This window comes from Molossus molossus, unplaced genomic scaffold (genome assembly GCF_014108415.1).
Source record: "Molossus molossus isolate mMolMol1 unplaced genomic scaffold, mMolMol1.p scaffold_m16_p_15, whole genome shotgun sequence".
NCBI lineage: Eukaryota > Metazoa > Chordata > Mammalia > Chiroptera > Molossidae > Molossus > Molossus molossus.
Window position 1 is genome coordinate 75,316,631 of NW_023425350.1, and position 144,179 is coordinate 75,460,809.

The 144,179-nt window shown below is 45.7% G+C and overlaps 2 protein-coding genes and 1 long non-coding RNA gene across 3 annotated transcripts; 2 read left to right on the forward strand and 1 right to left on the reverse strand.

Annotated features, from left to right (window-relative positions):
* The first annotated feature begins 4,420 nt into the window (after positions 1–4,420).
* On the forward strand, positions 4,421–6,344 carry MTLN (mitoregulin). The gene is made up of 2 exons (XM_036263233.1): positions 4,421–4,695; positions 5,287–6,344. The coding sequence occupies exon 1, from the start codon at positions 4,432–4,434 to the stop codon at positions 4,600–4,602; it is 171 nt and encodes a 56-aa protein (XP_036119126.1). The 5' UTR covers positions 4,421–4,431; the 3' UTR covers positions 4,603–4,695; positions 5,287–6,344.
* Positions 6,345–9,793: 3,449 nt separating this feature from the next.
* NPHP1 (nephrocystin 1) lies at positions 9,794–95,445 on the forward strand. Its single transcript, XM_036262455.1, has 20 exons — positions 9,794–9,880; positions 13,877–13,950; positions 18,761–18,821; positions 19,796–19,920; positions 23,259–23,487; positions 26,158–26,259; positions 29,355–29,455; positions 30,224–30,266; positions 31,336–31,432; positions 33,918–34,012; positions 35,751–35,879; positions 48,170–48,244; positions 61,030–61,140; positions 65,510–65,592; positions 70,707–70,783; positions 72,071–72,170; positions 83,243–83,355; positions 85,543–85,616; positions 92,980–93,024; positions 94,887–95,445. Exons 1-20 carry the CDS (start codon positions 9,794–9,796, stop codon positions 95,157–95,159), a joined length of 2,094 nt encoding a protein of 697 aa, XP_036118348.1. The 3' UTR covers positions 95,160–95,445.
* An 11,625-nt stretch (positions 95,446–107,070) lies between these two features.
* On the reverse strand, positions 107,071–112,137 carry LOC118631156. Its single transcript, XR_004959735.1, has 3 exons — positions 112,078–112,137; positions 111,070–111,246; positions 107,071–107,085 (listed from the first exon to the last, which is right to left on the reverse strand). It is a non-coding gene; the product is annotated as an uncharacterized LOC118631156 (long non-coding RNA).
* Between the last annotated feature and the right edge of the window lie 32,042 nt (positions 112,138–144,179).

A 144,179-nucleotide genomic window follows, 5' to 3' on the forward strand; every position in this document is an offset into this window, starting at 1 on the left:
TTCAAAGCTGCTGCATTGAGAACGGAGTGCGGTGGACAGATGGAGAGGCACAGACACCTGGCAGGGCCTGTTGCAGTAACTCTAAGAGGTGATGGCAGCTTGAACACAGCGGTAGCAGTGAAGTGAGAAGTGGGGAGAAGAGGCTTAAATCTGGACACATTTTGAAAATAGATCCAATAGGACTGATTGGTAGATTGGACAGAGTAAGAGAGAAATAATATTTCTGTGTTTTTTTTCTTATTAAAATCTAAGCTAGAAGTGCATGTTCCAATTCATCAGTGTCATAATGATTTTTTCCATCTTTCACTCTGCACTATGCTGTCTGAAGGCAGAAGAAGTACAGTAAACTCAAATTTGCAGATCTCGATTTAATGGACTTTGAATCTAATGAACAAAATTTCTGGTCCTATGTCATGTTAATTAAATAATTTTTTTTTAATTGACTTTAGAGAGAGAGGAAGGGAGAGAGAGAGAGACAGAGATAGAAACATCGATCAGAGAGAACATCAAGTGGCTGCCTCCTGCATGCCCCCCCCACTGGGGATCAGGCCCACAACTTGGACATGTGTCCTGACTGGGAATCGAACCAGTGACCTCTTGGCGCATGGGTCGATGCTCAATCACTGAACCACACCGGCTGGGTAAAAATTAACACCCTGTTAATTTTAAAATGCTTTTAACCAAGATTTGCTTATAATTAAATTAACAGGTTATTTTTTGTTATTAGTTTACTGTTATTTTAAACATATTTTAGCAAATAGGATATATGTTGGAAATATGTAGTAATTTCACCGATATAAGTAAATATTACATATTTACAACTATAGTCTACATATTTAAATCCAAGAGTCAGTACTTGTTAACAATGTTTGGCAAATGATAAGCACATGATCACACCGCATCCCTCTTAGTAATTGGCTCTGTTGTCATGAAGTGTGACTCTCTGCAGCAATTTTAACCTGTGCTGTGTGCGAAACCACGCCCCAGCCATGAGCATTTGTTTACTCAAGGTGACTGGTGAATGAACGCATTTACTAGACTTACTCAGTATAAGTTTAAAATTACAGTACTACATATAGGAAACTTTTCTGTGAAATTATACTTTCATTCATACTTAATTTACCTTACCTAAATGTGTCTACATAAGTAAAAACAGGCAAACTGACTAATTTTCAATTTTAATACATACATTTGGAAAAACCTACTTTTTTTTTTATCCTCACCCGAGGACATTTTTTTCCATTTTTTGTTCAGATAGAGTGGGAGGGGGAGAGAGAGAGAGAGAGAGAGAGAGAGAGAGAGAGAGAGAAACATCGACGTGAAAGGGACACATTGAGTGGCTGCCATCCGCACCACCCAACCAGGGCCGGGGACAAACTGCAACCGAGGTACATACCCTTAGCGGGAACCGAGTCCGGGTCTCTCTGGACCGCAGGCCAGTGCTCCAACCGCTGAGCCAAATCAGCCAGGGCTAAACCTACTTTTTAAGAAAAAAATTTTTTTCCCTTTATTGATTTTTGAGGGAGAGGAAGTGAGAGGGAGAGATAGAAACATGGATGAGAGAGAACATCGATTTGCCACCTTCTGCGTGCCCCCCACTGGGGATCGGTCCCACAACTTGGGCATGTGTCCTGACTGGAAGTCAAACCAGTGACCTCTTGGTGCATGGGTCAATGCTCAACCACTGAGCCATCCCGGCTGGACGAAAAACCTACTTTTTTATATAACAGACTTAGGCTTTACCAATACTCCGTTGCCCAAATTAGTCTGTTATATAGAGGTTTCACTGTACAGGTATACACCTGTACATTCCCACTGTCAACTGCCACATTCAAGAAATACTTTCAGAATAATGACCATTAAACGTGGCAGGTCAGAATTCACATTTGGACTCAATCCTGTCTTTAGCATCTCCCTACTAAGTTAGGTTTTGCCTCAAGTACGCAAATAGATGTCTGTAGAGGCTGGTCGTTCTCCCAATGAAGAGTTCAGGCTCCACCTGTGGTCTCCCTTTCATGGCTGGATTCATTTTCTTTCTTTTTATTTATTTAAATTTATTGGTGTAACATTGGTTAATAATGTTGACATAAGAAATGTCCAAAAACAAAAAAACCCTCCAGATCTGCAGAGTTTATTTGAACCAAACTCAACAATTGCCAGGAAGCAAAATCTCAACAGATTGAGAAAATGCTCCTGAGAATGGCAGTTTTGCAGCTTATTTTATACATTAGAATCAAAGGAGATGTAAGGGGTGAGGGAGGGGGTATGTATGAAATGCATTGGCTGTAGATTAGGGACGCGGGAGGAAGCAAAGCAGGGAAATCTCTGGGAGTGGACAAAAAGTAAAACGGAGAGACACACACTTGTTTTATATTGGTGGGTACAGGACAGTTAACATTTACAGCATGTAGAGATGGTGTTCGGGAACGAGATAACAATGAAGGGTTCTGTGGTCTTGAGTTCTGGTGGGAGGCTGGGCCCTGAGGGTTCTGGAAAAGGGGGACACCACTGACATTCCAAAGGTAAGTTATTATAGATGTAAAAGACAACAGACAGGCTCACTTAAGGTAAAGATTGACTTTTGTCAATCAAGTTATAGGCCTAGGACATGACTACCTGCCATGACTTGCTTTTAGTTAAAAATCTTTATGTTCAGACTATCCTATGTGGTCACTTGTGGTCTCTGAATCTGTGAGGCCCAGGATACAGGCCTCCCCTGAGTTTGTCAGGTTTAGTATGTGGTCCCCTTTTTGTTCACACTAACATTATATACATTTCAAGCATACAATTCTGTAATACATCATCTGTTGCATTGTGTGCTCACCTTCTCAGTGTAGTTTGCCTCCCTCACCATCTATTTGACCCTCTTTACTTTCTTCATCCTCCCCCCATCCTGGATTAGTTTTCTATTTCTGTGTAACATTACCAAAACTCCCACGGTTTAGGAGTCCAGGCATGTGGGTCCTCCACTAGGGTCTCAGAGGACTACAGTCACGGTATCAGTCAGACTGGATTCTCACCTGGAGGATGGGCTGGGGAAGAATTCATGTTGTAGGCAGTTGATTTCTCTGTGGGTGTGAGGCTGGAGAGTTAGATATTAGGAGAATTTTTTTGACAAGTGGGTAAAGGGAAATAGACAGATGGTTAAATAAATGGGGCCAAACAATTTGAGCAATCTACAGCCTGCTAATAAATTGTAAGATCTTATCTTCCCTAACCAAGGACACTTGAGAGCAAGTCGTTTACACTTCTCCTGAACCAGAGAGTAAATAGCATAAACCACCCTGGTCAGGCAGATAGATAATGAGAATCAGTTAGTGTCATTAGTGCCAGCCAAACCCTAGAACAGATGAAGTCAGGGTAATAAGTAACAACAACAACAACAAAAAACCCAATTAGGACGAAACAAATCCAAGATAGAGGTAAAACTCACCAGAAAATGACCCTGGTCCCTCTGCTCATTTTGGCATATCAGCATATTAAAGAATACAACTGATGAATATTCTGCTGAGACCCTCCCCTAGGACCTCCCCTAGCATGCCCATCTTTAGAAAACAGATAAGAACCCTCAAAACAAAGGACCCAGCAGCAGCGCTCTGCTTGGACCATGCCCATGCGCCTCCTGGGGCCTGTACTTTTGTTCTTTCTCCTAAACTCTAAGGGTTCCCAGGAGACTTGCAACCAAGGCAGCAGTGGGCAGTGACAGCTCGTCCAGGGCTGACTCTGAGCCTCTCCAAGGCCCCATTTTCTCCTGACTTTCCAGTGAGCTAATAGCAGCCCCACCTTGGCTCACTTCTGTCACTGTGACCTTCATTTCCCTGTTTGCTGACAGCGGTCCGCCTCGGCTCACTTCTTTCCCATAGGTTTCCAGGGAGCCAGAGCAGCGCCACCCTGGCTCGCTGTTGCTTCTTCAATGCGAAGCCCTTCCCTGTTTCACTGTCCCCAGCTTTAATAAATGTACCCTCATAATCACCTGGACTGGCGATGTGAAATCTTTCCTGCACGAAGTCGAGACCCCACACACTACAGGCCGGGTGGGAAGCTCAGGGCGGTTCCTTTCTGGGGACAGTTGTAGGGTGGAGGGCTCCAGCTCCTGGCTGGCTGTTGGTTGGGGAGGAGGCCTCCATTTCTAGAGGCCACATCAGCGCTTTGCTACCTGAGCTTCTCCAACATGCCTGCGTACTCCATCGAGCACACAGCAGAGCCTGCAGTCTGTTACGAAGTGTCATGTAACAGAAAGCGATCACAGGAGTGAGATCCCACAAGTCAGATCAGGCCCGCGCTCCAGGAGGGCCTTCCCTGCCGCCTGGGCGAACGCGCTGCAGGTCCGCCAGCGCCCAGAGGGCGGCGCCGGCGTCCGTCCCCCCCGTCCGGACCGCTGCGCCCGGCGACCCGGCCCACGACGTCGGCCCTTCTGCAGGCGGCGGCGCGATGGCGGACGTGTCGGAGAGGAAGCTGCAGCTGTCCGTGCTGCTGGCCTTCGCCTCCGGGGTGCTCGTGGGCTGGCAGGCCAACCGGCTGCGCAGGCGCTACCTGGACTGGAGGAAGCGGAGACTGCAGGACAAGCTGGCGGTGACGCAGAAGAAGCTGGACTTGGCCTGAGCCCGGCTCCGCGCGCCCACCCCGTGTTGCGGGGCGCCCCGCCTGAGTCAGGCCCCTGGCCCCCCGCCCGCCGCTCGGGCTCCTCCTCAGCCGGTGAGCAGTAGAGGGGCGCCGAGGGGAGACTTGGGAGTGGGGTGGCGGCCTGGGGCAGCTCGCAGGAGTTGGCTTGCTCCCAGAGACCCCAGAAAGAGGAGGCAGCTTGGTTCCCCCCCGTGACTTGCACGGGTGTCCGAGCTCAGTCCACTGCGTGTGTGTACCGGGAATTACTTACCACGTGCAATGTCTCTGCATTGAATTTAAGATGTAAATACTGGAAAAAGCGAAAGGAAAGAAAGAACGTACCGAGGTGTCCCTGCTCCCCCACACCTCTGTTTATCATTCGTTTTAGTAATATCCTCGGTAGCACCGTAGTCTTTGCATTCGCGTTTTGTAATCTTCAGTCTGAATCCTTAGGTTGTTGGCAGCCTGGCAAAATGTGAAGGGCAGTGGCTTGGAAGTCGGGAGTCTTGCGTCTAGTCCTGGCTTTTTCATTTTTTCATCGAAGCTGTGCAAATGTTCAGGGTCTCAGTTTTCTTACCTGTAACACGAGGTCTTGTAATTCATGGTTTAGCTCTGCAACAGGATACGTTGAAGTTAATGATTATGTATTTCTCTTTTTTCCCCCCTTTTTTCTGTTTCCAATAGCTTGTTGAAGATGGATATACAACACTGGACAGAAATTACTTCTCCTTGTACTTATGCATCAATTTTATTTTTAAAATAAAATGTTAAATATTTTTGAACTTGTTATGAAAAGGAAAAGAAGTCTTGCTGGCCCTGCAGTTCACCACATCAAGAGCTCTGGATTCTCAAAACTATATATTAGCGTCTTTGAGCAGATGCCATGCTTCCTAAGGAATCTATGCTAGTTCCTTGGTACAGCTGCAAAGCACAGTTGGCCTGGGCACCATTCTGAGTCCTTTTGGTTAGTTGTTTACAGGACCTGGGAGAGTAAGAAAGAGGCTGTGTAAAAATAACTGAGGTAAGGGTGATGTATGTAAGACATTTGTGCTTCCAGGAGTGACAACATACTCCAAGTCTGGAGTATATGTTTTTATTGGCAAACATTTCATTTGTGTCATTATGGAACATGCAGGTGAAGGAGAAACCCTCTTGGTAGAGCTTAGTGATAAATCCCGACTATAGGTGGAAATCAAGAGGGAGAGATCAAGTCCCTGGTTATTTTTGGATTTGCAAGAGGTGTTTTCTAGAACACTGCCCTTGCTCATTGCTGTAAAGGTTAATTTTGTGCCAGCCAATTTAATGGCAGCTTCATGTTAACAAAGAAATTCAGAAGTTTCTACAGAAAGCTTTCTCCCCTCATTTTACCGGGGTCATTATGCTTTGTTACTTCCGACCTTATGTTCATTCTGTGAATGCAGTACTCAAGGACTGAAATGCTGGTTCTTAGACCTCTGTCCCATCTGGGCTGCAGTTTGCTGAAGTGTCCTAGCCACCCTTACTCACTGGGGTTCTGGGAGTTGAGGCTCTTTGAGACAAGGTAGGTTTCTTAAGGCACATGGTATTCCCAGACTGTTGCTTTGTGCCCAGGTACGAGTCTGGGTTATGACCAGTTCTGTGTGTTTGGCCTGTTCATGTGCTGTGTTAACTGTGGACCTGATTGTTCCAGTGGTGCTTCCTTTCCCATTACGTATTTGTAGTCCCCTGACACACTCATCTCCCTCTCCTGTCTCACCTCAGTGTTCTGTCATCCCTGCCCCTCTGGGCATGTGCTGCTTACTCCGCCCCCCCCCGCCCCCCCAGCCCAATCTAGGTGCTTCTGTGGCTTTTCGCCACCCCATGCCACTCCTAATCGTTCCCTTGTTTTCTGCTTACTGCCTCTTTACACTGTGGCTGTGTCCCTAGCTCTGTGGTGGGCATTTCCCCTTGACATTGTCTCTGTGGCCATTTCTCCTCTAGCCCTCTACCCGTTGCCCTACTTAAATGTGTTTGTTTTTCCCCCTAAAAAGGTTGTCTCACATGGAGATGTTGCTTTTCCTTCCTAGCTAAAATTGGCAGTGAGGAGGTTGGGAGATGGGTTATGATGCCAGTCATATATCCTGGAAATGACAAACTGCCAGCGTCCAACCCCACTATTTTATTTTATTTTTATCCTCACCCGAGGATATTTTTTTTCCATTTTTTGTACAGATAGAGTGGGAGGGAGAGAGAGGAAGGGAGAGAGAGTGAGAAACATCGACGTGAAGGGACACATCGAGTGGCTGCCACCCGCACGACCAACCAGGGCCGGGGACAAACTGCAACCGAAGTACGTGCCCTTAGCGGGAACCGAACCCGGGTCTCTCCGGACCGCAGGCCAACGCTCTAGCCGCTGAGCCAAACCGGCCAGGGCTAACCCCACTATTTTAATTAAAAAAAATGTTTTTATTGATTTTTTGAGAGAGAGAGGAAGGGAGAGAGAGATAGAAACATTGACGTGAGAGAGAAACATCCATTGGCTGCTTCCTGCACGCCCCCTACTGAGGATTGAGCCCACAATCCAGGCATGTGCCCTGACGGAATCAAACCGAGGACCTCTCAGTCCATGGGACGATGCTCAATCTGCTGAGCCATACCAAGTGGGCATCCAACCTCACCATTTTGATGTTGATGCTGTTCCAGGACTCACAAGGAATAAATGTTTGTAGCTCTGAATATGGTACAAAATGTATAAAATCAGTCACCTGGGGTGAACAAGCGTGATAAACTGTTTTGCATTCTTCTCATTGCTCATATGTATACACATATGTTGGGAGTTTATTTTTTCCCAACATAGAATTACACTAAACTATATTCATAACCCTGTAACTTTTCCACTTAAAAAATGAAATCCCTACAAATCTGATATGGGATATTTTTTCCTAATTTATTTATAGTTTAAAGTAAATAAGGATTTCATAAATGATGGATTGTCTTTAGTGCATTTTTTTTCTTTTTTCTTACCTCTTACAAAACCACTTAGAAGTACTGATTTATCAGTACAACTTTGGGAAAATAGGTAGTGTCTTTTAAACCTGAATGTAAAACATGGCCTGTGGCCCAGCATTGTCCACATACATACCCCGTGTATGTATGTAAATAGTAGCACTAGTTATAATAGCCCTGAACTGGAAACTACCCACATGTCCAGCAACAGCAGAAGGAATGAGTCTGAGTACATCACACAACTAAATACCAGGATGAAAAAACTGCAACACACACACAGTGATACAAGTGTATTGTACAAACACATTTGAATAAAAAGCCAGGCGAGCTGCCAGGACACACAGTTCAAAAAAGCAAAACAAGCTTTTGATGTTAGCAATTACTTTTGACATGGAAGGAGCAGAGGTGGGTAGGGTCTAGGAGGAGATTACTAGGGTTCTGGTAATGTTCTGTATCCTAATCTGGGTGATACTATGTGAGGGTGTGTTCAGTGTGAAAATTCAGAGAGATGGACACTGATCTCTTTTCTTTATATTATACTTGAAGATGCTCTGGCCAGTTTGCTTAGTGGTTAGAGCATCGGCCCACAGATCATAGGGTTGTGGGTTTGATTCCTGATCAAGGGCATGTACCTAGGTTGCAGGTTTGATCCCTGGCCTCGGTCTGGGTGTATGGAGGGAGCAATCAATCAGTATGTCTCAATTAATGTTCTCTCTTCCCCTCCCTCTACCCTCTCTAAGAATCAATGGAAAAAATGTCCTTGGGTGAGGATTAACAACAAAACCACATAAATACCATGGCAATTGGGCCTGTGTACTAAACATTTATATTAGCGTGGTTCATCATTTGAAAAGTGAATTCAGATAATTTTTCTTATTCAGTGTTGTGGAAAGAGTTTGGGAATTGGATTTATAGGATCCCATCCCACTTGGGGAAATTTTATTACAATCTGAGAATAGATGTAAACTTGACACCAAATGCAGGTTTGGCTGCCTGCTGCAACAAAAGCCAAACTCGTGAGACAGGCACTGTGAGAAGGAAAATGGTTTATTGAAGTGTGGGTGACCTGAGATGGCGTACTCCTGTCCCAAAAATCATCTCATCTCAGTCAAGACAGCAATTTTTACAAGGTAGGGGGGAGGGGACATTGTGGACATGGAGAGAAACTTAGGATGGGCAAGCTGCCTTCTTGGTGGTCCAGATATAGATCTTCACTGTCAGCGTTCTGGAACTGGTCAGGGTTAGCCAAATTCCTGTGGCTGGGTGATTTGGGGTCAGGCCGGTTCTTATTCACATGGGAACTGGAACTGCTCAGTCCTGCAGGGTGCTTGTAAGTAAACTGTTAGTATATAACAGTTTATGAGTTTTGTTGTGTTAATGTATTTTATTCTGGTTATTTTATAGTAGCAATAATACAAAAATTTCAATATTTATTGTCGGAACCTATATTGGCTTGTTACTGTTCTAGTTTTCCCTAAAGTTAATATATTTAATTTTATGTGGGTTAAAATATTTTTTATTAGAACTAATTTAATTCATGTTAGGATCCTTTTAAACTCCATGTTCTGACCAAGTTTAGTATTATCAGTCCTGTATAAGTTACAGTACATTTGAAAAGTGAGGTATATGTTCATGGCTACAAAATGGGGATCATAATTATTTGCTCACAAGCTTGCTGTAGAACAGACATAATCACAAAACTAAATAGAATCGAGAGACTTCAGCAATACCCCAAATGGCAAAGAACTAAAAACTGCCTTCTGAAAGGCGAGTATGCAGAACTGTGTATCCCATGGGGGCCAAGGAGGAAATTATCCTTGCAGTTCATTGAAGAGTTTAAGATGCTTAAATGGTATCAGAAGGTTGGTTTAGCAAAACTGCCCGCAGAAATCGAGTGGCCTAACACCGGGGCGCCCCGCATTCATGTGGCAATACGGCGGTATCGTGGGACGTGCAGTTTCGGGCGCCGTGGGAACCCTCACCTCCACCCCGGCCTTAGGGCTGGCCAGTCAACGTCGACCACCTGCGCAAGGGCCTCAGCGCTCCGGCCCGCGGCGACGGAGAGCACGCGACAGACGACCACTTCCGGTCCAGTCTCCGCCAGCCGGCGCAGCGTAGGGCTGTGAGGCGGCCGCACGCTGATGGCGTCACCTGGTGACGTCCCATGCAGGGGCCGCGGAGGCGGTTTCCCTGGCGACCGGCGCGCGCCAGTCGCGGAGGCGCGGAGATGCGGGCGCAGCGGGCGCAGCGGGCGCAGCGGCCGCGCGACCCCCTGCAGTCCCTGCAGCGCCGTGACCAGGAGCTGAAGCAGCAGGTATACCCGGCTGTTCCTCGGGATGGGTCGTGGGGTGGCCGGGCTTTGGCTGGGCGAAAGCTGGGTGTCCGAGTCCTGGGAGCCGGCCTGACCCGCGACCTTCCCCGCTGTAACGCTTCCATTCCAGCTTCTCTCTCCAAACCCGGCTCTGACTCCTCATCCTCCCAACCCGACCTCCGAAATGGTGACCTTCGGCTGAGCGCCCTCACCCTAACATTTCAGCTTCCGAACCTAACACCTCCCTAGCCCCCCTCACTTCCCAATCTAACCGTTGAACAGTAACCATTTCCAACCACGTCTGCTCCCAGCGCCACCCTGCACTCCCGGCCCCTCCCTCCGCCTCCTCTGGTGGAGGCTGTTGCAGCTTCGGTGAACTCCAGCGAAATGCGACTCGTCCAAGAATAGTCCTAATATGTAAGGGCACAGGACTTGAACTAAGAAGAAATACAAATATCTAATATGTATGAGAAAGGAAAGATATCTTGAACATTGTAATTTAATTATTTTTAAAAAATGTTCTTATTGGTTTTAGGGAGAGCGGAAGGGAGAAACACCCGCACATGCTTTGACGTGGAAGGGCCGTCGCTCTAACCACTGAGCAACACCACCGGGCTCTTGAACATTTTGAAAATCACAATATTCAGTGGAGAGGGTGTGATGAAACAGGCACCTGCTCACACTGCTCTGGTGTATAAAGGACAGTGTTTTGGGGAAGAAGTTTGATAAAATGTAGCAAATATTCATGCTCCTAGGCTGGATGGTTACGGGTTCCAGGAATTTAACACACATAATCACAAAGTTAGGGCAGATATTAATGTACAAAACTGTTCATCACAGTTTACTCGTAATAGAAAAGACTGGCTATAACTTAAATGGGGAATGATATATATAACAGGATAGGCTATAATACTGTGATTAAAATTTTGTTAGAGCCCAGCCAGTGTGGCTCAGTGGTTGAGCTTCAGCCATGCACCAAGAAGTCCCAGGTTCAATTCTGGTCAGGGCACATGCCCAGGTTATGGGCCAGATCCCCAGTGGGAGGCATGCAGGAGGTGGCCAGTCCATATTCTCTCTCATTGATGTTTTTGTCTCTCTCTCCCTTTCCCTTACTCTCTCATTAAAAACCAATAAAGAAAAAAAAAACATTTTGTTAAGGATTTTAATGTGTTAGTAAACTATTTGTGATAAAATTTCAGCTTAGAAATACATAAATTTGTACAATATTTCAATAAAATTTATATATATATGTAGATAAATTGAAGGAACTATGCTAGGATGGTAACTGTGGTAGCATGCTGATGATTATTATGTTTCTTTCCATACACTTTGATATTTTCATGATTTTGAATACCAAATATATATTACTTAAAAAAATTGCCTGGACAAGTGTTGGCGAGGGTGTGGAGAAAAGGGGACTCTAGTACACTGCTGGTGTCAATGCAGACTGGTGCAGCCACTATGGAAAACAATATGGTGTTACCTCAAAAAGTTACAAATTGAACTTCCATTTGACCCAGTGATCCCGCTTCTAGGAATATACCCTAAGAAGCCTGAAACATCAATCAGAAAGAATATATGTACCCCCATGTTCGTAGCAGCACTATTTACAATAGCTAAGATATGGAAATAGCCCAAATGTCCATCAGTAGACAAATGGATAAAAAAGTTGTGGTACAGCCCTGGCTGGTTTTGCTCAGTGGTTAGAGCGTTGGCCTGCAGTCCAGAGAGACCTGGGTTTGGTTCCCGCTAAGGGTGCGTACCTTGGTTGCAGTTTGTCCCCGGCCTTGGTTGGTTGTGCAGGTGGCAGCCACTTGATGTGTCTCTTTCACATTGATGTTTCTCTCTCTCTCTCTCTCTCCCTCCCACTCTATCTGAACAAAAAATGGAAAAATGTCCTCGGGTGAGGATAAAAAAAAAAGCTGTGGTACATATATACAATGGAGTACTACACAGCTGTAAGAAAGATAGCTCTCTTATCCTTAGAGACGACATAGAGGGACTGGAAAGTATTATCCTAAGCGAAACAAGCCAAACAAAGACAAGTATCATATGATCTCACTTATTTGTGGAATATAATGAACATAACAGTCTGAGGAATGGGGTTGTCCCAGAGACGTGGAAGTGGGGTACAGACTGACAATCCCCAGAAGAGGGGGTGGAGGGGGGGAGATAAACCACAGAACTTATATGCATGTATGCATGAACAATGGACATGGACAACAAAGCTGGGGACAGGGGGAGGAGGAAGGGGGAGGGGGAATCAGTGGGGGAAAAAGGAGAAACATCTGTAACAAAAATAAATTTTTAAAAAAAGTAGCAAGGATAGCCTGGCTGTTGTGGCTCACTGGTTGAGCTTCGACCCATGTACCAAGAGGTCACCAGTTTGATTCCCAGTCAGGGCACATGCCCAGGTTGTGGGCCCAATCCCCAGTGGGGGGCATGCAGGAGGCGGCCAATTGATGTTCTTTCTCATCGATGTTTCTATTTCTCTCTCCCTTCCTCTTTCTCTAAAAATCAATCAAAATATTTTAAATATTTTAAAAATATTTATCCCCCAAAGATTTGATGGATAAATAAGTGACTCTATTGGAATTTTAGTGGTGCAGCAAAAACAAAATATTCTTTTGGTGGAAATAGAAATAAAACTTGAGGCATTAACTTAAGCTGAGCTTTGGCTAGATATTTAATATGGGTCTGTATCTAATTATAATTCAGTGCAATATTGGGAGAATAACAAAAGTTGTTATTAAAACAAAACAAACTGTTAAGGATTGTTTAGCCTGGAAAAGAATTGGCTCAGGAACTTTTGATACCCTGAATGTCTGTGAAGGGCTCTTGGATAGTGTGAGCTCATTCTTCCCTGTCCCTCTAGAGGACACATAAAGCAAAACACGGGAAGAATTTCCAAGTTGGTGTCCAGGGGACATGAGCTCAGCTCAGTCATGCCTGTGATGACTGTCACTGGGTATGTGAATGTTGTAATTAACACTCAAGACAGATGCAGAATTCCAAGAGTAGAGAAGAAGCTAGTGAACTTAACTCTTTCTTCACCTACTTTATCTTTGCATCATTTATAGAAAAGAACCCAACAGAACCCAAGAGAAATACGTGGCTCTTTTGTGGGTCTATTGGCAGAATTACATGTAGAGTTTGGAAAATACTAAGTCATGGTGTAAGATAGAAGAATGAGGCCCTGGCCAGTTTGGCTCAGTGGTTGGAAGTTTGATTCCCATTCAAGGGCTCATACCTGGGTTGCAGGTTTGATTCCCTGCCCTGGTCCAGGTCATGTGAGGGGCAGCCAATCTATGTGTCTCTCTCACATCAATGTTTCTCTCTCCTTCCCTTCCACTCTTAAAAAAACAACAACAACAACAAAAAACCAATGGGAAAATATCCTTGAGTGAGGATTAACAACAAAAACAAAAAGAGGATAAACAAATGTGTGGTATATTCATACAATGCATACTACTCTGCATTAGGAAGGAATAGACTAATGATGCACACAACAGACAATATGGAAGTATTAAAAAACAAACTTTGTGAAAGGACTGTACAAAAGTACGTACTTCCTGGGCATGTTCTGGGATAATGGTACTTTTCTATATGTTGATGGGGTTTGGGTTACATGGGTGTAAACAAATGTTTATTTAAGATTCGTGCATTTCATTGTATGTTAATTTTACACCAAATATTCAACTCTAGTTAGTGATGCCATGGTGCATTATTTAGGGGTAAATGTGTTGATGATTGCAGTTTACTTTGAAACAGTTTACTTTGAAGATGGACTGATGAATAGATGGATCAAATAAATGTAAGTATAGCAACATGTTAATGGTAGAATCTAGCTGGTGGGTATATGGGTGTTCACTGTATACTTCTTTCTACTTTATTGTATATGTTTATCCTAAAATATTGGGGAAAAGATTAAAATTTTATTTCCTAAGGTTACATGGTGTTTAAGAACATGATATTTTAAACAGTCTCCATTTATTGTAGATTGATAGTTTGCTTTCTGAGAGTCGATTGAAAGGAACTCTAGAAGCCAGTAAAAGGCGAGATATTTACCAAAGGTAAAGCATACTAAATTTTATAAGCTTTCTAAGAACTGTACTTGCATTGCAATGAGCCATGTTTACAGCAGAGAAACTGTTTGGGGCATTATTTCTTTCCTTTTGTTAAATTAGTAAAATTGAAAAACTAATAATAAGAAATAATACTGAGGTAACAATGAACTTTTTCAAAATGTATTTAAAAATATTTCTTGCAATTATCTTTATCAGGTCTAAATATAGGAATGATAAGATTAAATTGAGGATTACAAATGTTAAAAAGGGAAAAATGAAATTTTTTTGTACTTCGTATGTACCAAGCAGTGTGGGTCCTCACTCTAAAACCATTTCTTAATTAATTTTCACAATATACCATGAGAAAATTAAGGTTCACAGTGGTTAGTTGATTTGTCTAACATTACTGTGCTATATAAGACATGAAAGTAGAGAGGCAATATGAATGTTTTAGGTTTGCTAAAAATGCAGGGTTCAGCCAAGCAGGGAAAGGTTGTTGCTGAGTGCAGTGGGGAAGCAGGCTTGGTCCACTTGAATCCAGTGGAAGAATGACATGTGGCCTAACTTGGAGCTAGGAGGAACCACCCTAACTGAAGGCTGTGGGCTTGCTGTTGTGACGGCGACTACAAAAACTGCTCTGAGTGAACTCCAGGGCTTAGCAGGATTATGGGTGGTCCTTGGCCTGTGTAGCCCCAGATCCTGTGACCTGGTCAGAAATCTCTATCAACAGTTCCGGCTCCTTTAAGGTGGGAAAACTGGCCCTGGCTGGTTTGGCTCAGTTAGTTGGGCCTCCTCCCTTGCACCAAAAGGCTGCTGGTTCTATTCCCAGTCAGGGGGAGTGCAGGAGGCAGCCAATAGATGTCCTGCTCTCACAAGGATGTTTCTTTTTCTCCCCCCACCTCTAAAAATCAATAAAAATTTTTTTTTTTTTTTTTTTAAAAAGGTGGGAAAACTGTTCTCTTGGTGGATAAGTACTTTTGTTTTCTTTAGACTTCTTTTTTTTTTTTATCATCCTTACCCGAGGACATTTTTCCATTTTTTGTTTAGGTAGAGTGGGAGGGAGAGAGAGGAAGAGAGAGAGAGAAACATGTGAAAGGGACAATCGAGTGGTCGCCACCCGCACAACCAACCAGGGCCGGGGACAAACTGCAACCGAGGCACGTGCCCTTAGCGGGAACCGAACCCGGGTCTCTCCGGACCACAGGCCGATGCTCTAACCGCTGAGCCAAACCGGCCATGGCTCTTTAGCCTTCTTTTTAATCCTTGGAAAAGTTTAAAATTAAGTATAGTTTAAAATTATATAGTCATGATGAACTAAATTTAATTAGATTATGAATACTTTTGTATTGTTTAGGACATCATTAAGATAATCTGAGTTAGGGGTATTTAAAGAACTTATAACATTCAAAAGAGCGTGAGATTCATTCTATTAGTTTAAATGATTCATTAGAATCATTTGAAAAACTTTTACCTAAGTCAGGCTTTCAAAATGCTTAAAAGCAAAATTAAATTTATATGTATTTAAAAATGTCTAAGGGAATTTAATTAACTACATTTACTAGTAGGATTGATTGTTTAAGGAATTTAGGTCAAGTTGAATTACTTAAACAATAATGAAAGAAAAAGTGAAGGTGATTGTACTTGTTTTACTAGATTTAAAAACAAGAAGATTTATAGGCTGAAAATGAAGCCCCAGGGAAAACTAGGTTTTTACATTTTATTTTAATAAACTAATTTTTTAAACCCAACTAATCATAAAATAGCCTTTTCTGTGTATAAAAATACCTTCTCACAGCCATTTAAAAAATTTACATTGAGATTTGTATGTCTGAAAATGTATTTTAGCCCTTATGTTTGATTAATAATTGGCTGGAGGGAGATAGCGTAAAAATAATTTCTACTCAGACCTTCGAGACATTGTCAGGTTTCTTTGCACCCAGTGATGCCAAGTTTGATGACCATTCCTTTCTAACTGACCTGTTGGGGCTTTTCTTTTCAGCCTTGACATTTTCAGATTTTATCACGTCTTTGTCATTTTTATCTTGCTCAGCACTCAGTGCATCTTATTGTTTCTTAATCCTCACCCAAGGGTATGTTTTTTTCCAAATTGATGAGAGATGAGAGAGAGAGAGAAACAGAGAGAGAGAGAGAGACAGAGAGAGAGAGAAAGACAGAGAGAGAGAGAGAGAGAGAGACATCAATCAGTTGCCTTCCATAATGTGGCCAACCAGGGATGGAACCCCCAGCCTAGGTATGTGCCTTGATGGGGAATCGAACCTGCAGCCTTTTGGTGCATGGGGCACTGCAACCAACTGAGCCATCTGGCTAGGGTTCAGTGCATTTTTTCAGTTTGAAAACTTGTCTCTCATGAGCTCTAGGAGATTTTCTTTTATTAAAAGATAAGTTTTTAATTTTGTGTATTTGTTTCTTTCTGAAATTTGATTCAGGGAGCCTCCTGGACTGTTCTTTTGGTCTCTTATTTCTCCATTAATAATTTTTGTTTCTTTGTCTTTTTGTTTTCGCCTCAGAGATTCTTTTGACTTTTTCTTTTAACTTCCTGTGGAATGTTTGATTTCAGTAGATACATTGGGAAATTACAAGTGTTTTTTTTTTTTTCTTGTTCTTTTTCATAGCATCATGTTCCTATTTTCAGATTATCTCCTTACTACTTTCATGATTAGGAGATTTCATTATTATTATTATTATTATTTTTTTTGTGTGTGTGTGATTAGGAGATTTAAAAAAACACTTTTCTTCTGTTCTCTGAGTTGTCTTTATTTAATGTGGATTAGCCTTAAATTTTATCTTCCATGTTGCCAGTTTTCTTTATTATGTCCGATGGTCCTTGGGCTATCCATCTTTATTTAAGAATGAGGGACTAGGTTGATTATTCTAGAGAGCCACCATAGGCTTTTCTACTGTTGTATATCCTGGTCTCTTTCCTACTGATACTACCCCTGAATGAGAATGAAGTTTTCTGTCTGTAGTGGGCAGGGATTGCTAGGGGGCTGGGAATGAGCCTTTAGCCTGAGGCCAAGTGTTAGAATAGGGTGGGCTGTAACCCTGGTGTACAGAGAAGTTCTTTAGCACCTATAATTCTCCCCAGGTTGTTAATTAATTTTTTATTTTATTTTTTTTAATCCTCACCCGAAAATATTTTTCTTCAGATAGAGTGGGCAGGAAGGAGAGAGAGAGAGAGAGAGAGACATACATTGATGTGAGAGAGACACATCAACTGGCTGTCTCCCGCACGACCCCCACCAGGGCCGGGAACTGCAACCAAGGTACATGCCCTTGACCTGAATCAAACCCGAAACTCATTGGTCTGTGGGCCAACACTCTAACTGCTGAGCAACTGCCCAGGGCAATTTTCTTTTTTTGTTTTTTTAGAGAAGAGTCCTCTGGAGAGGAGGGACAGCAGAAAGGGATGAGGGAAGAGAAAGGGGAGCTGTCAGGCTCTCTGTAAACAGACTTTTTAAAAGTCAAAGACTTTTAAAAGTTTGGCTCAGCGGTTAGAGCATCGGCCTGTGGTCCAGAGAGACCCAGGTTCAGTTCCCGCTAAGGGCACGTACCTCGGTTGCAGTTTGTCCCCGTCCCTGGTTGGGTCATGCGGGAGGCAGCCACTCAATGTATTCCTTTCAGATGGATGTTTCTCTCTCTCTCTCTCTCTCTCTCTCTCTCTCTCTCTCTCCCTCCCCCATTCTTTCTGAACAAAAAATAGAAAAATGTTCTCGGGTGAGGATTAAAAAAAAAAAAAAGTCAAAGACTTATGAAAAGGCCTTAACTAAATCTAAACTAACCAGTATCTTTACTCTCTCCCTGAATAATAGGAAGACCTTAGATGGCCTTAAGACTAATTTTTCTCTTTATAGCTTAGATTTTATGGATACGATTTAATTTATATAATACAATATAATATAAATAACAGAACATAATACATAAAAACAGATTAGGCAAGCCCCAGTAATAGCCCATTTAAGGTCCTTTTTATACTTCTCATTTGGGTGTCTACGATGAGATGATATGATGTGAGCTGTCTGTGGGACAACTAAAACACTGGGCAAACGGACTGGCCGGGCTCAAAGAGGGTGTGCACTGTGATGGGCGGAGGAGAGTGCTCTGCTCTGCCTCCGTGTGGCTCCTCTACCATTGACTGGTTGTGCTCACCATTAGAACCTCACTTTCTCCATCTGGAGGGAGGCTGGTTCTGAGGCTCAAATGTGGTCACGTCTGTAAACCACTTAGCATCCTGCTTCATGCACAGTACCTGTGAGCCGCTATCCTCCTTCTTAGTGTCCTCTTGGCTGGGTCCTTGGCTTGTGGATTTGAGAGCCGGAAGAGCATTTTCAAGTCTGGTGCTGTCCTTATTTTAGAGGCAGGACATTGAAGGCCCAAGTCACACACTTTCTGAGCTTTGGTCCTCATATCTGTGTACCTTAGAGCCCGGCTGTGAGGATCCTGAGCCAATGGGTGGAAGAACTTTTACGTGTGTGTGTGTATGTACATGTGTGTGTGTGTGTGTGTGTGTATATATTTTTTTTAATTAAAAATTTAAAAAAAATTTTTTTAAATTTTATTTTTGTTACAGATGTTTCTCCTTTTTTACCCCATTGACACCCTCCTCCCCATTCCTCCCACCCCATCCCCAGCATTGTTGTCCATGTCCATTGGTTATGTACATGTATATTTTTAAACATAAGCCATACAATCACTAATTGTCTTGCCTGCTTAAAGACTTATGTATAATTTTATAAAGTAACATTCTGGTTTTGACATTAGAAAATCAATATCTTTTTCTCTCTTTTTAAAAATTTAGGTGTATCCAATTAAAACAGGCAGTCGATGAAAATAAAAATGCGCTTCAAAAATTAACCAAAGTAAGTATCACAGTCCCTCGTGTTCCAGAACACCTGTTTTCACAGATGCTTCCATGCAGTGGGAGCTCACTGGAGTGGGGAAGGCCTGGTTGGCTCAGGGATGAAGTCTGACCCTCAGTGCTGACTCCCCACAGGCTCACCAAGGGTGAGCGTGGGAGCAGGAAAGCCCGGCTCCAGTTACTACCAGGTTCACCTCTGATGAGCTCACCCAGGTTGAGGACTCAGAGAGTCCAGAAGAAGCTGTTTTTATTTTGCGTTGTGTACGTTCTGCAGTTCAGGATCGTTTTCATTGAAGCGCCCTGGGAGGGAGCACGACCACCCTGAGGGCGAGCGGGAAGCCGGGCTGTGCGGGCAGCTCTGGCGTCAGCGGGGTCTGCAGAGGGCATCTAGAGCTCCTGGCAGTCAGGCCCCTGAGGAGCTTTCCTTGGAACGGGAGCCTGAGCGTCAGGAGGTGCCAGGGCAGAGACTCAGGTTCTGTGTACGACTCCTGGGCCGCGTCTGAGACAGGCATCACTGAGTCACTGAATTTCTCCAGTGACATGACGCTCTCACTTAGGAAGCACCCTGACCCTGCATTTGAAAACCGAATGGCCCGAGTTTCCCAGATGAGGAAACAGCTCCCAGAGGTGAAGCAGCCTTCCCAGAGTCTCACTGCCAAGAAGTGGCGGCACTTGGGATGGGGGCTGCCTTTATGACCACGCCTCTCTCCGCCTGGAGTGTGGCCCTTGCCAACTGCCCAGGGGCTGCAACACCGAGCCCGGGAGGGGACAAAACGCAAAACAAGTTACAGTTCACTTCTCGTATGGTTTACATTCCAACCTAATTGTCTACATTTCTTATTTATCCAAGGGTGGCCCAGTCTCATACTGGTATTTACTTTGCCTTCTAGCACACATTGGAGTTGTTTTTGTGTTTAAAGTAAATATAACAGGAAACAAATATGTCTTTCAGTGAAATGGGCTCATTTCTCCTAGGCCGATGAACCTGCACCTGTCGGGAACTATCAACAGAAAAAGGAGGAGGAGCTCAGTCTCCTGGACAAGCTGACCCACCAGCTGCAGGAACTTGCCGTGTCTGTAAGAAGAGACAGTAGAACTGAGTATGCTTCTTCCCTTCCTTCTTTCAGATATTATGTCACTGCAGTTTTAATGTTTCACTCAGGATACAGCCACATACAGCGAAATATAAACAAATGGCCATAACAGGATAGTCGATCAACATTGGTTTACTGAGTATAGAGGGAAGTGTGAGAGCCCAGGAGAGATGTGAGGACCCCAGTTCTGCTTGGTTGATGTTCAGTGACGTCAACAGTCATTCTGTATATTTGTCCAGATTTTAGAGCTGTTTCTGGTTGAAGGTTATGTCCAGCACCAGCTCTTTGTCATTCTCATACTGGAAATCAGTGGGAATTCTAGAGTCCTTGCACCTACATCCTTGGCATTTTCCCAGGATACGGTATAAAAATAAGGGACCAGCATTTGAGGACTCTGAATAGTTGATATTTTCCTTTCTGTTTCCCACAAATTGGGTTTGTTTAGACCATCAGGTTTTCTTTCTGCGTTGCCAAGGCTATTATTAACATCCACTCCAGCAGAAAAACAGTGCATGTTTCTGCCTCCAGTTTTTAAAGAATATTTATGAAAGGAGGAAATATGTAAGTAGATGATTCAAATAATTTTTTCACATATGAACATTGACATTAAAGGCGGCATGTTTATTTTCAGACACTGTCACACATTTGTTTGCTTAGCTTTTCAGATCTCTGCTTTGTTTCCTCAAGATGATAAATTACCTGAGGGCAAAATTATGACTTTCTTTCTTTACATTTCTCATGGGATCTCACACTTTCTGCTTTTCGTCTTCGTAGGAACACTACACAGCACTTCAGCAGTATGTTTGGGGCCACTCTAAATGGCCAAATTGCCAACAAAAAGCACAACAGTGCTAAATTCTGGCACTAACTAGACTGCGAGGGCACTGTTCTCGGCGCGAGTGCTGGAAGAGAAGGCAGAGCGCCGCCTGTCTGACCTCAGCTGTGAGTGTGCGCATCGGGCAACGCACGCTTTTTGCTGCTTTGCACACATTTGGGAGTGACCCCAAAGTTCTGCAAGTGTTCACTTGGGGTTACAGATACATTCTAGCAAGTAGATGGATTTAGAGATATGGGATCTGCAAATAATGTGGATGGGCTCAGTGCAGAAGCGGACCTGTGACAGCCGGGGCGCAGGCACACGGGGTGGTACCATCCTGAAGTTCTGTCCTTTTGGCTGAAGTGTCATGTTAATTCAGGTTAGACTATGATGAGCCGGGGATGCATATTGTAGTTCCTAGAGCAGTCACTACCAGATAAGAAAACGTAGTGGCTAAAATAACAACTTATATGACAAATAAAATGAAATCCTAAAAGTGGCCGTTTTAAAGGTAAGCTTCTCTAATAAATGTAAACTGTAGGAGAGGAAAGACCTCTGTTTTGTCGTTGTATCCCAAGTACATGGTGTCTGTCACACTAGGTGCCTGGAAACATCAGATGACTTTGCTGAATGCTGAGTGAATACATAAAGCTCAGAAAGACTGAGTGACTCACCCCAGCCAGGAGCGTTAGAACTCCTCCCCCTTCCCTCACCTCCCTTTTCCCGCCTTCATATCTTTCCAGAATGTCTTTCTCTTCCTCCCCAATGCTGTTTTCTTAGTCCAGACTATTGTCATGTGTCACCTTTTTAAAAAAAATACTCACCTGAGGGTATTTTTCCATTGATTTTCAGAGAGAGTGGGAGGGAGGGAGGAGGGGAAAGAAAGAGGCTGTCTCCCACACGACCCCGACCAGGGCTGGGGACCAAACTGCAGCTGAGGTACGTGCCCTTGACTGGGAATCAAATCCGAGACTCTTTGGTCCGTGGGCTCTAACCACGGATCAGAACCCTCTAGGGGTATCATGTGTCACTCTTTTTTTTTTTATCCTCACCCGAGGACATTTTTCCATTTTTTTGTTCAGACAGAGAGGGAGGGAGAGAGAGAGAGAGAGAAACATTGATGTGAAAGGGACACATCAAGTGGTTGCCACCCGAACAACCCAACCAGGGCTGGGGACAAACTGCAACTGAGGTACATGCCCTTAGTGGGAACTGAACCTGGGTTTCTCTGGACCGCAGGCCGATGCTCCAACCGCTGAGCCAAACCGGCCAGGGCATGTGACACTCTTAAGAGCCATCTTTCCTTTAGCCCTTCCTCCAGGCTGTTCCCCTCATTGTAGCCATCTTTCTGAAGTGCAGAACAGACCTGCCCTTCCCTTACTTCCTTCTTAGGGACTGCCTTAGAGGGGACGCCCAGGTGGCTGCATTCTGCGCAGCTCTGCGCAGCCTCCTGTCGTTTCTCTAAGCCTTGTCCTACCATTCATGACCTTGAGGCTCCCTGATCTCGAGCCTCCTTTCTCTGCTCCCTCCCCCTCCTCGCTACCTGATTAGCTCCAACTCATCTCTCAAGACCTAACTGAGAACTTCCTGCTCCCCACCCAGGCAGTCTAGATTAGGTGTCCCTCTTGTGCAGTGGTTCTCAACCTTCCTAATGCTGCGACCCTTTAATGCGGTTTCTCATGTTGTGGTGACCCCCAACCATAAAATTATTTTTGTTGCTACTTCATAACTGTAATTTTGCTACTGTTATGAATCGCCATTGGAAATATGTGTTTTCTGATGGTCTTAGGCGACCCCTGTGAAAGGGTCGTTCCACCCCCAAAGGGGTCGCGACCCACAGGTTGAGAACTGCTGCTCTTATGTTTCCTGAGCATCCTCTATGTCCCTCCACTCCAGTACCTATTGAGCTGTATTGTATCTCTCCATTTTCTAGATTCTGAGTGTAAGCTCCTGAGGGTAGGGAATTGTGTCTGGTGTACCTTGGTAGCCACTGTGTCTGACATGGACCGTCATCAAGCTTGCTGTGGGGCAGACACTGTTCCAGACACTCAGAGTGGGTAACTCATCTAATCCTCATGAAGCGGGTGTTATTATTATCTATCTCCACTTCATCAATGAGAAATGCAGAGCTTATGGTTTACTGCCTATAAATCATCGTTATCACTCAACGAGAAAGGGTAGAGCCAGAATGTAAACTGAAGCTGGTGCTCTCAGGACTGTGTGCAGTGCTCAAGCAGCGCTGCTCAGTGGGTACACCCAAGACGAGAGTGCACATCTCTTGGCCTCTAGTCCAGTGCAAGCTCTACCCTGTCACTTACCTTCCTCAGATTAACTCCTTCACCACTCATCCCTCGAGTCCCATATTCTTAGCTAGATGGTAGAAACCATTAGCCATGCTTTCCCTTATTTCCTTTACTTGCCAGGAAATACGGGCCAAGTTCTTCTACGCATAGAAGTTATACTCATGCTTGATCTGATCTTAAATATTATTTCAAGTGATCCTTGCCATAGAATTATTTTTCTTCAGAATTGAGGCACTCATTGAAAGAGAGGAAGATGATGATTTCGCTGAAGATGAAGAAGATGATGATGACAAAGAAGAAAGTGAAGAAAGTAGTGGGGAGGAAGAAGAAACAGAAGAGGAAGAGGAAGAGGAAGAGAAACAGGAAAATGAATCTCAGCAACAGGCCACAAGTGGAGAATACATTGCTGTTGGAGATTTTACTGCTCAGCAGGCTGGGGATCTTACCTTTAAGGCAGGTAGAAACAAGACTGGAACCTAACCTCTGGGTTAATTTGCATACCTAACAGAATAGGGAGGCTCTACCTGTACACCTGTGTTACAGTCTCCTGATACTAAGTTTTTGAACACTCAAACTGTTTAAATAAAATAAGTAATAGTAGTGATTTAATAAGCAATAGTTGTGAAATTGTTATCAAAGTTACATGGTAGTAAAAGGGTAAAAGAGTAATCCTCTTCTACTTTTTATTTATTTTCCTTTTAAGACTTTTTATATTTTTTAATTTTATTTTTCAATTACAGTTTACATTCAATATTATTCTGTATTAGTTTCAGATGTACAGCGTAGTGGTTAGACAATCATGTACTTTGCAAAGTGGTCACTGTTATTTCAGGTACCCACCTGGCACTGTACATAGTTACTACAGTATTAGTCACCATGTTCCCTGTGCTGTACTTTGCACCCCCATGACCATTTTGTAACTACCAATCTGTACTTCTTAATCCCTTCACCTTTTTCACCCAGTCCCCTATCCACCTCTCCTGGTAACCATCTCTCTGTGTCTGTGAGTCTGTTTCAATTTTGTATGTTTGTTTATTTTTCTTTAGATTCTACATATAACTGAAATGTTATGGTATTTGTCTTTATCTGACTGATTTATTTTACTTAGCACAGTACTCTATAGGTTTATCTATGCTGTTGCAAATGGTAAGCTTTTATTCTTTTTTATGGCCAAGTAATATTCTATTGTATGTATGTGATATAGCTTTTTTATCTACTCCTCTATTGATGGCCACTTGGTATGCTTCCATATCTTGGCTATTGTAAATAATGCTGCAATGAACATAAAAAGTGCATATGTTATTTTAAGTTAGTGTTTTGTGCTTCTCTGAATATATACCCAAAAATGGAATTGCTGGGTCATAAAGCAGTTTCATTTTTAATTTGTTGAGGATAGTCATACTGTTTTCCATATTGACTGCACCAGGCTGCATTCCGGCCAGCAGTGCATAAGGATTTCCTTTTCTCCACATCCTCACCAACACTTGTGTATACACACACACACACATACACACACACACACATATATATAGCTATTAGAAATGTCCAAGATTTTACTGCCTTTGTTTTCTTCTATTATTTTTATGGTTTCATGTCTAACATTTAAGTCTTTAATCTATTTTGAGTTTATTCTTGTGTATGGTATAAGAAGGTGGTGTAGTTTTAATTTTTTGCATATATCTGTCTAATATTCCATCCACCATTTATTGAATAGACTGTCTTTGCCCTATTTTTGTATGTTCTTGCTTCCTTTGTCATATATTAATTGGCCATGTAGTCATGGCTTTACTTTTGGGCTCTCTATTCTGTTCCATTGATCTATGTATCTGTTTTTATGTCAGTACCATGCTGTTTTAATTAATACAGCCTTGTAGGATAGTTTCTTTCTTTTTCTTTTTTTGTTGTTCCTTGTAGTATAGTTTGATATCAGGTAACTCTGACTATGTTTTTCCCCCCTCAAGATTGCTGTGGGTATTTGGGGTCTTTTGTGGCTCCAAATAAATTTTGGGATTATTTGTTCTACTTCTGTGAAAAACGTCATTGGTATTTTGATGGGGATTGCATTGAATCTACATATTGCTTTGGGTAGTATGGACATTTTAATGATGTTAATTTTTCCTATCCATGAGCACATATATGCTTTCATTTATTTTCATCCTCTTCAATTTCTTATACATTTTTGAGTGCAGGTCTTTTACCTCCTATGTTAAGTTTATTTCTAGTTTTTTTTTTTTTTTTTATGCAATTGTAACTAGGATTGTTTTCTTAGTTTCTCTTTCTGATAGTTCATTATTGGTGTATAAAAATACAGCTGATTTCTGAATAATGTATTTTGTACCCTGCTACTTTACGGAATTCATTGATCAGTTCTAGTAGTTTTTTTTAAAATTTTTTATCCTCACTTGAGGACATTTTTTTCCATTTTTTGTTCAGATAGAGTGGGAGGAAGAGAGAGGAAGAGAGAGAGAGAGAGAGAGAGAGAGAGAGAGACATCGACGTGAAAGGGACACATCGAGTGGCTGCCACCCGCATGACCAACCAGGGCTGGGGACAAAGTGCAACCGAGGTACGTGTCCTTAGTGGGAACCGAACCCAGGTCTCTGGACCGCAGGCTGATGCTCTAACCGCTGAGCCAAACCGGCCAGGGCTCTAGTAGTTTTTTTGATGGACTCTTAGGGTTCCCTGTATATGATATCATGTCACCTGCAAATAATGACAGTTTTCCTTCTTCCTTTCTAATTTGATACCTTTTATTTCTTCTTATCTGATAGCTGTGGCTAAGACTTTTTGTACTATGTTGAATAAGAGTGGTAAAAGTGGATATCCCTGTCTTGTTCCTGATCTTAAGGGAAATGCTTTTAGTTTTTCCTATTGAGTGTGTTAGCTGTGGGTTTGTCATAGATGATCTTTATTATGTTGAAGTATGTTCCCTCTATTCCCACTATGCTGAGAGTTTTTATCATAAATGGGTGCTGGAGTATGTAAAATGCTTTTTCCATATCTATTGATATGATCATATGATGTTTATACTTCATTATATTTTTAAAAATAGTTATAGTGTTGATAATTCCTATTTTAGGGGTAAAATTTAATTTAAAAATTTTTACTTTGTTTTGCTTTAAGAAAGGGGAAATTCTCCTTATAACTGAAAAAAACTCTGATGGTTGGTGGATGGCCAAGAATGCCAAGGGGAACAAAGGTCTCGTTCCCAGAACCTACCTGGAGGTTAGTGTCTGTTCTGTTTCCTCCTTCGACACTTTTTTATTTTTCATAAAAACTAAGCTGTATTCTTGGATACTGACCATTGAATGACTTGAGATATAGAATTTGCTTAAATTTTGAAGGGACAGGGCATGGGGAAAATGCTGTGTGTTAATAGTCCTGGGACCTGTGAGTGTTCTCATGCAGGTGAGCCCTAGAATGTTATCCCGCAGTGAAGATGCTTGTGAATTAGTGCTGATCATTAAAAGTTAACAGATGTGTATTATTTGTTGTAAATCAAAACTATAGTTTACTTTGTGTTAACTGCCACATATATATAATCCTGTACTAGGATATGAATATACCATACATTCATGTTGTAACCTGTTGTTTTTCATATTTCATGATATAGCATGGGCATTTTCTATGTCGATAAAGATAGGTAATCTGTCTGGATCAGGGCTGTTTAATAGAAACCTAAAGCAAACTACAAATGTAATTTAAAGTTTTCTAGTAACCACACTGAGATGTTTTTTATTTTCCTGACACCACTTCTAACACCAACTATGTGGCTTTTCTCTGACACCAAATATGTATTGTTTTCCACACCAATTGTCTGAAACCAACTAGGTGTCCAACAGTTCAGTTCCATCCTGACACTAACCCTGGAGTTAGCAGACTTCACCAGTTAAGGGCTCAGCCCACAAACTTCCCTACTTCAGATGCCAGTCGCAAGTCCCAGGGGCTGCCGGTGCTTGTGAGTGACTAGCTGTAAAGTCAGGAGTTCCCACAGCCCCCTCAGGTTTGATAATTTGCTAGAGGGACTCACAGAACTCAGGAAAACACCTTACATGTGTTTGTCAGGTTATGATGAAGGACCCGACTCAGGAAGAGTCACCTGGAAGAGGTGCACAGAGCAAAGTGCTGCAAGGTGGAGGGGGTGGGACCTGGATCTTCCATGGCCGCTCTGGGTGCCACCCCCTTCCCAGCACTTTGAAGTGGTCACCAGCCTGGAAGCTCCCTAGACCCTGTCCTTTAAGGGAGATTTCATTATATAGGCATGAGGTTAAATCCCTGGCCGCTGGTGATTGAATCCGATCTCCAGCTCCTTTCCCTTACCTGAGGGTAGGGCGAGCGTGCAACAAAAGTTCCAGTCCTCTCATCCCAGGGTTGGTTCCTCTAGCGAACAGCACCTCCTTCCATCACCTCATTAGCATAAACACAAGTGTGGTTATGAAGAATAAAAGACACTCTGTCAGTCAGGAAGTTGCAAGAGTTTTAGGAACTCTTTCCAAGAACTGGGAATAAAGACCAAATGTATGTGTTTCATTATACCACACGTTACAAACAGTAAGAAGAAACGTGACATGATTTTTAATAATATATTTTATATTATTGAACATATCAAAGTATTACCATTTCAACATATAATCAATCAGTAATAAAAAATTTTATTTTTCTGCCCGGCCGGTGTAGCTTAGTGGTTGAGCGTCGACCCATGTAGCAAGAGGTTGCCAGTTCGATTCCCAGTCAGGGCACATGTCCAGGTTGTGGGCCTGATCCCCAGTGGGGGGCATGCAGGAGGTGGCCAGTCAATGTTCTCTCTCATCAATGTTTCTATCTCCCTATCCCTCTCCTTTCCTCTCTCTCTAAAATCAATAAAGAAACTAATTTTCAAAAGAAGAGATGGAGATTCAGCGGTAGACAGCCTGCAACCTGTGTAAACATCAGTCTGTCCGGCATCTTTGTAGACTTCTCTCATTGTACCCCTTGGATAAAACCCCAGATGCTCAGTGCTGGTTCAGAGGGCTTACCCCTTCATATGTGGATTGAACTTGCTATTTTGCCTTTCAGAAAAGTTAGGCCGCTTTGTATCCCACCCCAGCATCGAGAAAACATGCCTCCCCACACATTTTTGGTCATGGTTATCACCAGTCTTTCTGCCAGTGTGGTTGGCAACAAAGGCTTGTGATTGTTTTTATTTGCATTCATTGTCCTGCTAATAGGGTTGCATGTCATTTCACATGCTTTATGACCATTTCTGTTTCTTCTTTGTAAGTTACCTTTTCAGTTCTCTTGACCATTTTTTCCTAAGGGATTTTAAAAACTCTTATTGGCATTTTAATATTAATATTAATATTAATATTTGTAATATTAAAAAAATTTTTTTTTTCTTTATTGATTTTAGAGAGAGAGGAAGGGAGAGGGAGAGGGGGAGAGAGAGAGAGACTCATCCATGGGAGAGAACATTGGTCGGCCACCTCCTGCATGCCCCCCACTGGGGATTTGGCCCAAAACCTGGGCATGTGCCCTGACTGGGAACCAGTGACCTCTTGGTGCATGGGTTGATGCTCAACCACTGAGCCACACTGGCTGGGCAGTAATATTTTAATAATAAAGATATTAATACTTAGAAATTTGTGACAGATGTTCTCTTTGTTGACTTTAACCATGTTTATTTTTTCTTTTAAATCCTCACCTGAGGATATTTTTCCTTTTATCTTCAGATAGAGTGGGAGGGAGAGAGGAAGAGAGAGAGAGAGAAAGAATGAGAGAGAGAGAAAGATGGATGCGAGAGAGAGACACATCGATTGGATGCCTCCCACATGACCCCGACCTGGCTGGGGACTGAACTGCAACCAAGGTACTTGCCCTTGACTGGAATCGAACCCATGACTCTTTGGTCCGCCGGCCGATGCTCTAACTACTGAGGCACAATGGCCAGGGCATAACCATGTTTTTTTTCTTTAATGTAGCGAAGTCTGTCAGTGTTTTCAGGTATGATTTCTGGTTTGGGCATCATAATTGAAAAAGACTTCCCCATCCCAGGATTATTTTCTTCTAATGCTTTTAGAGTTGTTTGGTTCTACCATTACTTCTTTTTTTATTTGAATAAATTCCACCTGGAATTTATTTTGATTAAACTTGCTTTCTACCTCTATCCTTGTAATTTTTTAAACAATGAAATGATTAACCATGTGTTGAAATCTTACTCCCACTCATTTTTTTATGCCCATCCATGTAAATTCCCATCTACACTCGAGTCTCTCTGAAAGTTTTTTTATTGGCTTATTTTTGTATTAGGTAAAAAAGCACCTTATATTTCAATTATTTTCTAGCCCTGTCATAAAGAAGAAGGCCAAGAGTCAAGTGAGGAAGGCAGTGAAGGAGACGCGGAGGTGGGTGAGGAGGCAACAGAGGGAGCGCAAGTTAAACAAAGGTACGGAGGCCTGAGATGATATCAAAGTAACATGAATGAGAAGGTTAGGAAACTGTTTTTTACCATTGTAAATAATTTAAGAATTTTTTTGCAAGAGACAACTTGCACTTTGTGAACAATGCTTTTCATATTAGTATTTGCTTAAAGATCATTGCTACTGTAATTTTGTGATTATTCTTTCTTGGTTTCATCTGCATACTGTTGGTTTTCAGAACTTATTGATAGTCCTGGCTGGGTAGCTCAGTTGGTTAGAGCATCATCTAGATATGCCAAAGTTGTGGGTTCGATCCCTGGTCAGGGCACATACAAGAAGCAACCAATGAGTGCATAAATAAGTGGAACAACAAATCGATGTTTCTCTCTCTTTCTCGGTACTCTCTCTAAAAAACAAAGAAACAAATAAACAAAAAACACCACTCTCTTGCAGTTTTGGAAGGGAAAAAATGACCTTACTGACAGTTATGTGCTTTGTTCATTTAAAAAAATGTTTTTTCCTATATTGATTTTTAGAGAGAGAGGAAGGGAAAGGGAGAAAGAGATAGAAACATCGATTGGCTATCTCCTGCATGTCCCCCACTGGGATTTGGCCCACAACCTGGGCATGTCCCCTGACCGGGAATCGAACTGGCGACCTCTTGGTGCATGGGTTGATGTTCAACCACAGCCACACTGGCTGAGCTGTGCTTTGTTCTTTGATTAGTGAAGTTCCCTAACTGACTGAGTAGGTGTAACCTGGTTGTGCACTTACCTTGCTGTTTTGTCTCCCAGAACTGATTCTCACTGGAGTGCTGTCCAAAAAGCTCTCTCAGAGGTTGGTATCTTCTGTCTTCTTGATGACGTCTCACTTTGTTACCTAATAGTTATGCTGGAGTTCAGACTCAAAACTGCATGGAGACTTTGAAAGATAGTGTTGGATCTTAAACAGGGTGTAGGGCATGGACTGACAGAGCATAAAACATGCACGTCCGGTTTAGTGAGCCTGTGTTCCAAGGAGTGTTTCCCGTCAGCCCTTTTCTGTAAGGAGAGTCAATTTGAGAGCTTGGTAATAACTCTCACTAATTCTGTCTGCATTGTCTATCACTTGGGTTTATAAAGACTGCTATTAAATTGCAGTTAATATAAAAAATTCCAGAAAGGTCAAAAAAGTAAGAAATCATTCTAATCCCATCATTTAAAAATTGCATGAAATAGCCCTGGCAGGTTTGGCTCAGCGGTTAGAGTGTCAGCCTGTGGTCCAGAGAGTCCCGGGTTCGGTTCCCGCTAAGGGCATGTACCTCAGTTGCAGTTTGTCCCCGGCCCTGGTTGGGTTGTGCGGGAGGCAGCCACTTGATGTGTCCCTTTCACATCAATGTTTCTCTCTCTCCCTCCCACTCTATCTGAACAAAAAATGGAAAACTGTCCTTGGGTGAGGATAAAAAAAAAATTACATGAAATAAACATTCACTCTCTCCCCATAAGTAACCACCATTAGCAGTAACAGTTCTTGCTGACCTTTTACTCTGCTTCTCACTTACATGGACATGCTTGTGAGTGTGTGAGTGTGTGTGTGTGTACACGTGTATACAAAAAAACTATTGCATATTCAGTGCATACCGGTTTATGATATTAACTTATCTGTTACATGGCAGTGCACTGTGGGGCGGGACAGGAAGAGGGACATTTTGATAAGGGATGTGCAGGAGCACGGAGCTTGCCCACTGGGCGTGCCTCGTGGCTTAGGATTCAATCATGGCCTCCTCAGGAATTCGGGGTTAAATGGCTGTGTTCATACACTAACGTCTATACATTTGTGTTTTCCTTTTTTGGGTTGCAGTTGCTATAATGATAAAGACAATATTGTAGAAGTGAGGGAAATTAATAGCCAATCAATTTGCTTTTAGCATCTTCAGCAGATGAACACTGTTGATGTGTTGACCACGATGGGAGCTGTTCCTGCTGGGTTCAGGCCTTCCACGCTCTTCCAGCTGCTGGAGGAAGGTAACAGGTGTCTGCCATCCACCACAGACCTTCAGTTAAGCTTTATGTCTAATTTCCTTGTTTTAGCCAAAACAAGTTGTTTAAAAAGATGGTGAACCTCACATCTCATTGGTGCTCATCTTTTCCTCATCTTCCCCGTGACAGTGGGGAAAGGGCCCCTGACCCTGTCACAGGCCAGCCTGTCTACCTGTACTCTGAGCTCCAGCCTCTTTCCTTTATTCCAGAAACATGGGCTTAATTGTCAGCCCTTCCCTGTATCTTCAGCGCCCCCCCCCTTCCCTCATCAGGAGTGCTGGCACACCTGGTACCTCTAAGAACCGCCCTTTCCAGCCCTGTCCCTTTCTGGGTGAAGCTCCCTTTCTCTGCTTTTCTTCACAGCAAGATTATTCCAAAGAGTTCTCTCCATTTGCCTTTTCTGTTTTCTCACTCGTTCTTGGATTTCCCTGTACTTGACAACGCTTATCTGTAAGCACATTTTTTTTTTTTTTAATCCTCACCTGAGGACATTTTTCTACCCTTTGTTCAGGTAGAGTGGGATGGGGAGAGAGGAAGAGAGAGAGAAACATCGATGCGAAAGGGACACATCGAGTGGCTGCCACCCGCACGACCAACCAGGGCCGGGGACAAACTGCAACCGAGGTACATGCCCTTAGCGGGAACCGAACCCGGGTCTCTCGGGACCGCAGGCCGACGCTCTAACCGCTGAGCCAAACCGGCCAGGGCTGTAAGCACATTTTATTTATTTTTTGTTTTGTTTTTGTTTTCATCCTCACCCAAGGACATTTTTCCATTTTTTGTACAGATAGAGTGGGAGGGAGAGAGAGGAAGAGACAGAGAGAGAGAAACATCGATGTGAAAGGGACACATCGAGTGGCTGCCACCGCATGACCAACCAGGGCCGGGGACAAACTGCAACCAAGGTACGTGCCCTTAGCGGGAACCGAACCCAGGTCTCTCCGGACCGCAGGCCGATGCTCTAACCGCTGAGCCAAACCGGCCAGGGCTGTAAGCACATTTTAAAGGGTCGTGATGTTGGGAGAGGCTGCCTTGACTCCTGGAGTTGTGGAGTTATCTGTGGGAGTGCTGCTTGGAGGTTCCTCTCCACGGAGGCTTCTCTCGGCCCCCGAGAGTGCCCTGCTCCTTCCCTTCCTTTGGTCTCGGTAAATTCCACTTCCCACAGCAGCCTTCCAGGAGCCTTGTGGGTTCCCTCACCTCTCATCCACCTGAGCACCCTTTGTGGGTCTAAGTCAGCTTACAATGATTTATTCTCTTGCCTACTTCCTTTTTCAATGGTTTTCTCTACTCAACTGTGAATGAATGAGGGCAGGGCCACCTTTCTCTGCTCTCATTTAGATTTCTAGGTCCTAGCACAGTATCTAGCAGAGTAGGAACTCAAAGATGATTTCTCGAATGAATGTGTGATTGTATAGTAAGTATTCTTCATGACTAAAGTTTGAGAGAACAGTATAAAAATGGTTTTGTGTTAAAAAGTAAAATTGATGGTTATATATTTTTCTATATTTCCAAAAAATATTTATAGATTTCTTGAATCTTATAAAAATATTTGAATGGATCATCTTCATCACGGGCCACGTTATTGGCCTAAGAGACTTTCAAGGTCTTTTTTTTTTTTAATGTTTATTCACTAATATTTTATTTTATTTTTTTATTAATTAATTAATTTATTTTTGTTACAGATGTTTCTCCTTTTCCCCCCACTGATTCCCCCCTCCCCCCCTCCCCGCCCTGTCCCCAGTGTTGTTGTCCATGTCCATTGTTCATGCACACATGCATATAAGTACTGTGGTTTATCTCTCCCCCACCACCTCCTCTTCTGGGGATTGTCAGTCTGTACCCCACCTCCACGTCTCTGGGACTACCCCACTCCTCAGACTGTTATGTTCATTATATTCCACAAATAAGTGAGATCATATGAAACTTGTCTTTCTCTGTTTGGCTTGTTTCACTTAGGATAATACTTTCCAGGTCCCTCCATGTCGTCTCAAAGGATAAGAGATTTTTCTTTCTTACAGCTGCATAGTACTCCATTGTGTATATGTACCACAGCTTTTTTATCCATTCATCTACTGATGGACACTTGGGCTGCTTCCAGATCTTAGCTATTGTAAATAGTGCTGCTATGAACATGGGGGTACATATATTCCTTGTGATTGGTGTTTTAGGCTTCTTAGGGTATATTCCTAGAAGTGGGATCACTGGGTCAAATGGCAGTTCAATTTTTAATTTTTTGAAGTAACATCAGGTCTTTCTTAAAGCTGCTTGGAGATCAGCTCTTGTGTTTCTCTGTGTTTCCTCTTGTTTTAGTCTGTAAATCCCTGTTGGTGCCTCTGTCTTAGGAGGCCCATTCCCAGGAAGCAGCATGGCCTTTAGGATGTCTGTCTGTTTTAAGCATAACATCATGGATTTTTGGTTTTGACTTTTATTCCTTTCTTTGTAAGAAAATAAAGGAAAATTATTTTTGCAGGGACTCCATTTCGAGCAAGTTCCTTCCTACAGCCAGAGCTCACGCCATCTCAGCTGGCCTTCAGGGATCTCCTGTGGGACGCTAAGACAGGCACTGTAAGTGTAGTTACCAAGGTACAGCTTTTCCAGATGGTGTCATGGTTGCAAGTATACAAATAGCATGTGAATTGATGAATGCATTATGGGAAACAAAGAAATGGTTTCTATATTGTGATTTTGAAATACTAAGTGAGTGTTTCATAGCTAAGACAGTACTTGGGTTTGTGACTTCAATTTGTTTCTCTTCTCCACTGTTCTCTTCTTCCCTTGTTACTAAGGAAACTGTATCTATCTCAATCCTTCTTTGCCTCAATTTGCTCATCTGTGAAAAGGGAATAATAATAATACTTCTCACATAAGGTTATTGCCAGAAACGTGTGTGAAGGGCAGAGAACAGTGTCTGGCTCATGAAGACAACTCAGGAAATGTTAGCCAGTATCACCATTATTATTATTGTTTTTATTAGTGGTAGTAATAATATTATGTTAAGTAGGAGTGAGTACTTTTCGATTTTACTTTTTTTTTTTTTAGATTCCTTAGAGTAAAGGATTCCTGTATCCCCCAGTATTTGATGTAGGAAACACGGTTTCTTTTTAATTTTTTTTTTTTTTTTTGCATTTATCTTCAGATAGAGCGGGAGGGATAAAGAGGGGGGAAGAGAGAGAGAAACATCAGTGTGAGAGAGACATCAACTGGCTGCCACCCACACGACTCCAGCCAGGGCCGGGGACAAACTGCAACCGAGGTACGTGCCCTTAGTGGGAACCAAACCCGGGACTTTGGTCTGCGGGCCGACACTCTAACTGCTGAGCCAAACTGGCCAGGGCAGGAAACACTGTTTCATTCTCCTCTCCAGCGTGTTAGCAGATTGCACCGCATTGGAGCATTCACCTTCCACCTGTCCTGCTCCTTCTCCCACAGCCTCTTGGGGAGAAGGACCCCACTGTGGCCAGGTTTGTGTTGAGAGGTGGTGCAGAATGGTTGTGCTGTTTTTCCTCTGCACCTGAGCATTGTGTGAAACCTTCTTTGTATTAGTTACATTTTCTTGGAAGTCAACAAAGATGTTGTATTTGGCCTGTTTAGTGTACTAGTACTGGAATCAATGGTGTTTAATTTTATGAACTTATACTCAGCTCTCATTTCTTAAATTGAAAAGGTGACAGGCTGTTAGATGTTATCTTATTTTATCAATGACATAAGGTATTTAAAGGGGAGGACCCATAACCATAAGTAGAATGTAAGAATGGAAGATGTTTTTAAATTAGAAACCAGATGCCAATTTGTTTATGGACATTCTGAACTGTGTCTGTGAAGGAGAACCGAACAGCCATGGTCAGTACATTCTCTGCCAGAACATCGGTATAAGCAGCCGAGGGACAGGGTAGCTGAGTGCTTGGAATTGAAGCGAGGAGGAGCTGGCTGGGGACTGTGAGTGCTTGGGCGTCCCCTCCCTCACCCACACTTGGAGGAATGACGGTGGGGATGAGCCTGGAGCACAGCATCCACGGGCAGCTCGCACATTGTACCAGATAGTACTGCTCTTCTCGTCGCCATTTTTATAATTTACACCAAAATGCAGATATTTCCAGTATAAATCTTCCTAAAATTGTTACCTAAAATTTTGACTTAACTTAATCACACTATTGACAGTTTTCTTGTGAGTGTATATTTGTGTGTAACATTTTTTCTTTTATTCATTCTTTTTCTATGTACATTTTATTATGTATTTATAAAGATGCTTTGAAAATGAATAGTCACAAAAATAAACCTTGTTTGTAACTAATTTTTCTCTCAGATTAGGTCAAGGGCAAGCCGTGTTTCATTGAGTCTGACCCTCTGGAGCTGTAAAATGATCCCTGTGCCGGGAGCGAGCATCCAGGTTCTCAGCAGACACGTGCGCCTCTGTCTGTGCGACGGCGACAAGGTGAGCTTGCGGCGGAGACACCGGCTCACGTCAGGATGAGAACCTTTTGTCAATGCACTTGTCAGACATGTTCCTGCGGGGGTCTGTCTGTCTCTGTGTCCCTCAGTCTCTCTATGTATATGTATATGTATATGTATATGTGTATGTGTATGTGTATGTGTATGTGTATGTGTATGTGTGTGTGTGTGTGTGTGTATGTGTATGTGTATGTACATATGAAGTAAGACGTGGGGAGTGCAAACCTGTGGGTTCTGATGGCAGACTTCACTCTGGCTCTTGCCGTAGCTGCTGTGTGCTGTTGGCTCACACATCCAGTTAACTCTCTGAGCCCTAGGTTTTTCCCATGGACGCACTGATGCCTGCTTCTGTGCTGCATCACTTGGGGCTCCAGGGCAGAGTTGCCTGCTGGCAGATGCACCCCCGTGCCACCCGCACCCCAGTCAGGATGTGGGACTCCCGTGTGCCTTCTCCATGTGACTCTTCCTGCATCCCTGGGAGAATGATGTCGTCCAGTGCCAGACAAAGGCTTTGAATGACTCCTAAAAATTGTTTTGTGTATGAGACAATATCTTAACCAGTGCTTAGGAAGAAATGTGTAGCTTTAATTGCATATACTACTAGACAAGAAGAAAGATTTAAAATCAGTGATGTAAACCACCAACTCGAGGCTAGAAAAGGAAGAGTGAGTAAAACCAGAAGAAAGCCGAATGGAGGAAATAATAAAGGTAAGAGTAGAAATTAATGGAATAGAAAATAGATGAACAAAAGAGAAAATTAGAAAAGGCAAAAGTTTATTCTTTGAAAAGACTAATAAAATTGAGAGATGCCTACCTAGTAAGATTGATCAAGAAAATTTAAAAAGGGAGAGAGAAAGAAAGAAAACAAATGATCAATATCTGATGTGAAAACGGAACCTTATCACAGAATCCACAGGCATTAAAAGGACAATAAGGAGATTTTATAAACATCTTTATGCCAACAAATTTGACAATGTATATAAATAAATTTTCTGAAAACCATAATTTACTGAAGCTGACATAAGAAAAAACAGAAAATTTAAATAACCTTTGTTAGAGAGATTGAAACTGTAACGAAAAATCTTCCAACAAAAAAACCCTAGGCCCAGATGGCTTCATTGGTGAATTCCTCCAAATTTAAGGAAGAAATAATGCCAGTAGTAGACAAATTCTTCCAAAGATGAAAAGGAAACACTTCCCACTCATTTTATAGGGCTAGGAAAAACATAATGCCAAAATATGAAAAGACATTATAAGAAAAAAAATTATAAGAGCAGTATCCCTCATCAATATTTTTTCTTCTATTAATTTATTTTTGTTACAGATGTTTCTCCTTTTTTCCCCATTGACACCCTCCTCCCCAACCCCCACCCTGTCCCCAGCTTTGTTGTCTATGTCTATCGATTATGTGTACATGCATATCAGTTCTGTGTTTTATCACCCCACCCCCTCCTCTGAGGATTATCAGTCTGTACCCCACTTCCACGTCTCTGGGTCTACCATGTTCCTCAGACTGTTATGTTCATTATATTCCACAAATAAGCGAGATCATGTGATATTTGTCTTTCTCTGCTTGGCTTGTTTCGCTTATGATAATATTCTCCAGGTCCTTCTGTGTTGTCTCAAAGGGTAAGAGGTCTTTCTCTCTTACAGCTGCATAGTACTCCATTGTGTACATGTACCACAGCTTTTTTACCCATTCGTCTACTGATGGATACTTGGACTGTTTCCACATCTTAGCTATTATAAATAGTGCTGCTATGAGCATATGGGGTACATATATTCTTTCTGATTGGTGTTCCTGGCTCCTTAGGATATATTCCTAGAAGTGGGACCACTGGATCAAATGGCAATTCAATTTTTAATTTTTTGAGGTAACAGCATAGTGTTTTCCATAGTGGATGCACCAGTCTGCATTGCCACCAGCAGTGTACTAGAGTCCCCTTTTCTCCACACCCTCACCAACACTTGTTTGATGATTTGTTGATGGAGGCCATTCTGACAGGTGTGAGGTGATACCTCATTGTTGTTTTAATTTGCATCTCTCTGATGATTAGTGATGTTGAGCATTTCTTCATAGGTCTCTTGGCCTTTGTATGTCTTGTTTGGAGAAATGTCTATTCATCTGCTCATTTTTTAATTGGGTTCTTTGCCTTCCTTTTGTTGAGTTGTATGAGTACTCTATATATTTTAGAAATTAACCCCTTATCTGATGTATCATTGGCAATGATGCTCTCCCATAGAGTGGGTTGCCTTTCCATTTTGATGATTGTATCTTTTGCTGTGTAGAAGCTTTTTAGTTTAATGTAGTCAGTCCCATGTGTTCATTTTCTCCTTTGTTTCTGTTGCCTTAGGTGATGTATCAGTGAAAATTCTGCTGCATATGATGTCTGAAATTTTGTTGCCTACAGTTTCTTCTAGGATTTTTATGGTTTCATGAGTCACATTTAAGTCTTTTATCCATTTTGAGTTTATTCTTGTATACGGTGTAAGTTGATGGTCTAGTTTCATTTTTTTGCATGTAGCTGTTCAATTTTCCCAACACCATTTATTAAAGAGGCTGTCTTTACTCCACTGTATGCTCTTGCCACCTTTGTCAAATCTTAATTGAGCATATTGCCTTGGGTCCATTTCTGGGTTCTCTGTTCTGTTCCACTGGTTTATATGCCTGTTCTTGTGCCAGTACCAGGCTGTTTTGATTACAGTGGTTTTGTAGTATAACCTGAAATCTGGTAATGTGATCCCTCCTACTTCGTTCTTCTTTTTCAAGATTGCTGGGGCTATTCGAGGTCTTTTTTTGTTCCATATGAACTTTTGAAGTATTTATTCTAGTTCTGTGAAATATGTCGTTGGTATTTTGATGGGGATTGCATTGAATCTATAGATAGCTTTGGGTAGTATGGACATTTTAACGATGTTAATTCTTCCAATCCATGAACAAGGTATGTGCTTCCACTTTTTTATATCTTCCTCTGTTTCTTTTTTCAATGACCTGTAGTTTTCTGCGAATAGGTCCTTTATTTCCTTGGTTAAGTTTATTCCTAGGTATCTTAATTTTTTTGCCGCAATGGTAAATGGGATTGTTTTCTCAGTTTCTCTTTCTGTGAGTTCATCATTGGTGTATAAGAATGCCATCAATTTCTTGACATTAATTTTGTATCCTGCTACTTTGCCAAATTCATTTATTAAGTCCAGTAGAATTTTGATGGAGTCTTTAGGGTTTTCTATGTATAAGATCACGTCATCTGCGAATAATGACAGTTTCACTTCCTCCTTTCCAATTTGGATCCCTTTTTTTTTCTTCATGTCTGATTGCTGTGGCTAAGACTTCCAGTACTATGTTAAATAAGAGTGGCGAAAGTGGGCATCCTGTCTTGTTTCTATTCTTAAGGGAAATGCTTTAAGTTTTTGCCCATTGAGTATGATGTTGGCTGTAGGTCTTTCATATATGACCTTAATTATGTAGAGATATGATCCCTCTATTCCCACATTGCTGAGCGTTTTTATCAGAAATGTGTGCTGGATTTTGTCGAATGCTTTTTCAGCGTCTATTAATATGATCATGTGGTTTTTATCTTTCCTTTTGTTTATGCAGTATATCACATTTATTGATTTGCAAATATTGTACCAGCCTTGAATGCCTGGGATGAATCCCACTTGGTCATGGTGAATAATTTTTTTTGATGCATTGCTGGATACAATTTCCAAGTATTTTGTTAAGAATTTTGGCGTCTATGTTCATCAGGGATATTGGCCTGTAGTTTTCTTTCTTTGTATTGTCTTTTTCTCGTTTTGGAATTAGAATTATGCTGGCCTCATAAAATGAGTTTGGAAGTCTCCCTTCTTCATGAATTTTTTGGAAGAGTTTGAGGAGAATGGGTGTTAGTTCTTCTTTGAATGTTTGGTAAAACTCTTCTGTGAAGCCGTCTGGTCCTGGGGTTTTGTTTGCTGGTAGAGTCTTGATTACCTCTTCAATTTTCTTGGTTGTTATTGGTCTGTTTAAGTTTTCTATCTTTTTCTGCTTCAGTTTTGGGAAACTACGTGTTTCTAGAAATTTGTCCATTTTGCTTAGATTGTCGAATTTGTTGCCGTATAATTGTTCATAGTATTTGTTAACAATCCTTTGTATTTCTGTGGTGTCAGTTGTTACTTCTTCATTTCTGATTTTGTGTATTTGGGTTCTCTCTCTTTGTTTCTTGGTGACTCTAGCTATAGTTCCATCAATCTTGTTTATCTTTTCAAGAAACCTGCTCTTTGTTTCATTGATCCTTTGAATTATTTTTTTTGGTCTCTATGTCTTTTATTTTTGCTCTGATCTTTACTATTTCCTTCCTTTTACTTGTTCTGGGGTTTGCTTTCTAGTTCTTTAAGTTACTTAAAGAGGTTGGATAGTGTATTAGAAATTTTTCTTGTTTCTTGAGTTATGCCTGTAGTGCTATGAACTTCCTTCCTAGAGCTACTTTTGCCGCATCCCATAGATTTTGTGTTGTTGTGTGTTCATTTCCATAGGTTTCCAGGAAGTTTTTAATTTCTTCTATGATCTTCTTGGTAACCCATTCATTGTCTAATAACATGCTATTTAGCCTCCTTGTGTTTAAATGTCTTTGCAGGTTCTTGTTGCAGTTGATTTCTAGTTGCATGCCATTGTGATCTGAGAAGGTGCTTGACATGATTTCAATCTTCTTGAACTTGTAGATACTTAGTTTGTGTCCTAACATGTGGTCTATCTTTGAGAATGTCCCATGTGCACTTGAGAAGAATATGAATTCTGTAGTTTTGGGGTGTAATTCTCTGTAGGTATATATTAAATCCATTTGGTCTAGTGCTTCATTTAGAGTCTCTGTTTCCTTGCTAATTTTTTGTCTAGAGGATCTATCCAGTGATGTCAGTGGGGTGTTGAAGTCCCCTGCTATGATTGTATTGCTGTTGATTTCTCCTTTCAAGTCCTCCAGAAGATTTTCAATATATTTTGGTGCTCCTATATTTGGTGCATATATGTTTATCAAGGTTATATCTTCCTGTTGGATAGATCCTTTCAATATTAAGTTGTGGCCTTCTTTATCTCTAGTTATGGCCTACATTTTGAAATCTATTTGATCAGATATGAGTATTGGTACCCCGGTTTTTTTCCTTTCCATTTGCTTGGAAGATTTTTTTTCCATCCTTTTACTTTTAACCTATGTGAGTCTTTTGTTTTGAGGTGGGTTTCTTGTAAACAACATATATGTGAGTCATGCTTTCTTATCCAATCAGCTACTCTTTCTTTTTATCAGAGCATTCAGTCCATTTACATTTAAGGTGATTATTGATATGTACTAATTTATTGCCATTTTTGTTTAGTGTGGTTATATTTTTCTTCCTATTTCTTCTACTAATTACAGCAGTCCCTTTAACATTTCTTGCAGTGCTGGTTTGGTGCTAATATATTTCATTAGCCCTTTTTTGTCTGGGAAGATTTGTATTTGACCTTCCATTTTGAATGATAGCCTTGCTGGATAGAGTAATCTTGGATTCAGATCCTTGGTTTTCATGACCTTGATCACTTCGTGCCATTCCCTTCTGGCCTGTAGTGTTTCTGTTGAGAAGTCAGCTGATAGCCTTATGGGGGTTCCTTTGTAGGTAACCTGTTGCTTATCTCTTGCTGCCTTTAGGATTCTCTCTTTGTTTGTAATATTTGGCATTTTAATTACTATGTTTCTTGGTGTGAGCCTGTTTGGGTTCTTCTTACTTGGGGCTCTCTGTGCTTCTTGAACTTGAATGCCATCTTTCTTCACCAAATTAGGGCATTTTTTTTTTGAAAAATATTCTCTAACCCTTGCTCATTTTCTTCTTCTTTGGGGACTCCTATGATGCGAATATTTTTACGTTTCTAGTTGTCCCCTGTTTTCTTAAGCTGTCTTCCTGTTTTTTAATTGTTTTTTTCCATTTGGTTTTCTGATTGGGTGATTTTTTTCTACCCTGTCTTCTAATTCACTGATCTGGTCTTCAGCTTCCTCTACTCTGCTGTTTAGTTCTTTCAGTGTGTTCTTTATTTCTGCTATGTCATTCTTCATTTCCAATTGGTTGGTTTATAATGCTTCTATATATTTACTCATGGTGTTGAGGTCCTTACTCATGCTCTTGAGCTTCCTCAAAATCATGGGTGTGGACTCTACCTCTAATAACTTGCTTAATTGCATTTCATTTATCTCATTATCAGTAGAGGTCTCTTGTTCTTTCATTTGGCTTTTGTTTCTGTTTTTCACCATTTTGGCTATCTCAGTGGGTTTTGGAGTCTGCCAAATTTTCCCTGTGAGTGTTGGTGTTCTGCTGTTTGTGGCTCCCTCTACGGGGTTTGGATGAGCGTGGGAGGACCCACGTTAAACACCACTGTCAAGTCTTTTTTTCCTGGGTGGATGTCCAGGAACGATTCAGTTATCCTCTAGCTTTTTGCCTGGAGGCTATTAGTCTTGGTTACTTGAAGAGTCTTGGGTTCTCAGTTGAATAAAAACTCCCTCAGATGTTCAGTGTAAGAGGATTTCTTGAGAGTGGGGCAGATGCTGGTTGTTAATGAGCCTCAATTGGCATTTCTTTGGCCCACTGGGTGGGGTTGAATCTCTGAGTGAGGGGCTGCTGCTTCTCTCTTGAGCTCCAGGAAGGAGCAAGATGGCCAGTGTCCTGTGTGGCCACCGCTCAGCAAAAACTTTGAGCATCCTCCAAATTTTGTGTGTCCCCACATAGTTCCAGTCCAGTCCGCCCTCCCTCTGCTGGAGCTTAAAGTGGGTGGCTGTAGCCAATTTAGTGCTCTGTCCCAGCCCTCTCCACTGTGTAGCCAGCTTGGGATTTTAACCCTGAGGGCGCTGCTCACAGCTAAGGCCACTGCTGTCCGTATGCTCCCGGCCCCCCTCTCGTGCCTCTGCAGACCTACCAGGCTCAATTCAATGTTCCTGGTCATATGGTCCTCTCAAGCTGCTTTTCTGTTGCTTTTCCCCCAAAGATTTGTCTCTATTTTAGTTGTAATTCCAGTTTGGTTCTGGGAGATGGGCTGTGTAGCTCCATTCACTCTGCCACCATTTTGGAATCTCCCTCATCAACATTCAAACTAAAATCCTAAATAAAATGTTAGCGAATTGAATATCATGACTAATTGGGGCACATTGAATTTGAATTTTAAGAATGCAAATGTACACACCTGTGTAACCCACATTTAATATTTGAATTCAGGTCATTGTAATTTTCCATATTAATCAAACTAAAGAAGAAAATTTGTGTGGTTATCTTAAGATGTAGAAAAGTATTTGACCAATTTCAAAATCCATTTATGATTAAAAAAAAAATCTCAACACGCATCCTCAAATTGGTACAGGGCAACGAGATAAGCTAAAGCTGGCATCATACGTAAAGGCGGATACTGAACACCTGTCCCCGGAAATCAGGAACAAGTAAAGGATGTTCAAGAAATAAAAAGATAGCTCAGTTTTCTAAATGGGCAAAAGCAAGAGGCATATGAAGAGATAGTCAACAGAGAAATGCAAGTTAAAACCACAGTGAGAGAGATACAACCACAGGCTACGTACAAGAAACCTACCTTAAATGGAATAATTAAGGCAGGTTAAAAGTAGAAGGGTGGAAAAAGATGTACCACTCAAAACATATTGATATCAGACCAGGTGGACTTGAGAGCAGGGACAGGTTCTGGGGATAGAGAGGTGCACTGCATGAAAGGGACTGTTTCCCGGGAAGGTGCACCAATCCCACACTGTGCTCACCCAACCTCAGAGCTTCAAAATGCACGAAGTGAACACTGATAGAACTGAAAGAGGAAGTGGGCAAAGCCACAGTTATAGTTGGAAACTCGACCACTTCTTCTCTCTCAGTAATCTGTACAGCAGACAGACAGAAAACTAGTAAGAATGCGAAAGAACCAAGTAACGCCATCAACAAACTGGATCTAATTGACATTTGCATAATACTTCATCCCCAAATAGGAAAATACAGCTTCTCTTAAGTGCACATGGAACATTCAGCAAGGTAGATGCCTCTGAACAAATTAAAAGGATTTAAATCATATAATGTGTGGTTTTGGTCTCATGGAATTGAATTAGAAATCAGTAACAGAAAGATAGCTGGAAAATCCTTATATATTAGAAAATGAAACAACAGATATCTAAATAAACAGGTAAAAGGAAATTTCAAGGGAAATTAGAACTTGTTTTGAGGTGAATAAAACGTGAAAATGCAGCATGTAATGTGTGGGACGTTGGCTGCACGGTGTGTGGAGGGAAGGTGACAGCACTGCATGTTTATGAGAGCGGTCCCGTCGGTGGTCCGACTTCCCTGAGGATGCGATGCTGGAGTTGGGATCTGAGGGACGAATAGGCCCAACAAGTGCAGAGAAAGAAAATAGGCACCCGGACGACAGAGCAGTGCAGGCGGAGGCTGCTGGGAAGGACTTGGGAAGTGGGAGCCCAGGGTGGCTGAGTGGAGAGGCGAGGGCATGTGCGGAGTGGGATGAGGGGAGACGTCAGGAAGGAGAGTCTGGGACACAGTGGATCGTGGTGTAGCAGTTTTGTCTTTATGCCTAAACCAGGAGAATTACTAGAAGAAGTGACACGATTTTGATATGTTTGGGAAGATGTCTGACTCCTCCCTGGGGATGGAGTAAAGAGGGTCAGAAGGGATGCAAGTAGACCGTTTGGGGCTGTTCACAGCGCTGAACGGGCAGCAAGTGTCGCCTTCAGGAAAACCAACCTGGAGCCAGCCTGCCTCGGCTTGGCCGGCTCCACGGGCTGCGAGTGTGGGTCGCTGACCAAGGACTTGGCCTCACTCTCACTTTCCTCATCCGGTTCACACCCGTCAGGCTCAGCGGGAGGGCTAGTTAACGAGTTAGCAAAATTACATAGAACATCGTGGGTGTGTGAGAGACGATGGTGATGACTTAGGTCAGGGAGGTGGAGGCAGAGAGGAGAGAGGTAAAACCAGCCCCACCTGGTGGTGGATTGGATGTGGCCGCTGAGGGAGAGCGGGTCTGTCTCCATGGTGCTGACCTTCAGTGAGGTCGGACTCTGAAAGCAGATCAGTCTGGAGGAGTTGGTGGGTTCTGCTTTGCTTCCGAGTAGACTTCTGACTCGTGGCAGGAGCAAAGTGCCCTCCTTTCCTCTGGCCTGAGTGTAGGTGAGGAGACTTGTGTTCCAGAGACCCTCTCTCACGTCCACACTCTGCCAGTACCTGCCACTGCCACAAATGAGCAGTAGGTGGCGCCAGTGACCGAGAAAAGATGAACTGCCTTCTTTCCCTTGGATCTGATCTGATACTTTTCACTATACCTCTCCCTGTTCTCATATATGAGAACATAAAACACAGATTGGAATTTTATTCTGAATAATAAGTTATTTTACATAAAAATAATAGAATTTATGAAACTAATTTACGTCAACTTTCCAAACTGAGAAGTTAGAGAATGAATACTGATGCTATTGACTCGAGTGCTTCTTTAATAAATCTTAAGCCTTGTTACAAATAAAAAGCATTTTTGTAAAACTGATTAACGAGACCCTGCTTGCTTCTAATAATGGCTGAGTAAGCTCCTCTCAGAACAACTCACCAGTGGGGAAAATTGTAACTTCTGGGCCATACTTGAAAAGCAGCTATCTGAAGGCACTGAGAAGCATCTGAAAGCAGGCAGTTACTGGAGAGGAGTCTGGACTCGGCAGTCTGCTGGGGATTTTCTGCCTTTATTTCCTCTCTTTTTTCTTCCTGTTTCTCTTTCTGACCTTGGTGTGTGTTACTTGGACATACTCTCACAGTCTCTTCTGAAGCACCTGCAGTGCTGTTGAGCGGATCTCTGGACAGCGTTTCAGTGGTTGCTCCAGGTGTTAGTTTACAGACATAACTCACCACAGTCTGCTAGTGTCACCATTCCAGTTTGAGTCACAAATAGAAACCTCACCTCCCTTTCATTGTCGTTACCCTCTCTCCTTTATAATGTTATAATCTCAAATATTTCCCTTCCATACATACACACATTGAGAACAACATTGCACAGTAATATAATTTTTGCTTTGATGATCAAGCATAATTTAGAAATCTCAAGAGAACATCTGTAGTACTCACCCTTATTTTTACTCTTCCTGTGGTTCTTCCTTCCTTCCTGATGTCCAGATGTTTCCTTCTTTTATCCAATCCTTCTTGTTTAGAGAACTTCCTTTAATCCATCTTTTCGGGTAGTGCTGCTGGCCACTGACACTGTTTTTCTTGATCTGAGAGTGTCTCTGTTTCCCCCCCACTCCTGAAAGATATTTTCACTGGAGATGGAATTCTGGGTTGGCGATTCTTTTCTTTGACACTTGACAGATATGGTACTATTTTCTTCTGGCCTCTGGTTTCTGATGAGAATCCACTGTCATTCCAATAGTTTCCCCATCAGTTAACGAGCTGGTGTTTTTCCCTCCCTGCTTTCAAGATATTTGTGTTTAGTTTTCAGAAGTTTGTGATGTATCTTGGCCTGCATTTCTTGGGTTTATCCTTTTTGGGGTTTGTTTATCTTAAATCTGTTGTTTATGCCTTCTGACAGATTTGGGGATTTTTCATTATTTTCTCTAATACTTTACAGCTCCAAATTCTCCTCTCCTCTAGGACCTTAGAATAAATAAATGTAGTCTCACATTAAAAACTAAGTAATAATCAGAAGGAGCCCTGGCTGGTTTAGCTCAGTGCTTAGAGCGTCAGCCTATGGAACAGAGGGTCACAGGATTGATTCTCAGTCAAGGGCATGTACCTGGGTTGTAGGTTCTATCCCTGCCCCTGGTTGGGGTTGTGTAGGAGACAACCAATTGCTGTATCTCTCTCACATCAATGTTTCTCTCTCTCTCTCCCTCCCTCCTTCCCTTTCACTCTTATCTAATAACAACAACAACAACAACAACAAATCAATGGAAAAATATCCTTGGGTAAGGATTAACAAACAAACAAAAATGCCTGTCTGGTGTGGCTCAGTGGAGAGGTCCCAGTTTGATTCCCGGTCATGCCCAGGTTGCGGGTTCAATCCCCAGTAGAGGGTGTGCAGGAGGCAGTTAATGTATGTTTCTCACATCAATGTTTCTCTCTCTCTCCCTCTTTCTCTAAAAAATCAATAAAAACATATTTTAAAAAAGTAATTAGAAGGACTTTGTACTCTAGGAGTTCACATTGAGAATATATGTTATTTTAGGGAGAGTTTAAATAAATTCATGTATATTAGGTGTTGAAGGAAATAGGGACTTTCATGTGGAAAACCACTCAGCTGCTCTAAGATACTGGTAACTGCCTCCCGGTAGGGGCTTGGAGAGCAGTGAACTGAACTTGATGTAAGATGACATGTTTGGGGTGACTTCGAATTACTGTTAAAGCTTAGTTTTATAAGTGCTATACTAAAATATTTTAAAAAAATTTTTCTTTATTGATTTTAGAGAGAGAGGAAGGGAGAGGGAGAGAGAGATAGAAACATTGATGATAGAGAACGTTGATTGGCCGCCTCCTGTGTGCCCCACACTGGGGATTTGGCCCACAACCTAGGCATGTTTGATGCCCTGACCAGGAATCGAACTGGCAACCTCTTGGTGCATGGGTCGAAGCTCAACCACTGAGCCACACCGGCCAGGTTAAAATGTTTTTATTGAAAATAAAAATTGTTACCTATTCCTTTGGAAGATGTCAATTTTGGTTTTAACTTTACAGAATTTGAACTCTTCTCTATAGTTTTGTCTCCTTTTGAGTTTCATTGTTTTATATTTATTGTGGGACTAACTTCTACAGTCACATTTTATAAGAGACAACTTGCAGAAAATATAATTTATGGGCCTTGAGATCTTGAGGAAGACAAAATTGTGTATCTGAGCTGTTAGCCTTGTCTGTCTCCGGGGCGGGGTGATGGACTCCACAGGAAATGCTCTTAGGGTCACGTTTCTTAAAAGGTCATTTGTACCTGAAACGTACTTTTCTATCTCAGATATTAGGTGTTTCACTTTATGTATTTTATTATTAATGCAAAGATACGAGTCTGAATTCATTTTATTAATTAGTTTTTTCTTTGGTTTGTAAATAACTGCTTTAACACTTGTTTTTTGTTAACCATTTAAAAAGTTATGTATGTTCTTGATGTTAAAAGAATAGAAATGATAGGATTTCACAAAGTAAAATGAAAAATCCCATCTCCCTGAGCTCCACACAATATAGCCACTGTTAACGTTTGGGGGCGGGAGTGGTGATGTGCAGAGAGCTTTCTGCATTATGTTAAGTGGGAAAATCTCATTTCAGGTTCTGAGCAACATACATACCGTCAGAGCCACGTGGCAACCTAAAAAGCCCAAAACATGGACCTTTTCTCCCCAGGTAAGTCATTTTCTGAGTGAATGGAATGAAACATGAATTTCTTTTACCTGTTAAGTGTTATACAATTAATTTCTAAGGTGAAGCTGTAGGATTATATTTCTGAAATGACATACTATGATTAGCATAGAAAATGTGGGGTCATATTTGAATCGTTAGCTTATCTAGTGTTCTTTGAAGACTTTGATAAAAATTACTCATGTTTCTGGCTCAGCAGAGTTGTAATTCTTATGACTCATTTCATTCAATGGATTTCAGGTTTCAATTCTAAAAAAACGCCCCCTGGAGAGAGATTCCAAGATGGCTGCAGACTATCAGGAAGCCCTGTCCACTTGCTTTCAGCACTGGACCACACTTGTAGCTAAACTTCAGAGCATCTGGCTTGAAAAGCAGTTGAAGTATAGCTGATCAGAAATATTGTGAGTGGGGAACAAAGAGAGGGGACAGGAAGAGATGTGGAGAGGATGAGCTGTGTGGCTAGGAAGCCAGAGGGAAGGTATGGCAGCCCAGCCTTAGCCCCTTGGGAGAGTGGGGCTGAGAGCCCCACAAGGGATCCCCAATCCAGAACAACAGAGAAGAGAAGGGGAGCCCATGTGGCATCAGGCAGTGGAAATCAGTGGTATTCGGTTCACCTAGGAGTCTCAGACCATACCACCACAGGCAAACAGCGATTGTTTTGTTACAGCACCAGTCTGGAAAGTTCACCCGAATCTGTCTGTGGGAGGAGCCATGTGGCAGAACTGGGGGCTGGTGGAGGGGTCTGTCTGGTACACCTAGCAGTGACTCTGAGGGAACCTTTGTTCTCTTGAAGAACTTTTGGCTGAGAGCAGGATGGGGGCTGGACAGTATGGCCCAGGAGAGAGGATCAGTCCTGCCCACCTTAAGCACAGGAGAGGCACCCCTTTCCCCACATGCAGAATGGCTGGTTCTGCCCTGGCCTGCTCTGCTACAACCCAAGGCAAGGGAGAATGGCTCTGGGCTGGAAATCTGTGCCCGTGCGGCTGGGTCTGTCAGTGTGGGGGACTTGGACATTTGGCCAGGTTAGAGCCTGGGAGGAGGCCCTGCCCAGTGGTGGTTGGATGCACCAAAAGTTTGGAGTGCCAAGTGGAGCTGATTTTTAATTTTTATTATCACCTCTTGCTTGGGGTGGCAGCAAGGGGGTGCCAGTGAGCCAGGCAGAGTTGAGGCATTTGAAGGAGAGGAAGTGCCTGCCACCTCCTCCTGCAAGCTGTGGGCATCACACCCAACATGAGTCTGTTTGAAACATCCTGGCCAGAACCCGGATACCCCTACACAGCCCAGTTCTGTGGGGGAAGGGAGAGCAGCTCAGAACAGGGACATTTAAAGTGGGAGACCCAAAGCACACCCAGCCTCTGGCCTATGGAGGCCCTGCCCACTGGATTACTTGGGGCTCTGCCCTGCTGTGCTTCAGTTAGGTTGCCCAGGGTCAGGCAGGGACAGTGACTCATATTGGTTTGCACCAGAGAATTTCCAGGGAGACTCAGGACAGACACATCATGGGGAAGATTCAACAACATCGGAGCAAAATTCAGTGAGCTCTACAAGTAGTAAATCCAAAGGTATCCCCCCCCCCTTTTTTTTTATGTCTCTTATTTCTTTCTTCCTTTTTATTATTTTCTTTTAATTAATTTTATTATTTTCTTTTTCTGTTTTTCTTTTCCTATTTCGTGTTTTATTTTATTCATTATAATTACTTTAAAATTTACTTCATTTCTTTCTTTTCTTTTTTATTCCTATTCCATTTCTTTTCTCTTCCTTCTTTTTTTTTTTTTTTCATATTCTCTTTTCTTAGTTCTTTTATTCTCCTCTAATTCTTTTGGTCTTGTATCTTATAGTATTCTTTTTTTTTTAAGTCTTTGTTGCTGTGTTGTTTTATGGTGTTTTCAGTTTGGTCTTGTTTTGTTGTGCTCTGTCTGCACCAGTATAACAGTTGTCATGACATGGTAGGGGTTGAACCTCACAATCAGCAAGCCTGAGGGCTGAGCCCACCCATGAAAGGAACAACAGCAATCAAGACCCAAATATAACAGGAGGGAACACATAACCCATACAAGGGAAATTACTAGAGCACACAGCTCAGAAGATCAAGATTACAATACTGGGTCCCACATGAAGGCCACCCCACTAAAACTGAGAGGCATAGCAGTCTTATCCAAAACACAGAAAAAAACACAAAGAAACAGCACAAATGGAAAAACAAAGAAACAGCTCCAAAATTAAAGAAGAGGAGGAATCTCTATCAAAAGAGCAAAATGAAATGGAGGCAAGCACTTTATTAGAAACAGAATATAAAGCAATGGTTTTAGAATGCTAAACAGCATGAAAAAGACATAAAAACCATGAAAAACAACCGGTCAGAAATGAGGAATGACATAGCTGAAATAAAGAACACACTGGGAGGAATTGAGAAACAGAGGATTGAATCAGTGAATTAGAAGACAAGGTAGAAAAAAATTAGAGAAGTAAAAAGAAAATCATGCTTAAGAAACATGAGGACACATTAAAGGAACTTTGAACAATATGAAACAGAACAACATCTGCATCATAGGGGTTCCAGAGGGAGAAGAAAATGAACAAGGAATAGAGAACCTGTTTAAAGAAATGACACAAAACTTTTCTAACCTGGTGAAGGAAAAAGTTCAGGAAGCACAGAGTCCCAATCAAGAGAAACCAAAGAAACCTACATCATAATTAAAACCTTACAGGTAGCAACAAAGAGACTGTTGGTTACCTACAAAGGAGTGACCATAAAGCTGTCAGCTGATTTCTCAACAGAAACACCCTAGCCCAGAAGGCAATGGAATGATGTATTCAAAGTAAAGAAAAACAAAGATCTGAAACCAAGACTACTCTATCCATCAAGGCTATCATTCAAAATTGAAGGTGAAATAATGAGCTTTCCAGACAAAAAAATATTAAAGGAATATATTACCACCAAACAAGCATTGCAAGAAATTTTAAAGGGACTGTCTGTAAGAAGAAGAAATATATAGAGAGGAACATAGGCATAAAGAATAAAAATGATAATAAATAAGTACCTATCAATAATAACATTAAATGTAAATGGAATAAATGTTCCACTTAAAAGACATAGGGAAGCTGAATGGATATAGAAACATGACCCATACATATGGTGACTACAAGAGGCCCACCTTAAAATAAAAGACTCACATAGGATAAAAGTGAAGGGATGGAAAAAAGTTTTCCATGCAAATGGAAACAAGAAAAGTGGGGGTAGCAAATTTTATATCTGACAAAGTAGACTTCCAAACAAAGCCTATGACGCAAGACAAAAAAGGTCACTACATAATACTAAAGGAATAGATCCAACAAAAGGATAACCCTGGTAAACATGCACCCAATATAGGAATACACACACACACATATGCATATATATATATATGTATGTGTGTGTGTGTATTTTATATATATATATAGTATACACACACACGTATAAATCATAAATCTTGGAGAACTTTAAGGGAGAGATTGACAGTAATAAAGTCATACTAGGGGACTTTAAACTCCACAATGATATCACTGGATAGATCTTTCTACTCAAGATCAATAAGGAAACAGCAACTTTAAATGACTTACTATAGCAGATGGATTTACATGATATTTACAGAACATTTCATCAAAAGCTGCAGAATATACATTTTTCTCAAGTGCACATAGATCATTCTCAAAGATAGACCACTTGTTAGGACACAACATAATTCTTTACAAGCGCAAGAAGATTGAAATCATATCAGATATTTTCTTGGATCGCAGTGGCATGGAACTAGAAATCAAATACAATAAAAACACTCAAAAGCATTCAAACACATGGAGGCTAAATAGCATGTTATGAAACAATGAGTGTGTTATCAATGAATCTTGGGGAGGAAATAAAACACTTCTGGAAACAAATAAATTGAACATACAACAACCCAAAATCTATGGGACATAGTGAAAGCAGTCCTAAGAGGAAAATTCACAGCATTACAGGCCTACCTCAAGAAATAAGAAAAATCTCAAATAAATGCTCTAATCCTACAACTAAAAGAACTAGAAAGAGAACAACAAAAGAGCCCAGAGTAAATAGAAGGAAGAAAATAATAAAGATGAGAGTGAAATAAATGACATAGAAACTAAAAAAAATAATACAAAAGGTCAATGAAACCAAGAGCTTGTTCTTTGAGAAGTTAAACAGGATTGTTGAACCTCAGCCAGACTCATCAAAAAACAGAGAGGGCCCAAATACATAAAATCAGAAAGGAAAGAGAACTAACAACTGACATCACATAAATACAGAAGATTGTAAGAAAATACTATGAACAATGTAAGAAAAATGCTATGGGTGAAATGGGAAAATTCCTAGAAACCTACAGTCTTCCAGAATTCAACCAGGAAGTATCAGAAAACTTGAATAGGTTGATAACTAATGAAATCGAAACAGTAATAAAGCTCCCAGCAAACGAAAGCCCTGGACTGGATGGCTTCACAGGTGAGTTTTACCAAACATTCAAAGAACTAACACCTATCCTCCTCCCACTATTCCGGAAAATTCAAGAGGAGGAAGACTTACAAGCTCTTTATGAGGTTAGCATTATTCTATTCCAAAGCCAGATAAAGACACTACAGAGAAAGAAAAATATAGGCCAATATCTTTTATGAACATAGATGCTAAAATTCTCAACAAAAGATTAGCAAATTGGATCCAATGATACATTAAAAAGATATACACCATGACCAGTGGAATACAGGCATGCAAGGCAAGTGTAATATTAAGTACAATATTTGCAAATTAATAAATGTGAAACATCACATAAGCAATATGAAAGATAAAAATCACATGATCAGGACTTCAGTCAAGATGGTGGCGTAGGTAAATACAGTACTTGCCTCCTCCCACAACCACATCAAAATTACAACTAAACTACAGAATAACCATCATTCAGAACTGCCTGAAATAGAACTGAATGGAAGTCATACAACTATGAAATTAAAGAAGAGGCCACATCAAGACTGGTAGGAGGGGCGAAGGCATGGATTGGCTGGTCCCACACCTACGTGTGGCAGATAAAAATCAGGAGGATACCTCAGCTGTGAAGGTCCTCCCTGAGGAGTGAGGGGTCCCAGTCCCACACTAGGCTCCCAGCTTAGGGTTCCAGTGCCAGGAAGAGAAGTCCCCATAACTTCTGGCTGTAAAAACCAGTGGGAACTGAGTCTGAGGGAGGCTGAGGCTTCTGAAGCCCTAGGCAGTTCCTCTTAAAGGGCCATGCACAGACTTACTCAGACTCACACCCTCCAGGCTCCAGTGTCGGGGAGGCAACTTAAAAGGTACCAAAGACATATGGGGAAGAACTGAATTGTTTGGCATCAGGGCAAGAGCTGGAGGGGCAGCTTTCTCCCAGCCATATGTGCTAGCAGAGGCTGTTGTTCCTTTATTGAGCCCTTCTTCAGAGTGGCAGATGGCCGCCATATCTGGGACTCCAGCAACCTGGCTTACACATACCATATGATCTATTAATATTTGACAAAGGAGGCAAGAATATATTATGGAGTAAAGACACTCTCTTCATTCAGTAAATGGTGTTGGGAAAATTAGACAGGTATACATGCAAGAAAATGAAATTAGACCACCAACTTACACCATATAAAAGAATAAAATAAAAATAGGTAAAGACTGAAATATAGGATGGCGGTGGAGGGAATGGAAGCTACACAGACCATCCCCCAGGAACAAACTGGAATTACAACTAAAATAAAGACAAATTGTTGGGAAAAAGCAACAGAAAAGCAGCTTGCAAGGACCATATAACCAGGGACACTGACTCGATCCTGGTAGGATTGCGGAGGTGCGAGAGTGGGGCTGGGAGCCCACGGACAGCATTGGGCTTAGCTGTGAGCAGCGCCCTAGGGGCTAGACTCCCAAGTGGCTCCACAGCGCAGAGCCAGAACAGATGCTAAAATAGGCACAGCCACTCACCTTGGGCTCTGGCAGAGGGAGGGTGGACTGGACAGAAACTGTGTGGGGACACTTGGGATTCAGAGGGGGCTCAGAGCTTTTGCAGCCATGCAGGACGGTGGCCATCTTACTCCTTCTCAGGGCTCTGGGGAGAGGCAGCGCCCCCCCCCCTCGGAGATTCAACCCCAAATTGAGGCTCATTAACAACCAACATCTGCCCCACCCTCGGGAAATCCCCTTACACTGAGCACCTGAGGGAGTTTTTCATTCAAATGAGAACCCAACGCTCTTCAAGTAACCAAGACTAATAGCCTCCAGGCAAAAAGCTAGAGGATAACTGAACCATTCCTGGGCTTGCAACTCTACTCAGGAATGTATAAATTGACAGTAGTATTTGACATGGGTCCTCCCACACTATCCAAACCCAGGAGAGGGAGCCACAAATAGCAGAATTCCAACAACCACAGGGAAAATTTGGCAGGCTCCAAAGCCCACAGTGATAGCCAAAATGGTGAAACAAAAAACAAAACAAATGCCAAATGAAAGAACAAGAGACCTCTACCGAAGATGAGATAAATGAAGAGCAGTTAAGCAAGTTAACAGAGCTAGAATGCAGAGCCATGATCTTGAGGAAGCTCAACAGCATGAGTAAGGACAACAACAACATGAGTAAAGACATAGAAATGTTGAAAATCAACCAACTAGAAATTAAAAACGACCAAGAAGAAATGAACAATGACATATCAGAAATAAAGAACACATTGGAAGGTCTAAACAGCAAAGTAGAGGAAGCTGAGGACCGGACCAGTGAATTAGAAGACAGGGTAGAAAAAAATCAACCAATCAGAAAACCAAATGGAAAAAAACAATTAAAAAACAGGAAGACAACTTAAGAGAACTGTGGGACAACTGGAAACGTAAAAATATTCGCATCATAGGAGTCCCCAAAGAAGAAAAAAATGAGCAAGGGTTAGAGAATACATTTGAAGAAATAGTGACAGAAAACTTCCCTAATTTGGTGAAGGAAGAAGGCATTCAAGTTCAAGAAGCACAGAGAGCCCCAAGTAAGAAGAACCCAAAGAGGCTCGCACCAAGAAACATAGTAATTAAAATGCCAAATATTAAAGACAAAGAGAGCATTTTAAAAGCACCAAGAGATAAGCAACTGGTTACCTACAAAGGAACCCCCATAAGGCTATCAGCTGACTTCTCAACAGAAACACTACAGGCCAGAAGGGAATGGCACAAAGTAGTTAAGGTCATGAAAACCAAGGATCTGAATCTAAGACTACTCTACCCAGCAAGCTATCATTCAAAATAGAAGGTCAAATAAAGAGCTTCCCAGAAAAAAAAAGGCCAAGGGAATACTTTAGCATCAAACCAGCACTGCAAGAAATGTTAAAAGGACTGCTGTAATTAGTAGAAGAAATAGGAAGAAAAATATAACCACACTAAACAAAAATGGCAATAAATAAGTACATATCAATAATCACCTTAAATGTAAATGGACTGAGTGCTCCGATAAAAAGAAAGAGTAGCTGATTGGATAAGAAAGCATGACTCACATATATGTTGTTTACAAGAGACCCACCTCACAACAAAAGACTCACACAGGTTGAAAGTGAAGAGATGGAAAAAAATCTTCCAAGCAAATGGAAAGGAAATAAAAAGCTGGGGTAGCAATACTTATATCTGATCAAATAGATTTCAAAATGTAGGCCATAACTAGAGATAAAGAAGGCCACAACTTAATATTGAAAGGATCTATCCAACAGGAAGATATAACCTTGATAAACATATATGCGACCAATATAGGAGCACCAACATATATTAAAAATCTTCTGGAGAACATCAAAGGAGAAATCGACAGCAATACAATCATAGCAGGGGACTTCAACACCCCACTGACATCACTGGATAGATCCTCTAAACAAAAAATTAGCAAGGAAACAGAGACTCTAAATGAAGCACTAGACCAAATGGATTTAATAGATACCTACAGAGAATTACACCCCAAAACTATAGAATTCACATTCTTCTTAAGTGCACATGGGACGTTCTCAAAGATAGGCCACAAACTAAATCTCTACAAGTTCAAGAAGATTGAAATCATATCAAGCATCTTCTCAGATTACAATGGTATGAAACTAGAAATCAACTGCAACAAGAACATGCAAAGACATTTAAACACAAGGAGGCTAAATAGCATGTTATTAAACAATGAATGGGTTACCGAGGAGATCAAGGAAGAAATTAAAAACTTCCTGGAAACCAATGAAAATGAACACACAAAAACACAAAATCTATGGGATGCAGCAAAAGCAGTCCTGAGAGGGAAGTACATAGCACTACAGGCCTATCTCAAGAAACAAGAAAAATTTCTAATAAACTAACTTCACAACTTAAAGAACTAGAAAGCAAACAAAAAGAAAACCCCAGCGCAATTAGAAGGAAGGAAATAGTAAAGATCAGAGCAGAAATAAATGACATAGAGACCAAAAAACAATTCAAATCAATGAAACAAAGAGCTTGTTTTTTGAAAAGGTAAACAAGATTGATGGACCCTTAGGTAGACTCACCAAGAAACAAAGAGAGAGAGAACCCAAATACACAAAATCAGAAATGTAAGATGAGAAGTAACAACTGACACCACAGAAATACAAAAGATCATTAACAACTATTATGAACAATTATGTGGCAACAAATTTGACAATCTAAGTGAAATGGACAAATTTCTAGAAAAACAGTTTCCCAAAACTGAACCAGACCAATAACAACTAAGGAAATTGAAGAGGTAATGAAGACTCTCCCAGCAAACAAAAGCCCAGGCCCGGAAGGCTTAATGGGGGAGTTTTACCGAACATTCAAAAAAGAACTAACACCCATTTCCCTCAAACTATTTCAAAAAATTTAAGAAGAAGGAAGACTTCCAAACTCATTTTATGAGGCCAGCATAATTCTAATTCCAAAACCAGGAAAAGACACTACAAAGAAAGAAAGCTACAGGCCAATATCCCTGATGAACATAGATGCCAAAATCCTGAACAAAATACTAGCAAATCGAATTCAGCAATACATCAAAAAAATTATTCACCATGACCAAGTGAGATTCATCCCAGGCATGCAAGGCTGGTTCAATATTTGCAAATCAATAAATATTATACACCACATAAGTAAAATGAAGAGTCAAAAAACCACATGATCATATCAATAGATGCTGAGAAAGCTTTCGACAAAATCCAGCATCCATTTCTGATTAAAAAGCTCAGCAATGTGGGAATAGAGGGATCATATCTCCACATAATAAAGTCCATACATGAAAGACCTCCAGCCAACAACATACTCAATGGGCAGAAAGTAAAAGCATTTCTCTTAAGAACAGGAACAAGACAGGGATGCCCACTTTCGCTACTCTTATTTAACATAGTTCTGGAAGTCTTAGCCACAGCAATCAGACATGAAGAAAAAATAAAAGTGATCCAATTTGGAAAGGAGGAAGTGAAACTGTCATTATTTGCAGATGACATGATATTCTACATAGAAAACCCTAAGGACTCCATCAAAATTCTACTCGACTTAATAAATGAATTTGGCAAAGTAGCAAAATACAAAATTAATATCAAGAAATCAATACATTCTTATACACCAATGATGAACTCACAGAAAGAGAAACTGAAAAACCAATCCCATTTACCATTGTGGCAAAAAAAATTAAGACACCTAGGAATAAACTTAACCAAAGAAGTAAAGGACCTATTTGCAGAAAACTACAGGACATTGATAAAAGAAATAGAGGAAGATACAAAAAAGTGGAAGCACATACCTCATTCATGGATTGGAAGAATTAACATTTAAATATTCATATTACCCAAAGCAATCTATAGATTCAATGCAATCCCCATGAAAATACCAATGAATATTTCACAGAACTAGAAAAAATACTTCAAAAGTTCATATGGAACAAAGAAAGACCCCGAATAGCCACAGCGATCTTGAAAAAGAAGAACAAGTAGGAGGGATCACAATACCAGATATCAAGTTATACTACAGAGCTACTTTAATCAAAACAGCCTGGCACTGGCACAAGAACAGGCATATAGACCAGTGGAACAGAATAGAAAACCCAGAAATGGACCCAAGACATTATGCTCAATTAAGATTTGACAAAGGTGGCAAGAGCATACAGTGGAGTAAAGACAGCCTCTTTAATAAAGGGTGTTGGGAAAATTGGACAGCTACATGCAAAAAGTGAAACTAAACCATCAACTTACACCATACACAAGAATAAACTCAAAATGGATAAAATACTTAAATGTGACCTGCGAATCCATAAAAATCCTAGAAGAAACTGTAGGCAACATAATTTCGGACATCATACGCAGCAGAATTTTCACTGATATATCACCTAAGGCAACAGAAACAAAGGAGAAAATGAACACATGGGACTGACTACATTAAACTAAAAAGCTTCTACACAGCAAAAGATACAATCATCAAAATGGAAAGGCAACCCACTCTATGGGAGAGCATCATTGCCAATGATACATCAGATAAGGGGTTAATTTCTAAAATATATAGAGTACTCATACAACTCAACAAAAGGAAGGCAAAGAACCCAATTTAAAAATGAGCAGATGAATAGACATTTCTCCAAACAAGACATACAAATGGCAAGAGACCTATGAAGAAATGCTCAACATCACTAATCATCAGAGATGCAAATTAAAACAACAATGAGGTATTACCTCACACCTTTCAGAATGGCCGCCATCAACAAATCATCAAACAACAAGTGTTGGCCAGGGTGTGGAGAAAAGGGGACTCTAGTACACTGCTGGTGGCAATGCAGACTGGTGCATCCACTGTGGAAAACACTATGCTGTTACCTCAAAAAATTAAAAATTGAATTGCCATCTGACCCAGTGATCCCACTTCTAGGAATATACCCTAAGAAGCCAGAAACACCAATCAGAAAGAATATATGTACCCCATGTTCATAGCAGCACTATTTACAGTAGATAAGATCTGGAAACAGCTTAAGTATCCATCAGCAGATGAATGGATAAAAAGGCTGTGGTACATATACACAATGGAGTACTATGCAGCTATAAGAAAGAAAGATCTCTTGTCCTTTGAGACGACATGGAGAGACCTAGAAAGTATTATCCTAAGCGAAAGAAGCCAAGCAGAAAAAGACAAATACCACATGATCTCACTTATTTTTGGAATATAATGAACATAACAGTCTGAGGAACATGGTGGACCCAGTGACGTGGAAGTTGGGTACAGACTGACAACCCTCAGAAGAGGGGGCAGTGGGGGGAGGGGAGAGATAAACCACAGAACTTATATACATGTACGCATAACCAGTGGACATGGGCAACAAAGCTGGGGAAGGGGTGGGCAGGATGGGGAGGAGGGTGTCAGTGGGGAAAAAAGGAGAAACATCTGTAACAAAAATACAATAATAAAAAAAAAAAAAATGGGCAAAGGAACTGAACAGACACTTTTCCAAAGAGAACATACAGATGGCTAATAGACCCATGAAAAAATGCTCAATGTCATTAATCATTAGAGAGATGCAAATTAAAACTACAATGAGGTATCACCACACCTGCCAGAATGGCTGCCATCAATAAATCAACAAACAACAAGTGCTGGGTAAGATGTGGAGAAAAGGGAACTCTAGTACCCTGCTGGAGGAATGCAGACTGGTGCAGCCACAGTAGTTCCCATGTGTCACTGAACCCTAAGAACAACTGTTAACTTGCTCTAATGGCATCAGAAGATCTTCAGGCAGGACAGAGGGTCAGCGAGAGGGCACGGGACGTGGCAGAGGCACAGCCCCTACACTTGTGTGCTGTGTGTGTCCACACATGTCAGAGGACAATCCTGCGAGTCTGTGGGAGCCTCTAAGCACCTGCTGCTTGCACTGTGGCACCACCTGTCCCAGTCCTGACAGGGCGTCTGTGTGTGTGAAGTGTTGAGGGCAGAGCCTTCTCAGAGACGAAGAGCTGTTTGGAGGATAAATAATAAGTATGTGTTACCCTGTTGAATGGAATTCAGCATCTGTTAGGTGTAGGCATTCCTCCCAGGTGCTGAGGGGACGTGCACGGCACCAGGGAAGAAACCTATGCACAGGTAATGACGATGCTGTACTGACGGAGCCCTAGCCATGTGCTTTGTCTCCTGTGACCTTAGAGCCCCCTGCGGGGTGGGTCCTGTTGATGCTGCCCCAGCGGCAGAGCGGGGCAGTTGTGGGACCCAGGTGCTATGGAAGCACAGAGGAGGGGACATTCATACAGGCTCGGGGAGGTTGGTACAAGAGAAAGTGGACTTTGAAGGATGGGTGGGATCTTATAGGCAGGAAAGAGGGATGAGGTTGTCCTGGGAGAGGGGAGGGAATGAGCAAAAGGGGAGGAAAGGAAATTCACAAGGCTCACCTCAGGAAAGTTGACCAATGTGTGTATGAAGTCTTTAATTTTAGTTCTGTTTAGACAACTATGGTTTGTATGATATCTTATATGTGCAAATGATTTTTGTCACACCTCTGGGGGCCTAGGTATAGTACTTGTTTTACTTAGCCTCTCTAAGGAAAGGGTAAGTGAAGGTAGAGGTATTTCCCTTTAACACAAAGTTAAAGTTTTACATTTCAAATTATTGGTGTAGACGAGTCTAGTCCATCTGCTTTTTGTTCCCTGTGAAATACCTTTACTGCGATGCGAGGGCATAGCCCATTCACAGGGGGACGGAGCTGAAACCTCCCTCCCAGTTTCAGTGTCTGCTGGTAACTGTAGCTTCCTTGTTGTTCCAGGTCACTGGCACCTTACCGTGCTTGCTTGATGGTGATTGTTTCATCAGGTCCAATTCTTCGTCTCCTGATCTTGGAATATTATTTGAACTTGGAATTTCTTATATTCGTAATGTATGTCAATTGAAAGATAAAGCTTTCTAATGTGTCAGTTAAAAGAGAAGTTTCTTTTTTAAAAAACTTTGTATTTACAAGTAAAATAATTGGTATTTTTATGTGTAATATTATTTTAATTCTTAGGAATGGAAATGGCAGTGATTTTAATTTTTTTTAAAAATCTTTATTGTTGAATATAGAATGTATTACAGATGTTCCTCACTTTTCCCCCATTGACCCCCTCTTCCCCACTCCTGCCCCCCTCCCGCCTTTTCCCACACTGTTGTCTGTGTCCATTGGTTATGCATATAATTTCCTTGGTTTATTTCTCACCCCTCCCCCAACCCATTCCCTTTGAGGTTTGTCAGTCTAGCAATGAATTTGTACTTCTTAATCTCTTCACCCTTTTCACCCATTCCCCCAACCCCCCTCCCATGTGGCAACCAACAAAATATTCTCTGTATCTATGAGAATGTTTCTGTTCTACCTGTTCATTTTGTTTGTAGATTCCATTGTTGATAGATATGTATTCATTGCCATTTTGTTTGTTCATATATTTTATCTTTTTCTTCAAAAAGACCCTTCATCATTTCATATAGTAACGGTTTGGTGGTGATGAACTCCTTTAACTTTTTCTTGTCTGGGAAACTCTTTATATGGCCATGGATTCTAAATGACAGCTTTGCAGGATAGAGTAATGTTGGTTGTAGGTTCTTGGTTTTCATCACTCTGAATATTTCTTGCCACTCCCTTCTGGCCTGCAAAGTTTCTTTTGAGAAATCAGCTGACAGTCCAATGGGAACTTCCTTGTAGGTAACTAGCTGCCTTTCTCTTGCTGCTTTTAAGATTCTCTCTTGTCTTGAACCTTTTGCATTTTGATGATGATGTGTCTTGGTGTGGGCCTCTTGGGGTTCATCTTGTTTGGGAGACTCTGTGCTTCCTGGACTTGTATGTCTGTTTCCTTCACCAAGTTAGGGAAGTTTTCTGCCATTATTGTTTCAAACAGGTTTTCGATTTCTTGTTCTCGCTCTTCTCCTACTGGCACCCCCAAGATGCGAATGTTGGCATGCTTGAAGTCCCAGAGGCTCCTTACACTGTCCTCATTTTTTTGGAATCTATTTTCTTTTTGCTGTTCTGATTGGGCGTTTTTTGTTTCCTTATATTCCAAATCGATGATTTGCTTCTTGGATTTACATACTCTACTATTGAATCTGTGTAAATTTTTCTTTATTTCAGTTAATGCCTCCTTCAATTCTAACTGTGCATCCATCATTTCTGACTGGTCCTTTTTTATGCTCTTGAGGCCCTCACTAAGTTCACTAAGGTTCTCACTGAGTTCATTGAGCATCCTTATAAGCAGTATTTTGAACTCAGCATCTGTTAGGTTGCTTATCTCCATTTTGCTTAGTTCTTTTCCTGGTGTTTTGTTCTGTTCTTTCATTTGGGACTTGTTTCTGTGTCTCCTCATTTTGGCTGCCTCCCTGTGTTAGTTTCTGTGTATTACTTAACGAGAGGTATGGGGCTCACTGAGACCCGATGCTGCTCGTTTGAAAGAATTTAGGAAAACCTGAAGCAGGATCCAAGACTGGCCAATCCTATGGTTAAGCAAGTGGCAACAGCTTGGGTGGGCCTTAAAGTGGGGCGGGGCCTCAGGGAGTCAGCAGGGCGGGGCTACCAGTGTGAGCCAGGTTGCTGGAGTCCCAGATATGGCGACTGTCTGCCGCCCCAGGGAAGGGCTCACCAAAGGAACAAAGGCCTCTGACAGCACGTCTGTCCCGGAGAAAGCCCCCTCTCCAGCCCTCGCTCCAGTGACAAACAGCTCAGTTCTTCCCTGTATGTCTCTGGCGCCCCTCGAGCTGCCTCCCCTCCGAGCTTAGAGGGAGAGAGTCCGGTAAGTCCGTGCGCGGGCCCTTTAAGGAGCTGCCTGGGGCTCCAGCCGCCTCAGCTTCTCTGAGCCTCAGTTCCCGCTGGTTTTTCCAGCCAGAAGTGATGGGGATTCTCTTCCTGGCACTGGAACCCTGAGCGGGGCACCTGGTGTGGGGCGGGGACCCCTCAGTCCTCAGGAAGGACCTTCCCAGCCGAGGTGTCCTCCTGATTTTTATCTGCCACACGTGGGTGTGGGACCAGCTCGTCCCCTTTGCCCCTCCTACCAGTCTCATGTGGCTGCTGCTTTAATTCTGTAGTCGTAGGACTTCCATTCAGCTTGGTTTCAGGCAGTTTTGAATGATGGTTTTTCTGTAGTTTAGTTGTAACTTTGATGTGGTTGTGCGAGGATGGATACCGCGTTTACCTACCCGCCATCTTGACCGGAAGTCCGTGATTTTAATTTTGTATATAATGCTGCTATTCAGTAGCATTTAGAATTAAAGTACAAGATGCTTAACATCACTAATCTCCAGGGAAATGCAAATCAGAACCACAAAATATCACCCCTTCTGTTAGAATGGCTGTTATCAAAAAAATAAGAAGTAACAGGTGTTGGTGAGGATGTGGATAGAAGGGAACCCTTGTGCATTGTTGGTGGGAATGTAAGTTGGTGCAGCCACTATGGAAAACAGTATGGAAGTTCCTCAAAAAACTAAAAATAGAACTAGCATATGACCCAGCAGTTTCATTTCTGGGTATTTAATCTGAAGAAATCCAAAACACTAATTAGAAAAGATGTATGTATCCCTATGTTTATTGCAACATTATTTACAATAGCCAAGATAGGGAAGCAACCTAAGTGTTCATGAATAGACATTTGGATAAAGAAGATATAGCATATATATATATATACACACACACACACACACACAGAATATTATTCAGCCATAAAAAAGAATGAAATCTTGACATTTGCAACAACATAGATGGTCCTTGAGGGCATTATGCTAGGTGAAATAAGACAGGGAAAGGCAGATACCATATGATTTTACTTATAGGTGGATCCTAAAAATAAAATAAAATAAACAGACTCATAGATACAGAGAACAGATGGGTGGTTTCCAGGGGTGGTGGGTGGGCAGGTGAAAGAAAAAAACTGCTGTGTATTACTGAGCTACACTGGAAAAACTTATACTGTGTAGTGATTTGTGACCAACATGAAAAAAAAACAAAAACCCTCTTTCAGAGAAGCAAACCAACCCTAAATTGGATGTAAGCTGCATATATATTGAAACTACATATTGGCAATAAAGCCATATTCCAAGTTCTAAAAGTTATCTGGCAGATAGTATAAAATTTATACCTAGATGAAGTACTCCACAATTCAACAGCTATTACCTGTAATCTTAAGTATAACTAAGAGGTTAGAAGGTGAAAAAAAAAATATATAATAGTCTATTCCCATAAAAATTTTTCCTGAGGCCCCACTTGACATTTTCATATGTATCTCAGAAGCAAGGTGGACATGTGGCCACCTTGCCTGAAAAGGAATCTGAAGAGGAAACACTTTTTGGCTGGGCATATTGCCTTTCCCTCCTTGAAAAAAAAGTGAGTTTCACATAGTAGTGAAGAAAGGGGAAAAAGTTGGTCAGGAAAAAAGTTAAATAGAAATAAATAGGAGTGTATTTACATTTATAGCTTGGGTGAACTCGGTGCTTTTAAAGAGTGATGGTGTGGAAAGGATGGGGCTTCGCAGAGAAGGCGGAAGATGTTTGGTGGCATTCCAGCACAGCGGCTTCCCTCCGTCCTGCAGTCAGAGGGCACGAAACCCTGTGAATGAGGGTTGTCATTCAGGGAGCTGGCAGGTCGTGCCTTTTTAAAAAGGATCATCAGCAACTTGGATTACTGTAACATCGTATAAACTATTGAACCAGTGGGTGTGGGTCTGCGGTAGTTACACGTGTCCATAGTCTAATAGTGTGAAAGGTGCAGTGTGTGTACTGGGTGTCATGGTAACCCAGAGAGCCTGCTGTCCTTACATGGATGCGACTGCACCATCCTGTCATTCCCTGAGGCAGATGCATCGTCTGTGTTGTGTGGGTCAGGAGAGGGGCAGGGCCCCCGATGGGCCCCACTGGCCTCTGACAGTTTCCGTTGAGCAAAGTTCTGAGCAGGAAAGACCCTTGAAGGATTTAATTGCTCATCTATCTGTCAGGGAGACAGGGCTTCCTGATCTCATGGGCTGTCGAAGTGACTGGAGCTCACCCCATCCTGTGTCACCCAGGAGCCTGGAGCAGCTGCCACGTCACCAGGCAGGTCTCGGGGCTTCCACGAGCAGCTGAGCCCCGTGGGTCTGCGCATCTCCACAGCTCTGAGTGCAGGGGCTCCTCTGGGCTTCGCTGTATCTTCTCGGGAAGATTTCAGTCTAAAGTGAAGACTAATGTTGCTTTAAGAGGACCTGGAATGTGCTTATATATCTGACTGCTTCAGACACTGTTTCACCTACGTTTTTATTTCCTAGTCAACTGGTGAAAGAGGAGAACTGAGCTGTGGCTGGGTGTTTCTTAAACTTTTTGATGCCAGTGGAATTCCTATTCCAGCAAAGTAAGTTGGCTATATATTCCTTTCAAATGGGTAATTTCGTAGAAATTGAGTGTTTAGAATCTACATACCTCAGGTTTGCAGCACATGTTCTGTTAGCATTTCAATAACATGTGGGGAGGGGCTTTTACTGTGGGTTTCGTTTCCTTTAGGCCGTGTGTGGAAACAGCATGTGGTCTCATCCTCGGGAGGGGCCGTGACACACAGAAAAGGGATTTTAACAGATGTTTGCACCACTATCAGCTGAGAATGTTCTGCAGTAATTTCCTATGGGATCAGCAGTTTTCATGGTGCTGAGACATCCCAGTTTCCTCCACAGAGAGAGGAAGCTATGTCCGGAGTCCCCAGGTCCTCTGTGACTCCACCTTTCTTCTGAAGGTGGTACATTGACATTGGCATGGCAACCACTGTAAGCAAATTTAAAACTTAAGACCAAAAGGCAGGTTTCTGGTCAAGATGGCAGTGTAGGTAAACTTGTCTCCTCCCACAACCACATCGAAATTACAACTAACCCCACAGAACCACCATCATTCAGAACCACCTGAAATCTGGCTAAATGGAAGTCCTACAACCAAGGATTTAAAGAAAAGCTACATTGAGATTTGTAACACGGACGGAGATACAGGACAGGCTGGTCCCACGCCAATGTGTTTGGATAAAATTTGGGGGGATATCTTGGCTGCTTAGACCCCATGGGGAGCGAGAGTTTCCAATCCCACACCAGGCCCCCCAGCCCAGGGTTCCAGTGCCAGGAAGAGAAGTCCCCATAACTTCTGGCTGTAAAAACTATCGGGGAGTGTGGCTGAGTGACACAGAGGCTGCTGGAGTCCCAGGCATTTCTCTTAAAGAGCCCACACATGGACTTACTTGGTCTCTCACTTTGAGCTCCAGCACTGGGGCAGCAGCTGGAAAGGCACCAGGGACATACAGGGAGGAACTGAATTGTCTGGCATCAGGGCGAGAGCTGGAGAGGCAGCCTTCTGCCAGACAAGAGTGCTGGCAGAGGCCATTGTTCCTTTTCTGAGCCCTCCCACCCCCCACAAAGCCAGCAGGTGGGTGTCATTCCTGAGTCTCCATCAACCTGGCTAACAGTGTTCACGCCACCCTGGTGATTCCCTGAGACCCTGCCCCACCCAACTTATAGGCTCACCCAAGCCATTTCCAGTGGCTTTTCCATACAAAATTCCTGTCTTGAATCTGGCTTCAGATTTTCCTAAAATCTCTCAAAGTTTCAGAAATTGCAAACAAGCAGCATCTGACCTTGGCATGCCCTGTACCTCTCACTAAGTGGTCCCAGCCACTGGGCTTGGTTTGCAGCTTGGTCTCTCCTGGGCACTTCCAAGCCCAGCAAAAGTAGCAGCCAGATGCAGATTGCTCTGTAACCTATGCCAGGTGGTTCCAGGCAGGGCAGAGGTGGTGGCTGACCTTGACCCTCCTGGGAGGCTCCAGAGCCAGTGCAGCTGGTGGACAGTTTCAGATCATGCTGATTACAACTCTATTACTTTCACGAGTGACACACTCAAGGGGCAGACTCGGTGAGCACCAAAGCCCCACTTAAGTCCTGCTCCACAGGGTCAGCTCCTGCACAGCAGCTCCTTCACTGTGGTTGCAGTTGGTCCTCACAGCCACTTGGCCTGAGAATCAATCTCTCCTAGTGATGCCAACACCAATCAAGGCTTGACTACAACAGGACAGTGCACACAGTATTCACAGAGGTATACCCGGAGCTCCCAGCTCGGGTGACTGGGGGAGGCTGTACCACTGGGCTCTACAGGGCACCTACTACACAAGGCCATTCTACCAAGTTCAGGAGACATAGCAGCTCTACCTAATACATAGAAACAAACCTTGGGAAGCAGCCAGAATGTGGAGACAAAGAAACAAGTCCCATATAGAAGAACAGGAGAAATCTCCGGAAAAAGAACTAAATGAAATGGAGGCAAGCAAACTACCAGATAGAGTTCAAAACAATGGGGTAAGGATGCTCAAGGAACCTAGAACTTCTACAGCATGAAAAAGGACATAGACGCCATAAAAAAGAGCCAGTTAGAAAAGAAGGATATACCAACTGAAATGAAGAATCATTTACAGAGGGAATCAACAGTAGAGTAGATGAAACCAATAATCAAACCAGTGAATTGGAATGGTGTAAGGAATAAAAAAACACCCAGTCAGAACAGCAAAAAATAAAATAAATAAATAAAATGAAGACAGTATAAGAAGCCTCTGGGACAACTTCAAGTGTACCAATATTTACATTATAGGGATACTGGAAGGAGAAGAGAGAGAGCAAAAAACCTATTTGAAAAAATAATAACAGAAAACTTCCCTAACCTGGTGAAGGAAATAGACATACATGTCCAGGAAGTGTAGAGAGTCCCAAACAAGATGAGCCCAAAGAGACCCACACCAAGACATATCATAATTAAAATGTAAAAGGTTAAAGACAGACTTAAAAGCAGCAAGAGAAAAGCAGCGGTTACCTACAAGGGAGCTCCCATAAGACTGTCAGCTGATTTCTCAACAGAAACATTGCAGGTCAGAGGAGTGGCAAGAAATATTCAAAGTGATGAAAACTAAGCCCTACCACCAAGATTACTCTGCACAGCAAACCTATCATTTAGAATCGAGGGACATATAAAGAGGTTCCCAGATAAGAAAAAGCTAAAGGAGTTCCTTACCACCAAACCAGCATTATATGAAATATTAAAGGGTCTTCTTTAAGAAAAAGAAAGAAAAAATCTGAACAGTAAAATGGCAATAAATACATATCTATCAACAATTGAATCTAAAAAACAAAATGAATGAACAAGCAGAACAGAAACAGACTCATAGATACAGAGAATTTTTGACAGTTGCCAGGTGGGAGAGGGGTTGGTGGGCTGGGTGGAAAAGGTGAGGGATTAAGAAGTACAAATTGGTTGTTACAGAATAGTCATGGGGGTGGAAAGTATAGCACAGGGAACATTCTAATAACTATGGTGTCAGATGGGTACGAGATTTATCAGGATGATCACTTAGTAAGTTATACAATGTCTAATCACTGGGGTGTGTACCAGAAACTAATATAAGATTATCTGTCAACTGTAATCGAATAATAAAAGTAATTAAATGGCAAAAAATAAAAAAAGACCAAAAGGCAAATGGTAGCAAATATTTACAGTACAGGACGGGCCAAAAGTATTTATAGCCCTGGCCTGTTTGGTTCTGAAGTTAGAGCGTCAGCCCAAGGACCAAAGAGTTGAGTGTTCAGTTCTGGTCAAGGGCATGTACCTCAGTGGCGGCTTGCTCCCTGGCCCTGATTGGGGTTGTGAGGGAAGCAATCAGTCAATATGTCTCTCTCACATCGATGTTTCTCTCTTTCTCCCTCCCTCCCACTCTATCTGAAAATAAATGGAAAAATATCCTCAGGTGAGGATTAAAAAAAAAAGTATGCTTACAGTGTTGAGTATGCAAAAACAGTGCATTCTTGTATTATTATTTATTAATTATATTATTTTCTATATGAACAACTGCACATCTACTTTTGCCACACCCTGTATATACATAACAGAAGGTTACTATCGCTAATATAAAAAGAGTTCTCAAAAATTCAGAAGACAATTACCTTTTTTTTTTGTTAATCTTCACTCAAGGATGTTCTTTTCATTGATTTTTAGAAATTGGAGGGGAAGGAGGGTGAGGGGGAGAGAGAGAAAGAGAAACATTGACATGAGAGAGACGCATTGATTGGTTGCCTCCTGCATACGCCCTGTCTGGGGCCTGTGATTGAACATGCAACTCAGGTACGTGCCCTTGCCTGGGAATCGAACCTGTGACCCTTCTGTGCACAGGTCAATGCTCTAACCACTGAGCAACATTGGCCAGGGTAAAGACAATTACATTTTAAAATGAGCACACAGAAATCTAAGTCTAGGATATGAACAGGAAATTGACAGAGAGATACAAGAGGGCAGTCGGGAGGGGGAGGATGAAGTTCCCAGATTTGCATAAAATTCAGGCTCTGTTCCCCCATGTCTGCATAACTGTAAATCTCCAAGCCACAGTTTCCCTCAGTTTCAGAATGGGGGATTATCATAGTTTCTAACCCCAAAGGTTTAATTCAGGGAATTCCCCCCCACCTCTGCTGACAGCACAGGGTGGATGGGACCGTCTTACCACAGGACAGAGGTGAAAGTCCTGACCGCACCACCCCTCTGACGTCACCAGGCAGAAGGGGGTGGGCACTTTATTTCTCCCATTCCATCCACCCCACAGTAGATGTAGAAGCCCAGGCTTTCTACGATTTGGAGGTTTTGTTTTTAATAATGTTCAGGGTTTTAGTTGTATTTAATAGGAGGGAAAGCTGTGTCTACTCAATCTTTCCTAAAGCCACAGCTATTTTTTAAAATGAGGTGGAGACCTGTGTATTGATACAGAAACATTTTTAATGTATGTTATTATATGAAAAAAGCAAGTAGCAGGATAGTATGTGTACTCTGACTCCAATTTGGTTCAGAGAAACTGCCGAAGTGGGCGTGTTTATGTGAACTGTCCCCAGGGGCTGCCCTGAGGAGCAGGAGGAGGAGCTGGTGCAGTGGAGTCAAGGGGCCTGTCACCTTCTGCTTTCTACGCTTCGGCAGTTTGCAACTCTGAGAGAAACGTGTTCAGTTTGAGATCTACTGTTGAACGTATTAGTTTGCATTTGCATAGAGAAAGATAGGGCAAGGAGCTGCCAAACTGGAGGGGAGGGGAGGCAGCTTTCATTTTTCCCTTGTTATTTTTAGGTCAGTCAAACTTTTTACTACAGTGTACATGTCACTTTTATGTTTGGAAAACAATATAAACTTATATTGGCTTTATTTAAAATTATTCAAAACATTTTAATGACAAGATACCTTAATGACATCAATAATCTTTCTCATATTAATGTGGAAAATGTACTTCTATGGTTCATAGTCAAGAAAGAGACTTATTTACTGAAATGATGCCCCACAGAAGGACCAACTTTTATTCTCATTTATCAATGAAACATAAATGTCTGCAAATGTATCTGTGCTAAAAGTAGTTGATTCACGACTCCAGTGTTTGAGAACGTCCATCATAGGTCTCGGTCACAGCACACCCTTCTTTTGTAGGACTTACGAGCTCGTCCTGAGTGGTGGCACCCCTTATGAAAAAGGTGTTGACGTGGACCCTTCAGCATCCAGAAGAGGTACAGCTCTTAGGACCTTCCTTTCTTTCCTCCAGACCGCAGGCCAACGCTCCAACCGCCGAGCCAAACCGGCCAGGGCCTTCCTTTCTTTCCTTAGAGCTCAAGAAACAAGAGGCATCAGAGAAGACAGTGAGATTCTAATACATTGGTTCTCAACCTGTGGGTCGCGACCCCTTTGGGGGTTGAACGACCCTTTCACAGGGGTCGCCTAAGACCATAGGAAAACACCTATTTCCAATGGCGATACATAATAGTAGCAAAATTACAGATAAATAGCAATGAAAATAATTTTATGGTTGGGGGTCACCACAACATGAGGAACTGTGTTAAAGGGTCGCGGCATTAGGAAGGTTGAGAACCACTGTTCTAATACGTTTCACATTTAAAAAACATATTATTCAATGTTAAAATCCTAGTCATTTTATCTGAGTGCTTATTTTCTTGGGGCCTGCATTGGCTCCTCGTGGACCACTCGCTAGTTAATAAGCATGCTGATTCAGAGACTGTCTATCGCTAGTCAAAGGGTGTGGACATTTGCGGTTGTGTTGTATGTGCCAAATTATCCTCCAGAAATGTCGAGCACCTTTTTTTTTTAATCCTCACCCGAGGATATTTTTCCATTTTATTTTCAGACTGAGTAGGAGTGGGGGCGGGGGAGAGGGAGGGAGGGAGGGAGAGAGAAACATCAGTGTGAGAGAGACACATCAACTGGTTGCCTCCCACATGATCCTGACCATGGCTGGGGATGAACTACAACTGAGGTACGTGCCCTTGACCAGAATTGAACCCATGACTCTTTGGTCCGCGGGCCAATGCTCTAACACTGAGCTAAACCTCCCAGGGACTGAGCACCTTCTAACATGCTCACTAACCAGGCCCTGTACTAGGCAGTGGGAATGGAGAGCCAGATGTGGTCCTTGTCCATGCAGCTCAGAGCCCAGCGGTGTTGAAACTCCCCCTTTGCTCCTCAGATCTGCCCCCCTTGTTTAACGGCTCAGGACACCGCTGCTGCCCGGCAGTGCCGTCCCCTCTTCTCAGGACAGGAAGGCGTTTGGGGTCTGGGATGCAGGTGGGCCACCTGAAGTCAGACATGCTTTCTTAACTCCCTTTTTTTCTTTGTATCTCAGCAACAGCTATACGGCTGTCTGGGGCGGGCACTGGGGCTGAGAAGACTCTTTTGTACTATAGCAAAATACCTTGCTTTTAGATGAAAATGAAAATACTTTGTTGTGTTATACTCACTGTCCTGAGTACTTAAAGTTTTGACATTTATTAATTTTTTTTAAGCACATGGGAGTGTTTTCCATCAGATGATGGTGATGAGGAGGCAGCCACAGCTTCTAGTGAAACTGAGGTCTTTGAACAGAAGATCAAGAGACATCCTGAGGTGGGTGTGGCTTCTTCCTGTCTGGGAACTCCGGTCACTCAGAATGTGTAGGCCATCTCTGCTCTCAGCTGCTCTCCTGCATGGTCATCTTTTGTCAGTTATCTTTTCTTTGTTAATTTGTTTGCCAGAGATCAGTAGGGAAATGGAAGAGTAATAAAGGTCAGATTGGCTTACTCTTCTACTTACTAGTTAGCACAAAGGATAGATTTGGTCAGAAGTAGTGTAGAACACTTCTGACTGAGTGGGCTTACTGACCTATAAGCCTATCTTCAGAGAGCGTTTTTCTTTCTTTCTATTTTTTTTCTTTATTACTTTTAGAGAGAGAGGAAGGGAGCGGGAGAGAGAGATAGAAATATCCATGAGAGAGAACATCAATTGGCCGCCTCCTGTATGCCCCCACTGGGAATTTGGCCTGGGCAAGTGCCCTGACCGGGAATAGAACCGGCGACCTCTTGGTGCATGGGTTTATGCTCAACCATTGAGCCACACTGGCTGGACCAGAGAACGTTTTTTTTTGTGTTTTTTTTTTTATCCTCACTTAAGGACATTTTTCTATTTTCTTGCTCATATAGAGTGGGAGGGAGAGAGAGGAAGAGAGAGAGAGAGACATTGATGTGAAAGGGACACATCGAGTAGCTGCCACCCGCATGACCCAAGCAGAGCTGGGGACCAACTGCACCCGAGATACATGCCCTTAGCGGAACCGATCCCGGGTCTCTTGGGACCGCAGGCCAACACTCTAACTGCTGAGCCAAACCGGCCAGGGCCAGAGAACATTTTTTAATGTTAAGTTTGTTGAGGTATAATTTAGTTTACAGTTCTTTGAGTTTTGACAAATGTATATAGTCATGTAACTATCAGCACAGTCAAGATAGAGACTGTGCCTGTCACCCTAAACAGTTACCTCCGGGGCTTTGTCTTTGTCCTCCATGCCCCAGCCCCAGCCCCAGGTAATTGCTCCTGTTTTCTTTCCCAACAACTTTGCCTTTTCCAGAATTTCTGCTACATCGGATCATACAGTATGTAGCCTTGTGAGTCTGCTTTTCATTCAGCGTAATGCTTCCAAGATTCATCCGTGCCAATGCACGTGTTAGAAGTTTGTTCTATTGTTTTAAACAGTGCAGGGGATATTGCAGGCTCGGCTCCAGACTGTGTCATGATAAAGTGCATATCGCAATAAAGCAAGTCACATAAATGTTTTGGTTTCTCAGTGCATATAAAACTTATATTTATACCATAGTCTATTAAGTGTTCAATAGCATTATGTTTAAAATGCAATGTATGTACCTTAATTAAAAAATGCTAACCATTATCTGAGCCTGTTGGAAAAATGGCCAATAGATTCATTCAACTCAGGGTTGCCACAAATTTTCAATTAAAAAATATTTTTTTGCCCTGGCCGGTTTGGCTCAACGGTTAGAGCATCAGCCTGCAGTCCAGAGAGACCCGGATTCGGTTCCCGCTAGGGGCGCGTGCCTCAGTTGCTGTTTGGCCCCCGGTCCTGGTTGGTCGTGCGGGTGGCAGCCACTCAATGTTTCCCTTTCACATCGATGTTTCTCTCTCTCTCTTCCTCTCCCTCCCTCCCACTCTACTTGAACAAAAAATAGAAAATGTCCTTGGTTGAGGATAAAAAAAAAAAAATTTTTTTTAAATTAATTTTTAGAGAGAGAGGAAGGGAGAGTAAGAGAGAGAGAGAAACATCAATGTGAGCCCTGGCCGGTTTGGCTCAGCGGTTGGAGCGTCGGCCTGCGGTACAGAGAGACCCGGGTTCGGTTCCTGCTAAGGGCACGTACCTCGGTTGCAGTTTGTCCCCGGCCCTGGTTGGTCGTGCGGGTGGCAGCCACTTGATGTGTCCCTTCACATCGATGTTTCTCTCTCTCTCTCTTCCTCTCTCTCCCTCTCACTCTATCTGAACAAAAAATGGAAAAATGTCCTCGGGTGAGGATAAAAAAAAAAAAAAAAAAGAAAGAAACATCAATGTGAGAGTGGAACATTGATCAGCTGCCTCTCGTACACGCCCACCAGGGATCAAGCCCACAACCTGGGCATGTGCCCTGACTGGGAATCAAATTGGCAACCTTTCAGTGCATGGACCACACCCAACCATCTGAGTCACACTGGCCAGAGCCAAAATTTCCATTTGTAAAAAAAACAGTATCACCTTAGTCGGTGTGGCTCAGTTGGTTGGAAGTGTCATCTCATGCTCCAAAAAGTGCTGGGTTCGATTTCCAGTCAGGGCACTTACCCAGGTTGTGGATTTGATCCCTGGTCGTGGTGCATATGGAAGGCAACCGATTAATGTTTCTGTCTCACATTGATGTTTCTCTCTCTCTCTAACAAAGCAGTAAAAATTTAAAAAAACAACTAACACTGCAGTATCTTCAAGGCACAGTAAAGCGAGGTGCACCTGCATTCCATTGGCTGGATGAATCAGTGTGTGTTTATCCATAACTAGTTGATGGACATCTGGGTTGTTTCTACTTTTGGGCAATTATAGATGACGCTTACTCTAAATATTTGTGTGTTAGTGTTTTGTATGTGGACATGTTTTTATTTCTCATGGGTGTAGACACCTGGGAGCGGGGTTGTTGGGGCATCTGGTGTTTGTTTATTTTATAAGGAGGGAGTTGCCAAACTGTTTTCCTTGACTGCACCAGTTTACACTCTCACCAGAGTATGTGTGTTCCAGTTTCCCCATATTTTTGACAGCACTTGTTATTCTCAGTTATTTTGTTTGCTTTGGCCATTTTAATAAGTGAGTAGTGGTATCTCATGGTTTTTTGATTTGCATTTTCTGCAGGGAGCTTTTACATTGTAGAATCCAGGTCTGTCAATTTCTAACTCCGGAACATCTTGGACAAGTCGTTGAATCATCTTTCCCAGGGTCTCAATGTCTACACCTTTAAAATGGGCACAGTAGAAATATCAACCCCATAAGTTATAATGAGGTTTAATTTAAAAAAGAAAAACATAAAACCCTTAGCTGGTATTTATAGTGCATGGCACACAGGGAAGCACAGGAAGTGTGAGCTCGAATCACTGACTTCTGTTACGATTATATGTGCAGATAAATGCAAATGTAATGCCAGGTAGCTGGTGCAGTCTGTCATAACATGTGCCTAAGTGCTGATCTATGTTCCCCTTATTTGCCTTCTCCATCCACTGGGGGGGGGGGGGCAGGCGAGAGGGGACAGATGGTCAGTCCTGCCTTAGTCTCCACCTGCAGGGCACGCAGGTTCAGAGCACCGACATCCCAGAGCACCCACGCTGGTGCCCAGCCTCCGCCTGGACCCCACAGCACAGCCCGTGGCCCGGCAACAACCCCAGATCCTCCGGCTTCACTGTGCCAGGGCCTGGCAAATGTGTCTTTCTGCTCAGCTCAGCTGTGTTTCTGTGGCCCCAGGACTGGTTTGCAGATACTTCCTACAGTCTAGAGATCCCAACTGACTGGGGGGTGCAGAGGCCGGGTAGGCAGGCCCTTCTTCAAAGCAGGGCATGTTTTCCGTGTGCTGGGCTTACAGAGAAGGCTCCGAGTCCTGAGTCTGGGAACCAAGGCCCTTGTTTGATTACAGCACACAGTGGGCACCGAAAACTGTGTGAAAGAATTTCAAGGTGGAGATCTTCCTGCTAGTGTAGAAGTGTCTGTCTCAGGAGCTGTGCTCTGCCTCCTGCTTACCCCCCCCCCCACCTTGTCTTGGAGTGTACTCTTCTCTCCTCCAGAACCCAGAGACTTGAGCTCTGTCTTGAAATTGCCACTGCACTTCGCATGGTCCAGAAACATACACTCCTGATAGTGTAGTGTGTGGGTAGGGCACCCTGCTGGTGTGGCCCCGGGCGCAGGCTGGCTCTCACAGAAACCAGGCCCTGGCACAGTGAAGCCGGAGGATCTGGGGTTGTTGCCGGGCGCGGGCTGTGCTGTGGGGTCCAGGCGAAGGCTGGGCACCAGCGTGGGTGCTCTGGGATGTCGGTGCTCTGAACCTGCGTGCCCTGCAGGTGGAGACTAAGGCAGGACTGACCATCTGTCCCCTCTCGCCTGCCCCCCCCCCCTCAGTGGATGGAGAAGGCAAATAAGGGGAACATAGATCAGCCCTCTTCCTCCTCTCCTTCAGAAGTGCCTCCCACCTCTGTCCCCACCTCCCTTCTCATGAACTTCACCTTCGTTTAGCCAGACTTCTCTGCTCGAAGGAGAAAGGACAGGGGCTCTTTCATTCTACCTGGGGACATACAGCAGTGGTCAGGGCCACCGCCAGCGCCCGGGGCCGGTGCATAGTGCCCGCCCTCCCCGCCAGCGCCCGAGGCCGGTACATAGTGCCCGCCCTCCCCGCGAGCGCCCGAGGCCGGTGCATAGTGCCCGCCCTCCCCGCGAGCGCCCGAGGCCGGTGCAGAGCGCCCGCCCTCCTCGCGAGCGCCAGGGCCGGTGCATAGTGCCCGCCCTCCCCGCGAGCGCCCGGGCCGGTGCATAGTGCCCGCCCTCCTCGCGAGCGCCGGGGCCGGTGCATAGTGCCCGCCCTCCCCGCGAGCGCCCGGGCCGGTGCATAGTGCCCGCCCTCCCCGCGAGCGCCCGAGGCCGGTGCAGAGCGCCCGCCCTCCCCGCGAGCGCCCGAGGCCGGTGCAGAGCGCCCGCCCTCCCCGCAAGCGCCCGGGGCCGGTGCATAGTGCCCGCCCTCCCCGCGAGCGCCCGGGCCGGTGCATAGTGCCCGCCCTCCCCGCGAGCGCCCGAGGCCGGTGCAGAGCGCCCGCCCTCCCCGCAAGCGCCCGGGGCCGGTGCATAGTGCCCGCCCTCCCCGCGAGCGCCCTGGGCGGTGCGGCGGTGCCCACCCTCACCGGAATCCTTGCCCGTTGTCCCCCGCGGCCCCCTCTTCAGCCAGCAGGTGTCCCTGTGAACCGGGGGTGTCGGGAGACCTGAGTCAGTGTGGCCTCGGCTCCTTCACCCAACCAACAGCAGCAGAGTCCTGCCCACGGCCGCGTTGTGGGGACTGTGATCACGGTGACCCGTCAGCATGAGACGAAGGAGGGAGCAGTGGCGCCTGCAGTTTCCCCCAGACCTGCCCTAAGTTTGCAGCTGTTTTCCGGAGGGACCTAAGTGGCAGGATTTGTCCAGCAGCCCCGGAGGAGGGGACGCCCTGGATTTACTCAGACCCAGGGCCGGGTTCTGAACCAGGAGCCCTGCTCTGTCCAAGCAGGCACTGCGTGTGTACAGATCTGCTGTACATTTATTGTCTTTGCCTTTTGTATGCATTTCACCTTTTCCTCTTTTGCCTCCTTGTTTGTTGCTAAAGGTGAACGAGGCAGGAGCGTTGCTTCCCTGGGGCTGTTGTGCTTCTGCCGCCAGAGTCCGGGGCCTGTTGACTTCTTAGCCACAGCTTTCCAGTGACCTTGGGTTTGGGAAGTCTGGAGAGTTCCCTGAAGAAAACAAGAGCGAGCAGCATTGCTTCGTGCGTGGGGGGGGGGGGGGGGCCGGAGGAAAGGAGAGCCCCGCCCGAGCTTTGGGAGGCCCGAGGCCCCGACCAAGCTGGCGGTGGTCTGTGGGAGGAGGAGGGGTACAGTGGAAGGAAGGAGGGTCCCACCCCTTCCCCTAGCCACGGCAGTGGCTGTTTTTCGCGGGAGACATGAGTTTGGGCATGCCGCTGAAACACCGCCGCGTGGCCGGGAGCGGGTGTGGAACAGCCCTGGAGTCACAGCACGAGCCCTGGGAAGGCTTGTGGAGGCATCAGGGGCTTTAGCGGCCCCTGCAGCCAGTCTTTGAAATCCGGGTCAGAATTTTGGCAGGGTTGGAAAGATGATTTCTAACTTTGTATATCAAATGCTCTAATATGAATGTAAGTGGGGTAAGAGAACCTATCTTGCATTTTTGGATGTTTCTAGAAATGCGGGGTTAGGGAGTGGTCAAGGAGACTTGTTTACATTCCTTGAAACTGATGACCAGTGGGATCCAGTGCTCCTGCACCATCACAGATGTGGCATTCATTCTGTTCTTAGCAGGTGGAAGCCTGTTAAATTATTTTTTTTTTTTTTTTTAGTTTAGTGCGTTTTATTTATTTATTTTTTTAATTAATTTATTTTTGTTACCGATGTTTCTCCTCCCCCCCCCACTGATTCCCCCCTCCCACTCCCTCCCTGCCCTGTCCCAAGCCTGTTAAATTCTTATTCTAGAAATGAAAATAAACAATTACTTTACAAAAGTTAAGGTTTTTTTTTTTTTTTTTTTAAAAAACCTTTAGTGTTTTTCTAGACCAAAGACATATTCTTTTTTGATAAAGGACATTGTTTGCAAGGGTTTTGAGATTTTCTGTATGGTCTTTCTTCATTCTTGGTGATAGAGTTTATGCATTTCTAAAAATAACATTTAGAAAATGTATATTTAGAATGATCCAAGACATTTTCTTCAGATCTTCTAAGGTTGACTCTTGTGCTCAGTACATTCCCAGTATGTGTTATGTTTTAAAGCGCTCACTTGTCCTGTTTCCAGATTATTATTTTGAAATCTCAGTATTGAAATTTTGTTTCTATTTTTTTTTTTTTTATCCTCTCCCGAGGACATTTTTTCATTTTTTGTTCAGATAGAGTGGGAGGGAGAGAGAGGAAGAAAGAGAGAGAGAAACATCGACGTGAAAGGGACACATCGAGTGGTTGCCACCGGCGCGACCCAACCAGGGCCGGGGACAAACTGCAACCAAGATACCTGCCCTTAGCGGGAACCGAACCCGGGTCTCTCTGGACTGCAGGCAAAATGCTCTAACTGCTGAGCCAAATCTGCCAGGGCTGTTTCTATTTTTTAAATTCTTAAGTATATTATTTTTCATGCTATTGTAAATGGAATTGTTTTAGTTTCCTTTTCAAATTATTCACTGTTGGTATATAGAAACATGACTGAATTTTGTATGTTAATTTTATATCTTTAAACTTTGCTGAATTTGTTTATTAATTATAACCATTTTTTTGTGTGGCACCTTTAGGGTATTCTGCATATGAGATAATGTTGTCTATGGGTAGAGATAACTTCTTGCTTCCAGTTTGGAAGCTTTTTACTCCTTTTTCTTGCCTAACCGCTCTAGCTAGGACTTCCTGTAGTATGTTGAATACAAGTGGTGAAAGCAGGAATTATTTTCTTGTTCCTCATCTCAGACAAAAAACTTTCAGTTTTTCACCATTAAATAGGATATTAGCGATGTGATCCTTCCCTCCCTTCCTCCCTCCCTCCCTCCCTCCCTCCTCACTCGAGGATACTTCTCTATTCATCTTCAGACAGAATGGGAGGGAGAGAGAGACAGAGACAGACATGCAAGAGAGACACATCAACCAGTTGCCTCCTGCAGGGCCAAGTACCGAACCACAACTGAGGTACATGTTCTTGACTGGAATAGAATCCGCAACTCTTTGATCTGAAGGCTGGTGCTCTAACCATTCGAGTGCTCTGACACATCGAGTGGTTGCCACCGGCGCGACCCAACCAGGGCCGGGGACAAACCGCAACCGAGGTACATGCCCTTAGCGGGAACCGAACCCGGATCCCTCTAGACTGCAGGCCGACGCTCTAACCGCTGAGCCAAACTGGCCAGGGCAAGCTTTTTTTTTTTTTTAATTGATTTTAGAGAGGGAAGAGAAAAGGGGAGAGAGAGAGAGATAGAGAGAAGTATCAATGTGAGAGTGAAACATCTCTTGGTAGTCTTCTGCATATGCCCCCACCAGGGATTGAACCTGCAACCTGGGTATGTGCCCTGAAAGGGAATCAAACCCACAACATTTCAGTGAATGAGATGATGCTCACATGGTAACCAACTGAGCCACATTGGCCAGGGCAGGATTTTCATATATGACCTTTATTATGTTAAGGTGGTTTCCTACTACTCCTAGTTTGTGGAGTGTTTTCGTTATGAGTTGAACTTTGTCAAATGCCTTTGTGGCATTTATTGAGAAGATCATGTGGGGTTTTCCTTCATTCTGTTAATGTGGTGTATTACACTGATTTTGTTATGTTGAACCATCCTTGCATTCCAGGAATAAATCCTACTTGGTCATGGTGTATAATCCTTTTATTATTATGCTGAATTCTGTTTGCTAGTGCTCTGTTGAAGATTTTTACACCAATGTTCATAAGGGATATTGGTCTGTAGTTTTCTTGTAGTGAGTGTCTTTGTCTGGCTTTGGTATCAGGGTAATACTAGCCTCATAGAATGATTTACGAGCTATTCTCTCTCTTTCACTTTTTGGAAAAGCTTGAGAAGGATTGGTTCTTCTTTAAATATTTAATAGAATTCACCATTGAAGCCATGTTGTCCAGGACTTTTCTTTTTTGATAGATTTTTATTTTTATTGCTGATTCAATTGCCTTACTAGTAATAGATCTATTCAGATTTTCTATTAATTTGGATATAGTCTTAATAGGTTTTGTGTTCAAAGGAATTTGTCCATTTCATGTAGATTATCCAGTATTTTTACTTATAATTGTTTTAGTACTCTCTTATAATGCTTTTTTATTTTTGTAGAATCAGAAGTAATATCCTCATTTCCAGTTCTTATTTTAATAATTCAATTTCTCTATATTTCGTAGTCCATCTAGATAAAGGTTTGTCAATTTGGTGATCTTTTCAAAGAACCAACTTTTGGTTTCATTAATTTTCTCTGTTGTTTTTTCTAGTCTCTTTCATTTATCTCTTCCTAATCTCTTTTATTTTTTTCCTCTGCTAGCTGTAACTTTACTTTGTTCTTCATTTTTGTGGTTCCTTAAATCGAAAAGTTAGGTTGTTGATTTGAGATCTTTTTTTTTTATCCTCACCTGATGAGGACATTCTTGCATGTATCTTCAGAGAGAGGGAGAGAGGGAGGAGGAGAGAGGGAGAAACATCGATGTGAGAGAGTCACATCGACTGGTTGCCACCCACTTGACCCCAACCGGGGCCAGGGACTAACTGCAACCAAGGTATGTGCCCTTAGTGGGAACCAAACCTGGGACTCTGGTCTGTAGGCCTACACTGTAACTGCTGAGCCAAACCAGCCAGGGTGAGAGAGAAGTATCAATCCATTGTCTCCCATATGCATCCCAACCAGGGTTCAAACCTGCAACCAAGGTATGTATGTGCCTTGACCAGGAATTGAATCCACAACCTTTATGGTATATGGGATGATGCTCCAACCAACAGAGCCTCCTGGCCGGGGCCTTGTGATTTTTTTGATCCACAGTTGTTTAACAGCGTGTTGTTTAAACACACTCCACACGAGTTTTCCAGTTTTTCTTCTGCTCTTGATTTCTAGTTCCATTCCATTGTGATTAAAAAGACACTTTGTATAATTTCTGTCTTTAAATCTATTAAGACTTGTTTTGTGGCCTATCATATGGTTTATCCCATAAAATGTTCCATATATACATGAGAAAAATGTATATTCTGCTGTTGTTGGGCAGTGTTCTGTTTATGTCTGTTAGCTACAGTTGGTCCACAGTGTTGTTCCAAGTCCTCTGTATTTTTATTAATCTTCTGCCTAGTTGTTCTGTCCCTTATTGAAAGTGGGGTATGGAAGTCTCCTACTGTTATTATAGACATCTCTATTTCTCTAGTATTTCAATGTTTACTTCATATATTTAGGAGTTCTAATGTTTGGTGGGTATATATTTATAATTGTTATATATTTTTATATTATGTAATATTCTTCTTTGTCTCTTGTAACAGTTTTTTGGCTTACGGACTATTTTGTCTGATATTATCATTAGCCATCCCTGCTCACTTTTGTCTACTGTTTGCATGGGATGTCTTTGTCCATCCTTTCATTTCCAATCAATGAGTGTCCCTTAGATCTAGAGTGAGTCTCTTGTAGGTAGTATATAGTTAGCTCCTGTTATCCATTCTTCCAATCTATCTTTTGTTTATTTATTAATTCTCACCCGAGGATATTCTTTCCATTGATACTTTTAGAGAAAGTTGAAGGGAGGGAGAGAGGAGAGAAAGAGAGGGAGAGAGATATCAATGTGAGAGAGATACATCGATTGGTTGCCTCCTGCATGTGCCCTGACCAGGGCTGGGATGGAACCTGCAACCCAGTTACATACTTTTGACTGGGAATCGAACCCATGACCTTTTTGGCTGTGGGCTGACACTCTAACCACTGAGTGACACCAGCTAGGGCCAATCTATGTATTATGATTGGGGAGTTTAATCCATTTACATTTAAAGTAATTACTGATAGGGAAGGACTTACTACTGCCATTTTGTTATTGATTTTCTGTATGTTTCATAGATTTTTGTCTCCCATTTCCTCCCTTCTTACCTTCCTTTGTATTTAATTAATTATTTTGTAGTGATACATTTATTCCCTTTTCATTTTCTTTGGTATATATTCTGTAAATTTTTTTCTTTGTGGTTACTATGGAGATTACATATAACATCCTAAATTTATAAGAATCTATTTTAAACTGATAACTTTACTTTATTATTAAAATTTATTTTCTGTTTTTGAACCCTTACTGTGTACCAGGCATTGCATTAAACACCCCACACTTATCTCATTTTAATCCTTTTATTAACCTTCTGAAATGCAGGTATTCCTATCTGTATTCTACAAAGGAGGAAACCAAAACACAAGGAGAATAAGTAATTAACCCAAAGTTACACAGCTAGGAAGTAGCAAAGTCAGAATTCAGTCCAGGTCTGCCACACCCTTCCATGTTCCACCCAGCATGTGAACTGTCTGCTCAACTTCCTCTGCATTCATCACATCAGATGGGGTGGCCACATGGTTTGTTAAAACTCATAGCTGTCTAGTCTCTTTAATTCCAAAACAAGTGATTTATGACTTTTTAAAATTTGACAGTTAATGTGGGTGTATAGCTACAATACAAGCATAGGAATAGCAATAGAGTGGACGCTTGAAAGTGTGCACATAAAAATGTAAGTTATCTGAAGTTTAATGTGGCCAACTTGGAGTGTGGATTTTTCTTATAATTGTTGCATTTTCTCCAATAATGAAACAAAACTTGGAACAGTTCATTAAAGTAATAAGTACACACACAAAAAAACAAAACTGCAGGTTGGAGTGCAGGAGACTGTTTAGTGAATACATTTTTTCTTCTTCTTTAATAGTCTACTGCCAGAAACATTAATTGGAAGCATGTGCTACATTCATTTGTTGATGTTTTATCGCCAGCTTCTTGGAGATGTACTCCTGAAAGACAGGATGAGCATGCAAAGTGCTGGTAAGGGGTCTCTGCAATTTCCTTTTGTAACACATCATGCTTTGAGCACATGTAACCTATGTCAGCTTGTATCTTCTGCTTCCAAAGGTCACATTTGAAATAAAAATTTAAAAATAGCATCAAAGTCAACAACATTGTGCTCAGTGTGTGTCCTGTGTGAGCTCAGTTCATATTTAATTTTTAATAATATAAGTACTTTTTATTTCAAATTCAGAAGATTTGAGATCCTAAAACTCAGATATAATATAATCATATTTTCCCTTGCTGTCTCTGAATAATCTGTTTTTACCATGTGTTTGGTATGCATATCATCTTTCTGGGAAGAGACTGAAATCACCCACAACAAAGGTTCCTAAAGCACAAAGTTTAAATATTAATGGATTTGTTCGTATTGGTTAATCCAGGTAAGAGGTATTCAGGAGTTCTGTGTACTATTTTTATTGTTGCAACTTTTTTTTTTTTTTTAATCCTCACTCGAGGATATTTTTCTATTTATCTGCAGATAGAGTGGGAGGGAGATAGAGGGAGAAAGGGAGAGAGAGAGAAACATTAATGTGAGAGAGACACATTGACTGGTTGCCTCCCGCAGACCCCGACCAGGGCCAGGAACAAACTACAACCAAGGTACATGCCCTTGATGGGAATCGAACCTGTGACTCATTGGTCCGCTGATGCTCTACTGCTGAGCCAAACCTGCCAGGGCTTGTTGTAACTTTTTAAAGCTTGAAAATTTTCCAAGTGAAATGTTAAAAAATAATTTAAAAATCAATGAGTTGTCACACATGACTGAACTAGCAAAGAGGAATGCATATGATACAAGGATTGCCTCAAAAATAAGTCTTTATTGGATGCTCTTTGAATTCAATAAATCACTAAGCACATGTGTATCGAGTTCCGACTATATGCCAGGTGTCCTGAGACAGGTGCGTCATCCCTACCCTACTAGAGCAACGGAACTGAGACACAAAATTACACGAGTAATCCTTTTCACCTTTTAAAATAGGTGTCCTGAAGGAAAATGCACAGTGAGAGCATAGAGTAGGAAGACCTGAATTAATGTGTAGGAGGAGGGAAGCCCTCTCTGGGAAACTGATATTAAGATAAGACCTGAGAGAGGAGTCAGAGACATGGAAGAGGTGGTGGGGAGATGATCCTTTTCTGAATAGAGAGACCAGCATGTCTGAAGACCCGAGGCAAGAAAATGTGGTTGTGCTGGAGGGATTGGAATGGAAAGCAGGCCAGTGAGGCTGGGGCCGAGGGAGTGAGGGGAGCCTGAGGTGCTATGGCACTCTGACAAGGAGGGTTCATGGAGCCTTTGCCAGGGACGCAGAAATGGAACTCAAAGCCAAGCACAGACATTTCTCCAGAAGTAATTATACCTCTGGGAGAAGGAGAGGTAAGCTTTTTAATCATCACTGACCTTTGAATTTATTTCAATGACTCCAGAAAAAAATTCATGAATGACATGACTTCTTAAGAGGATAAAACTTATTAGTTGTGCTATAGGTAAGGAGAAAGTTACTCGGAATTAATGACTTCATTTGAACCTCACTATCAGAATAAACGTAGAAAAACCTGGAGAAAGGACTTTTTTTCTGCTAAGGACACAAGATCATTTCCAAAGTGTCCTTCCTGGTGGGCTTCCTTCTACAGGTCTTTCAGGTGCCATTACTTATTATGGAATCTCAATATTCTACACAGTGTTTAGGCATGTGGCCCAGATCCCCAGCTCCTGATTCCTTCTGGCTTCATTCACCAGCATCCCTTGGCCACCGGTCACCAGGGTTCTTCCCTAAGCGCTGGTGGCTGCAGTCAGGCGTGGCAGCGCCTTCTGCTGGCACTCCTGACCTCTCTTACCATACCTCAGACATGAGGACAGAGAGGCTGGAGGAAACAGAGAAGAACACAGTTTTCTAGCCTTTTCCGTTCAGAGCCACTATACTCCCACCCTAGAAGCTCTGCCTGCTTGGTCTGAGACTCATTCCAGAACCCTCTGGGAATGGGTGTAGGGGAGGTTGGAGGTTGAGGGGACAGCGTTGAGCTCCTGGAGGTTAAAATGTTAGAATGTGTTGTCAACAAATCTTGTGACACAGTGATTCTAATCTGAATGAATGTTTTTCCGTTTATTGTAGTAAAACATATTGGATACAGTTTGTGTAAAATCCTTTTTTGGTCTTTGTATTGCAGATTTAATCAGTAATCCCGTACTGGCCACCTTCCCCAAGCTCTTGGAGCAGCCTGACGTGATGGATGCACTCAGGGTAGGTAGCATCACGAAGGGGTTTGGTGGCCCTGGAGCAGTTAAACACAGCACATGTGCATCCTGATACCTGTGCTAGGGTTTCTTTTCCCCCATTTGGATGGCATCTCCTGATCCATGTCCCTTTTCTAGCTAACTTGGGCTCATCCTTCCTTTTTTTTTTTGTTAATCCTCACCTGAGGATATTTTTTCCATTAATTTTTAGAGTTGAAGGGGGGAGAGAAAAAGAGAGAGAGAAAGAGAAAGAGAGAGAGAGAGAGAGAGAGAGACATTGATATGAGAGAGATACATCGATTGGTTGCCTCCTGTGTGTGCCCTGACTGGTGCTGTCTCTTGGCCTGCTGGGATCAGTGCAATGCAATGAACTACAAGCACACACTGCTTGGGATGAGAGGGAGCTTTGCAAGGGAGCAAATGCTCCAGATCTTTCAATGTAGTCCCATTTATTTGCAGATTGGTTCCCCTCAGGTTACAAGTGGATTCATGTAAATTATTTCCTTGAGATGGCATCTCTGCAAACCATATTTTATTCACATGCAAAAGAATCATGCAATGCAAGCAAGGTGATCTTCCTATCTATCAGTCTGTCCACATACACACTTTGATCCTAGGCTGGCCAGGTTGCGAGAATGCATATCACAAGGTTACAAATCATCCATCTACCAACCCTCCATCCCCACAGACTGGGGCCAAGGGTTGAACATGCAACCCAGGTATGTTTCTGATCCAGAATAGAACCTGCAAGCCTTTGGTGTGTGGGCTGATGCTCTAATCACTGAGCCACACTGGCCAGGGCTTATCTTTCCTTTCTTAGCATAACTGTTCCTTTCCCAGGCCACCCAGCACCCTGTAAGCAGGAGGAATGCATGCTGTGTACACTGCTGCAATCTCTTACTTGTTGTTTGTTCGTTGGTTTAAGATGGCCACTAATTGTGGCCTAAGAGCAAAAATCCAAAATTGTTTGTGAGATAAATGAACTGAGTTCTCAGAGGACAGTTGGGACATGCATATCATTTTTTAATCTAATTCGACATATACTGTCTGCTGCACGAAATGGCAGCTGATTGAACCATATGAAATCTCCAATTTTCAGCCATTTTTTGACCTTGAAAATGTGAGTTTTATAAAGTTCAACTTAGTATATCAGGGTTAATGAACATTAGAAGACCAGTATGCCGACAAGACAGATGCTCAGATACCATGGCAGGTGCCACAGGAGAAGCATGACCCAGAATCTTAGAGAAGGCAGCAAATGAGGACCAGGAACTGTTCCATTAAAGAGGTCCTGGGTGAGGTGGACCTTGTACATGCTGCGGCCAAGTCAGATTTTGACGTGCTGAGATGGGAATGGAAGACATTACAGGCAGGTTCCAAGATGGCTGTAAAGTAGGTGGAAGCTACACTCATTTGCTCCCCACCCAAGGCTGGATTTATAGCTAGATTATAGAGCAATGTTAATAACCAGCTGAAGGCTAGCTGAACTGAAATATTATAACCAAGGATTTACACAAGAAACCACGTAGAGACTGGTAAGAAGAGCAGAGATGCAGAAAGGGCTAGCCTTTGTCCCCAGGTGGGTGGTGGCTGAGAGGCTAGAGGGATATTGTAGCTGCAATCTCCCTCCCCCAGGAGCATGGGGGCTCAATCTCACGCAGGGATCCCCAACCCAGAGCAACAGAGATGGGAAGAGGAGCCCATATAGCATCTGGTAGTGAAATCAGTGGGGATTCAGTCTGCCTGGGAGACCCAGATGCCACCTTCCTAGGGACGAGCACTCCTATCACTACAGCAGCAGCTTCGGGAGTGCACCACTTGGTCTCCAACTGCTGGCAAGGCCACTCTGCTATGCTTGGGTCCTGCGGAGGGTCTGCTGGCTGCACCCAGCAGTGATTTGGGGCCCTCTTTTTCTGGGGAAGCTTTTAGCAAAGACTCAGATGGTGACTAAACTGGGTGACTTTGGAAAGAGGGTGGTCTCCCCCACTTTGAGCACACAGCCAGTGCCCATCTCCCAACCTGTTGCATCACTCAGCAGACCCTGCTGAGTTCAGTGATGCAGGGGGACCAGAGTGCTATGCAGAGCTGGGGCTTTCAGGCCAGTCTCCTGGGGAAGCTTTTTTCTGCGAACCAGATGGGCAGGTGCTGGGGTGCGTGGCTACATTATGGGATGGGAGGGAGCCACTCCTGTCTCCCTGATGATCTCAGCCCCTGCTACCTCAGGTAGGTGAAGAAGTGCCCATCCCTCTTCTACATGCTTCATGGCAACAACCCCAATGGGAGACTCTTGGGATCAGCCCTGCCAAGTTCTGGATACCTTGTCCCATTGGGCTCAGTTTTGCAAGGGGAAGGGAGAGTGGCTCAGAGCTGGGACATTCAAAGTGTGAGCCCCTTGGAGGCTATTGTCTAGGACTGGGACAAAGTGCTTAGGCCCCTCCTGTGGGCTGGGCTGGCATCACACCCAATGGGAAACTCTTTTGATCTGTCTGCCTGAGCCCATGACGACTTAGCTTGCTCCTGCAGAGGGGATGGCTGGCTAAATCCAACATGAACTTGCAGCAAGCTCCTCCTGAGAGAACTAGAGTTGGATACTCTTGACAGACCAAGTGGTTTAGCTCTGGGGTAGGGGCCACTTTTTCCTCACTGTCTGACTGCTTGACATACAATTAGGGGACCCATTAGCCCTGTCCTCCCAACCCCAGTTGCCCCACCCTCCTGAGCTGACAACCTGTGGAAGGGGCTGTGGTTCATGGCAAGCCTGGGCCCACTCTACAGCCTTTCTTCAGAAGGCTCTGGAGGAAGATCAGGCAACCTCAGGGTGAGGTGGAGTAGCTGACAGGTGGACCTCAGGGAGCCTTGGTCCTTTTACAGATCTGATGACAGCTCTAATCTTGAAGGAAGCTGACCCTTATACACAAATTGACCCCTCCCACACACACCCAAATCCAGTAGATGCAGCCACAAACAGTGAATAGCGTGGTATTTCCAGACATGTAGCCCAAGGATGTTTATACACAACATCTGACAGTGACCTGAACCCCACCCAAGTAGACCCAGAACCAACACAACCAGTGGTGGACTTCAGACCACACCAGAGTTCCACCCAAGTAGCCACACAAGTGGCATACCCAAAGGGGGATTATAGCAGACACCAGACCCTCCTGGGAACAACTCCACCTTGGAGTGGGGGGTGCCCCACACAGTGTCTCATACACAGCATTTCATATAGTGAGCCAGCCTGAAGGGTTAATTCCACCCATGAGAGGGCTAACAGCATTCAAAACTCAACTACAATAGAAGGGTGCACATAACCCCCATAAATACATTCCTGAAACAAGGAGCTCAGGTGATCTGGAAGATTGTGCCACTGAGCCCAATAGGACACCTTTATCATAAAACCATCATAACAAGTTTGGGAGTCATAGCAGACTTACATAATATATAGAGACAAAAAATATGCCCCAAATGAAAGAACAAGATAAATCTCCAGCAAAAGAATGAAATGAAATGGAAGCAACCAAAATACCACATTCAGAGTTTAAAACAATGGTTATAGGGATGCTCAAGGACCTTATGGGAAGAATGGATGATCTATCTCAGTAAGAACTTAAATGAAGAAATAGTAAGCATTAACAAGGACATAGAAACCATAAAAAAGAACCAGTTAGAAATGAATAATAAAATACCTGAAATGAAGAATACACTGGAAGAATCAATAGTATATTAGATGAAGCAGAGGATTAAATCAATGATTTAGAGAACAAGATAACAGTAAGAACCCAAGCAGACATCAAAAAGAAAAGATCATTAAAAAATGAGGAAAGTCAGCTCTGGTCAGTTTGGCTTAGTGGTAGAGCATTGGCCCACGGACCAATGAGTCGTGGGTTTGATTTCGACCAAGGGCACGTACCTCAATTGCTGTTCATCCCTGCCCTTGTTGGGGTCGTGTGGGAGGCATCCAGTTGATGTGTCCCTCTCACGTCAATGTTTCTCCCTTTCCCTCTCTCTTCCTCACACTCTGTCTGAAGATAAATAGAAAAGTATCTTTGGTGAAGATTAAAAAAACACGAGGAAACTCTAAGGGACTTCTGGGACAACATTGAGCATAACAACATCCACATCATATGGGTACCAGAAGGAGAAGAGAGTAAACCATGAATAGAGAACCTGTTTGAAGAAATAATGGCTGAAAACTTCCTTAACCTGGTGAAGAGGAGTCACACAAGTTCAGGAAACACAGAGAGTCTCAATCAAGATGAACCCAAAGAGACCCAAAGCAAGACACACCATAATTAAAATGGCAAATGTTAAAGATAAAAAGAGAGTCTTAAAGGCAGCAAGAGAGAGACAGTTACCTACAAGGGAGTCCCCATAAGGCTGTCAGTTGATTTCTCAACAGAAACACTTTAGGCCAGAAGGGACTGGCATGAAATATTCAAAGTGATGAAAAGCAGAGACCTGCAACAAAGACTACTCTATCCAGCAATACTCTTAAAATTGAAGGAGAAATAAAGAGCTTCCCATACAAAATGCTAAAGGAGTTTATTACCACTAAACCAGTATTGCAAGAAATATTAAAGGGACTGCTTTAAGAAGAAGAAATAGAGAATGAGAGGAACATAGGCATAAAGTACAAAATGGCAATAAATAAGTGCCTATCAATAATAACTTTCAATGTAAGTGGATTAAATGCTCCAATCAAAAGACATGGATAGCTGAATGGATAAGAAAAATGACCCATATGTGTGCTGTCTACAGGAGACCCACCTCAGAAAAAAGAATACACACAGACTGACAGTGAAGGGATGGAAAAAGTAGTCCATGCCAATGGAAATTAAAATATATATATTTTGTGCAATAATACTTGTATCTGACAATATAGACTTCCAAACAAAGGCCATGATGAGAGACAAAGAAGGTCACTACATAATACTAAAAGGGTTGATCCAACAAGAGGATACAATCTTTATAAACATATGAGCACCCAACGTAGGAACACCTAAATATATAAAGAAAATCTTGGTGAACATTAAGGGAGAGATTGACAGCAATACAGTCATAGTAGGGGATTTTAATATCCCATTGTCATCAGTGGAAAGCTTTTTCAGACAAAATTTTAACAAGGAAATGGCGACTTAAAACGACACACTGGATCAGATGGATTTAATGGATATTTACAGAACATGTTATCCCAAAGCAGCAGAATATACATTCTTCTCAAGTGCACATGGAACATTCTCAAAGGTAGACTACATGTTAGGACACAAAATGAGTCTTAAAAATTCAAGAAGATTTAAATTATATCAAGCATCTTCTCAGATCACAATGGCATGAAACTAGAAATCAACTACAATAAAACAACTAAAAAACATTTAAACACATGGAGGCTAAATAGCATGTAATTAAACAATGAATGGGTTAACAATGAGATCAAGGAATAAATACAAAATTATCTGGAAATGAATGAAAATGAACACATCACAACCCCAAATCTATGGGACACAGCAAAAGTAGTCCTGAGAGGGAAGTTCATAGCATTACAGGCCTACTTCAGGAAACAAGAAAAATCTCAAATAAATAATCTAACCCTCCACCTAAAAGAGCTAGAAAACAAACAATAAACGAAGCCCAGAGTAAGTAGAAGGAAGGCAATAATAAAGATCAGAGTGGAAACAAATGACACAGACTGAAAAAACATGCAAAAGATTAATGAAAACAAGAGGTGGTTCTCTGAAAAGATAAATACAATTGACAAAACTTTAACCAGACTCATCAAGAAAAAAAGGAGTGAGGACCCAACTAAATCACAACTGAGAGAGAAGTAACAACTGACATCACATAAATACAAAGGATTGTAAGAAAATACTATGTACAACCATATGCCAACAAATTGGAAAACGTGGGTGAAATGGATAAATTCCTAGAAACATATAGTCTTCCAAAACTGAATATGGAAGAATCTGGAAACCTGAATAGACCAATTACAACTAATGAAATTGAAACAGTAATAAAAAAACAACAACCTCTCAGCAAACAAAACTCCTGGATTGTGAAAAAATTCACAGGTGAATTTTACCAAACGTTCAAAGAAGAACATCTATTCTTCTCAAACTATTCAAAAAAATTCAATAGAAGGGAAGACACTCAAGCTCTTTTTATGAGGCCAGCATTATCCTAATTCCAAATCTAGATAAAGAAAGAAAATTATAGGCCAATATCCCTGGCGAACATACATGTTAAAATCCTCAACAAAGTATTATCAAACGGGATCCAGCAATACATTAAAAAGGTCATACACCAACCAGTAAGTGTAAAGTTGCTGAGTGCTGTTCATGTTAAGCAGATTCCTTACAGACTTTACACTATGATATATGTGAGCCTCCTACCATTAACTTAACAAAGTTCAGTTTGTTGTTGGCACGTTGATGATAATGGCACCTGGCCTGTTAGTTAAGTGCTCTGGCCTGTGAGGGTCCTCCTCAGTCTCTCCAGGACCCCCAAGCACAGCAGCCAGCTGGTGGAGGAGCACATCCCCTAAGGTGGTTCTTCCCAGGAGTGACTGTGAACGTCTCATGCACGGCTCATGCGGGGCAGGCTGTGGTCTCGGTGGGGCACTTCTCTTTGTTCCGTGGAGACTCTTCATCTTGGTGCCACATGTCAGGTTCACCCTAGGGCCTCCCCACTGAGGAAGGGCTGATGCACCCATGGAGCCCATGAAATCAGGTGCCAGCAGTTGGATACCTGCCAACAGGCACAACATGAGGGGCAGGAATGATCACCTCGGAGCCTGGGCACCCCCTCGTGTACAGTGTGCCGAGCTGGCACTCTGAGGCTTCAATGCCGACTTTGTGGGGCTAACTGAAGTCTGGCTTTTTATTTTGTTTAAAAAAAAAAAAAAGCATAGGACAAGCCTCAAGGACAGACTGAAAATATTTACTTGCAAAGCTGTACTGCATGTGTGTCACCCCGACTGCTGTCATCATCCTGGCAGACAGAACTGTAGACAAGTCTGTAGACAAGGGTGGTATTCGGCAGTTTCCTACTGTCTTTACTGGCTCACCTTCAAAGCCTGCTAGTGTTCTATTGTTCAGGTGCTGTTTGCACCGTTTGGATGTGTTCGTGTTTCACTGATTCTGTTCTGAAATTAGTTCTATTGCGTAGGAAGCATGGGCTTCTGAGGCGTCTGTCCCTGCCTGTGGGTCTGGCTGCGGGCATGAGCGGTAGGCACCCACAGATTCAGTTCTACCTGCGGTGGTTCCGTACAGCGTTCTAAGCCCCGTCCACAGGCTTAATTACAGTCAAGCTGCAGGTATGTGGTACGGCAAAGACGTGTGAATCTTGATGAATATAACATCTCTATTCCTTTTCAGAGTTCGTGGGCTGAGAAAGAAAGTACATTGAAAAGATCAGAGAAGGTAATATGCTTTTCCACACGCAGTTAATATCACAGCGTCAGTGTGTGCTCTCACATTCTAATCAGGGCTCTTGTTGAGCTAAAGTAGCCTGGTTATAATCCCTCCCAGTCCATCACACGTGTTCCAGGAAGCGTTTTGGTGACCAGTTCCTAACGTGACAAGAGGCTAGATCGGGAGTCATTTCAGATCACAGAGCTGCATGTAGTGGAGAAGAATTTTCTAAACCAGTTTCCCAGCTGACTGTCAAATTTCTCTTATTTTGAAAACACTTCTGTAGCTCTCAAAGTGTACACCCGGTAAGGAGAAGGAAAGAAAATTGGCCTAAGCCTGCCATACATTGAAACACACCTGGCAAGTGCTCCCTCCGCCGCGGAGCGTGGTCAGCACAAACCGCAGCGCCTGCCCCCAGCGAAGCGGCTCGACTGTCCACTCCAGGGTCCAACAGACAGCTCTGGAAAGGGCCACGTGGTCCACATTTTAGGCTTTGCGGGCCCCAGGGCCTCTGTCACAGCGACTCAGCTTTGTACATCTGAGTGTGGCTGTTTCTCTAAAACTTGGTTTATAATAAGACCCAGTGGCCCCATGGACCCATGGTGTTTGGACTTCTGCAGTGTTAATTATCTACAACAAACTAAAAACCCTAAAAGTTGAAAAAAAAGCGTTCATATTGGATCCTTAAGTGAGCTTCCCTTTGACCTGGACATTACATGTGACCTTTGCTAGAACTGGCAGGTTTAATGCTGTTCTGTGCAGCGTAGATAAGGAGCTGGGCCTGAGCCTGAGGAAACTGCCCGAGGGCATCTCTGTGCAGACTGCGTGTGTGCACACTTCCACCTCACCCCGCCCTGTGCACACCCCCACCTCACACCTCCCTGCGCACACGTCCACCTCACACTGCCCTGTGCACACCTCCACCTCACACCTCCCTGCGCACACCTCCACCTCACACTGCCCTGTGCACACCCCAACCTCACCCCGCCCTGTGCACACCTCTACCTCACACCTCCCAGCGCACACCTCCACCTCACACTGCCCTGTGCACACCACCTCACACTGCCCTGTGCACACCCCAACCTCACCCCGCCCTGTGCACACCTCCACCTCACACCTCCCTGCGCACACCTCCACCTCACACTGCCCTGTGCACACCACCTCACCCCTCCCTGTGCACACCTCTACCTCACACCTCCCTGTGCACATCCCCCACCTCACCCCGCCCTGTGCACACCTCCACCTCACCCCGCCCTGTGCACACCTCTACCTCACACCTCCCTGTGCACATCCCCCACCTCACCCCGCCCTGTGCACACCTCCACCTCACCCCGCCCTGTGCACACCTCCACCTCACATGCCCTGTGACTCCCACTCAGCCTGTCCGTGTGGGGCTGAGTGACAGTGTCTACACTGCAGTGCTCTTGTTATGTGAGGAGGAGCAAATCCTTACCCCTGGGCCTCCTTTCTTGAGATTCACGCAAAACACTTGCTGCCCTTCCTTATAAAAACCTGACAGTTCTCTGATGTGCTGTCTTTGAATTAAGGGTTACAGCCGACTTCACACTGTTTTAGTTGTATTTAGGTGGGCCCACACCCTGTCACCAGAATTAGACTTCAGCACCCCATGCTCTGTGGTGGAATGTGTGACGCCCTTAGACCCTCGGGGAGAACTGCTCCTCTCTGCTCCATGGGGACCCGGTGACTTGTTCCCACCGGGGCTGCTTCCTGCCTGTGTCCCTGATGCAGAGCCATGGCTGCCAGGTGCTGGCACCTCCCCAACCCCGACGGCTGTCAACACGGTTCATGGACTTGAACACTTAACAAGTGCTGGTGCAGATGCACTCACAGCTGCTGTGGTGTTTCCCCAGAGAGACAGAGAGGTGCTGAAGGCCGCGTTTCTCCTGGCTTACCACGACTGCGCGGGCCCCCTCCTGCACTCCACACTCCTGCCCCCACCCCGGTGGGCGGAAGAGGAGACCGAGGCTGCGCGCTGGGAGCTCATCACTGCCTTCCTGAAGCGAAACCGAGAGAACCAGGGCGCCCTCCCCGCTCTGCTGTCACCAGAGGGCGTCCACGAGCCTTTTGACATTTCCGAGCAGACCTACGACTTCCTGGGTGAAATGAGACACAGGGCGACGTGATGGTGGCAGCCTGGACCCTGGGCTGCCCAGCATGACGCCCTGACGCAGGGACGGCACAGAGGGACTCCCGTGGGCTGGGCTCCGTCCTCAGGCAGCCACAGTCTCTGCCAAGTGTCTGGCGGACAGTGGGGCTCTTGCATTACAATAAAGTACTTTTGCATAAGCAACTCTGTTGTAGCTAAATATAAACGCACTTTTTTCAGAAACCAACTAACAAATTTAAGTTGACTGCACCTATAGATTTGTATAATAGCAAGATTTTATCCAAAGCCGAGTTATGATTATTCAAGGTGAAAATGCAATCCATAGAATGGGAGGAGATACAAGTCATATAAGAGTCTGGTCCCTGGAATATGTCAATGTGTGGTTATTGGTAATAGAATTCATGTTATGAAATGAAGGGGAGATTAGCATGACCTAGTTAAGGAAGTTGTGTCGGTGATCACTTCATTCAGTCTAATATTGGAATGTGATTTACCCTAATTAGATATAAAGGAAGAATCTAGTTTTGCCTTTTCATGTCCACGTAATAGGTGCTCCTTCAGAAGAAATGTTCTGATATTGGGGAATGAGTGAACCTACTGTGTCAAAAGAATAGCAGTTTTCTGCATTTCAGATAGACCTGTGACTGCTGGCAACTTGTACCTTCACCGTGAAATACGCGCACAGCGCGTGTCGGGTGAGTCTGACTGTGCGTGCTCTCAGTCACCTAGTTAATCCTCACACCTACTCCGGGAGGCAGGAGCCTCCTCCATGTCACTGTGGAAGGAGCTCACCAGCCAGGGCTTCAGTGATCGGCCCGAGAGCGAGCTAGTCAGCGGCAGGGCTGACATTCCAGGTGAAGATGCCGGGTATCGCTTTCTACAAGCTCGGGTGTTCCGTCGGTGCACGTGTGTGAGAACTGCGTGTGAAAGTAAAGCGCCAGACAGTGCTTGAAGAAACATGATCAGGTTGGGGTGTAACCTAAAGAACCAGAATACCAATCAACGTTCTGATTTAAAAGAGGCATTTCTTTTCGGAGACTCAACATGTCATGAAACTTCTGGGCTACAACTTAGTCGAGTCAGCCTGAATCCTTAACCTGAACTGAACTTGGGCTGCATCTCGGAAATGAGTGGCGCTCAGGTTCCCAGCCACAAGGGGGACCCGACACCTTGGCCTTGGATAAGAGAGTCCCCTCTGTCTCTAAGACCTGGTCCTAAGATTCTCTGCCTCGGTCCCCTCTGCTCCTGGAGACACATGGGAAGCTGAGGGTCAGACCCCCCTTCCCTGGGGTCAGACCCCCTTCCCTGGGGGTCTGTCCAGAGTTGCCTCCCTGAGGCCCCTGCAGTTTTGTCTGAAGGAACGTGAAACCCCATTGTGAAGTCATTTTTCTGTAGAATCTTTAATTCCTGTTTTATCTTTAAAAAAAAAAAAGCTTATTGTTAGCACTAAGCCAGAGCGGGGCTGTGGATGATGACTGTAGCTGGTGAATCCCTCCGCGACTGGAGGCAGGCAGCGTCCTTGGAACGTGTTCCCGCGACTGCCTTCCGGGTCCACCGAACGTGTCAGCGCTGACGAGCGTGGGCAACTTCGCAGTTTCTGACCCACGAGGAAAACGGGACACAGAGAAGCCAGTTTCAGTAATGCTCAGGCCAAAGAGTGAGCCCGGCAGTTGTCTGCCTGAAGGGGCAGGTCTCGGTGGCTCTGCCATCACACTCATGTCTCTCCTCGGTCAGTGGAGTCTTTCTTTTTAAACAACAGAACCTCTCTGGCTTTTAAATGCCACCTTTTAGCTCCCGAACCATGAAGAGGTCAAACAGCCAAAAACATCCTGGAAATGAGTCCTGGGGGCTGCTTCAAGGAGTGTGACTCAGCAACACCGAATTAATCACAGCTGGGGGCAGCAGCAGGGCGCCCACATACACAGGGCCCACCTGTGAGGTCCGGACTCCCCACATCAGAACCGTGAGGGTGGCAGGGCAGCATTCCAAATGGTAAATGACTCGGCCCACCCCCCCAGCCTCGAAGGCCAGGGCTCCCCCCCCAGCCTCCCAGGCCAGGGTCCCCCCACTTCCCCGCCAACCTCCCAGCCCCTGCAAACTGCTTGAGTGTCTGGAGGTGAGAAACGTTGCAGTTCTCTCTCCTGGGAGCTTGGATGGCGGGGGGACGCATGTACCAAAGAGCAGGTATAATCTCTGTCCTCAGTGGGTTTTTAAAAAATGTTTTTATTGATTTTTTTTTTAGCGAGGAAGGGAGAAAGAAATAGAAACATTGGTATGAGAGAGATCCATCAATCTGCCGCCTCCTGCATGTCCCCAAATGGGGATTGAGCCTGCAACCTGGGCATGTGCTCTGATCAGGAATCAAACCGAGACCTCGCAGTCCCTGGGACGACACTCAGTCCACTGAGGCACACCGGCCAGCAGTCTTCAGTGGTCTTGTGGTCTCAGGTGTGAGGCAGGCAGACTCTCAAGGAGCCAGCTGAGATTTACAGTGCACCACACATGCGCGGAGCAGGTTGGACCCTCCAGCCCCGCAGCCCCCGAGGGGCCAGCCTGTAACAGGGGAGGGGCTGGAAGTCACCACCAGCACGGGCTCTGTCAGTGCGCAGCGGCTGTGCCCGGGACTGGCTCAGCTTCCTCCGCGGTGACCCTCCAAGTGGGGTGGGGAGGTGGTCGGAGCAGCTGTCACCTAGCGGCTTTGTGTTGTTTCCCCAAACAGTCCCAGAATGAACCCTACTTCCTAAGGGTTCTGAGCCTCATAGTCCCCCATTCACTCTCCTGGTCCACGTGAACCCCCGGAGCACCCACAGGCCCCTGCACAGGCAGGCCCGGGACCCTGGGAGCAGCCCTGACATGATCTCTGCTAACCCACAATGCCGAGGTGCGGGAACCACACGGGAGGGTGTAGACTGCTGGGCCCTGGGCCGCACACAGGAAGCGGTCACAGATACGTGGGCTTTCCTTCCGCCCACACTCCCTCCACACCTCCCTCCTGACCTTGGGCACCTAATAATAGAGGTCAGTGTTTGGATGGTCCCTCACTGTCTGAAGTCCCAGCATTCGCTGTCTGTAATTCGGGCGGATTAGATAGCCGGCACCCTCAGCACCCAGAATTGCTGTCTGAACTCTGGAAGTTTGAGGGGGTAATCAACAGACGTGGAGAGGGGGGAGGGCTGGGTGGAGCCGTAGCGAGGGCCAGCGACGGGCCGTGCCTCTCCGGCAGGAAAATGGGGCCTGGGGCGCTGTGACTGCGTGAAGACTGGCTTTGCCAGCAGAGATAACTGCAGACCTTTGTCCGTCTGAAGAGGCCACCTTGGGGGGAACAGAACGGCTCCCAGCTTTCCGAGCTCTTCTCCAGGCGGGGTCTCTGGAGGGCCTTGCCCGCGAGTCCTCCCTCCTCTCGGCAGCCCTGGGCATGGGGGTGGCGCTGGCGAGGTTCAGAACGAAGCCGACTGCAGTGACGGTGACAAGCAGAGCTGACGGACACAGGACGAGGTCCCTGGTCGCACTGAGTCACCGGATCCCGTCTCACCGGAAGCCCACGTTCCTCTGAACCTGTCACCTCCCCAGGTGGTAACTTCCTTCCAACCCCGTGGGGACCCTCCTGAGGGACACACGGACCGACCTTCCGCAGGCGCCCTGGGCTTCTCCTGCTGGCCCCTGTGCGCCAGGCGACAACACATCTCTTCTGAAAAGTGTGGAAAGCAATTTATGGGGGGAGGACTTCAAGGAGGAGTCAGAATAGACAGAAGCAGTTGTCTCCCAAGTCTCCGTGACTGAGGGCGGATCCCTGGTTCGCAGCGGGTGCCGCCTGCCCGGGCTGCAGCGTTCACTGAGCGGCGCTGCCCGGCCAGCGCCCGGGGGCAGCGCAGACACAGTGCGGACCAGCGGAGGAGCCCTGCGGGCTGGTGGCTATTTCCGTTCTGGTCACAGGGGGCATCTGCCACCCACTCCGCCCACGGAGGGCAGCCAGGAGGCACGGGGCAGCTATCTGAGGACTCGAAGCCATACAGGGAGCCTGGAGATTTGGGGAGGAACCCGGAACTCCAAACACTACCCCACTGCGGAGCTCCCCATTTTCCTTCCTCTGGGCGCAGACAGCATGGAGCCGGGCACTGACGGGAGGCAGACAACCCCCCAGAAGCCCTGATCGCTGGCGGGAGGAAGGGAAAGAGCCCGGCAGTCCGAGCACAGAAGCCTGTGTCTTTGTGTTTTCCATCTTCCCTGTCCAGCCCCAGGCGGTCCGGTGACAGTAATAGCAATGGCAGTGGCCGCCAAACGGGTGACCAGAACACGGAGGGAGGGGGACCCTTCTCTCTGACTAACTTTTAAGGAAAAGACAAAACTCTTATCAACATAAAATTCAGCCCAGCAGGCATGGCTCAGTGGGGTGAGCGTCGTCCCTGGACTGAGAGGTCCCTGCTGATTCCTGGTCAGCGCACCTGCCCGGGTTGTGGGCTTGACTCCCAGTGGGGGCGTGCAGGGGGCGGGATGTTTCTCCGTCGATGTTTCTATCTCTCCCTTTCTCCCTGAAGAAAAAAAAAATCAACTGATTGAACAAGCCTTGTTTGCAATAATTGTAAATATAGGAATTTAACACGTTAAGGAGACTTACCTCAAAGTCAAATAGTGCAAAGAAATAACACATTACAAGAGATTTTAAACATCATGAGAAATGTTTGCTTTCATTTTCCAGACAGATTCTGCATTCTGACAATTTGAAATGACAGTCGTATTTCGTGGAAAGCCACCTAATCTACGCATGCTATGAGTCACTCTCACGAACAGGTGTGGAAAGTACAGTCCTCATTATGGGGAGAATCACGGAGTTTTGAAGAATCCCTTCGTTCTGGAATGGGGGAAGCAGAACGACCTATAAAAAATCATAAATACAAGTATTTCTTTGAGAAGTTAAGGAGAAAGAAACTTTATTCCTCCTTTCCATGTAGTGTAACAACTGTACATAATGATTTAAAATCATTCTGTCCGCAAATGTTAGCTTAAAGGGAAAGAACTCCATCCTGCATGTGTCTAAAAAATAGAAGCAGGGTCTAGACATTATCCACGACAAGCGCCAGCACCGAATTCACTTCGGACGGCCCCTAACATCTGCACGCAGGTGTCTCTCCAACAGCCCGCTCTTCTCCTGGCTTCCGAACCTGGTACCAGGGGTCCCAGGCAGGGGGCCCAGAGAACTCTGAGCCTGTTCCCAGCACCGCGCCCAGCTCCGCACACACCCCGCCAGCCACCGACGCTGCCTCTCCCGCCTGTCCAGCCTCTCCAGCCTCCCTCCTTCCCAAGTACTGCCCTCGCTCAGGCTCTTTGCGCCTCTCAGATTAACACAGACGATGCCACTTGGGATCTAAATGGTCTGTCTATCTTCAACCCCAAGATAAACTTATCTAAAACACAGATCCCACACTCATGACTCCATCCTCAAAATCCTGTAATTCTCTGGTGACGGCCTTGAGAACAAACACTGCTTTTCATCCTTCTCAGAGCACGTCAGCAAGGGTGCAAATCCCAGCCAACCACTGATTAGCTACAGACTCGACACAAGTAACGTCCTTGTATCTCTCTGTACTCATTTGTAAAACGGGTCAGCCTCTTCCCAATGAAGCTGGTCTAAGAAATTAGATAAGTCAATACATACAAAACACTTAGAACAGTGCCTAGCACACAGAAACATTCAAACACAGGTCATCATGATGACCCCTGCCTGCCTCACCCAACAGACTTGTACTTCCACTCCCCCGACACACCGTCTTGTCCCGTGTTCTAGGAGACAAGGTGCAGACACGCACACAGGTGCTCTGCGCTCGCCTGTGGATCTCCACGGGCTGCGCCCTGTGAGCCCTCTTTCCCGTCGCACCTTCCACATCACTCCGGAGGTCAGTGCATTGCTGACTGGGTCATCGGTGCTTGGAAACATTTATATTCTATAATTACCAGTGAAGCTTCCAATTCTCTCATCTTTAACACAGAAACAGAGTTAACTGTAAAAAGAACTAACATCTGACCACACTTTAAAACACTATTAATCGTCAACAACACCTAATTCCGTTGGCACCTCCTGCAGGGATCCCCGCAGTTCCCTCGGGTTCCTAGGACTGCCCACGCTGTCCCCTGCCGTGCTGGGTGCAGGCGTCGTGTGGACACTGTCAGGGAAGGAGCTGGCAGTCCGGGGATAAACACCTTTCCTACCTCTAAGCCGTTAAAAAGTGTAAAAAAGATTGGTTTTAATGTATTATACTTTAAATAAAATGTTATGGTATGGAAGCATATATTTCTCATGCTATTTCTAATTTTATGCTTACCAAACTTAGTAAGAAACAAAGAGAATAAAACATTTTTTTTCCAATTTTTATTAATTTATATTTGTTACAGATGTTTCTCCTTCTCCCCACCCCCAGACCTTGTCCTCCCTATCTCCCCTCCCCCCAGCATTGTTGTCTATGTCCATTGCTTATGATACATGTATATAAGTTCTTTGGTTCATCTCGTTCATCCTCCCCCCGCCCCCTACTCTGACGTTTGTCAGTCTGAATCGTACTACTTTCTATGTCTCTGGGTCTATTTCGTTCATCAGCCCACCTTGTCCACAAATAAATGAGATCATGTGGTCTTTGTCTTTCTCTGATTGGCTTATTTCACTTAGCATAATACTCTCGAGGTTTCTCCATGTTGTCTCGAGGAATAAGAGATCTTTCTTTCTTACAGCTGCATAGTACTCCATTGTGTAAATGTACACAGCTCTTTTATCCACTCATCTATTGATGGACACTTGGGCTATTTCCAAATCTTAGCAATTATAAATGGTGCTGCTATGAACATAGGGGTACATATATTCTTTCTGATTGGTGTTTCAGGCTTCTTAGGGTATATTCCTAGAATTGGGATCACTGGGTCAAATAGCAATTTTTCATTTTTTGAGGAAACACCATATTGTTTTCCATAGTGGCTGCACCGATCTGCATTCCCACCAGCAGTGTACCAGAGTCCCCTTTTCTCCACACCCTCACCAGCACTTGTTTGATGATTTGTTGTTGGCAGCCATTCTGACAGGTGTGAGGTGATACCTCATAGTTGTTTTAATTTGCATCTCTCTGACGAATAGTGACATTGAGCATTTCTTCATATGTCCCTTGGCCATTTATATGTCTTATTTGGAGAGGTGTCTATTTAGGTCCTCTGCCCATTTTTTAATTGGGTTCTTTGCCTTCCTTTTGTTAAGTTCTATGAGCACTCTATATATTTTGAAAATTAACCCCTTATCTGATGTATCATTAGCAATGATGCTCTCCCATACAGTGGGTTCCCTTTTCATTCTGATGGTTGTTTCTTTTGCTGTGCAGAAGCTTTTGAGTTTGATGTAGTCCCATGTGTTCATTTTTCCCTTTGTTTCTGTTGCCTTAGGAGATGTATCAGTGAAAATTCTGCTGCGTATAATGTCTGAAATTTTGTTGCCTACATTTTCTTCTGGATTTTTATGGATTCATGAGTCACATTTAAGTCTTTTATCCATTTTGAGTTTATTCTTGTGTACGGTGTAAGTTGATGGTCTAGTTTCATTTTTTTTTTTTTTTTTTTTGCATGTAGCTGTCCAATTTTCCCAACACCCTTTATTAAAGAGGCTGTCTTTACTCCATGTATGCTCTTGCCAACTTTGTCAAATATTTTTTTCTTTTTGCTTACAATCTTTAATGGATTCTATCTATACAATTCATGTATGCTTATAAAGTAATTCAACTGTATAGAAGCCAACAGGCTTACCAATTTTATTTATTTATTTATTTATTTTTTGGGTACATGCCCCTAGCCGGAACCGAACCCAGGACTCTCTGGTCTGCAGGCCAACGCTCCAACCGGTGAGCCAAACTGGCCAGGGCAGGCTTACTGATTTTAAACCCTGGAAAGATCATCATGTCCAATCCCTTCCTTTATATATAGACAATATTTTTAAAAATTAATTTTTGTTACATGCTTCTCCTTTTTCCCCCACTGATTCCCCCCTCCCACTCCCTCTCCACCCTGTCCCCACCTTTGTATATTGCCAATATTAATGTTAAAGAAAGCTTTTAATTTTTTTATTTTTTTAAGTAACGAGCAGATATAAAAATTTTGTGATAGTCTCGCCTGCAAAGGAAGAGGCCTTTAGGAGGCTAATTCAAAGATTTATTCTCAGTAGGGGTATTTTATAGAGAAAGAGAACATTCTTATAATCATTGTAAGATCAGATATGTGGATAAAATAAGTTCGGTAAAAAGGCAGCTGATACAAATAGGTGGGTATAAAATTAGATTCCTCTAACAAATCTTAGTCTCATTAAACTTCATCAGCAAATGGCTTATGCATTTTATCAGGAATGCAATATTTTCCCAGGAGGCTATTCCTTCCAAGTCCAGGTTCAGGACAGTTTTTTTTTTTTTTTTTTTTTTAATCTTTATTGTTGAATGTATTACAGATGTTCCTCATTTGTCCCCCATTGACCCCCTCCTTCCCACTCCTGCCCCCCTCCCGCCTTTTCCCACACTGTTGTCTGTGTCCATTGGTTACGCATATAAATTCTTTGGTTTATTTCTTCCCACCCTCCAACCCCTTTCCTTTTGAGGTTTGTCAGTCTAGCAACCAATTTGTTCTTCTTAATCCCTTCACCTTTTTCACCCATTCCCCAAACCCCCTCCCATCTGGCAACCAACAAACTGTTCTCTGTATCTATGGCAATGTTTCTGTTCTGCCTGTTCATTTTGTTTGTAGATTCCATTGTCGATAGATAAGTATTCATTGCCATTTTGTTTGTTCATATATTTTATCTTTTCTTCAAAAAGACCCTTCATCATTTTATATAATAATGGTGTGGTGGTGATGAACTCCTTTAACTTTTTCTTGTCTGGGAAACTCTTTATATGGCCATGGATTCTAAATGACAGCTTTGCAGGATAGAGTAATCTTGGTTGTAGGTTCTTGCTTTTCATCACTCTGAATATTTCTTGCCACTCCCTTCTGGCCTGCAAAGTTTCTTTTGAGAAATCAGCTAACAGTCCAATGGGAACTCCCTTGTAGGTAACTAGCTGCCTTTCTCTTGCTGCTTTTAAGATTCTCTCTTTGTCTTGAACCTTTTGCATTTTGATGATGATGTGCCTTGGTGTGGGCCTCTTGGGGTTCATCTTGTTTGGGACTCTCTGTGCTTCCTGGTCGTGTATGTCTGTTTCCTTCACCAAGTTAGGGAAGTTTTCTGCCATTATTGTTTCAAATAGGTTTTCGATTTCTTGTTCTCTCTCTTCTCCTTCTGGCACCCCTATGATGCAAATGTTGGCATGCTTGAAGTTGTCCCAGAGACTCCTTACACTGTCCTCATTTTTTTGGATTCTATTTTCTTTTTGTTGTTCTGATTGGGCGTTTTTTTGCTTCCTTATATTCCAAATCGATGGTTTGCTTCTTGGCTTTACCTACTCTACTATTGAATCCGTGTAAATTATTCTTTATTTCAGTTACTGCCTCCTTCATTTCTGACTGTGCATTTTTTATTTCTGACTGGTCCTTTTTTATGCTCTTGAGGCCCTCAATAAGTTCACTGAGATTCTCACTGAGTTCATTGAGAATCCTTATAAGCAGTATTTTGAACTCAGCATCGGTTAGGTTGCTTATCTCCATTTTGCTTAGTTCTTTTCCTGGGGTTTTGTTCTGTTCTTTCATTTGGGACCTGTTTCTTTGTGTCCTCATTTTGGCTGCCTCCCTATGTTTGTTTCTCTGTATTTATTACTTAATGAGAGGTATGGGGCTATCTGAGGTCAGCTGCTCCTTGTTTGAAAGACTTTAGGAAAACCTGAAGCAGGATCCAAGACTCGTCAATCCCACGGTTAAGCAACTGGCAACAGCTTGGGTGGGCCTAAAAGTTGGGTGGGGCGGGGCCTCAGGGAATCATTAGGGCGGGGCAACCAGGTTGCTGGAGTCTCAGATATGGTGGGTGTCTGCTGCCCCCAGGAAGAGCTCACCAACGAAACAAAGGCCTCTGACAGCATGTGTGTCCCAGAGAAAGTCCCCTCTCCAGCCCTCGCTCCAATGCCAAACAGCTCAGTTCTTCCCTGTATGTCTCTGTTGCCCCTCGAGCTGCCTGCTCTCCAAGATTAGAGGGAGTGAGTCTGATAAGTCTGTGCGCGGGCCCTTTAAGGAGCTGCCTGGGGCTCTAGCTGCCTCAGCCTCCCTGAACCTCAATTCCCGCTGGTTTTTCCAGCCAGAAGTGATGAGGATTATCTTCCTGGCACTGGAACCCTGAGTGGGCGCCTGGTGTGGAACAGGGACCAAACCAACAAGATAAGTGCCCTTGACTGGACTATTCGGTCTGCGGGCCGATGCTCCAACTGCTGAGCCAAACTGGTCAGGGCTAAAAGTCCTTTTCTTAATTGACATATTTAGTGGTTTCAGAAATTAGGTTGGAAAAAAGATTCAACTCTGACCTGTATAATATACAGGGAGTCTGGGTCTAAAAAACACCCAACCCTGCTCCTCATTATCTTAAGAAAGGGCTTGATATAACATCGCTGTAATATCACAGCTCTGAGATAGTGTACTTCTTTGGGTAAATGCCCTGTACATTTCTTCAACATTTACTTTAGCCAGTTTGGTCTGAAATCCTCAATCAGAGTTAATTTTAAGAATAAGGTTGTGGTTTACTCACCATAAGACCTCTAGACCTGCAGAACATGAAGGGTAAAGCGGTCTCTATGAGATTTATTCTCCAGGACTGTGCTCATCCTGAAAAGCTGCCAAGTTTGTCTTTATGCTCTCAGTTCCCGAAGTGCAAATCAATAAAAGTTTCTGCTGTTTTAAACAGCAGACAATGGTGGAAAGTCAGAATTCAAACCACCAGCAGTGTTCAACAAGCACTATCCTAAAACTATAGCACAGAAAACTGGATTTTAGTTCAATATGCAACCTACACTTCTCAATCCCTTTTTGTATAAATGTAGAAAAAACAAAACAAAACCAGAAACAGACTTAGATCATACGATTCTTTATTTCATTCTATTAAGGTGATGTGTCACTATTGATTGATCTGCAAATGTTGAACCATCCTTGCATCCTTGAAATAAATCTCATTTGATCACAGTAAATTATCATTTTAATGCACTGCTGGTTCTTAGCAGAGCTCCTAACCCCTTGGAATTTCCTGAGTGATAGGAGTGTCTTTAATTATGCATAACAAGCTACTGTGAGCACACCTGAGTTCATGCTAACGCGGTGACTCAAAGTGGGCTTTTCCTTTGGTTAAGCATACTATCGTAAAAACGATACGCCCTTCTTGGGGGAAGAGGTGCTCAGACCCCTTCTCTCTAACAAGAGGTTCTGAGCCACACCAGATGAAGAAAAGGGTGACAAAGGATAGAAAAGGCCCAGAATGGGAAATGAGATGCCAGTTGTATAAAATCTCCTCTCTCCCCAAATCCAACCCCTCAACATCCCTTTCTGTAAGCTTCTCTCACAGGCCAACACCCCCTAAGCCACTGGCTGCACCCTCAGTGCCCGCCCCCAGGGTTCTCCGGCCTTTCCCTTTGTTCTGTCCACACGGTCATGCACCCTTAAGGCCTCCCGCGGGCACACACCACTCTCTGGTCAGCACTGCACTGACTGTCTCTGGTGTACCTGCAATGCCTGAACCTAATGTGTGTCTGAACGTCTCCCACGTTGCTTCTCACACCCATGGAGTTGCCAGGGTGCCAGGGCAGGGCGGCGTGGCCCAGATGCCGTCTTATCTGGGACTCAGAGAGGTTCAGCGGGCGGGCCAGCTCAGTGTGCGCAGGGCACTGGTAGCGCCGGAACTCCATCTCCAGGTGGGACCGCTGCTCGGCGTGAAGGACGCACCGGTCCGCTGGGCCAGTCCAGGTCCAGGCCCAGGTCAAGGCCCCGGGGCAAGACAATTTCCCGGATGGTCCCTTGGGCATCTGCAGGAGCCATGAAAAGGGGCAGGTTAGTGCACTAGTTAAGGAGTTAGGCCACCACAATCATCTTAATTACAGGGAACTCCTCGCCTGGGCCTTACGTGTGACCTCTGACAAGTGTCTTACCCTCTCTGGACCTAGCTTCCTTAATAACCAATGCAGTGTATTGTATCTAATGGGCATATGTATGTGAACGAGCTTCAGTACAAATATCAGGCCTACTTTCTTAGCCTGGGCAGAAAGGACTCTGACTCGGCCAGGATTCCATTCCCTCAGCAGAGCAAGGAACACATGGAAAGAGATACACTGAGTCTTCAAGTGCAGAGCAGAAGATGGGTCAGCACCGGGTCAGATCAGTCAGTAAGGTGATGTCTGGAGCCAGGTCCTGACCCTGCGCATGTGCATGTGGGTGAGCTCTCTGCAAAGATGCTCCTGGGGCCCATGCCCACGCGGGGCAGAGGTGTGAGGTAGAGGACAGCATGGGGAGCTGGGGTCCCCAGGAGGAGCCCATGGACCCTTGCCACTACATTGAGCTAGGGTGCCATTCAGAGGGGGGCCACTGCCACTCCACATGTACCTAGTTCTGAAAAGCAGGGCCACCCTCCTGGGCCCTCCAGGCATGGGGTCTCCAATATTCCAGAGCAATCCAAGGAGAGGATGAAATCCCTGCAGCCCATACTCCCCAGATGGCCCCACATAGAGAACTCAGTGACAGAGACAGTGTTCAGCAAAAGTCCAATGTTTGGGGGAGGGGTGTTATTTATATAGACATCAGCTTTAACTACAGGACAAGGATGATCCATGTTTGAACCATACACATGGACGGCTTGAAATCTAGTTATTAGAAAGTCTTATGTCAAAAATTACTGGGTAGAATATGCAGCACTGTATTCTGTAGGGCTTCCCGAACCACTCCCAACACATGATGTCAGTAATACTACGGCAAAACTAACAGAAATTGACCATTTCCGAGGAAGATTAGTGTCAATGGGAGAGTGCACCGACTCCAGGGCAGCCCTGATGCAGCCACCCTCCATGGTGGCAGGAACTCCAACCCTCCACCGGGGCGAGGCGCCCTCCCCACATGTTGCAGTCATGATGACAGGTCACCTCTGCAGTGCCTGCTCTGGCCAGACACTGTTTTACGCTCTCTGACTCTTCCAGCATCTCAATGACGGTGGAACTGTTATTAGTCCCATTTTACAGATGGGGAAAGAAAGAAACAAGTTTTAAGTTACCTGAGGTCGCACTGACAGTGTTCAGTAGCTCTAGAATCACCCTCATTTTCCCTCATGGATACCCTCTTTTAGTAAACTTTCATGACTCAGTTGCTAGGTTATAATGAAGAGGACCTTGGTCATGGGTAGAAATGGAACCTTCTGCATGGGTGTGCCAGTGCCCTGGAAGACACTGGGAGGGACCTGCATTTGGGATGTGTGTCCGTCAGGAGGCTCCTGTGAGCCACAGGACTGCAGAGCCTGCCTTTGGGATCCCTGCTGGAGGGGACCCTGCGCCCCCTCCCTCCTGGCTCCTGCCGGGGCCAGTCACTCCTCCGGGGTACGCTTGAGCTCCTCCGGGGCTCTGGCCCCCAGGCCCCGCCCTGGATCTCAGGGCTTCTCAAGCACCTTTATGTTCTCAGTCAGCCTCAGGGAGAAGGTGAGACTGGGTGGGGGACACAGTCGCTCCGAGGTGGCCCTCCCCCCACCACGGGTCATGCGTGAGGTGCTGGGCAGAGCATGACAAATGGGTGTGGGCCCTGCTCTTGGAGGGTTGGTGGGACCCACAGGCCTTTTGGGACAACTCAAGCTTCCCTCTGAGACTTTCCACATTCCAAAAAGGGGGTAATATCTGTGACCCTGTTGTGACTGGGCCCCACTATTTCCAACTGCGAGCCAGTCAGAGAGCTTCCTCGCAACACCCAGTGACTCCACCTCCACAGCCTGATTCTTACTAAAGAGTCTTGGGGTGTGAACTGGAGGAAGGGTGGTGGGTGTCATACACGGGGCGGGAAGCTTCACATCCTCTCCCCACCCCCACCCCGAGCTTACCTGACGCTCTGAGCCTGTGCTCCTGACCTCGGAGGTCAAACCACCCACCATCACCACACCCCTTTCTTCCTGTGGAATAGCTAAGGGGGCAGTCCCACGTCAGGGGAGCCGAGGTCAGCTCTCCCTCTCGGGGCGGGGATCATGCAGGACAGGCGGCCTCAGACTCGCCCACCCGATGGCAAAACATGCTACACACACAGGTACAGGAAAAGATGCTCAATATCACTAGCCATTAGGGGAAGACGAATCAAAGCCACAAGAGACGTGTTAGAAACTCTGAAACAAGCAACACTGAGTGTGCCCGATGCCGGTGAGGATGCAGAGAAAGGGGACTCAGACGCTGCTGGCAGCAAGGTGAGTGGTTCAGCCACTCTGGAAACAGACGTGGCAGTGTCGTAAGAGTGACACGTATACTTACCAGAACCCAGTGGGCATTTAGCCTAGAGCAACAAAATCTGATTCGCATCAAAAGCTGCACACGACTGTCGTAGTAGCTAAAGTAACAGCCCCCAACAGAGGAAGCCCGGATGTCCTTCGGCAGGTGAGCGGTAAACAAACTGTGGTGTAGCCACCCCAAGGGACTCGGCTCAGCAAGCAGAGGAATGACTGTTGACGGACACGACAATTTGGACAAATCTCCCGGTCATTAAGCTAAGTGAAAGCAAGTAAGTCCCCAAGATTCGGTACTAATGATCCCAGTTCTCGGGACCGCGGGCCGACGCTCGAACCGCGGAGCCACACCGGCCAGGGCACAGCATTCTTTTTCCTGCCAGTGCTGCTTAGAGGCTGCCCTGTCCTCCAGGCCCCAGGTCCTGGACTTTAAGACAGATGTCAGTGGTGGCTCATCACACTCTCGGATGCTGGGCAGGAAGATGCACACGGCCCTCACTCCACGAGGCAGGTGGATCCCTCCCTGTTCATCCTGCTGTAACTTCTCTGCGTCCGAGAGAGACACAGACGCCGTGGAGGAACTGCGTGGCCAGACCGCACAACGTGGGGGACGGAGGTGCAGTGGCAGCCGTGACTCCGGGCGAGGAGTGAACGAACCAGGCCCTCGCTCACCCCACCAGGCGGCCGATGTCTGTTTCTCCGAGCCTGTGGCTTGCTCTGTGGGCCCTGGGAACCCACACCTGTGCGACCAGCTCCCCCGAGGTCCATCCCGGAGGGGCCTGCGCATCTGTCTACCTGAGTCCCGGCTCCCTCAGGACACCTGCCTATGGAGGCCTCTTCAAGGGATGCCTGGCCCGCCGCCACGTTGATGGCTTCACCTCGCAGCTGCTGGGCGGGAGGCGGCGGGCCAGGCAGGACTGCTGAGCCCCGATGGAGCTGCAGGGGCCCTGACCTGCCAGAGAGAAGGTTTGTGTGTTCCCACAGGTGACCAACCGACAGGGCAGGGACAGCAGGCCAGGGACCCTGCCGGAAAGGGTGACGAGCCAGAGCTCACGGAGGGCTCTGGCCACCGGCAACGAGAGCTGGCACGAGCGCCCTCCTGGGCTCCACGTCCTGGTATTGAAGCCGGTCAGGCAGGCGGGTTGTGGAGGTCACAGACCAGAGCAGAGGCCCCGGAGTGACCTGGCTAGGCAGTGCCCACAGTGGACTGGCGTCACAGCCGGGTCTGGGTGTGGGTGTGTGTGTGTGTGTGTGTGTGTGTGTGTGTGAACTTCCCAGGCAGTGGATGGCAGGTCTGACCTCTGTCCCTGTGAGCCACAGGAAAGTCACTCAGGATGGTGACTGCTCCTGACACGGACTGTACACACACACACAGAGCTCTCAGCAGGGTGCAGGCTGGGCTGTGGCTCCCTGCATGAGCCAGGCCCTAACACTGTGCGGGGAACCCAGCCCTCCTGCACTCCTGCCTTCCACCATCACCCCACCCCCCGCACAGCCTGGGGACACGCGTGCGATGTCCAGCCACGGACACATGAGCTAGTCGACTTACTGGGACAAGGTGCTTTGCTGGGGCCGGCCGCAGGGTGAGACTCCACAGACGATGGCGCTGTCACTGCGGCCCTGGAGGACGGTGACGCAGTGATGTGTGCACGGGCCAGCGCTTCCATAAGTCGAGTCCCCAGTGGTCACCTCGGAAGAGCGTCTCTCTCGGAGGCCCTAGTGGACCCTGTGGGAAGAGGAGGGCCTGTCAAGGACACGTCACTACCAAGGGCCAAGCTTCCTCTGTGCTTATCACGTGCCCGACGCTCTGTCTTCACCTGGCACTTAACCCACACGCACCCCGCAAGGTCAACCAGGTCAGCCTAGTGCACAGGTGAGGACGCGGATCGAGTCACTCAGCCCACACATGCCCTTGGTGCCAGGCCCTCTGCTCCCGCCATCGCTGGCGTTCCTAGTCTGAGGACATGCTTCCCTCCATGGCCCTATGGTACAGCCCTTGACTTAGAAGGAGCAGAGATCCGCGGGCGCGTGTCACCACAAATAACTCACCAAAAGCAAACCCAAGCCCCAGCACAGAAACACAAACTGACAACATCAGAACAGAGAAGTACAGGCTGGGGGCGGGGGCTCTGCTGTAACCTCCTCACTCGGCGTCTTTTGACATTGCCCGCAGCAGGATCTGAGGGCTGATTCGGGGGGGACACTGTGAGGACAAGGGGGCTGTCCCAGGGATATGCTCCACTGCTATGAACCTCAGGAACCCTCAGGGGCTCGGTGCGAGTCTGGATATTCTATTTGCCACTGACACTTATGGCCTAAGGGAAAGAGGCCTGCAAGCCAGTGTTCTTGTGAGCGTCCTGGTGACTCCACTCTGAGTCCTGTTTCTGAGACAAAGCCTCTGGAAGCATCTGGCACGTCATCCTCTGACACGCCCAGGAAACTGGGCCCCTCCTCAGATGGAGCCCAGTGTCCCCTCCCTCCAGGCCACCCGCAGAGACCTGGAGAACAACTGCCCCTGGAGGGTGCCTGAGAGCCAGGACTGGACCCAGGCCCGCACCTCTGGTGCTCACATCCCTGGGCTGTGGGCCGTGACGGAACCGGTGGATCTTGTGGGAAGGTGATCACCAGGTGCTGCCACTGAGCTGGGGTTCAGCCAGGGTCTAGGGGAAGGGGTGAGGGGATGGAGGAGAGAAGGGGAGTGGGAACCTGGAGAAAGGGAGGGAGAGCTGGGAGGGGGAACTCACCAGAGGGTGGGAGAAGGGAGTAGGGGGGCTGCCTGGAGGGATAGAGAAGCCAGGAGGAGGAGTGAGGAGGGGTCTCTGGGCACAGCTTAGGGCAGTGCTCTCCTGGGTTGTGGGCACCAGCCCTTTCCCTCCAGCGGGTCTCTGTCCACCAAAGAGAGCTGGCTAGAGACCAGGCACCCTTTTAAAGGGCCAACACACAAAATTACATTCACAGCCACTCATCCTGGGCTCTGGCAGAGGGAGGGTGGGGGGCAGAGAGGACTAGAGTCAAGCGAGAAGAGTCTGGGGCTGATGGCTCTGGGGAGAGAGCTGAAGGCCAGCCGCCAGGATCCCGTGCTGATCATTCGCCCACACTGCAGAACTATCTTCCTCGAGCAGAGCACTCCCTTCCAAGGGGCATCAGCCTGGGGGGAAGGAATAGCCCCACCTGTTGGAATCCCTCTCACCTGACCCTGTGGAGCTTACACCCTGCAGGGGGCTGCAGTCGGAGGCTCTTTCAGTGACTGAACCTGACAGGCAGCCTGCAGGTGGAGGTGGATCTCTGGGTGCTTTGAGACTTTTGCTGGCCTGCCCCAGACCCGGTGCTGGTAAAAGCCAGCCTTGGCGCATAGCTTGGTCTTCTCTGAATGTACCCAGGCCCAGGCAGCATCAGACATTGGCCTGCACAAGAGTCCCTCCAAAGAGGCCCACAACCAATAAACCCAGGGGCCAGATTCACCCAATGACAGAGCAGGATCCAAGGCTTCACAGCAGTGTATCCACAGGGAGATCTTCGCAGGCACCAAACCCTGCCGAGGCGAATTATTCTTGGTGTGATCAGCACCAACATAGTAGCTGGAATGTTGGCCTGCAAACCAATGAGTCACGGGTTCAATTCTGGTCAAGGGCATGTACCTTGGTTGCGGTATGGTCCCCAGCCCTGGTCAGGGTCGTGCGGGAAGCAACCAGTCAATGTGTCTTTCTCATGTCAATGTTTCTCTCTCCCTCTGCCTCCCTCCCTCCCTACTTTCCACTCTATCTGAAGATAAATGGGGGAAAAAAAATCCTCGGGTGAAGATTAAAACAAAAAACACAACTCAGTCATAACAAGAGGGCCCACATCATGCTCACAAGAAACATGCCTAGCTCAGGTAATCAGAGGGACTGTGCCACTGGGTCCCACAGACACCCACTATACAAGGCCACCCTACCAAGACTAGGATTCATAGCAGATCTGCTTCATACACAGAAACAAACACAAAGAGGCAGCTGAAATGGGGAGACAACGAAACAGGCCCCAAATGAAAGAACAAGAGAATTCTCCAGAAGAATAGGTAAATGAAATAAAGGCAAGTTATTTACTAGGTATAGAGTTTGAATTAGTGATTATAAGGATGTTCAACAGCATGAAAAAGGACATAGAAACCAGTTTCAAATGAAGAATGCAATATCTGAAATAAGGAATACACTGGAAGAAATAAATAGTAGGTTACATGAAGCAGAGAATGAATCAGCAATTTGGAAGACAAGGTAGAAAAAAAACCACTAGACTAGAACAGCAAAGAGAAAAGACAAAGTTTTTTAATGAGGATAGTTTAAGGGACCTTCAGGACAACATAAAGTGTAACTACATCCACATCGCAGGGGTACCAGAAAGGGAAGAGAGAGTGCAAGAGATTGAGAATCTATTTGAAGAAATAATGACCGAAAACTTCCCTAACTTGGTGAAGGAAAAAGACACACAAGTCCAGGAAGCACAGAGTGTCCCAAACAAGATGGATCCAGAGGCTCACACCAAGGCACATCATAATGAAAATGGCAAAGGTTAAAGATAGAATCTTAAAAGCTGTATAAGAAAGGCTGTTGGTTACCTACTTGAAAGCTCCCATAAGACTGTCAGCTGATTTCTCAACAGAAACCTTGCAGGTCAGAAGAGATTGGCAAGAATCATTCAAAGTCATGAAAAGCAAGAACCCATAACCAAGATTACTCTACCCAGCAAAGCTATCATTTAGAATTGAAGGACAAATAAAGAGCTTCCCAGACAACAAAAAGCTAAAGGACTTCACCACCACCTAACCAGTACAATATAAAACCTTAAAGGGTCTTCTTTAAAAAGAAGAAGGAAATAAAAAGGTAAAAAATAGAAACAATTGTCCTGGCCAGTTTGGCTCAGGAGGTAGAGTGTCAGCCTGCAGATCAAAGAGTCGTGGATTTGATTCCGGTCAAGGGCACATGCCTCAGTTGTGGTTCAATCCCCAGCCCTGGTCAGGGTCACGTGGGAGGCAGCCAGTTGGTGTGTCTCTCTCACATCAGTGTTTCTCTCTCTACCCCCGCCCCCTCCACCACTATCTGAAAATCAATAGAAAAATATCCTTGGGTAAGAATTTTTAAAAAAGAACAATAAAAATGCAATAAATACGTATCTATCAGCAATTAAATCTAAAATCAGAATAAATGAACACGTGGAACAGAAAAGAGATTTATAAATACAGAGAACATTTTGACAAATGCCAGATAGGAGAGGTGTTGGGAGGACGGGTATAAAAAGGTGAAAAAATTAAGTACAAATTGGTTACTGCAGAATAGTCATGGTTAGTAAGTTATGTACTGTGCAATCACTGGGGTGTACACCCAAAACTAATATAATAATGTTTGTCAACTGTAGTTGAAAATAAAAAATGTTTAAAGAAAATAAAGGATAACTTGCTAAAAATTATTTATTTGTGACCTATTCCCTGCTTACTTCCAAAAAGCATTGAAGCCATTGTTACAAAGCCCCAAAGCAAAGAGACAAATCAAAGTTCTCCCTGGGAAAATGTGGACGGTATATTGTAACGCATGTTCCAGCATCGGTCCGGGACAAATACACTAACATTTAAGAGTTTTTAAGCCCAGTTGTTCTAAAGGGTGAGTTTAGCTGCACACACAGCCTCATCATGGGTCAGGACCTGGAAATGCCCTCACTGTTACCCTCTATCCTCTCCCAGTGCCTAACAGCCCCCCTTTGCCTGGTGTGCTGCTCACTAGCACCCCCACCGGAGGCTGATCAGAGGGAGGACTGAAATGTCAGCACTCTCACTTCTGCCTGTGCTCTGAGGGATGGTATCTGTGTGGATGGGGGGAGGATTCCTGGTTGAAGTGGTGGGTAAAGGTTATTTATCCATTCTTCTACAGCGTAGAGGCCACACACACAGTCACTCTATCATCTCATTCTTTCTCCTGTCTCGTAAGCATTCCACGAGAACTCACAATGTGAAAGGTAAAAATCTCAAAACTAAACCGAGTCTAATTTCAATTTTTAATCTCAACACAGCACTCTTACCTTTGCTCTAATTCTGCCAGTGAGAAGACCATTCTTTAAGCTTTTCGCAAGGTAAGCTCCAACACTATCAGACATCTCCCAGGTAAATTCAAGGAAAAAAGCAACTTGCAGAACACAAAAAATCAGAGAAATTTTTATTTTTCCTACTTTGTGGATTTTAACAGACCTTTCATGATTATCTGACTAAAGCTGACTGTGAGCTACAATTTTGTGTGTTGTTCTAAATCCTCACCAGAGGATATTTTCCCAGTTATTTTTAGATAGAGAAGGGAGGGGGTGCAAAGATCTAGAGGCTTCTTCCCTCAGGTCGCTGGCATTTCTGCTGGGATGATGTGGGGACTGGGGTGACAGAGCAGAGCACCTCCGTGAGGCTTCATCACGGTGCTGTCATGCACCTGGACGTCTTGCGTGGCAGCTCCCGGCGCCAAGAGCAAGCGTTCATTCTAGTGCGCACTGGGGAAGCTGTATGGCCTTTCATGACCCAGCTGCCGGTCACTTAGCTCCCCTGTACCCTCCCCTCATGGTGGAAGCCGTCACCAACCACCCTCCTCACAGGGAGGGGCCAGAGCCCCGACCTCTTGATGATGGATATGTCAAAGAGTCTGTGGCTATATTTTCAAACTTCCACAAACATCAAAACTTAGTCAATATGTGGACTATAAACTCTACTGTATTAATTTCATACTTGACATGCATGTAAATGGCATTGATATTTAATATCTCAATTATTCATATGATCAAAATATGGGAAGAAAAATGTGAGAAAACAAAAACCAACAAAGAAAACATCAGATCCCTTGTTATACAACTATTTCATACTCCAGCCCCAAAAGGCTACATTTGTTCAACTTCAGCAGGGCAATGCTGACTTAGAGCCCACACTGGGATGCCTGCCATGTCTCCAAGATCCGCTGAGACTCTGTGTGATACTGTTCACTCTTAACAGAAAGAGGGACTGTGCAGGGCCTGCAGAGCCGCAGTCATCCAGGGGCTCAGGAAGGTGATGCTCACAGATTCACGTGCAGAAGGGCTTGTGCCCCAAATCAAGTGCACTGTTATCACAATCCATCATGTTGCACTGACCAGTGTCAGGATTTAAGACTTCCCATTGCAGGTTCCAGGAGCACAGGTGCAATGTATAAAGACTGTCCTCAATGACCTTGTGTTAAACCCCATTTATCCCTTTGTCTCCCTACCACCCCACCTGTTTTGCCCCTTTCAGCCTTGTCCCTAGCTGTAGCTTGTAATTTGTTTTCCTCTCCTGCTTCCAGTCTGCCGCATGGACCCCCACTTCAGAGCTGGCCTCCTCCTACCCACTTGGACACAGTGCAGACTGCACAATATTCAGACACCTGGCTTGGCCCCAGGATACTCTGGGAAGGACAGTGTCCTGAGAAATTGCCTCATCCAAGTTTCGGGGCCAGAGGGCCATGCGTTCCCTAAGATTCCACAGACACTGACTGAGCATGTGTTAGAGTCCAAGTCTAAGGCCAGCCCCTGGGCCATATCACTGAACCAATGCATGGTACCTCCATCAGGGACCCTGGTGCCAGTCAAGCCTGGACCACTTTGGCTCTCAGCCACCCAGGAACCATTGCACGGCCCTCCAGTCATAGCACCTGCTGTTCTTCTGCTGAACCGTGACTCCCACACCCACATGCCCTCCTGCCCCAGAGCCTGGAGGTAGGCTCCTCCTCGCTGCCTAAGACCATTCTCCGTCTCTTCTTCCCAATGCTTTGACTCTTTTGTTCTCACACTGTACCAGCCCCGCTTGCTGCGGTCATCCATCAACCCCAAGGTCTCTCGCTCTTTGATTTCAGTACTTGCATCACCGGCACCCCCTTCACGCTATCTTTGTCATAGAACAATGACCTTCCTACAGATTCTAAGCCCCTTGACCTCTTATCCTCCATGCACTGTGCAAGCACTATGATGGAAATAGAAGTGCCAAGTTCTTACAGTGAGCTGGGGACTGGGATGGTGCTTATAGGAGAGTCAACGCAAATGCCCCACATCTCAAGGGAAGCACCAGCAATTGTAGTTTCCTGGGCGATGTCGCTGGTGCCTGGAAGAGACCCCATTTGGTGGGCTGGACCACATACTGGGAGGACAGGTGGGTGGCTCTGTTGCAGGACAGGTTGCCCATTTTGAACATGAAATTAAACACCATGTGCACTGCACTTGGGTAACTAAGGGTCAGTGAAACAGAAATACATGCTGCCTACAGTTCGTTACAGGAAGAGGATATAATAGAGTTACAGCGGTAAGGTAAGAATACGCACCCCAATTAAAGGTTATTTCATGGTAAGGGGGCCAGAGAGGCCAGAGGCAGGGTCCTTTGTCCTCGTTTCTAGGAAGAATGAGGCTGGCTACACTTTCTCAGATCAGGAGCCACCTGGAACACTTCCAGTCACAGACCACAATGGGGGCTCAGCTGGGATGTTTATATTTTGCTGATCATCTGTGCATAGTCCCAAAGCAGCCTCAACTATCACCTCGATCCCACAAACCATCACATCATTCTATCTACAACATTACCTCGTCACCTTTTGTCTCTTTGTCTGCTTTACCTTTTGTTCAGAGCACCCAGCAAGTCCCGCCTCATGCTATGTATGTGCAGGCTGCTTTGACCCTTTCCTGCAAGCCTGCCCTGGTTACCAACTCTTTGGGTGACCACTGCGCTTTGAGAGCCTGGCCTCTAGGAGGCGCTCAATACATACCTGTAAAAGGAGCTAGTGAGTGAATTCCTCTGAACCCAATCTACAAATTTGATGAGATGCCAATCAAAATTCCAAGGGAACTTGATCAAATTATTTAAAATTCATAGATACTAAAATATATAATGTGCGCATTTTTTGTAACAGAAATTTTATTTTCAGGAAATAATTAAGAATAAATAAATATGCATAGGTAGTATACAATGATGATCATCACAGAATTATTGAAAAAGTAGAAAACAAAATAATCTTAAATCTATTAATTAGAGCTAAATTATATAATATATGACATAGAAGAAAAGAAGGTACTGGAAGATATTTTTCAGAAATATTTTAATATTAGAAGTACAATATATTATCAAATAGGAATAGCACATAAAATGATTACAAATAAGGATAAGGGTATATTTACACCTATCACTAGCATAACTGAAAGGATATATATGTATTATTATTTCTAATTTAATATGTGGAGGATCACTTATTACATAAACCTTTCTTTTTTGTACCTATAACCATGAATTATTTCATATTTAAAAATCTACTTTTATTTGGCAAAAGGAAAATAGAATCTAGTCTAATTTCCTTATTGTAAAATTGAAGAAATTGGTCTCAAGATACAAACTGTGTGTGTGTGTGTGTGTTCTACTCTTAGGAAGAATAGTTTGTATTGTCCTCATTTAACAAAAATTTACCTAAAACCTAAGAGTTTCCATGAAGGGAGACTTTTGTATCCAAATATGTTCTCCATCAGCACAAATTCATGAAAGTGAGATGGTTTGAAGAATCATTTCTCCTCTGCTGTCAATCATTCAATGAGTTGCTTTTGTCTCAGAATAAAGTTCAAACCCTTCAAAGCAGTTCTTGGCCTGGAGTGTTCTGCAGGCCAACTAGGACTCGGGCTCCAGCTGGCAGGACAGGATGTAACTACAGGACAGAGGGGCACCTGTGAGCTCCCAGGAGCCATCTCTCAGGTGTCTCTCCCAGGGTCAGGTGCCCCAGGGGTTGCTACACAACAAGGGCGGGGGTGACCTGGGAGCCATGGACACAGGTTCTCTGGCCTGGCCCGCAGGGGAGTCCACCCCCCCTCACCTGGCTCCTGCCCGGCCTCACCTCTCCTTCTCGCTGAGCCGCTCCAGGGCCCAGAACCAGGCCCTGAATTGCTCCTCGGGCTCTATTTCATACATGTTGGCAGCTTCCTGCAGCAGCACTATCTTCTCCATGACTCTCTGTTCCTGGGGCCAGAGGGAAGGAGAGGGTGCAGACACGGCCGAGCGGGGTGAGGAGTGGCGTGGGGACAGGTCTTGGGTCTTTGCACACATGGGCACCGTCCTTCCCCCTAATTCCATGAGGCCCTACCTGTGCTCAGAGATGGGCTTCGCCAGCCCTTCCTCCAGGGAGATATCCTTGATGCCACCCCCCTACCCAAGCCACCACCTGCAGGGTCTCCCTCTGCTGTCATCAAACTCTCCCAGTGAGTGTAAGAGGCGGAGTGGAGCCCAGGAGTGTACCGGGAGGGCCCTCTGATGTTCACTGCCCTCCCCTGCCTGCAGGAGGTGCCCCAGCTGCTCACTTTCTCCTTTTTCTCTAGGTTGATCTGGTTCCCCTGGAAGGCAGACATTCCCAGTCCATCAGGAAGAGCCCCTGGCCCTGACAAGCCCCTATGCCCACCCCTTCTCATGATGCAGTACCACCAGGTCCCAGGAGGGGGCGGGAAACACAGAGAGACAGGACTTGGAGGGAGGCCAAGCTCTGGGCTCCAGAGGAGGGGCACATGGGTCCCTAGAAAGGGCATGAGGCCCATCTCCATGGGGGAGCTGTGCTGAGAATTAGGGGCTCAGTACAAGACCTCTCTCTCCCCAAATGTCAATCTTGGTCACCCAACCCAGGTCCCAGGTCACTCACCTGCAGATAACCCTCCAACGTTGTGTCCAGCATCTCCAGTTCAGTCAGAAATTTGCCAAGGAAGGGAACACACTAGGCAATCAGGGTGAGGGTGGGATGAGCCCCTGTTCTCAGCTGGCCCCACAGACCATCCCCTAAAAGCCTCCCACCCTCACCTCCTGTCCCACTCCAGGGACCCCACAAGGAGCAGCCCAGGACCCTTAGAGCCTCCCCTCAATGGCCCCTTCCCTCACTCTCCAGGAACTCCTCCTCATCACCTCCAGGGCCTACTGCTGGCCAATCACAGGGCCTGTGGCCCCAGCCCAGCCCCTCCCCCACAGGCATGGTGCACCCAGCTCTTCTAGGCCCCCCTAGGTCCCTGCTAATGGAGGGTTGCAGGCTCTGTGGGGACAGGAGGTGGATGGAGGAGGGAGGCCTCCCTCTCCTGACCTGGAGGCCTCCAGCTGGGAGGGCCGAGCCCCTCTCCTCTGACCCTGGAGCCCAGACAGGCTCACTCACCTTCTTGTGCGGCCTCTTCTGAGTTCCCCGGAGGGTCCGCAGCAGAGTGGCGAACCTGGAGGGCCGCTTCTGCCAGGGTCCGGGACAGGGTCATGAGGCCAGGCCTCCTCACCCCGTTTCCCCACCACCCCTGACCTCAGATCCTGGACAGCTGGCCCAAGTCAGCTGGTACCAGTGCCACGCTGACTCCAGCACGCTCAATTCTGGACCACTCCCAGCTGCCACGCTCCCTGGGTGTGTGACCATGGCCCTGGGGCCTGCCCCTGCCCCTTTCTGACTGTGACTGACTGACTGGCAGTGAGTGCTCTAGGGCACAGTGGAAAGTCACAGAGGCACAGTGGGAAGTCACAGAGGCACAGTGGGAAGTCACAGAGGCACAGTGGGAAGTCACAGGGGCACAGTGGGAAGTCACAGGGGCACACCTCTCTGTCTCTGGTCCAGCAAGTGGGACCTGAGGCCAAGCAGCCCTGTGTTCCCCTGGCCCACGGGAGTCCCCTGCAGTGCCCATCCCTGGGGCAGGCAGGGTGCGCTCCCCTTGGAGGGGTGGTGAAGACAGAGGAGCAGCAGGGGCCTGGCTTCCAAGGCCAGGCGGGGCTGGTTTGGGAAGAAAGGTGCCCACCTACCCCATTCACCCAACAGCCTGGAAGAAGCTACGTGCCAGTGGGATGGCCCCGCATGGAAGCCAGAGACCCACTCAGTGTGCCAGCCCTGCACCCGTCCCGGAGCCGCCCAGCCAGCATCACTGTGGGCCAGGCCCGGGCCTCCTGCCCTGGAGCTGCCCCCTGCCATGGGCCAAACAGAGCCCTCTTCCTGTTACTCAGGACAGAGGGCGAACATTGCAGAGAATCTTTAAGTGACAAACTATCGAAGCCACATCCTGCCCAGGGCCCCCTCCAGACCTCCAGCCTCCGCTCTACCTCGCTGAGCTGCGCGCGGGCCCTGGAGTTGTCTTCCTTACACAGCGTGTTCAGTGTGGCCGAGCTCCTCCTGAGCCGGGGCAGGAGGGAAAGACATGTTTACAATGAGCGGGGGAGGGGGCTTGTTAAAGGCAAATTCCTTTTGACAGTCTAGTGTTTCAAAGCGCTGGGGTGAGGGTCTCACTGGGTTTCTCCCGGCAGGAAGGTCTCCGTGGCTCTGGGGCGGGGATCCCCTGTGGGTCACCTGGGCCCCATTCCCATTTCTATGCAGCAGCTCTTTTTGACCAGTTTCAGGTTCAACTGGACCTAGGTTGCTTGTGGTATAAACACTTGAAAATCTCCAGTGGGGCTCAATCCAGTCTCTGGCCCTTAAGAAATCTGATTCCTGAAGCAGAACTGGCGGCCTGAGGTCCCAGGGAGGCTTAGAGACCCGGCCCAGCAGCCCAGTCCCTGTCCCCGGGGTGGCTGCCTCCCAGGAGGTGCCAGCTCCTGAGGGGACATTGGGAGGCATATGAGAGACACCCCCACCCATCCTCTTCTGGGGAGAAGCCTACCCACCTGGAAACTTTCTCCCACGTCTTCTTCAGACGGTGGACAAACACGCTCTGCAGAGCGGACAGGATGGCGTGCAGGGCGGAAAAGCTCCGTAGGGCTCTGCACTCCTGGGAGGGGAGCGACGGCTGTGAGGTGGCAGCTGGAGCTCTAGCTCAGTCCCCTCCACTCACACCCCTCCTGGGTGGGACAGGTGCTCAGGGTGGCATGTTGAGCACCCAAAGACCAGCACTCACAGAGAGGAGGATCTTAGCTCAACCCAGGGAAGGAGCCAGGGAGGAAGTGAGCCTCCCACCACCAGGACCTGAGAGTCAAGGTCAGCGGGCCCCTGGCAGAGAGGACCTGGGAACTGTGCTGGGCTCCGGCCTCAGGCCTCAGTCCCGAGAGCTGACAGAGCAGCAGAGGCATTTCTCCAGGCTCCGCATAGGGACTGCGCTGGGCCTCCCATAACATACCTTGGCCACCTTGATCCAGTGCTCCACCACTTTGGCCCTGTCCCGGGCCCTCATGCTAGTGTCCCCAAGGCAGGTGGTGATCACACAGGTGGCCACATGATTGAACTGTGTGACGGTGGCATGGACGGTGGAGGCCAGGTGTTCATTGCCAGGCTTGTCCCTCTGGGACCAGATGGAGCCCAGGCACTCGTGGGGCAGCACCCTCTTGAATAGCTCCTAGGGAGAAAGGGGAGGGTCACCCAGCCCTGCCACACCCAGCTCCTGTCCCCAACCCCCTGCAGGGGTCACTGGGAAAGACTGAAGCTCAGGAAGCTGAGGATGTGGCCTGAGCCTTGGAGTCCCTGGGATTCATTCTCTGTCCACCAAGGGACCCAGCACTGGATGAGCCGGAGCCCAGGACAGGTGGGAAGGGACAGGAGCATCTGCCTCCAGCCCATCCTCACTGACTCCAAATTCCAGGATGCGGCTCAAGTCCACTCAGCCCAAGAGGGCATCTTCCGGCATCCTGATTACCCCTCCGGTTCAAATCCCCATTCAGGGCACATGCCCTGTGGCAGCTACAGCCACGGGCTCTATGTTTGTCTCCCTTGTAGGTGAGTACACATCAGGTGCCTAATCAGTGTGCAGGCTGCTGATTCTCACGGGCATATGGATGGGCGCCCACGGCCCAGGCTGCGCGCAGTGAGCTCCCCTCCCACCTACCGGGCCAGGACCCGCCCAGCTTTCTGTCTGATCTGCCTCCTGGAATCTGCAGCCACTCTGAGCAGCTGGTGCTGCGCGTGTCCACCCCCACTGTCCACAGGTGGGCCGCGAGGCTTGGGGGTTGAGAAAGTTACCCAGGACCCATGGGAAGTCGGGGGGGGGGGCTGCAATTTGGATCCAGATCACGGGAGTTCAGATCACAAAAGGCAGGTCGGGGCAGCTGAGGGCAGAGGGAAGGCCTGCCCCCCACTCTCCCCGAGAGCCCCACTGCTCACCGCGTCCATCACTGTCAGCTGCTCTGCCACCAGTCTGGGAGGGAAGCTCAGGATGTTACGCTTCTCCTCCTTTATCAGGTGCTTAGTGGTCCCAGCCGGGGGGTGGTCCAGTGCTGGGCATGGAGCTGGCTCTGTTGTTGGCATTCGGATCAGAGCTGGTGGTCCAGGTGGCTCCTGCTGGAGAGCCGGCCCTGGGGCGGAGGGTGAGGCGGGTGCTGGCCCCAGGTCCCCAGGGGCTGAGGGAGGTGACACTGGCTCCCTCACTGGCACAGCGGGACCGGGCACGGGCCCCTGGGCAGGCCCCTCCTCGGGCTCTGGAGCGCGCTGGGGCTCTGGGGGAGCCTCTGGAGCAGCTAAAGAGACAGTTCACACACAGGCCTGGCTTTCCCGTGCCCCCCCAGAGACGGAAAGATGCCACTGCCCCCAGGGGAACTGCGGCCCCTGAGCCCACCCACCCCGCCCGTCTCCCAGACTGCAGGCCCCTCACCTTCCAGCTCTGCCTCCGTGGGCTCCAGATGCTCCAGCTCCACCCAGAGGCTGAGCACGTGGCCCAGCGGGTGTGAGGCAGGGAGGTGGCCCTGCACGAGGGCCTGCTTCAGGGTGAACCAGGGGAGAAGCAGGGGCTGGCCGACATATTGTATCTGGTCCGGCCAGGCTCCCATCACAGAAGCTACGGCCCTGGGGGAGGCAGGAGGGCAGTGGGGTCAGAGTCCTGGTCTTTCCTCCCTCACGGTCCTCCCATGGCACCCTGCTTCAGACGGGGCCCGTATGCCTGCCCGGCCCATCCAGGGGTCAGCCCCATGCCATCCCCTGCCCCTGGGGCTGTCCTGGGAGTCGCAGGCCTGGTGACCGAGCAGGCTAACATGGAGTCTGTGTGAGTCTCCTCTTCCCCCGAGAGCTGTCCTGGAGGCCTGTGCACTGCCCACCCAGCCCTCTGAGCACTGGGCACCTGGACTGAGGACTGAGACAGGGTGTGAGCAGCCTGCTCCCCACGTCCTGTTCTGGGCCTGGCGATGGTGGTCAGGGGAGTGGGTGCAGAGAAAGCAGGCAGCACAGGACGGTCTGTGGTGGGGATGGGACTCCTGGGGACAGCTCAGCCCAGCCTCCCCTCTGGTTATAGAGGCCAGGAAGCCCACCCACAGTGCTCTCTGACCCTGTCCTCCTGGAATGGAAGCCACCAGACCTCAGCCCTCCCTTGGGAATCAGCAGACGTGTAAGATCAGGGTTCTGCCAGCCCCTGTCCACCCGCAGCCCCTCATCCTGTTGACACAGGAGACCCTCCTTCTGGACCCAAAGACACTCACTTTTTCAATTGGTCCTGGGGTGTGTCACCCTGGTCGTTATATGGCTGCATATTTCCAGATGTAGCGAACACCTGGATGGCATCAGATCTGATGGATGATGGGCAGCACCTGCGAATGACGTCTAGTGTGACAGTCTGACTCGCTGACTAGACTGAGGCCCCGGCACTGTGTCTGCTTTATTCCCTGAGTCAGGCTAAGTGTCTCCAAAGTGCCTGCTGGCAGTAGGAGCTCAATGCACATTGTCCAGTCAGTGAGCTCCAACCAGAACCATCCGGACGTCTGAGTGGGCCTGGGGCCCCTGCTGTCCCCAGACATCCCTAATCTGGCCACACCAAGGACCAGGACAAGGACCAGCCAGGTGGAATCTCAAACTGCTTGACAGACATTTTCCCATGTGCTTTTCCAAACTCAGATGCCGCAGGCCGCCGATGGGGGAGTCAGGGCACTTCTCACGGGGAGAGAGAAATAAGTGCCGAGAACGGCCGCACACGCCCAGCAGCCCTTTCTGCAGAGCCAGGCAGCAGGTTAGATCGGTCATGGCCTGTCCCCACAGTAGTCCCTGCAAGAACCCCTCGAGCTTTATCCTCTATCACCCGCTTTTCAGAGGAGGAAGCCGAGGCTCAGAGAGATGTGGTGACATTTTCAGGACACAAGGCTACCAGTGGACAGAGTCACCACCAGGGGGCGTGTGCTCACCTAGTTAACAGCGGGTCCAGGAACAGCTGGGCTCTGCAGAAGGCCGGGTGGATGGACATGAAGGTGGGGATGTGGGGAATTTTTCCACTCGGGAAAGCTGGTACCATGGACACCACCATCTTCTCCAGTGTGCCTTCCTGGAGGGCACGCATCCTGCAGGCCTCACGGAGGTTAAGAGTTAACTCGGCAGCACACTGGGTGGGACAAGGAGGGACATCCAGTTGGCGACATCACCATGAACCCAGGAGGATGGAGGTCTGGAGGTCACCCTGGAACTGCCAGCCCGCAGGACATGTGCGAGAGGAGGGACAGGGGTGCCCATGCCCAGTGAGGTTCTAGGTTTTAAAAAAACATTAAAGTTTGGTGGGTGGAAGATTTTTATACAATTATGACCTAGGCGTGTTTTTAGCTGAGGAACATCAGACCTCCTGTATTAATAGTTTGTATGGAGGACATGGTCCCAATGAGTCCTCAGCACATCACCACTATAGCGATGTGAGCACAGAGGCTTAGGATGTCAGATGGCTGCTCAAGGTCATACAGGTCAGAACTGAGAACTGTCCTGCATGATGCTCCCTCTCAGCTACCTGAGACTCGTCTGTCCTGACATGGAGGGAGAGGGTCTGGGAACCTTGTCACTGCCCAGTTTGGAGACTGTATCCATGGTAGACAAGGCCAATGAAAAACACTGACTTCAAAAAAGACACTTATTTCTCCTCCTTTTACATTACAGGGCATTACATTACAGAGTCTCTCATTATAGAGATCCTAGATTCCATGCCAATGCCTGGAGACTCCAGGCTGGAGGAAGCCGACCACCAGGCCGGGATCTGAGCAGGTGACATGGGAAGGAGCAAATCCACGTGGCTGGTGAAGAGCTGACAGTCAGTCCAGGTACCCCAGAGGCAATCGCCAATCAAGGAACACTGACTGCCTTGGGCAGCTTGACGTCAGATTGGTAAACATTTCAATGAGTGAGAAATCCCTGGGCCGGCGGGAGCAAGGCAGCAGCCACCACCAGAAAGTGCTGTTGGCGACCTCACTGCCACAGCCTCTGGATGTGGATCCGCCTGCAGCTGTGAGGACAGCCATGTGCACGTCCTGCCAAGAGCAGTCCCGTCCCTGGGCAGGTATCCCCACCTGGGGACAGTATATGTTGGGGGCTGAATTCTGTCTCCTGAATTGCTCGACTTGGTAACCCTCAGAACTTCAGAACAGGCCTGTATTTGGGCTCACGGTCTTTAAGGAAGAAGTTAAGTGTAAGTGAATTTTGTGGGGTGGGTCCCCCAGTAGGACTGGTGTCCTTTGAAGAGCAAAGGAGGACACATGGACGTGCAGAGGGGAGTCCATGTGACACAGAGAGAGAAGACGGCCGCCAGCCACGAGCCGAGGAGACAGCCCTCGGGAGGAAGGAGCCTGCTGACACCCTCCCCTCCCCCTTCTACCCTCTGTGTTCACACAGCCAGTGCGGGCCCCCGTCACGGCAGCCCGAGCAAACTCCCACAGGCGCTCAGTGCTCCCGGCCGCACTGCTGACACGGCCCCTGGACTGAACCACAGTCAAGGTCCAGCGGCACTGCAAGGGCATCGCTGTGGCCGACCCCTGCCTTATGGGATATTATGGACACGAGAGAAGCCACAGCTCCTGACGGGGCAGGGCCCCAGGTGTCTGCAATGACAAGTAGCAGAGAAACGGACAGAATAGCTTCACCCCGTCCTCCCCCTTCTGTGTACAGACCATGTGATACGTGTGCTGATGTGTAGACTTGGAGCAGGTCTGCAGGGACACCTGGGGCGGGCAGTTCAACAACAAAACAGCGAACGGGACCATGCTCGTGGTCTCGGGGCAGAGAAACACGGGCTCCCTCTGCACTTCCTACCAGTGTGGGGCGGCTCCCGACCCTCCCAGAGGGCTGGCGGGGTAGTGGAGGTCCAGGTCCCTCTGTGCGCTGGGCTGTGCACACTCCAGGGGGAAAGCCTTGGAGGCCCCCGGGGGAGTCCCCAGATTTGGGTCTGGGTTCTGGGCCACCCCAGTCATGTCAAGCTCATGGGTGTGGAGAACCCTCTGAGCCAGCTCTCACATCAGACCGGCACTGGACGGTGATCCTGGCCTGGTACCCTTTTCCCTTGTAGCAGGTGATGGCATTAGTGAACCCATCCGTCGGCTCCTCCACGCTCTCGGGGGCGGGCCTCTGCAAAGACACAGCCCGGTTCCCGGCCAGGAGGCGTCAGGGGCCTGCCTGGCCATTCTCACGGGGGAGATGCCCACCACAAATTCTGCCCCCCGGATCAGGCACAGAGGGGCTTCTGCAAAGACCTTCAGGCAGGGAGGGAACACGATGACACCGTGAGGACTCCTGAGAAGCAAGTGGGTCGTTGGACTTGGTCCCAGCACCCACCCTCCCTTCCTGCCAGCCGTGACCTGGGCAACGAACATGACAGCCCCTCCCGACTTCAGACACCTAACGACCTGCTCCTGCCCAGGACGAGTGCCCCTCATCCCACACTTTCCTCCTCCACCCACCACACACACACCGGGAAGAGCGGAGTGGGGTGTGGGGCTGCCCAGGGAGGATCAGTTGGGGTCTGGCCTGGATTAGCCGGCCCTGGGCTGCCCTGTTACCTGAGGGCGCCTCGTGCCAAATGGCCAGAATCGTCCACGGCGAGGTTTGCGCCAATGTCTACAGCGACCGAAACACCCCGTACTCTGGGTTTTCCTCAGCCGAGGGCTTCGGGGAGTCGGGAAACAGCAACGATACATCCTGTCCTCTTGACCGTTTGCAGTCAACTGACCTGGCGAGGGGTCCCTGGTTACCAGAGTTCTAGCTTCTGTTAGGGTCTGTCACCGAGGAAGTGAGGTCGCCCCTCGGAATTCCATCATCAGTGCCCCTTCCTCCAATCAGAGCCTCCCGCAGCCTCTGGGCTGTTGACCTCTCACCCTGCTCACCCATGTCACCTCCATACCTGTACACAGACACCCAGCACAGCCCTCCCCACAGCTCCCTGGGAACGGACCAGGTTCCCAGCTTTGAGGAGAGAGCTGAGTTCCAACCTGAAACTCTTGCTCTTTTGGAAACTCAGCCTCCTTACAGACGCTCACATTACCCTCCATTTGAACTGAAACCAGGTTCTGCTGCTGGCCCAGCCTCCAGAACAGCCACCTCCAGGGCTCACCAGTCTTCCTCCCGCCCGTGGGTGTCTCTGGGCCCAGAAAGCCAGTTGGGACCCTCAGTTTCCCACAGGCACGTACAGTTACCCCGAGACAATACCTTTGGCCGTCACCACCCCTGACACGTCAGGGTCCATTAAATCATCTCGTTTACTTCTGTCTCTCAAGCCCATTAGACCTGTGAGCGTGGGGATGGGGCCTCGTCAGGTTTTGTGTGTTTTTATTTCCATCGCACAAGTACCTAGAATAATGTTGACCTGTGGCAGGAGCTTACAACATATTAGGTGAATGAACGCTTGAATGAGACTGGTATTATTATCCCATTTCATAGTGGGAAAGACAAAGACTCCCCCCCAAACAAGCCACATTCACGGCCCAAGGCCGAGAGCCCTCGTGTCCAGGCCCTGTCTCCACTGCATTCTGCCCGAGAGGAACCTTGTTGAAAGGGGCACGGTGCCAGGAGGAAGGCCTGGGCTCTGTGGAACGGGCTCTGTCTAACGGGGGTGGGCGGTGGGCGTGTGGGCCCAGCACCCAGGCAGCTGAGGGCGGGAAGGAGCGTTGCTGATGCTGCACCTTGCGTGGACCTCCCACCTGGCCCCCGGCTCCCTTGAGAAAGCCCATCATTCCAGGGGAGGGGGCATCTCGCCCGAACCTGCACGCTCCGTCCACCTTGGCAGCCGGGTGAGTACGTGCCCGTTGGGGTCACGACATGGACAGAGCTGGCGCTGAGGGTGTTGGATCAAGATGAAGCGACCATGTCAGTCTGGTTTGGCTGCAAGGGTGTTTATCAGAGGGACATCACTGTCCCCCTCATTCAGTACAAGTCGCTGCTCGTTTCTGTCCCAATCAGCAAATATTCTGCCCCTGCTCAGGGCCTACAGGACCCGCCTCTGCTTCTTTGGGGAATGAGGCTCCCTGTGGTCTCTGAACTTCCAAGCCTGGTGGCCTCAATTCCTCCTCGTGAGGGATCCCAGGGTCAGTCCCCTCAGGGCTCATGAGAGTGACCTCGCTGAGCCTGAGGGTCCCCCAGGGTTATGGACCTCTGCTCCTCCCGCGCGGCAGCCGGTCCACAGGTGACCCCTCCCTGCAGTCCCACCAGGTCCCCTACTGATCCGCAGCTCCGGGAAGCCCCAGGGAGGGGTCACCCTCTCTTTTCTGTCCCAGCTTCTCTTCTACTGAGCCCGGCCAAAGTTCAAATCCAGCCCATGTTCATCTTACTCTTCAGTTCTGTGATAGGGGAGCTATGGATGTTGTTAGAATCTCATGACTCTCCTTTTACCTAAACTACCCTTTCTTACATTGGAGGAAAGTTGAAAGGAGGAGGAAGAAACGTGGCAATGAATGTCAGCACGACGCCTCTGCTAAATATTGTCTTCACCACACACCCTGTTCCGCTGAATACAGAAAATAGAGGCACCTTCAGGCATTTTTAAAATCAAGATTTTATTAAAAAGAAACAACGTTTCAATCACCAAGCAAACAATTCAGAAAGACAGTCTCTGGAATAACACAAGCTATCACTGTGGAGGGCAACCCCGTCCCAGCCCCTGGGCTGTAGGCCTGGCATCTGTCATCCTTGCCCACCCCATGAACTTTTTCTAGATCAGGAGACCAGTCCGGAGATGTGCAGGGTGGCTCCGTGGTTCGCACCAGGTCTGGTGGGTCTGGCACTGGTCCCTGTGTCTCTCACGGTGGAGCCCCACGCAGAGCAACGCAGCAGAAAGCCACCCAGAGCTTCCGAGGGAGCCAGCCACAGCCCGAAGCCGCTCTGCCTCCCAAAGCCAAGGGTGGACCACAAGGGATCCCCATGTTTGGTTTCTGTTCCCCATTTCTGAGCTTTCCCTCCGAATGACAGCTGTGACCATATCCCAGCGTGTTTGCCCAGCGCAGTTGGAGTCATAAGCTGGTGAAATGGACATGTTCTTGTGGAAATATGAACACACTCTCATTTGCCAAAGGTAAACTCGCCTTGCACTGGTGTGGAAGGTTCCATCTTCCTGCCTTTCGTCTTCCCTTCTCAGCTTGCTTTGATCGCCCACAACATTAACCTTCAGACAGGAACGAGGGTGAGCCTGGCACGTTCAAGCCCCTGATCTCCCAGCTGCACCCGCAGCAGACCCTGGAGGGAGTTCCCTGGCAGGGAGGCCTGGGAGGGTCATGACCACTCCACACTTGTCCCCTGTCTCTATGGGGGAAGGGAGTTCCTTGCTGGGTTCTGTCTTTGCGAAGCTTGAACACATAACAACTCACGGAGTCTCCCTCTGTCCAGCTGGCTCCCGGCCTCAGATCCAGCTCCACGCTCAGGGCTCGGGGATGGGGGAAAAGAAGGAAACCACACTCTATGCAGGTCCTGTTATTGCTGTAGAAGTGGTCAGTGCTATTTCAGGGGAAGGCTGTTTGTTGGAAAAGATCACTTTCAAGTGCGGTGACTCTTCCAGGTTATGTAACAGGGCATGAGGCAAACACGGGAAATTCAGCAGCTTCCTTTCCTGAGAGGGACCAGTGGATGGACGGGCTGCAGGTCCCCTCCGGCAGCCGCCATGCAGAATAACTGGCTGCAGTTGGGTTCCTATTCGGCCCCCGTCTGGATAATATCAGCAATATTAATGTTACAGGTTTTCTGTGACGTACTGTACTGCTTCCTCAGAGAGTATTAAAGTGTTTTGAATCTATTTTTTAGAAATCTTGAAACCACCAGGGAAAGTTTTTGTGCCGTGGGTAATGGGTACAGTAGCTGCTAGGGAGCTGGGCTGGGAGAGGTACCCGAAGGTGTTGGAAGCAGGGAAGACACTGCCCATTGGAGTTGGAGCAGTTAGGAAGCCGGCCGGGGGAGCACATGCTGAGCTGGGGGAGCGGGTGTGGCTGGGAAGCAGCAGTATTTCTGTCATTCGCAGGGGGTGGGGAAGAGGCAGACCCTGCCTCTCCTGGGAGCCAGCAACATTGATCTGGAAGGGAGAGCCGGAAGAAAAGTTCCCTCCTCATGAAAGGAACTCTCGAGCCCCGCTTAGTATTCATATTGTTGTGGCTTTTTTTCCTTCCTCCCTGGGTTCTTTGTACCTAGAGCTCACAATTGCATAAAAACTGCAACAAAAGAATATAAATTTTGTCACTTGGATAAAATTTTCTTAAAATATTGATTAAATTCAACTGATGTTGTGTGTCATTTAAGGCTACTGTCTCCTTGTTGATTGTTTGTCTGGAAGATCCATCCAGTGATGTCAGTTGGTTTTAAAGTCCCCTACTATGACTGTATTGCTGCTTCTCTCTCCCTTAACGTCCATCAAGAGCTTTTGAAATTATATTTAGGTGCTCTTATATTGGGTACATATATGCTAACAAGGGTTATGTGTTCTTATCGGATTGATCCCTTTAGTATCATGTAGCAACCTTCTTTGTCTCTTGTTATGGCCTTTGTCTTGAAGTCTATTTTGTCAGATATAAGTATTGCTACTCCAGCTTTTTCTTTTCACTTCCATTTGCATAGAATACTCTTCCCCATACCTTCACTTTCAGTATGTGTGAATCCATTGTTCTAAGGTGGGTTTCTTGTAGACTTCTAGGAATATATCCTAAGAAGCCCAAAACACCAATCAGAAAGAATATATTTTAATATATGAGTATATTAAAAAGCTGTCATACATTTACACAATGGAATTTTATGCAGCTGCGAAAAAAGATGGATTTCTTACCCTGTGCAACAGCATGGATGGACCTGGAGAAGGTTATGCTTATTGAAATAAGCCAGCCAGAGAAAGACAAATATCACATGATCTCAGTTATATGTAGAATCTAATGAACATAATAAACTGATGAACAAAATAAGTCCAGAGGCATGGATCATGGAACAGACTGACATACCTCAAATGGGAGGGACTCAGGAGATGGGAAGAGATTAACCAAAGAACTCATACACATATGTGCATGTCCACTGGACACAGACAATAGTGTGATGAAGGCCTGGGGTATGGTGGGCAGGGACTAGAAGGTGGAGAACTAAGTGGGGAAAATTGGGGAATATCTATAATACAGTCAACAATAAAATAACCCAAAACTTCCCTGGTTGGTTTGGCTTAGCGGTTAGAATGTTGGCCCGCGGACACAGGAGTCTTAGGTTCAGTTCTGGTCAAGGGCATGTACCTTGGTTGTGGTAGGATCCTTGGCCCCGGTTGGGGTCATGTGGGAGGCAACCAGTCAATGTCTCTCTCTCACATTGATGTTTCTCTCTGTCTCTCTCTCTCTCTCTCTCCCTCCCAATCTGAAGATAAATATCCTCACGTGAGGATTAAAAAAACAGAAAGCCTGACCCTCCCACATGTGACAGGGAGACCCTCCTGCCTGCATTTTTGTTTGTTTGTTTCCTGCCTTTGGACTCAAACTGAAACGGCTCTTCTTGGGCCCGGGGCCTGCCAGATTTCAGACTAGAACTTAAACTATTGGTTTTCCTGAGTTTCTCATTGGCCAACTGCACGTCTTGGGACTGCTCATCTTCCACGTCATGTGGGCCAAGCCTTTATAATAAATTCTTTACACACATACCCACACACACACACACACTATTGGTTTTGTTTCTCTGGACAACTCTGAATAATCCAGATGGAGTATTAAGACAGGGACTGGAATAGTAAAATCTTTCCTGAATTCCTAACCTGACTGGACCAGCTGTGTCCTCTAGGAGAAAAGGGTCCCCGAATCTCCCGTGTTCAGAATGAGGCCAACGGCTCAGGAAGCTCTCTGGCCACACCTTTCTGCTGAAAACACCAGAGGCCATGAACTGTGTGAGTAGAAACAAGAAGAGGTGACGTGAGGGACAGGGACATGTGCAGAGCCCTGCCCCTCACCTGCCTCTCTCACCTGTACCTCCTGGCTCTCCCCTCAGAATGCACCTGGAGGAGCGCAGGAGCAGGGCAGAGTCGGCCTGATGCCCTGGCCCAGCCCAGCCCAGCCCACACCCCCACTCCCAGCCTCACCTGGGCCTCTCAGGGGTAAACCTAGCCATGTGGTCCTGCTGGGCTCATGGAAGTAAAATCTAACATTATCTGAGACCCAGATTACTGTGCCTTTTTACTGTGACTGAGACCCAGGTCCTTGCAAGAGTCCCTGCCACACCCTCAGAACTGCTCTGGTGAAATAAGAACAGAAAACCCTCGGGCAGCCTCGGGCAGCTGTCCTCTCATACCTGTCCCTCTGCAGGGGCCCTCGGCACAGAGAGGCCCTGGCTCCTTCTAACCAGCACAGCCTCTGTTTCTGCCCAGGCGATAGGGCCCTGGGCGGGTGGGAGGACCATGGAGGGTGCAGGTGGAGATCCCGGACAGGAACTCAGAGGAGCTGAGATGCCTGCCTGAGAGACTGGGAAGCCCTCGGCATGGTGTCGACCCGAAGGTCAGCAGTGTCACTTTGAGCAAGTTAGGTAACCTCTCGAAGGCTCACCTGAGCACCTTGTTAGAAGGAGAAGATTCAATTATATTGTAAAGAGTTTTAGCTCTGAACTTAAAATGAGTTAGTGCTGAATAAACTTTTGTTATTATTTTTTATTTAGACAATGAGCACTTTTTACCAGATATATCAGTACCCATAAGATGACACATTATTTTAGGGTCTTAAGACACGACAGCATTCTGTCCATGAAAATGGTATTAAATTAATCTGAGTGGAGTATTTTAAGTCAGGAAACCCCAATAGAAGCCACATGAGGTGACCATTTCATTTGTTCATTCATTCATTCATTCATTCACTCATTTATTCATTTATCAAACACTCATTATGCCAACTATGTCCCTGTGCAGGCCCTTGAGAAATTCACAGGCTAGAGGAGGAAGCCGACCCAAGCTCAAGATCAGCCCCGACTCTCATCACATCCCAGAGACGGAAGATACAGACAAGACTTGAGCATAGGGGGTGGTCAGGGAAGGCTTCCTGGAGGAGGTAACACCTGTACTGAAGTTTAAGTTCCAGCTAGGCAAGCAAAGAGGTGGTGGCTGAGCACTCCAGGGAGGACTGTAAATACAAAAGGCAGAGAGACAAGCAAAGAATGGGAGGGGTTGGATAGAGAAGGTTCGAGAGTGTGTGAGGGGAGTGGTGAGGCATGAGGTTGGAGACCAGACTGGGCGCTGGACCTGGGACTGGCTTGGAGCTTCGCCCTGAGGAGTTTGACACGGGTGGCACGGCCAGGTTTGCACTATTTATGTAAAAGCTTGCCAGGCCTGCCAGGCTGCCTGCCTTGGAAAGTCACAGCCAGGGACTTCCATGGTCTCTGCTTTTTAGCCGCTTCCCGCTACCTGTCCGTAGCCCAAACCGGTGGCTGCGGGGACAGAGCAGCCAGACAGACACCAGCAGCTGCAGCCCCTCGGCCAGGGGAGGGCAGCCTCTCCCTTGCAGGAGCAGGTTCCAGCCAGACCCCTGCTGCTTGGTCGCCAGCCAGGGCGACAGCCCTCTGCTCACTCCCTGCAGTGTGAGTGAAATGTTTTAATATAATGGGCCTGGGACTGTCCCGCAGCAAGTGAGGCTCTGAGCCGAACGCTCGCACGTAGGCGCATCTTCAGATGAGCTGCGAGCGAGCGGGGGCTGCTCCCCTGCAGTGCTCAGTGCTGGTCCCGCCTGGGCCGGGGGGAACCTGAGGTCACGGGGCTCGCAGGGGTCCGGAGAAAGGGATCAGGGAACCGGGTCCACTCTGCAGCCCTGGCCGGGGCTCCTCTGGGATCCAGGCTCCCGGACAGGGGCGCCGGTGCTGATGTCAGACGGCCAGGCCCCAGGGCACAGGAGCCGGCCGCGTCTGTGACGACAGAGCTGCGGCCACATGGCCAGTCCAGTCGGCCCTGATCGCGGCTCATCAGCTCCAGACTCTACCGCCATGAGCGAGTCTCCGAGAAGCAGGATTCTTCGTTTAGTACAGTCGGCCCTGCCACTTCGCGCTTCAACTTTCACGCTTCAGTTTTCAGTGGGAAAGAACCTGGCCTTCCTGGAACAAACCTCACCTGATCTTAGGGGGAATTCTGGGTACATACTGTTTATCTTCAGCCATGGTTTATGGGGAGCCAATCCTTTAAAAGAGTATGTCGCAGGAAATACTGAGAATTCAGGAAAAGAAGCTGAGCCCTGGGTCTTCAGGAAACAAGAGGAAGCAGCCCAGGAGGTAGTGCGGGTCTGAGGGGTGCGGGGTACAAGCCTTCAGGAAGGTCCGCTCCATCACTGCAGCTGTCAGTCACCCGGGGCGGACTTCCATCCAGGGCTTGTCCATTGTCCCACAGGTTGGCTGGCTTGTGATCAGGCATTTCTCACAAGCAAAGCCCTAGTGGTTCGGGCAGATACTGGGAAAAGGACAGAGGCTCAAGTCAGACTCTTTTCTGTTAGCAGTTCTGGTAAGACAGGGAGTAGGTGGGCATTGAAATCATGGGCTGCAATGAGGCCTCACTGAAATAATCTAGGCATCACTTACCATGATATTCACTGTTACTACAAAATAATTATGCATATGTCATGTACACTTCATAGAAAATATATTGTGAACTGGGTAGTTTTTTTTTTTTAATGCTTACTTGCATTTAAAGAATTAGGAAATAAATTTTCTGTCATAATTGCAACCGTTCCTTTGGCAGTGTTGGTACAACACATCATACCAAACTCTCGAAAAAGGACCAGCTGAGCAGCTACCAACCTGGCCCACCTAGAGCTTTGCCTAGAAGCCCTGGCTTTTGTAGAATTTAGCTCGGGTGAGAATATCACTGACCAAGTCAGACTCCATGTCCATGGGGGTGACAATGGCTTTGCTTCCTGACTTAAAGGCTGAGAGACCACCTGAAATAAAACACAGAGGTTCAGATCGAAATATTAACTTTCAGCAAAAATAAGATATGACCATTCCCAGAATGTCAGCCCTCCAGGCAAATCTTCCCAAGCAGGCAGTCCCAGACCCTCCCTTCCTCCCTCCCTCCTGAGCACACCTACTACCTCAGGAACCGCTGGGGAAATCCAGATCGCTTCCCTTCTCTCTCTCTTTTAAAGACTTTTACTGTTCTTGCTGCAAAAGTCAGATTTGCTTCTTATGTCGTCTAGGCCTGCAAAACTAGATCCCCAGCAAATCCTCAGTCTGAGAATGCTGATAATATTCTCTCAGTCATGTCATATTTCATTCATTTATTCATTCCATAAGTGTTTCTAAGCACACACTCTGTGCCAGGATGGGTGCCACACTGAGTGCAGGGTGCACAAAGCTACCCAGGTCCTCATCTCTCGGTAGGGATACGTATGTGATAAGCATGTGCGTGCATAAGTGTACTGAACCCTAGAACCTTCTTCTTTAATAGTTATTTATGTATTTAACATAATTATGCTCTACTCTGATGTCTAGAGAAAAAGGTCCCTGGTCCTGATTCCTGCCTTCAAAGACCTTGAAATATAATTTTTTTTCTAAATGAAGGCCATGAAGTGTGGAGGGAGAGGTATGTACACACATGGGTCTTAGTAGGTAAGAACTGGTGGGGTTGGATACGAAGAGAGAAGGAACCAGAGAGCCTAAGGAAACAGTCTGGTTTTCTGTCTGAGAGGACGGGATATGTGATGGCACCTGTCACAGAGACAGAAAATGTAGAGCAAAGTGCAGATTCACTGTGGGAGGCTAGTGACTTAATGCCATTGGGACATGGCGAACTTGCGGAGGTCTGTGATCAGCCAAGCACGGATTTCCACTTGGACATATCGTGGTACCTGAAGCCCGATGTCACTAAGAATGCTGACAGAGTAAACGTTTGTTCACACAATTCAGGAACTGATTAGTAGCTCCTTTTATCCGGAAAGACACCTGTCAGAGGAAGGCACACATTCCTTTAAGCTGCTGCATAACTTTCAAGGCGTCACTCGGGGGCTCACTAACCAGTGAGAGGTGTGCTGAGAGCTCCAGCATCCAGTAGGAAGGAAATGAACGCTGGGCAGGAGGACCACTCAAAGTAACTCAGGGTTTCCGAGGGCACCGTCAACAGTCCTTCCCAGGGAGGTGCAGACACATCTTGTCTTCAGGGGTCTCACTCTCAGCTCTTTTAAAGAAAGCACCACAAAAAAAAAAGCCTACCTTTGAGGTGTTGAGCCGCACTCCAACTGGGGAGTTTTCTCTGGATGGCCTTAATCCTTTCTGCTAGAATCCCAGCAGCCTGCAGCAGGTGTTCTTCGCTGTCCCAGGAACCAACGGGGCGATACATTTTCTTATCAAGCTGGAAAATTTGAATAGTAATGTCAGCATCTGAATGAAGCAACACACTTTTCTGCTGTTCCTGATTTCTCCTGCCTGTGTTCAAGTCCATAGCACTGGCCTTGGCCCCTGTCACCATACCCTTCTGACACCATACACAGTTATTACAATGTTCTTGCCTATATTCCCTGTGCTGTACTTTACCTCCCGTGACTGTCCAAGTCTGTCTACTAAAGGCGACAGAGAGCCTTTGCGTAAGTTGAAAAGTTTGTTCTAACAGTTCTAGTAGTTCCTAGGATTATTGAGTTGTACCTTAAGACTACAAATATTTGTTGTAGGAAATTTTATTTCTTCAGATGATTAGCATAAAAAAAAATGTGTTCTTTCACTTGGTTTTATAAATCCTAATAGAGGGGTGGATTTCACCCATTCACCATAGACCTAGTTCTGATCAACTTCACAGTATAAAGAGACTCTCAGAATTCGGCACACAAACAATGGAGCTCGTCCTTATCAATATTTATTTTAAAAGGAAAACAAAGCAACTCTAAAGATTAACTTGGAAAAACTATTTAATTGTTAAAAAAGACAAACTCACTGCTGGTGGGAATGCAGACTGGTGCAGCCATTATGGAAAACAACATGGTGTTTCTTCTAAAAATTAAAAATTTAACTGGCATTTGACCCAGTGATCCCACTTCTAGGAATATACCCTAAGAAGCCTGAAACACCAACCAGAAAGAATATATGTACCCCTACGTTCATAGCAGCACTATTTACAATCGCTAAAATCTGGAAACAGCCCAAGTGTCCTTCAGTAGACGAATGGATAAAAAAGCTGTGGTACATATACACAATGGAGTACTATGTAGCTGTAAGATAGAAAGATCTCTTATCCTTTGAGGCGACATGGAGGGACCTGGAAAGTATTATCCTAAGTGAAACAAGCCAAACAGAGAAAGACAAATATCATATGATCTCACTTATTTGTGGAATATAATGAACATAGCTGTCTGAGGAATGGGGTAGTCCCAGAGACATGGAAGTGGGGTACAGACAATCCCAAGAAGAGGGGGTTGGGGGGAGATAAACCACAGAACTTATATGCATGTGTGCATGAACAATGGACATGGACAACAAAGCTGGGGACAGGGTGGGGAGAAAGGAAGAGGGGAGAATAAGTAAGGGTAAAAGGAGAAACATCTGTAACAAAAATTAATTAATTAATTAAAAAATAAAATAAGTGTACATTATATATATTTTTAAAAAGCTGTGGTACATATACACAATGGAATTCTATGCAGCTTTAAGACAGAAAGATCTCTTATCCTTTGAGAAGACATGGAGGAACCTGAGAGTATTATCCTAAGCAAAACAAGCCAAACAGAGAAAGACAAATACCACATGATCTCACTTATCTGTGGAATATAATGAACAAAACAAACTGGTAAACAAAATATACTCAGAGACATGGAAGTGGGGTGCAGACTGACAAACTTCTGAATAGGTGGATGTGGGGGGGGGGAGAGATAAACCACAGAACTTCTATGCATGTATGTGTAAACAAGGACATAGACAATAATGTGGGGGAGTGAGATTAGGAGGAAGATGTCAATGAGGGGGACAAAAAGAGAAACATCTGTAGCAAAAATAAATAAATAAATAAATAAATAAATAAATAAATAAATAATATTTTAAAAACTAAAAAACAAACAGGCAGTCTCATCACTCTGCAAAAGGTTTTGCAATAGGCTGTTGTTTCAACATCATTTGTAACAGCGAAAGATTGTAAATGATGCAAATGTCATTACTATAGGGACTGACTGAACAAGGTAAGCTACCTCCACCCAACAGAGTACTACACAGCCATCAAAAGGAAAGGGGAAGAACTCTATACACTCCTGTGACATCATCTCCAGGAACAGAACATTATACATAGAATTATACTCTTTGTTTAAGAAAGGAAAAGAAATATGATTGTGTGTGTGCACGCGTGTGTGTATGTGTGTGTGTGATTTGCTTATATCTTCAAAAGAAGCAATACAAGGATGAACCCAAAACTAACAAAAATTGTCATTTATGGTGGCAGGTAGGAAGAGGGTAGAGGGAACAAGGATGAGACTAAAGCTCTCTAAATGTATCTTTTTTATAGCTTTTATTTTGGAGCCATGTAAATATTTTCATAATTTAAAAAATTAAATCAAATAGAAAAAAGATATCCTTAAAATTTTTTTTAAACACATAAACCTAACAGAATATCAAACTGAAAACTTAACATATAGAGGAGATCTATTTCAAGTGACTTTAAACTATGTCAATGTAAGTATATACCGCTAATGGAACACATCCTATGAACATACATAATCACAAGAAAAGCTAAATGATATTCACAGTCTCGTTGGCTGGTAATACTGTCACAGTTATTTTGAAACTATTATATATACATAAGCAACCATGTTAATGTCATTAGGAACCAAGATATTTAGTGTAAGACTGCAGAGGTACAAATATAAAACCAACATAAAACTCCTGTACTCTTAAATATAAAAGCAAAATATCCATATGAATGCAGAATTATTTTTCTCTTTAAAAAATATGAATTTACTAGTCCTCTCCAGTGGAAAGACCTGAAATGACAACCCCTAACACCCAAAGTGTGGTCTCAATCCCGTTTCCTACTAAAAGGGATCCGTGCTCCTCAGGAAAAGGTCTGATTCCTGTTCCGGGGCAGAAACTGTTACAGATGAACCAGAAACATCTTGTGCCAGGCTGGTCCCTTTGTGTTACAGACACATACTGAACATTTGCGGGGGAAGTGTGTGATGTTCTGGACTGCTCTGAACATTCCAACACCGCCCCTTCCCAAGCAGGAATGAGGGACAGACTAAATAAGGTGGCACACTGTTACAACCATAGGAACTGGACGATGGCGACATGGGCGTTTATTGTACTATTTCTCTGCCCACTTTGTAAGCTTGAAACTTTCCGTAGCGAAGTTTATTGTAAGTTACCTTACTGGAAGGTCTTTCTGGTCTACTTACATTAAAAAGACAACACACTCATGCCTCATTGCTTGTCTCCCATTACCTTACATTTTTTTATTTTATTTTTTATATATGTTTTTATTGATTATTTTTAGAGAGAGAGAAAGGGAGAGACAGAAACATCGACGTGAGAGAGAAACATCGATCAGCTGCCTCCTGCACCATGATCGAGCCCATAACCCGGGCATGTGCCCTGACCAGGAATCGAACCGGAACCTTTCATTTCAGTCCATGAGATGATGCTCAATCCACTGAGCCACACCAACTGGGCCTTTTTTATTTTATATCACTTGTCACCACCCGATATTTCTTTCTGCCTTTCTCTCTCTCTCTTTCTTTCTGCCTGTTCCCCTCACTAGAGGATGTTTTTCTCTGCTGTATTCTCCTCAGCACCTAGAATAGTGCCTGGCACCAAGCAGATATTCAGTAAATATTGGTGGAATGGATAAACAAATGGGTAAGTGAATGAATGAGAAGGAAAGGAATTCTCTAAATTATGTGGATCAAGTGTCCAGATATCAACATGTTCAGTGTCCTTTTATGGGAAGGCAGGCTTTGCCATGCTCAATGCAGAACCCACAGACCCAGGCATCAGAAGGTCTTGGGATGCCTATTAAAAATGCATATCTTGCCCCGCCAGTGTGGCTCAATGGATTGAGTGTCACCCCGTGGGCTGAGAGGTCCCAGTTCGATTCCCAGTCAGGGCACAAGCCCAGGTTGCAGGCTCAATCCCCAGTGAGGGGCGTACAGGAGGCGGCCAATCGATGTTCTTTATCTCTCTCTCCCTCCCTCTCTGAAATCAATAAAGAAAAATACTTTTTTTAAATGCATGTCTCGGTCTCCTGGTTGAAGGCTGAGACTTCAGGACTCTCTTCCAACACGGCTTAAAGCCAACTCTCCAAACAAGACCGTAGCAGTGAATCATAGATGAAGACTCTCCAATCTCACAAACGGTCAGCTGAAAATCCTCATCAAAGCATTCGACCAAAAACCTTACCCATGGTGCCAAACCAAAGCTTGCTTTAGAAATCAACTCTGAAAAATCTAGAATCCAGGGTTGGTTTCAGATAGAAAATCGAGGCACTGAGTCCAGAGAAGATCAGGACATGAGGAGGACCTGGCAGCAAGCCGAGACCAAGCTCACCCTGTGGAGCAGATTCAAAGTAGAGAAGATAGATGGTGTGGGACCTGTCACACTTCCTGCCGATTACACACCTTCATCATGTCCTTTGCAACAACCCTCATCCTGGGATTGACTCCAGAGAGTAACTTGCCAGGGAGATTGGGGTTCCAGAGGCAAGAGTCCAAATTTGGTTTCAAAATCAGAGATCTAGAGTCCGTGTCCAGAGAAAAAGAGAACCTAATGAGCCCTTAGAGTAGAAACAAGACCAGGAACAAGATCTCTGACATGAGAGAGTTCAAGAGACAAACTGCACACCTGACATCAGTCTCATCAGCAAACGTCTTATTTCTCTGAAGCCGGAACAAGATGGACCAAGAGACCAATCAGTGTGTTTGATGTCAGCAGCCCGAACTCCAAATCTCTCTCACCCTTCCTGAGAACAAACCCTTCTGAACACTCTCCAGAAGCTGAGCCCCTGCAGGTGGTAACAGGCCGTCAGGAGGCAGACGGAGACACGCACCACCACAGTCCTGCCAACAGAGCCTGCTCCGGAGTCCAGCAGATGTCAAGGACCATGAGAAAACTTACTCATATTATTTTTAAGTGATCTTAGCATTGACTGATTCAGGCAAAAGTCATAAAAGGATCGTGATACTGTGATTTAAATATCTGTCTGTGTGGATGTAGATCTAGATATTTGCTCTTCACCAGCAGAGCTCCTGAAGCCCTGGAGTTTCCCATGATGAGAGCAGTGAAGTCTTCCTCGTTATGTTAAAAAAAAAAAGCCTATTTCGGGGCTCTCACACTAGGTCTATTGAGCTAGAATCTAGGTATAAGGCCAAGGAATCTGCATTTTAACCAGCATCCCCAGCAGACTCTTCTACATATTGAAGCTTGGGAACCACTGCTCTAAGGGGACTGGAAATGACATGGACTTAACCCTGCTTGTGTGGGCATCATAAGCAATTAGGCCCTTCTTAACTATAGTACCTGTCGGTCAAACACAGCTAGCATGGAGGCTCATACCTGGTCTACTGGCTACACAACTCTGCTCCCACCTGAACGGAAGAAGGAGGAAAAATTTGAATCTATGTTTCCCTGTCTTTGACCATAAGTAACTGGAAATTATCACTTTGCAGTAGCATCATTTTTACAAATCGAGAGTTAAACATTAACATTTTTAGATTTAGAATTAAACATTAAACATTCTAGAAACACTTTCTTCGCAATCTTCACTTTATTAATTAAAGGCAACTTGAACAGTGTTTACAACAGCTTTTCTTTTTAGTTTTTTAGGCTGACGTTTCAATCTGTTCTTACTCAAGGTCCCTTACCATCTCACCAGCCTACCTTTCCAGTCTTCCCCTCAGAAATCCAGCAGGTTAACACGGAGTCTGTGTGAGTCTCCTCTTCCCCCGAGAGCTGTCCTGGAGGCCTGTGCACTGCCCACCCAGCCCTCTGAGCACTGGGCTCCTGGACTGAGGACTGAGACAGGGTGTGAGCAGCCTGCTCCCCACGTCCTGTTCTGGGCCTGGCTGGGGAGTGGGTGCAGAGAAAGCAGGCAGCGCAGGATGGTCTGTGGTGGGGATGGGACTCCTGGGGACAGCTCAGCCCAGCCTCCCCTCTGGTAATAAGAGGGCAGGAGGCCCACCCCAGTGCTCTCTGACCCTGTCGTCCTGGAGTGGAAGCCACCAGACCTCAGCCCTCCCTTGGGAATCAGCAGACGTGTAAGATCAGGGTTCTGCCAGCCCCTGTCCACCCGCAGCCCCTCATCCTGTTGACACAGGAGGCCTCCTTCTGGACCCAAAGACTACTCACTTTATTAAAATTAATTACAGATGTTACAGATGTTTCTCCTTTTTCCCCAACTGATTCCCTCCTCCTCCTCCTCCTTCCCTGCCCTGTCCCCAGCTTTATTGTCTACGTCCATTGTTCATGCATACATGCATATAAGTTCTGTGGTTTATCTCTCCCCCTAATGCCCTCTTCTGGGGATTGTCAGTCTGTACTCCACTTCCATGTCTCTGGGACTACCCTGTTCCTCAGACTGTTATGTTCATTATATTCTATAAATAAG

Excerpts from the sequence above, each read along its gene's own strand:
- MTLN (XM_036263233.1), top strand. The coding sequence starts at position 4,432 with ATGGCGGACGTGTCGGAGAGGAAGCTGCAGCTGTCCGTGCTGCTGGCC.
- NPHP1 (XM_036262455.1), top strand. The coding sequence starts at position 9,794 with ATGCGGGCGCAGCGGGCGCAGCGGGCGCAGCGGCCGCGCGACCCCCTG. Across the intron at positions 29,456-30,223 it reads GGAGCGCAAGTTAAACAAAG|AACTGATTCTCACTGGAGTG; the intron begins GTACGGAGGCCT and ends TTTGTCTCCCAG. Across the intron at positions 83,356-85,542 it reads GATGAGCATGCAAAGTGCTG|ATTTAATCAGTAATCCCGTA; the intron begins GTAAGGGGTCTC and ends TTTGTATTGCAG.